This window comes from Choloepus didactylus, chromosome X, assembly GCF_015220235.1.
Source record: "Choloepus didactylus isolate mChoDid1 chromosome X, mChoDid1.pri, whole genome shotgun sequence".
Lineage (NCBI taxonomy): Eukaryota > Metazoa > Chordata > Mammalia > Pilosa > Megalonychidae > Choloepus > Choloepus didactylus.
Genome location: NC_051334.1, coordinates 48134012 through 48278190, shown reverse-complemented (window position 1 = coordinate 48278190; position 144179 = coordinate 48134012). Strand labels below are relative to the sequence as shown.

General features: G+C 39.4%; 1 protein-coding gene and 1 pseudogene across 1 annotated transcript; both read right to left on the bottom strand.

Moving 5' to 3' along the window:
- Positions 1-24689: 24689 nt before the first annotated feature.
- LOC119523459 lies at positions 24690-25800 on the bottom strand (annotated as a pseudogene).
- Positions 25801-37173: 11373 nt separating this feature from the next.
- JADE3 (jade family PHD finger 3) lies at positions 37174-120105 on the bottom strand. The gene is made up of 8 exons (XM_037822191.1): positions 119952-120105; positions 66373-66563; positions 63117-63328; positions 58714-58881; positions 56259-56375; positions 42038-42511; positions 40546-40663; positions 37174-38584 (listed from the first exon to the last, which is right to left on the bottom strand). Exons 1-8 carry the CDS (start codon positions 120080-120082, stop codon positions 37674-37676), a joined length of 2322 nt encoding a protein of 773 aa, XP_037678119.1. The 5' UTR covers positions 120083-120105; the 3' UTR covers positions 37174-37673.
- Between the last annotated feature and the right edge of the window lie 24074 nt (positions 120106-144179).

Here is a 144179-nt window from a genome sequence, read left to right as displayed (position 1 = left end):
GGCTGGGGAGTGGGGAACGGGGACAGAGGGTCAGGTGCCTGCGCCACACCGGGGTTACCTGTGCGGGCGAGGGGCCTCCGCCCTTCCGGTATTGCCGCGGCAGGCTCACGTGACCGCGATTAGCTGGGACGCTGACGCAGGAGGCCGCTTCTCCTTCGGCGCGAGGCACTGCTGAGGGTGCAGCAGCTCGGCCGGGCCGAGGAGGCTGCTCGGCGCGGAGCCCCCGGCGGGCCGAGGGGAAGTCGGTCTCCTTTCGGCCGCTGTCGCTGGGTCTTTCCTCTCCAGACCGGGGGCGGGGAGGTTGGCCGGACTCCGGTACTCAACAGGCTGGTAAACCTCTAGGGCGGCTCGAAAATCATGCAGCAGAGGAGGAGAATTTTGGCTTGAGACACAGCGGTCAGGTGGGTAGTGTGCCGCAGGCTGGGGAAGGGGTGGGCACTTGACAACGCCAGCTTGCACACTCTCCCCCCGCCCCCTTTTGGAAGACTCCTGCAAAGCCACACCGGGGGCGGGGATGTGTGTCGGGGACAGAGGCTTGGGGCCCAGTGTACCCGAGCTTTGCAGTTTGGACGAATATCTAAAGTTTATCTCTTACTAACAAAAAAAAAAAGTTGTTAAAAATGCCTAACAGTTGAGATTGGGACCAGGGTCCGATTAAACACAAACAGGTTAACAAGGAAAGAGGGAAGTTAAACAAATCCTTTTCCCTAATCAAGAAGACCCTGAGGACTGGTGGGCAATTCCCGCAAAACGTTTTTGATGGGGGAGGAAGGGCTTTTTATTTTATTATTTATTTATTATTTTATTTATGTATTACTTGTTACTTATTTTATTATTTTATTTGATCTGATTTTTAAATCATGTGGAGAAAGCGATGGTAAGCAGCCCTCAGCTATACATTCACCATCGAGAGCCTAAAGTATTCCTGGTCCTCCACTGACCACTCATAGTTTCTCTAAATAACACACAAATTTAAAACATTTTTTTTTAATTTAAGGGAGGGAAGTAACGAGAACAGTGATTGCCCTTGTGGGGATTAACTGGAAAGGGGAGTAAGGGAACTTTCTGGGGTGATGAAAATGTTTCATATCTTAATGGAGGTTTGAGTTGCATAGGTGTATGCAGCATCAAAAATTATGGTACACTTCATATTTGTACATTTGATTGTATGTATTCAGTCCAGGGTCTGTTTTACCTCATTATTTTTTTTTTAATTTCAGTTATTTCTTTATTGTGAAATGTAACATATATACAGAAAAGTGATAACTTCCAAAGTACAATAGAACAGGTAGTTATATATGTAATTTCAAAGAATGTTATGCGTTATAGTTCCACAGTTTCAGTTATTTCCTTATTGTGAAACATAAGACATACAAAGAAAGGTGATAACTTTTAAAGTACAATTTAACGAATAGGTATAGAGCAAATTTCAAAAATGTTATGGGTTACAGTTCCACCATTTCAGTTATTTCCTTCTAGCTTTCTAATACCTTAGCATCTAAATGAAATATTTATCTAAAGACTCAGTATTCGTAATCCTTGGTTAAATCATATCTTGCCTGTTGCTACCCCTTCCTCTGGTTTAGTGTCTAGGCAGTGAAGACCTTAACTTGATCATATTGGAAAGGGTGTCAATATTATGGAGAAGGGGGCTGCTCTGGTGGTTGTTCTTTTTTTTTTTTTTTTTTAATCATTTTATTGAGATATATTCACATACCACGCAGTCATACAAAACAAATCGTACTTTCAATTGTTTACAGTACCATTACATAGTTGTACATTCATCACCTAAATCAATCCCTGACACCTTCATTAGCACACACACAAAAATAACAAGAATAATAATTAGAGTGAAAAAGAGCAATTGAAGTAAAAAAGAACACTGGGTACCTTTGTCTGTTTGTTTCCTTCCCCTATTTTTCTACTCATCCATCCATAAACTAAACAAAGTGGAATGTGGTCCTTATGGCTTTCCCAATCCCATTGTCACCCCTCATAAGCTACATTTTTATACATCTGTCTTCGAGATTCATGGGTTCTGGGTTGTAGTTTGATAGTTTCAGGTATCCACCACCAGCTACCCCAATTCTTTAGAACCTAAAAAGGGTTGTCTAAAGTGTGCGTAAGAGTGCCCACCAGAGTGACCTCTTGGCTCGTTTTGGAATCTCTCTGCCACTGAAGCTTATTTCATTTCCTTTCACATCCCCCTTTTGGTCAAGAAGATGTTCTCCGTCCCATGATGCCGGGTCTACATTCCTCCCCGGGAGTCATATTCCACGTTGCCAGGGAGATTCACTCCCCTGGGTGTCTGATCCCACGTAGGAGGGAGGGCAGTGATTTCACCTTTCAAGTTGGCTTAGCCAGAGAGAGTGGGCCACATCTGAGCAACAAAGAGGCATTCTAAGAGCTCTAAGGAGGAGACTCTTAGGCACAACCATAGGGAGGCCTAGCCTCTCCTTTGCAGCAACCATCTTCCCAAGGGTAAAACTTATGGTAGAGGGCTCAACCCATCAAACCACCAGTCCCCTATGTCTGTGGTCATGTTAGCAACCATGGAGGTGGGGTAGGCGAATACCCCTGCATTCTCCACAGGCTCCTCAAGGGGGCACTACATCATTTTTTTTCCTTGTTTTTCTTTCTATCTTTTTTTTTTAACTTTCCCTTCTTTTTTAACTCACCTGTATGAAAAAAAAAGTTAAAAAGAAAACAAACATACAATAAAAGAACATTTCAAAGAGACCATAACAAGGGAGTAAGAAAAACACAACTAACCTAAGATAACTGCTTAACTTCCAACATGTTCCTACTTTACCCCAAGAAAGTTACATAATATAGCAACCTTTTTGTGAACTTGTTCCTACTATATCCATCAGAAATTAACAGACCATAGTCATTTCTGGGCATCCCTAGAACGTTAAAAAGCTTATCTGTTCTTCTTGGATTATTGTTCCCCCTTCCTTAATTACTCTCTACTGCTAGTTCCCCTACATTCTACATTATAAACCATTTGTTTTACATTTTTGAAAGTTCACATTAGTGGTAGCATATAATATTTCTCTTTTTGTGCCTGGCTTATTTCACTCAGCATTATGTATTCAAGGTTCATCCATGTTGTCATATGTTTCACGAGATCGTTCCTTCTTACTGCCGCGTAGTATTCCATCGTGTGTATATACCACATTTTATTTATCCACTCATCTGTTGAAGGACATTTGGGTTGTTTCCATCTCTTGGCAATTGTGAATAATGCTGCTATGAACATTGGCGTGCAGATATCTGTTCATGTCACTGCTTTCCGATCTTCCGGGTATATACCGAGAAGTGCAATCGCCGGATCGAATGGTAGCTCTATATCTAGTTTTCTAAGGAACTGCCAGACTGACTTCCACAGTGGCTGAACCATTATACAATCCCACCAACAGTGAATAAGAGTTCCAATTTCTCCACATCCCCTCCAGCATTTGTAGTTTCCTGTTTGTTTAATGGCAGCCATTCTAACCGGTGTTAGATGGTATCTCATTGTGGTCTTAATTTGCATCTCTCTAATAGCTAGTGAAGCTGAACATTTTTTCATGTGTTTCTTGGCCATTTGTATTTCCTCGTCAGAGAACTGTCTTTTCATATCTTTTGCCCATTTTATAATTGGGCTGTCTGTACTATTGTCATTGAATTGTAGGATTTCTTTGTATATGCAAGATATCAGTCTTTTGTCAGATACATGGTTTCCAAAAATTTTTTCCCATTGAGTTGGCTGCCTCTTTACCTTTTTGAGAAATTCCTTTGAGGTGCAGAAACTTCTAAGCTTGAGGAGTTCCCATTTATCTATTTTCTCTTTTGTTGCTTGTGCTTTGGGTGTAAAGTCTAGGAAGTGGCCGCCTAATACAAGGTCTTGAAGATGTTTTGCTACATTATCTTCTAGCAGTTTTATGGTACTTTCTTTTATATTGAGATCTTTGGTCCATTTTGAGTTAATTTTTGTGTAGGGGGTGAGGTAGGGGTCCTCTTTCATTCTTTTGGATATGGATATCCAACTCTCCCAGCCCCATTTGTTGAAAAGACCATTATGGCTCAGTTCAGTGACTTTGGGGGCCTTATCAAAGATCAGTCGGCCATAGATCTGAGGGTCTATCTCTGAATTCTCAATTCGATTCCATTGATCTATATGTCTATCTTTGTGCCAGTACCATGCTGTTTTGGCAACTGTGGCTTTATAATAAGCTTCAAAGTCAGGGAGTGTAAGTCCTCCCACTTCGTTTTTCTTTTTTAGAGTGTCTTTAGCAATTCGAGGCATCTTCCCTTTCCAAGTAAATTTGATAACTAGCTTTTCCAAGTCTGCAAAGTAGGTTGTTGGAATTTTGATTGGGATTGCATTGAATCTGTAGATGAGTTTGGGTAGAATTGACATCTTAATGACATTTAGCCTTCCTATCCATGAACATGGAATATTTTTCCATCTTTTAAGGTCCCCTTCTATTTCTTTTAGTAGAGTTACATAGTTTTCTTTGTATAGGTCTTTTACATCTTTGGTTAAGTTTATTCCTAGGTACTTGATTTTTTTAGTTGCTATTGAAAATGGTATCTTTTTCTTGAGTGTCTCTTCAGTTTGTTCATTTCTAGCATATAGAAACATTACTGACTTATGTGCATTAATCTTGTATCCCGCTACTTTGCTAAATTTGTTTATTAGCTCTAGTAGCTGTATCGTCGATTTCTCAGGGTTTTCTAGATATAAGATCATATCATCTGCAAACAATGACAGTTTTACTTCTTCTTTTCCAATTTGGATGCCTTTTATTTCTTTGTCTTGCCAGATTGCCCTGGCTAGCACTTCCAGCACAATGTTGAATAACAGTGGTGACAGCGGGCATCCTTGTCTTGTTCCTGATCTTAGAGGCAAGGCTTTCAGTCTCTCACCATTGAGTACTATGCTGGCTGTGGGTTTTTCATATATGCTCTTTATCATGTTGAGGAAGTTTCCTTCAATTCCTACCTTTTGAAGTGTTTTTATCAAAAACGGATGTTGGATTTTGTCAAATGCTTTTTCAGCATCTATTGAGATGATCAATTGATTTTTCCCTTTCGAGTTTTTAATGTGTTGTAATACATTGATTCTTTTACTTATGTTGAACCATCCTTGCATGCCTGGAATGAACCCCACTTGGTCATGGTGTATGATTTTTTTAATGTGTCTTTGGATTCGAATTGCAGGTATTTTGTTGAGGATTTTTGCATCTATATTCATTAGGGAGATTGGCCGGTAGTTTTCCTTTTTTATAGCATCTTTGCCTGGTTTTGGTATTAGATTGATGTTAGCTTCATAAAATGAGTTAGGTAGTGTTCCATTTTCTTCAATGTTTTGAAAGAGTTTGAGTAAAATTGGTGTCAGTTCTTTCTGGAAAGTTTGGTAGAATTCCCCTGTGAAGCCATCTGGCCCTGGGCATTTATTTGTGGGAAGATTTTTGATGACTGATTGGATCTCTTTGCTTGTGATGGGTTGGTTGAGTTCTTCTATTTCTTCTCTGGTCAGTCTAGGTTGTTCATATGTTTCCAGGAAATTGTCCATTTCTCCTACATTGTCCAGTTTATTGCCATACAGTTGTTCATAATATCCTCTTATAATTTTTTTAATTTCTTCAGGATCTGCAGTTATGTCACCTTTTTCATTCATTATTTTGTTTATATGGGTCTTGTCTCTTTTTGATTTTGTCAGTCTAGCTAGGGGTTTGTCAATCTTGTTGAACTTCTCAAAGAACCAACTTTTGGTGATATTTATCCTCTCTATTGTTTTTTTGTTCTCTATGTCATTTATTTCTGCTTTAATCCTTGTTATTTCTTTTCTTGTACTTGGTTTAGGATTGGTTTGCTGTTCATTTTCTAGCTTCTTCAGTTGATCCATTAGTTCTTTGATTTTGGCTCTTTCTTCCTTTTTAATATATGTGTTTAGTGCTATAAATTTCCCCCTTAGCACTGCTTTTGCTGCATCCCATAGGTTTTGGTATGTTGTGTTCTCATTTTCATTCGTCTCTATATATTTAGCAATTTCTCTTGCTATTTCTTCTTTAACCCACTGATTGTTTAGGAGTGTGTTGTTTAACCTCCAGGTATTTGTGAATGTTCTAAGTCTCTTATGGTTATTGACTTCTATTTGTATTCCATTGTGGTCAGAGAATGTGCTTTGAATAATTTCAATCTTTTTAAATTTATTGAAGCTTGTTTTATGTCCCAGCATATGATCTATTCTGGAGAAAGTTCCATGAGCACTAGAAAAGTATGTGTATCCTGGTGATTTGGGATGTAATGTCCTGTATATGTCTGTTAAATCTAATTCATTTATCAGATTGTTTAGGTTTTCAGTTTCCTTATTGGTCTTCTGTCTGGTTGATCTATCTATAGGAGAGAGTGATGTGTTGAAGTCTCCCACAATTATTGTGGAAACATCAATTGTTTCCTTTAGTTTTTCCAGTGTTTCTCTCATGTATTTTGTGGCACCTTGATTGGGTGCATAGACATTTACGATTGTTATTTCTTCTTGCTGAATTGCCCGTTTTATTAGTATGTAGTGGCCTTCTTTGTCTCTCAAAACATCCCTGCATTTGAAGTCTATTTTATCTGAGATTAATATTGCTACACCTGCTTTCTTTTGGCTGTGGTTTGCATGAAATATTTTTTTCCATCCTTTCACTTTCAGTTTCTTTGTGTCCCTGTGTCTAAGATGAGTCTCTTGTATGCAACATATTGATGGTTCATTTTTTTGATCCATTCTGCGAATCTATATCTTTTAATTGGGGAGTTTAATCCATTTACATTCAACGTTAAAACCGTGAAGGCATTTCTTGAATTGGCCATCTTATCCTTTGGTTTATGTTTGTCATATTTTTCCCTCTCTCTATTAATATCCTTTATTGTACCCATACCAAATCTCTTTAGTACTGAACCTTTCTCCAAGTCTCTCTGTCCTGTCTTTGTTTCTCTATCTGTAGGGCTCCCTTGAGTATCTCCAGTAGGGCAGGTCTCTTGTTAGCAAATTCTCTCAGCATTTGTTTGTCTGTGAAAAATTTAAGCTCTCCTTCAAATTTGAAGGAGAGCTTTGCTGGATAAAGTATTCTTGGCTGGAAATTTTTCTCACTCAGAATTTTAAATATATCGTGCCACTGCCTTCTCGCCTCCATGGTGGCTGCTGAGTAGTCACTACTTAGTCTTATGCTGTTTCCTTTGTATGTGGTGAATTGCTTTTCTCTTGCTGCTTTCAGAACTTGCTCCTTCTCTTCTGTGTTTGACAGTGTGATCAGTATATGTCTTGGAGTGGGTTTATTTGGATTTATTCTATTTGGAGTTCGCTGAGCATTTATGATTTGTGTATTTATGTTGTTTAGAAGATTTGGGAAGTTTTCCCCAACAATTTCTTTGAATACTCTTCCTAGACCTTTACCCTTTTCTTCCCATTCTGGGACACCAATGAGTGTTATATTTGGATGTTTCATATTATCTATCATATCCCTGAGGTCCATTTCGATTTTTTCAATTTTTTTCCCCATTCTTTCTTTTATGCTTTCATTTTCCATTCTGTCATCTTCCAGGTCACTGATTCGTTGTTCAACTTCCTGTAGTCTTGTAGTATGAGTGTCCAGAATCTTTTTAATTTGGTCAACAGTTTCTTTAATTTCCATAAGATCATCCATTTTTTTTATTTAGTCTTGCAATGTCTTCTTTATGCTCTTGTAGAGTCTTCTTGATTTCCTTCATATCCCGTACTATGGTCTCATTGTTCATCTTTAGTTCTTTGAGTAGCTCCTCTAGGTGCTGTGTCTCTTCTGGTCTTTTGATTTGGGTGCTTGGGCTTGGGTTATCCATATCGTCTGGTTTTTTCATATGCTTTATAATTTTCTGTTGTTTTTGGCCTCGTGGCATTTGCTGAACTTGATAGGGTTCTTTTAGGGTTTGTAGACCTATTGAAGTCCTTATCTCTAATTTATCAGATCTACAGCTTCGTGGAGTACACTTTCTCTAACTAACCAGCAGGTGGCGTCCACGAGCCACCTGTTCTCCACAAGCCAGTTCTCCCCTGCTTAGCCTTTTTGGTGAGTGGGGGAGTGAGTCTTGTGGGGCCCAATTGGTGTACCAAGCTTGCGTGTGTAGTTGGTGTTGCCTGCCCTGTATGTGGGGCGTGTTTCTGGGCCGTCGGGAAGGGGGGGTGGCCCTAACAATCAAATCTCCCTGGTGATCCTAGAGTTTTAAAGCTGGTGCAATAGTCTAATCCTTCAGTTCAGTCCTGCCACAGTTTGTCTCTGCCACTGACCCACAAGTCCTTGGTATTGGCGTATGGCTCCTGAGACTTGCAAGTGGGCCCCTCTTCCAGGCTGTGCACCCCGGATCCTCTGTTGAGGGATGACTGTGCTATGTTACAAGTGAGTGCCGTCCCCTCAGGGCAGTTCTGGGCTGCTGGGCTGTGTAGGGAGGCTCCCAGTCTGCTGAAATGATGGCTGAATGGGGCTTTGTTAATTCACACTGCTCCACCTTCCCAACTCTGGGACAATCAGCTGAGGTTGCCGGGAAGGCTAATGTCCATGCCCAGTTTTGTGGTGTGTGCCTGTTATTTGAAGCCCTTCCGTCACACTGGGTTGTCTGGGGCAGCTCTGGGCTATGGGGCTGGAGATGGGCAGGAGTGTTTCCTGTCCACCAGGATGGTGGCTGTGAGCGGACACCCCCGTTTTCTTGGGAAGTTGTGGTGTTTAGTGAATTTTCTCAGCCACTGAATTATTGCCTTTTGTCTCAGAGCTCTCTTAGTTCTGCTCTTGACTAGACGTGCCCAAATTGAAAGTCTTTGAAGCTTTCTGTATTGGGCTTCTTAGAGTAATTGTTTTAGAAAAAGAAAAAAGGATTAAAAAAAAAAAAGGGTCCTCCTCAGAGATCTAATGGGTTATTGAAATGCTAAGAGACAAAGCAACCAGGGCCATTAAGGAAAGGTCCACAGGGCAGAGAGATCGGCTTTTCTTCGGGATTTGCATATGCGCCTTAGGGCCTGAGCTCTGCCCTTCCCCTTTCTGTGTTCAGCAGAACTCTAAAAATCCTCTGCTTTTATTTTGGAGTTTTTCGTGTTGTTTTTTTTTTTCTATGCCTGTCTCCTCTCTGCTGGGCTGGCTGCTCACAGATTCTCTGGTGTCTGGTCTCTGTCTATCTATGGTTGGAGTCTGCATCAGTAGAATGAGTTTCCGATAAGAGCAGCCACTGCAGTTCTCCCTTCTCCTTCCCGGAGCTGACAGCCCCTCCTCCCACGGGACTGAGCCTGGCAGGGTGGGGCGCGGGTCCCCTGGCCGCAAAAACTTACAGATTTCGCTGATCTCAGCAGTTCGACATTTTCATGAGTGTTGTATGAAGTATGCCCAAAGACAGATTGCTCTGTGGTGTCCAGTCCACGCAGTTCCTGGCTTTCTACCTACTTTCCTGGAGGAGTAACTAAAACATACAGCTCACCAGTCTTCCATCTTGCCCCGCCTCCTTTACCTCATTATTTATATCTTACAATCTCATTGCCCCATTCCTTGCTGTGTGGACTATCCTAAACCCCCTTAGTACAATTAAATCACAATCATTTTGGTCTTCTAAAACTCTTTAATTCACTAAGGAAGAAGGGCCACAATTATATCTATCCATCTATCTATCTTTCTATATATTTATCTATTTTCTAAACATTTGAGTGTAGCTTTTATACATCAGGCTCCTTGAACACTTAATACTTCCATATACAGTTCCTAAGAATGAGGATATTCACTTATGTAACCACTTAGATCTTTTATTATGATATAAATGTCCTGTGTTCAAAGACCACCCCTGTGGAACAAATCTGGGTTCACTAACTCCTTGCAATTAAGGTGAACCACAAGACATCTCAGTAAGAGGGTGTTAGAAAGAAACTGTTACAGGAATTGGCTTGGTATTAGGTGATTTGTGGAGATTTCAAGGATAGGATTCTGTCAAGAAGCAGAAGTAATGCTATGATTGGGTATCTTAATTCTTATCTAGAAGGTGAGAAGAACAGAGTGATTGAAAAAGCTGATTCATATGAGCCAGGGTAGAACGGTATTTGGTCATTTTTGTGATATGGATTATGTTTATGATTAGATTTGTTTTTCTCTTGATCCATCACAGTCACAGAGTGGCCTTGTCTGATGTTGGTGTTCTGTGGAATTGTTTCAACAGGAGAACACTAGGGCCTGTGAGTGCCAAGCAAACTCCCAGATGTTACTTTCTCAGTTTCCCCATTTTTCCAATGTCAGATGAAGACAGGCTCCAGGACATTAATATATGACATTCTGATCTTCACCATTGCCAAGATTTTGCTGATCTGGAGGTTGCTCAGAGAAAGTGGTCTGCAGTAGGACTAGCGTTAGTCTCTCTGCTCCTTTTGTTGCAGGGTGTTGTTGAATCCCCTGATGTGACAATGGTTGTGCAGCAGCATTTAAGACTCTGGATGGGATCTACTGGCCAAATGCAACACAGGCAATTACCAGAAACAAGACGATTATTAGTTTTTGTAATAGGTCCAGAATCCAGCTGATGTGTTCACTTGCTGATATGGTGATGGCCACAGCTTATATGGCCCCGGAGTTTCCGAGTCTTTCTCAATCTGGATGGCATATTGGTCACCCAGATTGAAAGAGCTCCCTCATCTTTTGTTTTTCCGAGAACATCTAATTCCCTTTCCTATTTTGAAGGACAGTTTTGCCAGATATGGAATTCCTGATTGGCAATTTCTTTCTTTCAGCACTTTAAATATGTCACTCTCCTGCTTCCTTGCCTCCATGGTTTCTGTTGAGATTTCAACATTTAATCTTATTCAGTCTCCCTTGTATGTGACACTTTGCTTTTCTCTTGAAGCCTTCAGGATTGTTTCTTTGTCTTAGACATTTGGCACTTTAAGTATAATGTGTCTCAGTATGAATTTGAGTTTATTGTATTTGGAGTTCATTGAGCTTCTTAGCTGTGTATAGTCATGTCTTCTGTTGAATTTGGGAAGTTTTCAGCCATTATTTCTTTGAATATTCTTTCTGATCCTTTCTCTCTTTTTTCTCATTCTGGGACTCCAATAATAAATGTATTGGTATGCTTGATTGTGTCCCACAGGTCTCTTAGGCTCAGTTCACTTTTTTTTCCTAAAAATATTTTAATGAAAGTTATGTCTGTAAACATTTCATTATACTACAAATGAAACATTTGAATGTTACAGACCACCTCTTCTTAAAAATCAGAATAAAACATATATTAAAGTTTTAAAAGTAGTTTAGATACTTAGATAGGCTACAATCCTTACATTACCCCTCAAATTCACGTGCTTTTTCTCAATCTACTTTGTGACATAAATTACCGTTAACTCCAGATACTGTCATTAATTAGAAATGTCTCAAATTTCAGCTAGTATTATACCCAAACCCTTAAAATGAAGTCTATTTGAATTTGGTTCCTTACAGAAATATTCTTTAAGACATGAGTGTAAATTGTATTTTTAAAAAATGTAGTATTGAAAATAGCAATCTACAGCTTGGCTTATTTAACATCAGTTAAAAAGTTTGCCTCAATCAATTTCCCCTTTTGTAACCACTGTTAGATCCCAGAAGAAGAAACTAACATGTAAAAGGAGTTTCTAACTCAAGGGCCCCACAGCTTATCTCACAAGAAAACAGGTGCCCCATAGACTAAAGAATGAAGGCTGTTCAAAGCTGTTCAAAGCCGTCCCAGTGGCCCCTCAAAGGCGGGTAAGGCAAGGTCAGAGATGCCCATAAGATGAACAACCTAAAAGGCCTGCTCTCCCTAGCTAGATTAACGCAGCTGCTTTCCTAAAAAGAATATTGTCTCAGAATTCTACCAGCCAATCAGCCCAAAACTAGATAAGCACTCACTCAATCGAGGCACAAAACATCACAGCAGACACCCTACCCAACGTGGTTTCCTTTTTTCATTAAAGAACGCTGCTCTCAGATAGAGAGTGGGAGCCATTATCTTTTTCTTCTTTTCTGCTGGCTCCCACCTGCTTTCTTCCTCTAATAAATCTTAAACTTTATATTTAAACTTTGACTCGCTGTGTTGTGTGGATTCCTGAATGGCTCCGGACCTAACAACCACCTCCTTACTTTGTTCAATGGTGCTACAGACTACAAGATTGACAGTATTTTTCAGAAAAGACAGAACTTTTATTTAAATAAAATCACTTTATTTCATATAGAAATGACATGGACTAAAAAGGACAATACCATAAAAGAGAGAAAATGTCTCCTACTATAGGAAATTTGCTTCACTAAGACCATGGTGAATAAGGCTATTTACCTTACTCAACGTTTCATTCTATGGTGTATTTTCAGCCCTGAGATTCAGCAGCAAACCCAGTACTCCTGTTTATGTAGGTAGCTACTTGGTTTATAATTTAGAAACTAGTATATATTTATAGTATCTGTGTCCAGTTTTTTTTTTTTTAAGATTTAACATTGATTCTGAATTTTTAATAGGCCCTTTTGGGGCAGCAAAAACAGCCCTTATGAACAATCAGCAACTGATTTAAATGGTGACTGTGTAATATTTTAACTATCCTTTAGGAAAAAAGTATCTTTTACAAATTAGCATTAGTGTAGACTTCCACCGCTTTCAGTTAACAGGAGAAAAAAGGAACCAAGAATTCAACCATGTGGTCCAAATAATAGTACTCTGAAATTACATAAAAGGGAATTTATGTATGAAGCCACTTGACTGAAGACCTTTTTTATATGTATATAAACAGATAATTTTGACAGTTCATTCCAAGGTCTTTTTCCTAAAATGAGGATTGGCAGCTTAAATGCCTGTTACAAGTCACTTTCTTACAAACTTTTTTTTTCATAAAATTTGAGGTTATTCTCTTTCCCTTATGAAAAACTGACTGTACCTTCAAGACACTAACAATGAATGAGTACATGTGAAGAGCCACCTCTAACTCAAGAGGTACACTCATGGGTATTGCAGGGAAATTTTAACTAACATTTGAAAAGTACTAGTGTGATTTTAAGAAAGTTTTCAAACTTAAGAATTTTGCCAACACATCTATCGAAGAGGGATGAGTACTTTTGAAATATGTAATATAAATGTGTAAGGAAACAAATGGCATCATCAGGTTTTACTGTGAGCTACAAACCTTACCCCAGCCAGAAACCTTCGTATATAAGATGGTAGGAAAGATATTCCTTATTTAGGCAAGTAAGGTTCTCATTTAACCTGCAAATCAAAAAGATTACTCTTACCTTGCTTTACAAAAAATTACTCTTTAATTAGTGTAAAAATTCAAATTCAAGCCTTACCCAATGTTTATTGCCCTTCCTTGCAGGTCTAAATGCTAGACCTAGAGACTGTGGCAACTATCTCTCATTGATGTTCCAAAAGGCGAAGAGCTCCTGCTAGAGTTTCTTTGATATTTCAGTTGTAATAAGCAACTAGCCTTTGGAAAGGTGCTCACTATCACCATAGTATATTATGCCTTCGCTTCTCTGTAGTTGAAGCTCTTGCTGCTGCCTTGTCATTCTTTATTATGCTGACTTGTCCATACTCAAAAGGCAGCTGAAGTCCTGTCTTAGGGAGTTTCCTTTGATCCACATTGTGCTTAGAAAGCACATCTTAGGTCCTTTAAAGCTGGTTGCGGGACACTGATTACGTGCTTCGACTTGGCGGGCCTGGGCCAGGGGACCGGATCCGCCCCTGGGGAGGGTGGTGGGCACGGGCGACAGCGCCCTCCACAGCCCCCCGGGCCTGGGAAAGTGAGGCCGGAGGCAGGCCCCATTTCCTCACCCAAAATACCACCGTTAGGGGAGGCTTGCCGGAGGGAACCGCCTTTTCCCCACCCCCTTGTCCTGCTCGGACACTCCTCGTTGCCAGAGCAACTCCCCCACCTCTAGTGAGCATGCTCAGTTACCGGAACAACTCCCGCCCCCTGTCTATCAACCTCTGCACCCTCTCTGAACCAATCCAAGCCTTTGACCTCTACAGCTACCCCGCCCCCTAATCACCCAATATAAGCTGGTGCTCTCCCCTAATAAAGCTCTCTCGCTCTCTTGGTTTCCCACACCCTCAAAGAACCGTGTCCCGCCTGCTCCTTCTCGCCGCCCTCCTTGCACGCCTCCGCCGGGGACTAGGGCCCAGTCCCCCGCCTCGCCCTCGCCTCCGGGAAAGAGCCCCCGCCGCCGGTACCCTCAGAGCAGCGCCGAGAGCCGAGGGTTCAGCAACCGGCTGCCCCCCCCCCCACAAAGCAGCAAACGCGACCGCAACTGGTGCCCCGTGTGAGGACTTCTCCACACGACGGTTTAGCAGGTCGCCCGCTCGCCCGGACGCCTCTCCAGCTTCCCTTCTCCTCGCCTGCAAGGTAAGGGCCGCCTCTCCTTCGCCGCTCCCGGAGCCGCTTTTCCCTCGCCGCTCCGCGTTAGGGGCCGCCTCTCCCTCGCCGCTCCGCGTTAGGGGCCGCCTCTCCCTCGCCGCTCCGGAGCCGCTCCTCCCTTCCCCAATTATCCCGGCTGCCTCTCCTTCTTTTCTTCTATAACCCCCATTCTTCCTAACGCTCTCCCTCTTCCCCTCCATTACTTTGCTGTCCTCCTTTCTGTCTTTCTCTCTTTGTTTGGCGCCCTGTACCTCTTTGCAACCGCCCCCCCAGACTGCTCCAAAATGGCGAACTTCCTCCTTCTTCTACTGAGGGGAGGAAGTGCTCTAGTGATGACGTCAGCCCTAAGCTGGGCCGGAAACTGCATGCGCTTTACCCCGCCCTTTCACAGGGCGGAGTTAGTCCGCCATCTTATGCCTTAGACCCCGCCCTTTCACAGGGCGGAGCTAGTCCGCCATCTTATGCCTTAGACCCCGCCCTTTCACAGGGCGGAGCTAGTCCGCCATCTTATGCCTTGGACCCCGCCCTTTCACAGGGCGGAGCTAGTCCGCCATCTTGTGCCTTGGACCCTGCCCTTTCACAGGGCGGGGCTGGTCCACCATCTTGTGTCTTAGCCACGCCCACTGCGCCGCCATCTTGCGACGCTTGGGGCCTCCCACTTCCACCTCCCCCTTCGACAAGCTCCCCCTCGGAGCCGCTACCGGCAGCTGCCGCCGCTCCTCCCACCCTGCCGACTAACAACCCCTGGCTGCCTTCTACACTTCAAGGCAGCCCTTGGGGCAACGCTCCCCCTACCCCCACTCCCGCGCCAGGCCCTCTGCAAGTGCGTCCTCCTTTCTCTCGTGCTTTTCGCTGCTTTCCTCTTAACTTTGCCCCCACCCCACAGAAGCCGCATGACTGGTATCCCATTGACTCAGATACTATCAAGCAGCTTCGCAGGGCCGTCAAGGAGGACGGGTTAGGTAGCCCATACGCTTCTCAAATACTGCAGGATCTCGGCATGGATTTTTGCATCCCCCAAGACTGGGCCTCGCTTGCCCGTTCAATTTTTAACCCCGGTCAGTTTGTTGATTGGCGTGCTCACTACCAGGCAGAGGCAGCTAAGCAAAGTGAGCAAGACGCAGCCATTGGAGTCTATCATCCCCCCGAAGCCTATTTGGGCACGGGAGCGTTTCTAAATGCGGCTGCTTATATTCATGCCCCTGCTACCTTCTGGACTGTCCTCAGAGGCATCGCCTTACGTGCGTTTGCCAACTGCTCTGCCCGTCGACCTGACAACTTTACCAAGCTCCTCCAGGAGCCAAACGAACCTTTCGCCACCTTCGTTTCCAGGGTTGAAGAAGCCTGTGCTAGAAAAGTTAGCAACCCCCAAGCACAGCTAGCTCTCACCCGGGAACTCATTCTAGAAGGGGCTAACCCCCCCTGTAAGCAAGCCATTCTCCCCTTGCGGGAAAAAACTCTGAATGATTGGGTTCTCGCCTGCAGCACCTTTGACCCAGCTGCTGCGTCCCTAGCCCAGGCTGTTTCTGGCGCTGTCACTGCCGCCTTAGCCGCCACCACTGGTTGTTTTAAGTGCGGGCAGAGCGGTCATTTTGCCCGGGAGTGCCCCAATGCGGAGGTCAAACGCCCGCCTTTCAGGCAACGCAATGGGCGCCCCCCTCCCACTCCCTGCCCACGCTGCCAGCGTGGCTATCACTGGGCACGCGATTGCAAGGGCAGCCACAGAGATCTTAGCAAGGATAGCTTAAAAAACCTCTGCTATCCATGGTGCCCTGACGGCAGCCAGCGCCAGGGCACTGAGCACGCTTTAAACTCCAAGCGGGGCAAGCCTCAGCCCCGCCCCTAAGAGGCAGCGTGCCGGCCGGTTCTAATACAACCAATCATTTCACTGGCAGTAAAACGCTTCTCTGGACAGTCCCTATCACTCCAGAGAAGCCTACTCGTAAATTAAGACTATTACCCCGTCCGCTCCCCAGCTGGACATACCGGATCGGGTCACTATCACTGAGCTCCAACAGCTCTGTGGCCAAATCAATTGGCTCCGCTCTGCGTTGCCAATCACCACCGCGCAGCTCCAACCACTTTTTATGCTGCTAAGTGTCCCTGAAACCCCGCCGTTAGCAATCTCTCGGCGCATTAAGCTCACCCAGGAGGCAAAGGAAGCCATTGCCGCTATTAACAGGGCGCTTGCTGCCTGTTGTCTCAACAGGTTTAGCACTAAAGAGGGCAATCTTACAGCACTCATCCTTCCTACGCCCGGCACACCCATGGGCTGCCTGTGGCAAGAAGGCCCTCTGCTTTGGGTACACCCTGCTAAGAGCCGGCTTAGAAAAATTTGCCCCGCAGTGCGGCTTTGGATCAGCCTAGCTTCAGATCTAGTCACTCTGGCTGTTCATGTATTTGGAGAGCCGCCGGAAAAAATTATCTGGCCCCTGGACGCAGGCCAAACTCGCCTGCTTATACGTGATAACCCAGACATGCAAATCCTCTTAGAAGGATTTCAGGGGGAATTCAGCTGTCATTATCCTAGCCATCGACTGTTACAGGGGCTCGCCAAGCTTCCCTTCCGCAGCCCCTTCCATCCTTTCCCCTCCTCTGCACCCATCCCGGGTGCCACTACCGTCTTCACTGACGCCTCCAAAACCCGTTTTGCCTTCCTCTCTTATTCCCAGAACCACCCTGAACCCCGCCTATTCAGTTATGTTAACCTTCATTCAGTCCAAGTGGGGGAAATTCTGGCAGTGTCATACGCGCTAAACGCCCACTGCAACCACCCAGTAAACATTTTCACAGACAGCCTCTACACGTATCAGGTCTGCCGAGTCCTCGCGTTTTCCACCTTTTTCCCGGGAGACTCGGCCATTGATAAAACGCTTTCTGACCTCAGAAGCATCCTGGAGCATCGACAGGATCCTTGGTTCATTAGCCACATTCGTAGTCACTCAGGCCTTCCGGGGCCCCTGGCTAATGGCAATAGTATAGTAGACCAAGCGGTCTCAGCTCAGACTACCCAAGCTATGCTAACCCACACGGCAGCCCCTCCGGGGGATGCTGTTAACCAGGCCAAGTTATTGCATTCCAGGTTTCACTTTTCGGCTACGTCGTTACATCATTTATGTGGCCTCCCCCTAGATACCTGTAAACATCTTGTCCGCAATTGTGCAACTTGTGCGCCCTTCACGCCGCTTGGCCCCCTGCAACCTCAGGGAGTCAACCCACGAAGCCTAAAACCCAATTCTAGATGGCAAATGGATGTAACTCACGTTCCGTCCTTTGAACGCCTCAAATATGTGCATGTAATAATTGACACCTTCTCAGCCATGTGTTATGCAGTCCCCCTTGCCGGGGAAACGGCCAAGCACTGTATCAAGGCCCTAAGACAAGGAATTCTCTTCATGGGAGTCCCCTGGGACCTAAAAACGGACAATGGGCCTGCCTATCGCAGTGCCTCCTTTGCGGCCTTTCTTCAGTTATATAACATCACCCATCATTTCGGCATCCCCTATAATCCTCAGGGGCAAGCCATTGTGGAAGCAGTCCATCGCCGCTTAAAAACACAAATTGAAAAAGAAAGGGCTATGCTCCCCCAGGCAACTCCAGGGGACCTTATCATAGCAGCCCTTATTCACCTTAATCTACTCACATTCAATAAGGATGGACTTTCGCCCCTACATAAACATTGGGGGCCCTCATATAGGCCCACCCAGGCCCCGATGGTCTACTGGAAGGACCCAGAGAATAATGCCTGGAAGGGTCCCTCCCCACTCCTCGCCCAGGGGCGCGGGTTTGCTTGTGTTTTTCCAGATGATGCAGCACAACCAATCTGGATCCCAGGAAGGGCAATCCGGCCCGCCACCAGCAACCAAGCGTCTAACGAGACGAGAACGCCGTCATCTCCGCAGCCTGGTGCACCAGATGACAACAGTACACCTGAGCCTGGACCCCAGCCCGAGTGAGACCCCAGAGAAAATAGAGATCAGAGAAATTATACGCCTCTATAGGCAGGCGAAAGCCAGCCCCCTGCACCTCCACAACCCTCACCCTAGTATTGCTTCCCTTCTTACAATTATGTTGGCTCTCGCCTCTTCTACCCAGGCTGTCCTTCAGCCCCACAACCCCCACCAGCCTTGGAAATGGACGCTTGTGCGTTGGGAGGATTCAAAAATTGTCTTTTGCAATATCACTGCACAACCCCCCTCCTTTTCTTTTAATGCCTCTGAATTGTTTCTTCCCGGAACCTTTGCCCCCGCCTATAGCGATTCTGGTAGTTCTAGAAGGGGAGGCCGAGTTGGAGTACGCAGTAACAAAAATCTAGACCAGTATTACATGTGCCCATCCTCAAATCCTGGAAAATCGTACTGCAATTCCCCCAACGAGTACTACTGTGCATATTGGGGGTGTGAAACATTAGCCACTAATTGGAAGCCTCCTGTTCCCGATCAATACCTTACCTTAAAGTGGGCCCCTACAGGGTGCAAACTCCCTACAGTTAACTGGCTCGGTCAAGAAAGCGAGGGATCCTGCACACATCTTAATCTTACAGTGCAGCTCCCCACTGATCCCTCCTGGTTACTCGGTCGAACTTGGGGCTTCAGAATCTATGAGAAAGGAGCCGACCGAGGATCACTTATTCTCATAAAAAAGGAGGCTGTAAGCCAGCCATGCCAAAATACTGCAATAGAAACACCCTCTGGCATTGGTCCCAACAAAGTCATTAACCCTCTTTTCCCACAGCCCTCCAGCCGCACCTCAGCTGCAAACAACGCATCGCCAACCCCACCACCCCGACCTCCTCTACCCCCCTCTCGCTACTCCTCTCCCCTCCTCAACCTTATCCAAGCGGCCTTCACCTCAGTGAATTCCTCCAGCCCTAATCTTACCTCCTCTTGCTGGCTTTGCCTCTCCACCTCCTTCCCCCTGTATGAGCCAATTGCCTCCAACCTCTCCTTTTCAGAAAACACAGAGGACAGCCCTTCGGAATGCAATTGGAATACCTCTGCCGTCCCCCTAACCTTTCATTCAGTCTCCTTTACAGGAAAGTGCATCCGCCCTCGCTCGAGTAACTCTCCCAGCCTCACAGCTTGTGCCAACTACTCCTCTCCCAGCAGCTCTGCCAAGTTTCTTATTCCCCACAACTCCTCCCAATGGCTCTGCTCCTCTACAGGACTTACCCCCTGCCTTAATGTACAAACCCTCAATACAACTCATGAAACTTGCCTCTTGATTGTTCTCATCCCTAGGGTCCTATACCACAGTGAGGAAGACTTCTTCCTCCGCCTGGAAACAACTGCAGCTCCTGCCCCACTGCAAAAGCGAGAGCCCATCACCGTTCTCACAATTGCCTCCCTCCTAGGTCTTGCAGGCGCTGGCACCGGAATCGCTGCATTAGCCAGTCAAAGCTCCGCCCTAACTCACCTCCGGGCGGCTGTTGACGAGGACATTCGTCACCTACAAGACGCTATTTCCCATCTTAAAAATTCTGTCAATTCCCTCTCTGAGGTAGTGCTCCAAAACCGCCGAGGTCTCGACCTTCTCCTTCTCAAAGAAGGAGGCCTCTGCGCCGCCCTAGGAGAAGAGTGCTGTGTATATGCCAATTCCACAGGTCTCGCCGAGGACAGCCTAAAAAAGGTCCGAGAGGGACTGGAACAACGTAAAAGAGACCGTGAAGCCACCAACTATTGGTCCCACATCTTTACTCCCCTCCTTCCTTACCTTCTCCCTCTCCTCGGCCCCCTACTAATGATCATTCTAGCTCTCACCCTAGGGCCCTGCATTATCCGCAGAATCGTCCAACTTGTAAGGAAACAAACGGATGCTATTTTTTCCTCGTTCGTGCAAGTTCAGTACCAGCGACTCGCCACCTCTGACGCTGCCTACTCCAAAATGACAACCAACCCTCAGCGACCTCGCCGCCACCGGTCAACCCGTCGACCGCGAGGCCCTTCTCAATCGCCTGAACCTCGTATCAACCCCGAGCTCCAGCTTCTCTAAACTTTCGCCCAGCCCGCTACCAGCAAGGCCCTTGTCGAGCGCCCGGGCGCCACACCAACGCTGAGCTCCAGCCTTGCTGAGCCACCGTCTACCCCTTTTTCCCCTCCCCAACCGTCCCCTTCCCTCATCCCTTGGCGGACCTCTCCGGTAAGCTTCTCCCTTTAATTTGAAAAGAAGGGGGAAATGCGGGACACTGATTACGTGCTTCGACTTGGCGGGCCTGGGCCAGGGGACCGGATCCGCCCCTGGGGAGGGTGGTGGGCACGGGCGACAGCGCCCTCCACAGCCCCCCGGGCCTGGGAAAGTGAGGCCGGAGGCAGGCCCCATTTCCTCACCCAAAATACCACCGTTAGGGGAGGCTTGCCGGAGGGAACCGCCTTTTCCCCACCCCCTTGTCCTGCTCGGACACTCCTCGTTGCCAGAGCAACTCCCCCACCTCTAGTGAGCATGCTCAGTTACCGGAACAACTCCCGCCCCCTGTCTATCAACCTCTGCACCCTCTCTGAACCAATCCAAGCCTTTGACCTCTACAGCTACCCCGCCCCCTAATCACCCAATATAAGCTGGTGCTCTCCCCTAATAAAGCTCTCTCTCGCTCTCTTGGTTTCCCACACCCTCAAAGAACCGTGTCCCGCCTGCTCCTTCTCGCCGCCCTCCTTGCACGCCTCCGCCGGGGACTAGGGCCCAGTCCCCCGCCTCGCCCTCGCCTCCGGGAAAGAGCCCCCGCCGCCGGTACCCTCAGAGCAGCGCCGAGAGCCGAGGGTTCAGCAACCGGCTGCCCCCCCCCCCACAAAGCAGCAAACGCGACCGCAGCTGGTTAAATCACTCTCCTCATGGCTTACTTTTCCACACTGTTCACAAGAAAGAAGCTAATAACACGACTTATAAACAGGTCATATACAGTCTTCACCTGCTTATAGGTTGCAAACATCAACTTACTGGTAATATTTTCACTATTAAACTAATTCCAGAACATAGAAAGTTTGTTAACAGTACAGTTAACCTCATATGCCTTTAAAGGATACTGTCAAGGTTGTGTCAAACAAATTCACAAACATAAAAACAGGAAATGTTAGTCTCTTTGCTCATTCTTTCAGCCTTTATTATATGAATAAAAGAACTTGAGACATTCAGCTCAATTTTAATAAAATGCTTCCCAAGCATTACTTTGATCAAGTACCCAGGTTTAAGTTATGAATATTGACAGTGTCCATTTACATAACCACACTCAAAGTTAAGGACTTAACCATTCTCTAATATTAGCCTATTTTCTATGCTGCTTATTCATATATGCCCATTAACAAATGGAATGCTGTCTGTTACAGTTATTGATTTTGTGAGTGTTTTCTGGAAAACTTCAGTTTATCTGTGAAGACCAATTTCCTTGCTGGCATTGCATGCATCCAAATATTAATAATGCACAGAGGCACAGCATTAGAGCAACAAGATAGAGCATATTCAAACACTAGGACAGCCCATTCCCCTTTTTATTGCTTGTTTTTGCTTAGTACTTCTTAAAACAAAAAGAATCTTTGAATTCAATGTTCAACTGCCAAAGAAAAAATAACAGCAGGGCACATACTTAGGGCTCAAATCAAATTACAAGCACTAGCTGGCGCAAAACAGTAGACATTGGTTTTCATATATGATTACTGTCATCTGAAAGTCTTCTCAACCAGGGTCTTGCAAACAAACTGATGATCCATACTGTGCTGGTTTGAATGTATTATGTCCCCCAGAAAAAGCCATATTCTTTGATGCAGTCTTGTGGGGCAGACATTTTGGTGCTGATTAGATTTGCATGGAAATGTGCCCCACCCAACTGTAGGTGATAACTCTAATGAGATAATTTCCATGGAGGCGTGGCCCCACCCATTCAGGATGGGCCTTGATCAGTGGAGCCATATAAATGAGCTGACAGGCAGAGGGAATTCAGTGCAGCTGTGAGTGACATTTTGAAGAGGAGCTACAGCCAACAGGGACTCTTTGAAGAATGCACAGAAGCTGAGAGAGTAGCTGCAGATGAGAGACAGTTTGAAGATGGTTGTTGAAAGCAGATTCTTGCTCCAGAGAAGCTAAGAGAGGACAAATACCCCAAGTGCAACTAAGAATGACATTTTTGAGGAACTGCAGCCTAGAGAGGAACATCCTGGAAGGAAGCCATTTTGAAACCAGAACTTTGGAGCAGATGCCAGCCATGTACCTTCCCAGCTAACAGGTTTTCCAGACACCATTGGCCATCCTCCAGTGAAGGTATTCGATTGCTGATGTGTTACCTTGGACGCTTTATGGCGTTAAGACTGTAACTGTGTAACCAAATAAACCCCCTTTATAAAAGCCAGTCCATTTCTAGTGTTTTGCATCTGGGCAGCATTAGCAAACTAGAACACATACCAACGTAATTTAGGTTGAAACATACACATGGAATAACAGTGTGGCAACCTGTGGCCTGAGCAAAACAGGCCTGCAGATCTCTGGTGCACAGCAGTCTGCATGACCTAGGCAGCTAAATGTTTAACCTATTGTCTTTTTAAGCCAGTAAAGAAAAAAAAGGGTAAATTGATCTTAAAATGTAACTTTATGCAAGCAAGCAGGAGGTGAGAGGCTCTTAGTCTCACAAAAAGAGCAAAATGTAATTGTTCAAGTGCTATTCTAGTCCTTCCTGCACCACCTCTCAGGTCAGAATGACCTGTTCCTGCATCTATGCTCCCCCCACCCTTAGGAGGGCCTTTGTCTTAAACCCTTATAAAAGCCTTTCTGCCCGTTTTGCTTTACTTGGTTGTCTTCCCTGCAAATACAATGCCTGCTCAGCCTGAGAGAGCTGTTGTGATCTCTCCACGACTTCTCACCCTGTAAGTAAGCCCTGAATAAATGTTCATATATCAGAAAATGCTTGTTTTCTTCTTTGGCCTTTGGCCTGGCATGGCCCTCATGGCCTGCAACAAACAGTGTGTTCTTTGGGAATTAAAGTGAAAGTAAGAATTCCGACAATCCAGCATTCAATTCAGGCCTTTGGGTTGTGAGAAGCTTGTACTAAGCAACTATGCTACATTTCTGCTGCATTAAATTATTTTGAATGATTATACCTAGACTATCCTTGGTTTTATCCAGCAAAATGCACAGAGTGCCAACAGGAAAACATGCCAGCAAGGTTCAACAATGCATGATTTTTATTTTCTTGCTCTGAGAGCTTGTATCAATTTTAAAAAAATTAAACCAAGGAAAACAACTGAAGATTTATGGGCCTCTTGTGCTTTAGAAAGGAAAACAAAGGTAGCCACTAGGTAGCAAATAAGCTTGAATACAGCAGGCTTAGCGGTCCTGTATTTTGGTAAGTTTTGAAGAATTATTTTTAAAGTAATAAGAAAGGAAAAAACCCCACTACCCCATTTTAGAATTTAAGCACAGGGCAGGGGGCCTTCCTTACACTCAAATAATACTCTGGCAGCAGTTCAAGTGTGACCAAGGTAAAGAGAAAGGAGATTTTCTAAATACAACTAGGACTTTTAGCAAAGCTAACACACTAAAATGATTATGACATTTTTTAAAAAAGAAAATGCACAAAAAACAAATAGGAATTTTGAGATTTTTAATTTGAAGGTAAATCTTAATGCTATTAAATTCACAAATACGCTAATTTAAATACCCAATCCTAGTTGTTATCTAAAACACACATTGCAAACATACAAGTTATCTGTTCTCTCCACATGTCAGTGCCCATTCGTATGGTTTGGAAATCGGGAGAATCGATTCCCCTTAAACTGCAAGTCAGCAGGTGTTTCTTTACAGTTAACTTTAGCAAAATTCATACAAAATAATAATTAAAAATGATCTTCACTTGTTAGCTCACAAGGAAACACTTTCAAAACTGCATTTTGTTAAGTTTCTGTACTAAAATGTAGAAAAACTGAATTATACAAATATTGAAAAGTTAAAAATTCCTTAATTTTTTATTCCTGGTAACACTACCATAATTTCCAGGGCAATATAACTGATGTAATGAAAAGAAAAATAAAAAGACAAAGCTACAAGAGATAAAAGACTTCAGGAATGTACATCTAATTGACACTACATTGCATTAATCAGTAGCTGTACTTTTTGCAAACTGTGGCTATGACAGCTCCTGAACAAGAAGGGTTTCCTGTTTAAGCTGCAGTAACTTTTCTGACTATGGATCATCATACCTTCTGTGGCAGATTTTTACAGTTCCTCTAATGCATTTGGGACGACTGTCTCAAAGTAACCTGCAGCTTTCCTGACAACTCCTCGCTCTCTCTCCTGCTAAGAACTGTAGCCATTTTCTACTGAGTTTTTAGAACCTTCTGTTACCATATCCACCACTTCCACCACCAGATCCATAACCACCACCATAGGGAATGCCCAAGCTTCTTCCACCAAAACTGCCCCTTTCATGGGTCCATAATTTGATTGCTGCTGTCCACTATAATTTCCAAAATCATTATAGTTCCCACCACCACCATAGTTACTACTGCCAAATTTCCTCCTTCATTGTAACCATGATATCCACCCCCACCACCACCATATCTGCCACCTTGGTTTCCATATTCTGGTTCACCACCACCATAGCCCCCTCTACTACTATAACCAGGACCACCACCATAGTTGCCACCATCACCTCCAAATCCATTATAACCACCATCACCTCCTCCATAACTATCTCAGCTGCCACCTCCACCATAGCCTCCTCTTCCTCCAAAGTTTCCACCATGGCCAAAGTTCCCTCCACCACTTCCAAAGTTCCCTCCACGGCCCATAAAGTTGCCAGATCCACCTCCACGACCTCTTTGTGATCTAGCAGACTGCATCTCTTGTTTAGAAAGGGCCTTTCTCACTTCACAATTATGCCCATTAGTAGTGTGGTATTTCTGAAAACAATTTTATCTACTGTATCATGATCATTGAAAGTTACAAAAGCAAATCCTATCTTCCACAACTTCTGTGGTTTCAATCTTGCCATACTTTTCAAAGTAGTCTCTCAAATTATATTCTTCTGTATCTTCTTTAATACCACCAACAAAAATTTTCTAGACTGTTAGATGGGCACCAGGCTTTACAGAATCCTCTCTAGAAACAGCTATCATTGGTTCAACTACATGCCCATCAACCTTGTGTGGTCAAGCACACATTGCTGCATCCACCTCTTCAACACAAGAGTAAGTCACAAAACCAAAGTTTCTGGAACATTTTGTTTGGGGGTCTCTCATCACCACACAATCTGTGAGTGTGCTCCATTTCTCAAAATGTTCTTTTAAACTATCATCCATAGTTTCAAAGCTCAAACCACCAACAAACAGTTTTCTCAACTGTTCTGGTTCCTTTGGATCATGGCCCTCCTCCCCCTGGTGGCAGCGGCGGTGGCCAGAGTCAGGCTGGGGGTGACCAGGTGGCAGTTTTACCTCCATTTTGAGCTCAGTTCACTTTTATTCATTATTTTTTCTTTCTGCTCCTCAGACTGGATAATTTTAGATGTTCTATATTCAAGTTTACTGATTTTTTCTTCTGCCAGTTCAAATCTGCTGATGAACCCCTCTAGGGAATTTTCAATTCAGTTATTATACTTTTCAGCTCCTTTCACAGATTTGCAGATTAACTCTGTGAAGATGCTTCCCTTCAGAGCTTAGCCAGTTTTACAGTGAGCCTAAAGAACAGCCTGAGGCAAAATCATAGGGCCTCCTCCAGGCTTTTCTGAGCATGCATCTTGTCCTGGGCATGTGCATGTAGCATTATGGATGCTTTGAATGTCCCTCTGCTCCCAGGAAACTTGAAATCTTTCCTCCCAGTCCCTGGTACTTTATTTTTTTGTCTTAAAGCCCTAGGCAGCTGCAGTTTGATTGTTTTCTTACAGCATTTTAGTTGCTCTGTGAGCCACTTCTCCATCCAGAGGAAGCTCTGGAAACAGGAAAATAGAGACAAGTGTTCTGGTCCAGTCCTCTGGGTTACCACCAAAACTGGTAAAGACATATATGTATCCTGATTTGCATGTAACAATTATTCTTCTCCCTCCAGAACTGGGACCAGGGACACATACTGAGAACATGGGCTAGCTCTGCTCTGAGTGGGGAAGGGGTGAGGGAAGGGCCAGAAAAGATGCCATGTTTTCCTGCCATTTTTAGTTATCTTTTTCTTGATTCAGTGCTCACCTAGTTACTGTGACACTTTAAATGTTTTCTGGAGCTCTGAGAAAGAGGTTCTGCTAGTTTTTGCTGGTTGCTCAAAAATTCTGTGGAGCATCCAAAGTAATTTGGGCAGAGAATAAAAATACATATTCACCAACCCCCTGCTGAGGAGCTGGTGGAGGATGCAGAGGTGTTGGACTTCCTCACCTGGATTGTTGCTGATATTCTCACAAACATTGGGGACTGACAGTTTGCCATGCTGAGCCCTCTGTCTTGGGGCTTGCCCCTATGAAGCTTGTTACTGCAAAGGAGAGGCTAAACCTGCTTATAATTGTGCCTAAGAGTCTTCCCCTGAGTACCTCTTTTTTGCTCAGATGTGGCCCTCTCTCTCTCTCTAACTGAACCACCTTGGCAGGTGAACTCACTGCCCTCCCCTCTGTGTGGGACCTGACTCCCAGGGGTGTAAATCTCCCTGGCAATGCAGGATATGACTCCTGGGGATGAATCTGGACCTGGCATCATGGGATTGAGAACATCTTCTTGACCAAAAGGGGGATGCAAAATGAAACAAAATAAAGCTTCAGTGGCTGAGAGATTTCAAGTGGAATCAAGAGGTCACTCTGGTGGACATTCTTACTCACTATATAGATAACACTTTTTAGGTTTTAATATATTGGAATAGCAAGAAGTAAATACCTGAAAATACCAAACTCCAACCCAGTAGCCTTGACTCTTGAAGATGATTGTATAACAATGTAGATTACAAGGGATGACAGTGTGATTGTGAAAACTTTGTGGATTGCACTCCCTTATCCAGTGTATGGATGGAAGAGTAGATAAATAGGGACAAAAACTAAATGAAAAATAGGGTGGGATGGGAAGGATGATTTGGGTGTTCTTTTTTATTATTTTTATTTTTTATTCTTATTCTGATTCTTCCTGGTATGAGGAAAACGTTCAAAAATAGATTGGGGTGATGAATGCACAACTATATGATGGTACTGTGAACAGTTGATTGTACACCATGGATGATTGTATGTTATGTGAATATATCTCAATAAAACTGAATTTTTAAAAATTCCGTGGGGGATGAAATCCTGGAGCATCTCACTGCTATCTTGCTTACATCACTCTCAAATTCTTCTTGAACATGCTTTGGTAGTTTGCATCTTGAAGGAATTTGTTCATATACATTGTCAAATTTACTGGCATAAGTTTGTTCACAATATTCCTTTATACCCTTTTAATATATGTAGAATCGGGTACAATGTCATCTCTTTCATTCCCAATATTGTTAATTTCTGCTTTTCTTCTTGATCAGTTTGACTAGAGGATTATCAATTTTATTTAATCTTCTTAGAGAACTAGCTTTTGGTTTTATTGATTTTCTCTTCTTCTGTTTCACTGATTTCAACTCTGATTTTTATTATTTACTTTCTTTTATTTATTTTGGATTTTCTCTTCTTTTTCTAATTCTTTAATGTGTAGGTGAGGTCACTGATTTGAGACCCTTTTTCTTTTTTTAATGTAGGTGTTGATTTTCCCAAAATACTGCATTAGCATCATCCCACAAATTATAATTTCTAATTTCATTTATGAGTTCTTCTTTGATGTGTGTGTTATTTAGAAGTGTGTTGTTTGTTTTTAATAACTGAATTTTCCAGAGATGTTTCTGTTATTCATTTCTCATATAATTCCATTGTGGTCAAATAATATACTTTATTTGACTTGAATCCTTTTACATTTATTAATCCCAAAGAATTTAAAACAGCTGCACAAACACATGTCAATAGCATATACCACCATGAGACTTGAAGGATGCAAGGGTGGTGATTTCCACCGCATCTCCATCCAACTCTCCTACTTAGCAAGTTCAGAAAACAGATGGATCTTGGAGGATGACAGTGGATTATCATAAGCTTAACCAGATGTGACTCCAGTTGCAGCTGCTGTACCAGATGTGGTATCATTACTTGAGCAAATCAACAAATCCCCTGGTACCTGGCATGTAGCTATTGATCTGGAAAATGCTTTTTTTTCTCAATTTCTGTTAATAAAGACCACATGAAACAGTTTGATTTCAGCTGGCAAGGCCAGCAATGCACCTCCACTATCTTACCTCAGGGGTATATCAACTCTCCAGCCCTATGTCATAATCTTGTCTACAGGGATCTGGATTGTCTCTTCCTGTCACAAGACATCACACTGGTCCATTACATTGGTATCATGCTGGTTGGACCTAGTAAGCAAGAAGTAGGAACTACTCTAGCCTAACTGGTAAGGCATTTGCCTGTCAGATGGTGGGAGATAAATCCAACAAAAATACAGGGGCCTTCCACCTCAGTAAAATTTCTAGGTGTCCAGTGGTGTGGGGCATGTCAGGATATCCCTTCTAAGATCAAAGATAAGCTGTTGCATCTGGCCTTTCCTACAACCAAAAAAGAGGCACAATGCCTAGTTGGCTTCTTTGGATTTTGGAGACAACATATTCCTCATTCGGATGTGCTACTCTGGCCCATTTACTGAGTGACCAGAAAAGTTTCTAGTTTTGAGTAGGGACTAGAACAAAATGAGGCTCTGCAACAGGTTCAGGCTGCTGTGCAAGCTGCTCTGCCACTTGAACCATATGATCCAGCTGATCCAATGTTGCTGGAAGTGTCAGTGGCAAATAGAGATGGTGTTTGGAGCCTCTGGAAGGCCCCTATAGGAGAGGCACAGCATAGACCCTTAGGATTTTGGAGCAAAGCCCTGCCATCCTCTGCAGATAACTACTCTCCTTTTGAGAAACAGCTTTTGGCCTGCTATGGGCCTTAGTAGAGACTGAATGCTTACCCATGGGCCACCAAGTTACCATGAGACCTGAGTTGTCCATCATGAACTGGGTATTGTCTGACCCATCAAGCCATAAAGTTGGGCGTGCACAGCAGCACTCCATCATAAATTGGAAGTGGTATATATGAAATAGGGCTCAAGCAGGTCCTGAAGGCACAAGTTTCGTGAGGAAGTGGCCCAAATGCCCGTGGCCCCCACTCCTGTCACATTACCTTCTCTTTCCCAATCCACAGCTATGGTCTCTTGGGGAGTTTCTTACGATCAGTTGTCTGAGGAAGAGAAAACTCAGGCCTGGTGAAACAGACGATTCTGCATGATATGCAGGTACCACTTGAAAGTGGAGAGCTGCAGCCCTGCAACTCCTTTCTGGGATGTCCCTGAAGGACAGTGGTGGAGGGAAATCCTTCCAGTGGGCAGAAACAAAGACTATAATGGTTATGAATATTTCTTCCTTGTTATGAGGTTTGTACATGTACCTAAAGCAAATATCCTTGTTTTCTTCCCTATCTTATCCATTTATCATATGACTTAAGCTGTATTTCATGTTGCAGTATTTAAGCTATAGGTTATCAAGTTTAAGAGTGAATATTACCCAGGGACTTGTACCCTATTCTCAGGAAAGTTAGTGCATATCTGGTAAGCAGGACAGTTGAGTACTGTTAGGCAAAAATATGACTGTTATTGTTTTTATTAAGAGATTAGGTATGGTTTAAAGGGATGTGCATGGGTTCCAAGTTGACAAGGGGTGGTCTGTGATGGTTAAATTCAGGTGTCAAGTTGGCCAGTGTCCAGTTGTTTGGTCAAGCAAGCATTGGCCTGATTCTTACTCTGATATTTTGATGACTTAAATCATTAGTAGGTTGATTGCATCCATGGTTGAATACATCTACAATCAACTGAGGAGATTGCTTTTAACAATGAGAGAAGTAGCATCCAATCAGTAGAAGGCCTTAAAAGAAGTGATGATTTCAGCTGTCAGAAGGGGGAATTCCCATATTTATCTCAGCCAGCCAGCTTCTTCTGGGGAATTCATTGAAAGCCTTCATCGGACTTTTCAGCTTGCGGCCTGCCCTATGGAATTTGTACTGTCCATTCTCACAATAGCATGAGCCAATTCCTTAAAAAATTCTCATAATATTTACATAATATATACATATGTATATCTCACATTAGTTCTGTTTCCCTAGTGAACCCTGACTAAAACACCTACACACACAAATTATTGACTTGTTTAATGGCCCAGAATATGGTCTATCTTGGTAAATGGTCTGTGTGCATTTGAAAATGATGTGTATTCCGCTGTTGTTGGTTGGAGGATAAATGTTAATTAAATCTAGATGGTTGATAGTTGTGGTAGTTTGAAGCTGTTATGTACCTCAGAAAAGGCCATGTTCTTGTAACCCATTCTTGTGGGTCCAAACCTATTGGTGGGACCTTTCGATTAGGTTATTTCAATCGAGATGTGACCCAAGTCATTCAAGGTGGGTCTTAATACCCTTACTGGAGTCCTTTATAAGGGATAAAGTTAAGAGACGCTCATAGAGAAATGCCCTAGAGGAGCTCAGAGTGGATCCACAGAAGCTCAGAGAGGAAGCCATTGAAGCCAGAAGCTGAAAGCAATGAAATCCAGGAGAGAAGGACCAGCAGACACTGGCATGTGCTTTCCCATGTGACAAAGGTGTCCTGGATGCTGGCAGCCTATCTTCACAGTCCATGTATCATCCTGTTGATGCCTTGAGTGGGACATTTTCATGGTCAAAGAACTGTAAATTGCAAGTTAATAAATCCCCACTGTAAAAGTCCAACCCATTTCTGATATATTGCTTTTCAGTAGCTTTAGTAAACCAAAACAATAGTTTTGTTCAAATCTTTTATATTCTTACTGATTTTCTGTGAACACTGTTCTATTAATTATAGGAAGGTACTGAAATCTCTGACTATAATTGCAGATTTGTCTATCTCTCTTTGCAGTTCTATAAGTTTTTACTTAACGTATTTTCAAGCTATATTATTAGGTGCATCAACATTTAGAATTGATGCATCTTCTTGTTGAATTTACCTTTTTCCTTATGAAATGACCCTCTTTATCCTTGATAATATTCTTTCCTCTTAAATCTGCCTTGAATGATATTAATATAGCCACTCCAGCTTTCTTTTGATTAGTGTTAGAATGGTATACATCTTTCCATCCCATTACTTTTAATTTATTTTAGTCTTTATATTTAAAGTGGGTTTCTTGTAGGCAGATAGAATTGCATTCTCTAATTCCCCAGCCCTACTCTAGTACGTAGAATTCCTTACCTCTCCAGGTTGCCCACTTCCTTGTAGAAGGCTCTGATAATTAAGAGCACAGTCCCTCATAATGAGCCCCACCTGCCTTCCATCACCCCCCCCACCCCAGATTAATACCCAAGGAATTATGTCCACTTTTGCAGGACAGTTTTTCAGAGAACAGGAACATCCAAACCTATGGCAAGTCCTCAGGCAGTGCCAGATCCAGGCAATGGATCAAGCAGGCCTATGGAGGACTACCCAAGGCTACCTGAGAAGTATCAAAAATTAACTTGGAAAAAGTGTAGAGCACAGGAAAGAGAAAACTAATTTCTACAAAGGATTTTTTCTGATTATTTTCCATTTCAAGAAACCATTTCAACTAAGAGTGAAATTATAGAACCAGCCTCGAGTACTGCAGCCCAATTGGACTTGGTGGAAAGAAGGGATGCTTCCTTGAAAAGGTAAGGAACACTTGCTCCATACCCAGTGTGTTAGTTTCCTATTGTTGCTGTAACAAATTGCCACATACTTAGTGGCTTAAAACACGAATGTATTTTCTTAGAGTCCTGGAGGTGAGAAATCTAAAATCAAAGTGTAGGCAGGGTGGTGTTCTTTTGGAGACTTCAGGGGTAAATACATTTCCTTACCTTTTTCAGCTTCTAGAGGTTACCTGCATTCTTTGGCTAATGGCCCCAGAATAATCTCCCCATCTCAAGATCCTTAACTTAAAAACATCTGCAAAGTCCCTTTTACCATGTAAGGTAACATCTTCACAGGCTCCAGCGATTAGGATGTGGATATATTTGGGGGTTCATTATTCAGCATACCACACCTAGTTACAGGTCAGACTAGCTACAGAAAGGCAAATCCACAAGGTCCTAGAGCTCCTGTGAGGTCTGTCCTGTCCAGATTTGTGTGAATCTTGCTCTTTGGATGTGAGCCTCTAAACTGCTTGCCTTTGTGTCAAATGACTCTAATTCTGATCCAATCATCGGCATCCCAGAAGGCATGAGACAAGTGACACAAAACCCATATGACTAAACCCTAAATCAGATTGCTTCCTTTAGGAAGAAGCTGTGTATAGGAATGTTTAGAGAGAGTGGCCACAGAAGTCAAGCAGAGTGAACAAGTGCATGAACTATAGAGGCATCTTCATAGGTTCTAGTCCTGACCCTGCTATATACTAGCCGTGGGGTCTTGAATAATTGTGTTAACCATTTGGCTTCAGTTTCCACAAGTGTAAAATAGAGTCAATATTATTATCTTCATATGGCTGTCAAGAGAATGAAATATAAGATACTCCATGTAAAAGGCTTAGCAAAGGACCTGGCGCAGAATAAGTACTTAATTAATATTGTTATTATTTGAAGGTGTGACTGGTCCTAAGTAGTTATCTTGACACTGACCTTTAGCCTAGTCTTTGCCTGTGTGGTTCTCAGTCCATGTTTGAGGATTTGGGGACAAGAACACTGGCACAAATTCTGCCTCAAAGATGTGGGCATCACTGTTATTCCTATGAGCAAATATGACAAAAGATTGATGAGTGGCCACAGTACTGCACACAGTCAACAGTGGCCTGTGGCATATAGGAAAAAAATATATATACCTATTGCAAACTATATAATACAGTTTAGTAGTATTTTAACGTTGTTTCATCAACAGTAACAAATGTACTATACCAATACTATGAGTCAATATTGGAGGGGGGTGGTTAGGGGTATGGGAGGATTTGAGTTTCCTTTTTTTTGTCTTTATTTCTTTTCTGGAGTAATGAAAATGTTCTAAAAATTGAAAAAAAATTAATTGTGGTGGTGGATGCACAGCTGTATGATGGTATCATGGGCAACTGATTGCACATTTTGGATCTTTGGATAGTTGTATGGTATGTGAACAATCTCAATAAAAAACAGATTCTCTGTAACAAAAAACAACAACAAACAAACAAACAAACAAACAAACAAACAAAGAAACAAACCAGTGGCCTGTGAACACCATTGTTGTTTTTGTCCCTAGGGCCACCTCTGCTTGCAGAGGTTGTGGGGGCAGAATTAACCAGAGATCCTGTCTTGGGAAGTGGAAAGTTAAGATGAAAAGAGGAAAAGTCTATTACTAGAACACTGGCACATATGCCAGGTTTATAGGAAGCAGAAATAAGTATTTAATGCTTTTTTCCTAAAAAAAACTTCCAAAAGATCTAAAATGGTCTTCTGTTTTGTAGCTGAGGTGACTAACTCAATGAAATTACAATTTGCAAATTGTCAGCAATTCTTATAGTGAAGTTTTTCATCATGTGAGAAATGACTATAAAATAATGGAATCCATTCTCATGTGTGATTTATGGATACAACTTCAGAACATCTTCGCAATACTTAAGAAAGCAATGTTGAACAAAAGGGAAGTTCTGCAAACGGTCCCCAAATTTAGCTAACTTGCTGTAATTAATACAGGTTAACCAGTCCAATTCCATCTTTTCAGATTGTTTACAGCCTGGCATTCAGCTACAGTAAATGAAAGTGAGGATGTGGGATGAGGGGTAGTAGTGAGGGGGAAGGTTAGGAAATTTAAAGCTTGGGTATCCAGGCCTTGAGGCAGGAATGTTCACACCATCTTAAGATAAATAATAGATGCTCTGAGAGTTTATCAAGATGATTAATGTATTTAGGGAACATCAGGTCAAAGAACTCATCAGTGGCTGGACAGAGCAGAGGTCACCAGTCTAGCACTTGAGCTTCTCCCTACCCCCAAGAGTCATTTCAAGGGCAACTGCCCTCACTTCTTCAGATCATGCAATTTGTTCCAATCCATGAGGTAAAGTAAAATAAACTGAATTCACAGAGGCCCATGTTAACAGTGTCAGATTAAGTGTTACAGAGCTCCCTGCACAGGAGTGACAGCCTCATGGTAAGCCTTTATTTATGAACTAAATTAAATGCATCAATTTTTTAATTGATGCACAATAGCTGCTTCCAGTAAAACTTGAAAAGCTAAGTTACAGGTGGAAAAGCCTAATACATTGTAATAAATAAGATATATATTTTTGAAAGTCTTACATGAAAGTATTCAGTGGTAAGTAAGTTTTTACTTCTATCATTTACTTTTCCTTGATTCGTAAGAGTTAGTAAGCATGCTGAGGATTGTAAAGTCCTGGAGGGGAAATCTCCAGGATTGTGGATCCTTTGGTGTATCCTCTGAATTTACAAGTTTCTTCAAGACAAAGACAAAGAAAGGTTCATCTCTCATTGCAAATATATACATTGGTATAAACCCAATAGCTTTTGTTGGCTATCACAGGGTATATTTGTAGCTTCAGTTCCCTAACATTCTACCTAACAATTTCAAAACAGTCACCCATTAACAAAATAAGGGAGAGAGAGAGAGAGAGAAAGAAGAGAGAGAAAAACTGAGAAAAACAACCTCACCTTTTACCTATTTTCCCTACTGATTTACCCAGTGACCTCTGGCAAGTACATTTCTCAAACATAACAAAAATGTTTATTTTGTCCTCAAAGTCTCCCCATGATACTGCATAATCTCTATAACATGAATATACTCATATGACTCCAAAGAGAATGAATACTACAAAGAATATACATTTAAGTGATGCCTGAACTAAGCCTTCTGAACCTTGTGACTTTAGATAGGCTCCACTTCCCTGGTGATACTTTATGATGATTCTGAAGTCTTTATTTTATTATCCTGATGAAATTATGATTTCTGGGTAGAGTCAAAGTCCCCAGAGTGTTTCTAAATATTCAATTTCTCCTTTTCCTCCTTCCTCTTCTCCCCTACTACTGATTTGTTTTGTTTAGTAAGAATTTTTTTTAATATAAAAGGAACATATGTAAGATTTTCTAAAAACTGAAATAAAAAAATCACCACAACTGACAGTAGTTACCAGTTTTCATAATTTAATGAAAAAGTATTGGTAAAAAGGTGACATTTGAAAAAAGACTGAGTTTCTCTTGGAAAACTGAACTATATAAGACAAAATGAAAAAAATTAACAAAGAAGGTTAAGAGGTAATACTTCAAACAACAGCAAAATGTAGCAAATACATTTTGGGCCAATTGAAATTTACACAACTGAAGGCTCCTTCATTTACCTAGGAAAATACTGTAAAAATATCACAACTGTATTTCCCTGATTGAAATTATTTTAGTCAATACTCTCCCAGTGGCATTACATGTGGAATTTGGCTGCAGCACTGTTTCAATGTTTGCTTTTCCTTGTACTCAACTCAGAATTGAAAGGCAGAAAAGGACAAAGACTACTGCCCTGTCCTCTTAACAGAGGGAGTTCACACTAGAGCTCCATTATAATTTCACTGCCATGAAGGTGTTAAATTATTATCTACCCAAGGAGAACTCAAAGAAAAAGCACAGAAACCTAGTGCACAAATAGAGGAAATTCTCATTCTCATTTTGGATGATCCATAGCTTTTTCCTTTCAAACAAAATACAGTAAACCCACAATACATGCTGTGGCATGTTCACACATGTACACAGGCACAAAAGAAACATTTTGAAGATGTAGCCAAAGGAGAGGTGAAAGTCAAAAGTATTGGGGAAACGAGAAAACAAATAGTAAAGGAACCCATTTATTAACAAGGCTACAAGAGCAATAGCAGGAGAGGAAAACTGCTGAGTTTTGCAAACTGACGGAGAGGGGCCCTTGCCCTTACTGACTGGTGCTTACTGCAACTAGGTTGTTTCATCAGTAAGAAACTTAAAAAAATTTAAGATGGCCTCTTTTGCCTGAAGTTCCCAAACCAGAAGAAAGAACATATTAATTTAAGGCTAAGAAGAAAAGAGAGGTAAGAATTATAGTTGGCTTGACATTTTAAAAATTGCAACATTTTTCCTTTTTTTGGGAAGCAGACATGGTCCCCCCACCCGACTGCCTGAATGCAATTATTCTCTTCTCCCCCAAATTAATTAAGGTTGATAGTTTGGGAACCAGGTATAAGCAACTTCTGAAAAAACAGCTCCAGCCTTTTTGTTTGGGAAATCACCTCCGATTCAAGGGTGACACAAAGCTCAATTATATCCATGTGTTAAACACATGCTTTCAATTCTGTTTAACAAAAATTTGCTTCAAAATGAAAGCAGGTAAGAATACTTAACCTCTGTGCATTTCATTTTGTGTTAATTATACCTCAATAAAAACTATATAAACATTAAAACAGGTATACAAAACTTTTCAGCCAAAATTATTTTAGTCAAACTCATTTGAAAACGACAACACAAAAACTCTGACCTGGTACAAAATCCCCAGAGATGGTCTCACTTTAGGAAAGACTCTGGGATCCTTCACAAATGCCTAAACAGAGAGAATCAGAGCATCTTCCTTGGAAGTAGAACAACTTTTGTAAACACTATCCACAAGTTAGCCTTTAAGCTTGTTAGCTGGGTGAAATATTTACAAGTGCGTCCCCAGCAAGCAAGACTAGGAACAGGCACTGGACGTTCCTAAGGATTAAGAGAGTATTGACTCTAAGTTAGTTAAGATACTGTGGAAAAAAAAACCCAGCCTTGCACAGAGCAAAGGAAGAGTTTGATAGCATCTGAGATGTTGGTCTCCTGGTATCTCCCTGAAGAGGGTGTACAGATACCATGAAATTAGCAACTTCCTACAGACAGGAGCTCTGGGAGTCACATGCTGTAGGTTCAAAAGATAAGTAGTTTTAGTGTCTGATTAATCACGCTCCTTTGCAAATCTCATTAAAATTGCAAGGACTCTTAATATATGTGCTCATCAATGTGTTAATATAACCGGAAAACTTCCCCAAAGTACTTATTAAGCAATTACTCTGGGCCTAGCTGTTCCCAAAAGTTTCTGACAAAAAATCCTCCAAACAATTTGCAATTTCTGTAATGTACTTGTGATGACTAGACAGGAAACTTTTGCAAAACCTGCAAGCCAATTTAATGCAAAAAAATTTCATTCTTTTCACTGCAATTCCTCCCAACATACGCTACAATCCTTTTGGTGTATAGGTTTTCCCCAGTATATGGGGCAAAGGCAAAGGTTGGGTTATCTTTAGAAGTTTCTAATCACCTTTGCATTGAACTGTGGGAAAGCATATGAGTCTTGTTTTTACTGTGGCAATCCCGTCTGGAGTCATGGGGAGGATTTTCCCTACCTGAGTTGTCTCTCCTTAGCCTGATTTTCTCCTTATTTCCATCGCTTTCTGCTTCTGAATCACTCGGCTCCAGATCTGGGCAATACCCATCATTTTCCTGATACGGAGCTCTCCCTGCAGAACTCCTGAGAAACTGCTTACCCCAGAACTGCTCCCTGGGGTTAATATTCTTGGCTGGCTTCGCATAGCAATGGAGGTCCTCTGTGGTCCTCACCCATCTGTTGGTGGCCTCCTTAAAGGACCTGCTGAAGTGTTCCATGGTAGATTTTCTAAAGCTGCTCTGACTGGCCAAGTGGGAGCTGAGTACAGGCCCTTGGTCACAGAACATCTCACTTGAGCTGTCTTTTTGGGTGACATCCCCAGACCTACTGCCCTCCAGGCCATTGGATTTGGGAAACTTGGAGTGAGGCTGAATTTTTCCATTCCCAATGGAAGAATGTCCATGCAGGGCAGCCTGAAGGACCAGAGGTTTTCCTAGTGACTGTTCATGATAGAATTCTGGAGATGGAGTTCTCCAAGCAGCACTGGGATCCTTTGCTTCACTCCTAGAATGGCTGAGACTGGCCAGCAAACAGTTATTCTTGATCTCTAGTGGATGCCTCGGGTACGATTTCACTCTCATTTCTAGCGACTCTTGAGGCACCTGCATGCTCCTTTTATTGACAACGGGGGAGCTGCTGTCAGAAGAGAGGGGTCCGTGATGGGGCTCGGTGGAGCTGTTTTTGCAGTCTTCCATGGCTGATCCGGGCATTTTTAACTTTAAGGTAATTCTTGGTGGTGGGTAAAACAGTGAGTTTTCTAGTGCATTTGTCAAAGGAAGTCCTGAGATCAAAAACAAAGATTCATTTTAACAATTGATTTAAATAACAGCTTATGCCCTATGGCAGTGAATTCATATACCTACTCTTCCAAATATTTAACAAGCAGATGTCTTTTATTTGTACTCACATCATGAAATTGGAGGCTGTTGTGAGCTGAACTTGAAGTGGGGCGGGGGGTGCTACAGATGAAAAACTGAACAAATGCCACCGTTTGCTATGCAACTTCCAACCTCCTCCCTTCTGCTCTCCCAATTTGTACAACAATCACAGACTAGTGTGCTGCCTCCTGCAGTCCGATCTCTGCCCCTTCTACTTCTGAAAAGAACATCAATAACAATGCGTTTAGAACAGGGTCTCCATATTTGTGTGTCTGTGCATGTGCATGTGTGGATACTGCACAGCACTTAGGATAAAGCACTTAGCATGTAACTTTACCACAGACATTTCAGACCCCATTCTCCAGTCTCTCCTGGCTTTCCTTAAAGTAAGTCAAATATAAACCCTCATAAATGTAGCACTGTTTTGGAGAGTATGTGTTTTAATCTGGCATTAGTAGGAGTGGCAGTGGGTGGTTTCTGTGTATTTCATCTTCTTAACCTAGAATAATTTCTCATCTATCAATGACCATTCTGGAGGTGTGAGGAAAGGTTTTGTAGTGGTAAGGCCAGCAGAAGAGAATCACAACATTCTTGCTTATGGCCTGCTATGGCTTGGCTTCAGTGCATCAGTGACCCGGGCATGTCGTCCCACAATCATAGTTAGAACAGGTCTTCCCCTCTCTATTAGTTTGAGGACTCTGAAATTCTAAAAGCACTACCAAACAATTCCTTTTGGATTTGAGACCACTGTCCATTACCATCTTACTGTAGCTTCAAAAAAATGAGATAGATAGAGGACAGCTATTAGGAGCCTCAATGGCCAGCATTTGTTCCTCAGAGGTCCCTGCTGAACACCCACAGCACCCATCTCTGCCAGGGGTTGCTACCTGCTAATGCCACAAGCCATAATGAGGCTGGCTCCTACCAATCAGAAGCCTCATGGGTTAGGGGCCAATTCCCTCAACATGCAGAGGTTCCTCCTTGATGTACTTTGGTCCTTATCTTGCCCATTATGCTGCCCTTGTGGCTGAGCAGCCCTGCTGCCTCCTGCTATAACACTCTACTGTGACCTAAAATACTCACAAATACCCCAGAACTTCTAGTGTGTAACTGACACCTTATTTCTGGGTGTTTCCCTTGCTCTGTGGCTAGTCCTTGGTAGGAGCTGGATTCTGTACACCATGTCCAGTGACCAACCACCGTGTTAAATGAGGCTCAGGAAGGTTATAAGAGTCACCAAATATTACGGACATTATTCCAGCCAAACTCCCCATGCTTAGGGCACTATAATTCTGCTCACCTCTCTCACTAAGTGGGCAGCCTATCCTTTTGGTAGGGATTCTGTCTTCCTGACTGTTATCTTCTAGGTCAGTTCTTGGTCCATAGTAGGTGCTCAACAAGTATTAGTGAATGAAAAAATGAAAAGACAGGAATCTCAATTGCCTAACTTCTGACTAAGGATTTGTTTTAGGAGACTATTGTTAAGATGAGTAACCCTGGAATTAAACATTTTCTGGAGACTAGGATTAGATTCCATCCTATCAATTTCTAAATGAATTCAATTATTAATGCTACAAGGAAAGAATAATTTTATGACTCAACTAATAGCCCCTGATATATGTCTGGGACCTAGATTATCTGCCCTAGATCTCCACCTGCCCTAAATCTCCACCATGGGATTTCTTACCTCATAAATTGACAGTGAAATGGGTCATGTTATATCAGGGTTGGACCAGAGTAAATAAGATATTTGACAGGAATTTATTAATATCTTCAAGTGAAACATAAAATTTAAATTGTTAAAATAGGATGCAATCAAAGTCTATGTATGCATTTATTAGAATACCTTTAATATACAGGTTACCTGCAGCAATTTCCTGGTTAACAAGCTGGACTTGCAAACTGAGTATCTCTTCATGTATTTTGCTGTGTGATAGTTTCAGCTTCTCTTGCCTGCTTATCATGTAGCACAGGTTGCAGACCTGAAAGCCAACAGCCAGCAAACAGAAATTTTTGTCATTGTTAAAGAAATCTGACAACCAAAATTCTTTAGCTAAAATTAAGACAGGGTAGGGGTGGTGAGAAGAGAAGACAGAATCCAAGAGCTGCATGAGACCCACAGGAATTCATGTAGCATGGTCAGTTGTGGGATCTTGGTTTCCATATAAATCAGCAGCACAAGCAAAATGCTTCAAAACCGCCTCCTAAGACTTACTGTCTTTGCAAAAATACATGGGCTCAGTATTTTATTTGCGCAGCCAGGCTAGGAAGACTAAAGGATGGTTTAACATTTCAGCCTTCCTTTTATATCCCTGAGTACAAAGGATGGTACTACTAGATCGAACACAATTTTCTAATGATGCTGGACCAGCAGGATAAAGGTCTGCTGGAAAGACTGGCAGTGGCTTTTTCGGCTCACTTTCAAAAGCTCAGACACGTTTCTATAGCCACAATTCATACTTCTCACTGGACAAGTTACTCAACCTTTCTGTGCCTCATGTAAATAGGGACAACAATAGTACTTTTTTTTTTTACAGGTATGTTAGGATTAAATGGGTTAATATTTATAAAATGCTTAAAACAGTGTTGGTACACAGTAAGTGTGTTAAATTTTAAAAAGTAAACCCAATCTATTAGTTCCCTTTCATATTCTGGCAGCAGAGAAAAAAATTGAGCCATTTCTATAATTAGAATTGCTTATACAATTCTCTATAGTAAACACAGTGTCTGACTTATCTTTGAACCCCTGCAGCACCTTATTTAGCACATACCTGATAAAAATGTGGTGAGTTGTAAACAGTGGCTCTCAATTAGGGGCAATTTTGACCCCCAGGGATATTTGGCAACATCTGGAGATACTTTTGGTGTCATTAACTGGGGATTAGTGAGGGTGGGTATGAGGATACAACTGACATCTAACGAGTGGAGGCCAGGGATGCTGCTACACATCTTACAATGCATAGGTGAACCCCCACAACAAACTATCCAGCCTAAAATGTCACTAATGCCAAGGCTGAGAAACCCTGATCCAGTGCTTTCCTAGCAAAATTTATTCTTCAGCCTGAAGCCTTGTAAGTGTGTCAGTAAAATATAGCTGAGTCAACTTAGGCTCAACAGTCAATAAAGCAAATCAAATGAGAATTTAAAGTTCATAGATCATGTAAGTGAGGTCTCACCAATCCCCTGAATGTCAAAATCTAAACAGAAACCAACGTGTGGGGTCACAATGAAATCAATCAGAAGATAAAACAAGGACACAGAAGCCCATAATATAATGAGTTGACCTTTTAACTGGAATTGGGCCTCCGTCTCTATGTCAGACTGAGACCTATGCTAGTCATTGCTGTTCACCTTACCCTCTCCAGGTCCTGCGGCAGGTGCATAAACATCCTCATACGGGTGTGAATGCTTTCCTCTTTTGGTTGTACCAGGCCATTTTCTTCATCTTCTTTTGGAGGAAATAATGGTTTACTGAAATTACTTTTCCGCTTCAATTTCCAGTAGTTGTAGATAAAATCCACGGCCAGTGTGGGCAGCCCCAGCTCTGTGGCCACATCTTCCATACTGACCAAGGAATAGAATTCCTCTTCCAGCTCCTGAAGCTTCTGTGCCCGCAGGCTGGTCTTTTCCCCTTTGCCCTGGCTTGGCTCTGCAGCCCTATGTGAGGGGTAGTTGGTCTCCGCCAGGGGCTTCTGCTTGTTTTGGCTGTGCTTGAGGCAGAATGACTTGAACTTCACTTCATCCCCCTCATCCAGGATAGTCTTCATCTCTAGGCTATGCTCAAAGGCACAGGTGACACAGAAGGCAGTGATGCAGCTTTTTATGGAGCACTGATGAAGAAAATATGGATCGAGACAGCAGGACTGGGGGAAAGAGGGAACCCTATGTCCCGGGGTTTAAATTGAGAGCCCATAGAAAGTGAAGCAAAGGACAGACAGGGATAACATTGGTCCTAAATTGACCATGACAACCACTTTATAATTAACCCAGGAAACTAGCTCTCACAGAAAAGAGCAAAAACAGAGGCATAAAAACAAAAACAAAAACAAAAAACCTATCAGACTTCCCTCTGAAGGTTTCAGCAAAAGTGTTAAGTTTTTCTGAGGAGGCTTCCTTGACTCTCATAAACAGTTATGTGGTCCCTTCTCTGTGTCCCTCACATTGCCTTATACATGCTTCTGTAACGGTACTTTTCACATTGTATCTATAGTATAATAATAGTCAAATACTTGGTCTCAGCTCTTAAAGACAGAAGCGTTGTCATTCATCTTTGCATCACCTATTGAACAAGGAGGTGCTCAAAAAATGCTTTTGAGCAAATAAAAGAAAAAAACAAAACCTACATTATTACCAGAACATCCACTGGTTCTAAACCAGTCAGAGTAACTCCAATATCTAAGTAACCTAATTTCTTGAAACTGTTCTCATAGAGCTGCGCTGTCCAACACAGTAGCCACTAACTACAAGTGGCTATTTAAATTTAAAGTTATTAAAATTACATTAAATCAAAACAAACTTTCCTCAGTTACACTAGCCACATTTCAGCCACACTGGACAGCACAGATAAAACATTCCCATCATTGTGTAAAGTTCTATTGCACAGTATGGGTACAGACAATCTGAAATTAATGTTATAATATTCTTCATTCATAGATTTAACATATTTATTAAGCATTATTATATACCATCCACTGAGGATTGATAGCAAGGCAGAGCAGGAAAAACCTGGTCCAAGACGGCTCTACTCCTGTGCTTCACAATTAGCCTTAGTTGCCATTTGTTACAGTTAAAACGTTATACCTTTCCTTCCAAAGATTTAAAAATGCATAGGTGTGTTTATACCTTTATGCAGAGGAAGGGCAGGGAGAATTTGTTTCTAAGCAAACAGTGGGAATTCTCATGGTCTTTAACCAAGGCAATTCTTAACTTTTTAGAAGCCTGCATATGGAGGGGCAGATTGCTCAGTTACCTATATGATGTAGTTGCTTTTTTAATGTGCATGTGTCTTGATCTCTTTTATTAAAGCATTATTTATTTTATTTATTTTTCTTTTTTTATTTATTATTTATTTTTTCATTTTTATTTAGATTGTTCAGATACCATACAATTATCCAAAGATCCAAAGTGTACAATCACTTGCCCCTGGGTACACTCATACAGCTGTGCATCCATCACACTTAATTTTTGTTCAATTTTTAGGAACTTTTCATTACTCCAGACAAGAAATAAAGTGAAAGATGAAAAAAGAAAAAAGAAAAAGGAAACTCTAATCCTCCCCTATCCCTAACAAACCCCCCTCAATTGTTGACTTGTAGTATTGATATAGTACATTTGTTACTGTTTATGAAAAAATGTTGAAATACTAGTAACTGTAGTATATAGTTTGTAATAGGTATATAGTTCTTCCCCATATGCCCCTCTATTATTAACTTCTAATTGTATTGTCATACATTTGTTCTGGTTCATGGAAGTGATTTCTAGTATTTGTACAGTTGATCATGGACATTGCCCACCATAGGATTCAGTTTTATACATTTCCATCTTTTGACCTCCAACTTTCCTTCTTGTGAAATATATGACTCTGAGCTTCCCCTTTCCACCACATTCACGCGCCATTCGGCACTGTTAGTTATTCTCACATCTTGCTACCGACACCTCTGCTCATTTCCAAACATTTAAGTTCATCCTAATTGAACATTCTGCTGATACTAAGCAACCACTCCCCATTCTTAAGCCTTGTCCTGTATCTTGGTACCTTATATTTCATGTCTATGAGTTTACATATTATAATTAGTTCCTATCAGTGAGACCCTGCAATAATTGTCCTAATGTGTCTGGCTTATTTCACTCAGTATATTGCCCTCGAGGTTTTGTCATCAACCCATTTTTTTTTAATATGGTTTTGTTCACTCACCATACATTCCATCCCAAGTAAATAATCGATGGTTTTCTGCATGGTCATACATTTATGTGTTCACCACCTTCACCATTATCTATATGAGAGCATCTACATTTCTTCCACAAGGCAGGAGGGAGAGTCAAAGAAGGTAGAGAGGAAAAAGAAAGAGGAAAAAAAAAGACAGCTAGGAAGCAGCAAAAGGAAAAATAACCTTAAATCAAAGTAGAATAAAGAATCAATACCACCAATGTCAAGTGTGTAACATGCCTCCCCTATCCCCCCCTTATCTCCATTCACCTTGGTATATCACCTTTGTTACATTAAAGGAAGCATAATACAATGATTCTATTAGTTACAGTCTCTAGTTCATAATGATTGCATCCCTCCCACAATGCCTCCCCATTTTTAATACCTTGCAAGGTTGACATTTGCTTGTTCTCCCTTGTAAAAGAACATACTTGTACATTTTATCACAATTGTTGAATAGTCTAGATTTCACTAAGTTATACAGTCCCAGTCGTTATCTTTCCTCCTTTCTTGTGGTGTCTCACATGCTCCCCACCTTCCTCTCTCAACCGTATTCATAGTTACCTTTGTTCAGTGTACTTACATTGTTGTGTTACTGTCTCCCCAAATTGTGTTCCAAACCACGCACTCCTGTCTACTATCACCCTGTAGTGCTCCCTTTAGTATTTCCTGTAGGACAGGTGTCTTGTTCACAAAGTCTCTCATTGTCTGTTTGTCAGAAAATATTTTGAGCTCTCCCTCATATTTGAAGGACAGCTTTGTTGGATACAGGATTCTTGGTTGGCGGTTTTTCTCTTTCAGTATCTTAAATATATCACACCACTTCCTTCTTGCCTCCATGGTTTCTGCTGAGAGATCCGCACATAGTCTTATTAAGCTTCCTTTGTATGTAATGGATCGCTTTTCTCTTGCTGCTTTCAGGATTCTCTCTTTGTCTTTGACATTTGATAATTTGATTATTAAGTGTCTTGGCGTAGGCCTATTCATATCTCTTCTGTTTGGACTACGCTGCGCTTCTTGGATCTGTAATTTTATGTCTTTCATAAGAGATGGGAAATTTTCATTACTTATTTCCTCTATTATTGCTTCTGCCCCCTTTCTCTTCTCTTCTTCTGGGACACCAATGATACGTACATTATTGTACTTTGTTTCATCCTTGAGTTTCGGAGATGTTGCTCATATTTTTTCATTCTTTTCTGCATCTGCTCCTTAGTGTGTAGGCTTTCAGGTGTTTTGTTCTCCAGTTCCTGAGTGTTTTCTTCTGCCTCTTGAGATCTGCTGTTGTATGTTTCCATTGTGTCTTTCATCTCTTGTATTGTGCCTTTCATTTTCATAGATTCTACTAGTTGTTTTTTTTGAACTTTTGATTTCTGCTGTATACACGCCCAGTGCTTCCTTTACAGCCTCTATCTCTTTTGCAATATCTTCTCTAAACTTTTTGAATTGATTTAGCATTAGTTGCTTAAATTCCTGTATCTCAGTTGAAGTGTATGTTTGTTCCTTTGACTGGGCCATAACTTTGTTTTTCTTAGTGTAGGTTGTAATTTTCTGTTGTCTAGGCATGGTTTCCTTGGTTATCCACATCAGGCTTTCCCAGACCAGAACAGGCTCAGGTCCCTGAGGGAAGAAATATTCAGTATCTGGTTTCCCTGCGGGTGTGTCTTAGAAAATTGGTCCACCCTTTGATGCCTGGGGTCATTGTGCTTTTCTGCTCAGCAGGTGATGCCTGTTAGCCTATAATTCTTGACTGGTGTGAGGAGGTATGGCCGTGTTCCCCCAGGCTCTGGGGTCTGGTTCTGAATGGAAAGGGCCCCACCCCTTTCCTCCTAGAGAAGACAGAGCCCCCAGGTGGAGGTCATTAGCATTTCAATGGTCTCTCTCTCTGCTTGTGTTGTCTCCACCCTTCTCCGCTTCACAGCCCTGGAAACTGAAAATGACTGGTGCTTTCTCCACTGACCCGAAAAAGAAACAGGTAGTCCCCTTCAGACCCAGTCCAAGGTGACCCTCCGGCTCTCCCAGGTCAGTCGTCACCCAAAGCCTCTGTCTGTTTTTTGGGGATGCGTACCTGTAGTGAGCAGTTCACACTCGCTACTTAAAACCCCAGTTGGAGCTCAGCTGAGCTATATTTGCTTGCTGGGAGAGAGCTTCTCTCTGGCACCACGAGGCTTTGAAGCTTGGGCTATGGGGGAGGGGGTCTCCCGACTTGGATCCGCAGGTTTTACTTACAGATTTTATGCTGTGTTCTCGGGCATTCCTCCCAATTCAGGTTGGTGTATGATGAGTGGATGGTCTCGTATGTACCCCCGCAGTTATTCTGGATTATTTACTAGTTGTTTTGATTTTTTGTAGTTGTTCCAGGGGGACTACTTAGCTTCCACGCCTCTCTATGCCACCATCTTGCCCCTCCCTCTAAAGCATTATTAAAGCATTATTCTTCTAACTAAAAACAATGAAACTACCTCTTCAGTGTGAAACTTAAAATTTTTTTTATATTAGAGCAGTTGTAGGTTTACAGAAACATCATGCAGAAAGCAGAGCTCACATATACCCCTTCCCACACAGTTTTCCGTATTAACATTTTGTTTTACTGTGGTATCTTTGTTACAATTAATGAAATTATATTAGTATAATATTGCTATTAACTTTAACCCACCATACTGCTGAACTCATTTATTAGTTTTAAGAGCTTTGTTGAGGATTTTTCAGGATTTTCTGTATACAGGATCATGTCATCTGCAAATAGGGAAAATTTTACTCCTTCCTTTCCAATTTGGATGCCTTTTATTTCTTTGTCTTGCCTAACTGCTCTGGCAGGAACTTCCAGTATAATGCTGAGTAACAGTGGTGACAGTGGGCATCCCTGTCTTGTATCTGATCTTACAGGAAAAGCTTTCAGACTTTCACCATTAAGCAGGATGTTAGCTGTGGGCTTTTCAGACATGCCCTTTATCATGCTGAGGAAGTTTTATTCTATTCCTAGTGTTCTAAGTGTTTTTATCAGGAGGGGCTCTGAATTTTGTCAAATGCCTTTTCTGCATCAATTGAAATTATCATGTGTTTTTTTCCCTTTGTTCTATTGATGTGCTGTATTATATTAATTGCTTTTTTTTATGTTGAACCACCCTTGTACACCAAGTATAAATCCCACTTGATGATGGTGTATAATTCTTTCAATGTGAAGTTAGATTTGTTAGTATATTGTTGAGGATTTTTACATATATATTCATGAGGAATCTTGGCCTGTAATTTTCTTCTGTTGTTGTATCTTTATCTGGCTTTGGTATTAGGATGATGCTAGCCTTATAGAATGAATTGGAAAGTGTTACTCCTCTTTAAGATGAACATTTTTTCATGTGTTTTTTAGTCATTTGTATTTCATCTTCAGAAAAATGTCTTTTCATATCTTTTGCTCATTTTATAAATGGGCTGTTTGTACTATCGTCGTTGAGTTGTAGCATTTCTTTATATATGCTGGATATCAGTCTCTTATCAGATATATGCTGTTCTAGTTTGCTAATGCTGCTGGAATGCAAAACACCAGAGATGGTTTGGCTTTTTTAAAAGGGGGGCTATTTGGTTACACAGTTACAGTCTTAAGGCCATAAAGTGTCCAAGGTAACACATCAACAATCGGGTACCTTCACTGGAGGATGGCCAGTGGTGTCCAGAAAACCTTTGTTAGCTGGGAAGGCATGTGGCTAGTGCCTGCTCAAAGTTCTGGTTTCAAAATGGCTTTCTCCCAGATGTTCCTCTCTAGGCTGCAGTTCCTCAAAAATGTCACTCTTAGTTGCACTTGAAGTATTTGTCCTCTCAGCTTCTCTGGAGCAAGAGTCTGCTTTCAACAGCCATCTTCAAACTGTCTCTCATCTGCAGCTCCTGTGCTTTCTTCAAAGTGTCCCTCTTGGCTGTAGCTTCTCTTCAAAATGTCACTCACAGCTGTACAGAGTTCCTTCTGCTTGTCAGCTCATTTATATGGCTCCACTGATCAAAGCCCACCCTGAATGGGTGGGGCTATGCCTCCATGGAAATTATCTCATCAGAGTTATCACCTATAGTTGTGTGGAGAGCATTTCCATGGAAACACCCAAAAGATTACAATCCAATCAGCACTAAAACGTCTGCTCCACAAGACTGCATCAAAGGATATGGCTTTTTCTGGGGGACATAAAACATTCAAACCAGCACATATGGTTTGCAAATATTTTCTTCCATTGAGTTGGCTGCCTCTTCACCTTTTTTGACAGTTTTTTGAGACAGAGAAGCTTTTGATTTTGAGGAGTTCCCATTTATTTTTTCTTTCATTGCTTGTGCTTTGCGTGTACTGTCTGGGAAGATACCCCATAATACTAGGTCTTGAAGATGTTTCTCTACATTATCTTCTAGGAGTTTTATGGTACTGTCTCTTACATTGAGGTCTTTAATCCACTTTGAGTTAATTTTTGTATAGGGTGTGAGGTACGGGGTCCTCTTTTATTCTTTTGGATATGGATATCCAGTTCTCCCAGCCCCATTTGTTGAAGAGAATGTTCTGTCCCAGTTCAGTGGATTTGGGGGCCTTGTCAAAAATCAGTTGACCACACATCTGGGGGTTTATATCTGAACTCTTGATTCGATTCCATTGATCAATATCTCTATCTTTGTGCCAGTACCATGCTTTTTTTAAAATATTTATTTTACTGAGATATATTCACATACCACGCAGTCATACAAATAGTACATTTGACTGTTCACAGTACCATTACATAGTTGTACATTCATCACCAAAATCAATCCCCGACACCCTCATTACCACACACACAAAAATAACCAGAATAATAATTAAAGTGAAAAAGAGTAACTAAAGTAAAAAAGAACACTGGGCACCATGTTGTTTTGAACACTGTGGCTTTACAGTAGGCTTTAAAGTCAGGAAGTGTAAATTCTCCCACTCCATTCTCCTTTTTTAGAATGTTTTTGGCAATTTCAAGGCCCCTTTCCATTACAAATAAATTTGAAAACCTCTTTTCCAAGTCTGCAAAGTAGGTTGTTGGAATTTTGATTGGCATTGCATTGAATCTATAAATCAGTTTGGGTAGAAATGATAGTCTATTTCTACCTTCAGTTATGCTTGTGTTTGCCTTATATATACGTTTAACCTTCTAATCCATGAACATAGGCTACTTTCCAACAATTTAGGTCCTCTTTGATTTCTTTTAGCAAAGTTTTGTAATTTTGTGTGTAGAGTTCTTTTAAACCTTTGGTTAAGTTTACTCCTAGGTACTCGATTTTTTTAGTTGCTACTGTGAATGGGATTTTTTCTTGAGTGTCTCTTTAGTTAAGTCATTTCTAGTTTGTAGGAACATCACTGACTTTTGCACATTAACCTTGCATCCTGCAACTATGCTGAATTTATTAGCCCAAGTAGCTTTGTTGTCAATTTCTCAAGATTTTCCAAAAATATGATTATATCATCCGTGAATAATGACAGTTTTATTTCCTCCCTTCCATTTTGGATGCCTTTGATTTCTTTCTCTTGCCGGATTGCTCTGGCGAGAACTTATAGCACAATGTTGAATAAAAGTGGTGACAGTGGTCATCCTTGTCTCATTCCTGATCTTAGGCGGAAGTCTTTTAGTCTCTCACAGTTGAGTACTATGCTGGCTGTGCGTTTTTCATATATGCACTTTATCATATTGAGGAAGTTTCCTTCAATTCCTTTTCAAGTGATTTTATGAAAAAAGGATGAAGACTTTTGTTGAACGCTTTTTTAGCATCTATTGAAATCATTTGATTTTTCTCTTTTGATTTGTAATGTGTTTTATTATATTGATTGATTTTCTTATCCTGAACCACTCTTGCATGCCTGGAATGAACCCCACTTGGTCATAGTGTATGATTCTTTAATGTGTCTTTGGATTCAATGTGCAAGTACTTTGTTGAGAATTTTTGCATCTATATTCGTTAGGGATTGGCCTGTAGTTCTCCTTTCTTGTAGTATCTTTATCTGGTTTTGGTATTAGAGTGATGTTAGCTTCACAAAATGAGTTAGGTAGTGCTCCTTTTTCTTCAATTGTTTGAAAGAGTTTGAGCAGGAATGGTGTGAATTCCTTTTGGAAAGTCTGGTAAAATTCCCCTGTGAAGCTACCTGGCCCTGGGCTTTTATTTGTAGGAAGCTTTTTGATGATGAATTGGATCTCTTTACTCGTGACTGGTTTGTAGAGGTCTTCTATTTCTTCTCAGGTCAGTCTAGGCTGTTCATGTGTTTCCAGGAAATTAATCATTTCCTCTAAATTGTCTAGTTTGTTGGCATACAGTTGTTCATAGTATCCTCTTATGATTTTTAAAATTCCTTCGGGATCCACAGTAATGTCCCCTCTCTTGTTTCTGATTTTGTTTATTTGGGTCTTCTGTCTTTTTTATTTTGTCTGTCTAGCTAACTGTTTGCCAATCTTGTGGATGTTCTCAAAGAACCAGCTTTTGGTTTTATTTATTCTATTGTTTTTTTTTGTTCTCCATATCATTTATTTCTGCTTTAATCCTTGTTATTTATTTTCTTCTATTTGCTTTAGTGTTAGTTTGCTGATCATTCTCTAGCTTTTTCAGTTGTTCAGTTAGTTTTAGCTCTTTCTTCCTATAAAATGTATGCATTTAGAGCTGTAAATTTCCCCCTCAGCACTGCCTTTGCTGCATCCCATAGGTTTTGATATGTTGTATTCTTGTTTTTGTTCATCTCTAGATATTTACCAATTTCTCTTGCAATTTATTCTTTGACCCAATGTCTGATTGTTCTAGCTATAGAAGAGAGTGGTATATTGTGGAAACATCTATTGCTCCCTTCAGTTTTGCCACTGTTTGTCTCCTGTACTTTGGAGCACCCTGACTGGGTGCATAAACATTTAAGATTGTTATTTCTTCTTGGCAAATTGTCCCTTTTAGTAACATATGTTGTCCTTCTCTTATGACATCTTTGCATTTAAAGTCTATTTTGTTTGATATTAATATTGCTACCCCTGCTTTCTTTTTGGTTGTAGCTTGTGTTGAATATTTTTTCCATCCTTTTACTTTCAATCTCTTTGTATTGCTGGGTCTAAGATGAGTCTCTTTTAAACAGCATATTGATGGATCATACTTTTTAATCCATTCTGTCAATCTATATCTTTTAATTGGTGAGTTTAATCCATTCACATTCAATGTTATTTCTGTGAAGGCAGTTCTTGAACCAATCATCTTATCCTTTGGTTTTTATTTGTCAGCTCCCCTCACACACACCCTTTTTTTTCCTTTAAGTTACCCTTACTAATATTCCTCAGGTCTGTGCCCTTCTAAGGACCTCTTTCTCCTTTCTTTTTTTCTCAGCTGGTAGAATTCCCTTCAATATTTCTTGCAGGGCAGGTCTCTTGTTAACTATTTCTCTCAGTGTTTATGAAAATTTTAAACTCTCCCTTAAATTTAAAGGAGCACTTTGCTGCATAAAGAATTCTTGGCTGGCGATTTTTCTTTCAGGATCTTAAATATGTCATACCACTGCCTTCTCTCCTCCATGGTGCCTACTGAGTAGTCAGTACTTAGTCTTATGTGGTTTCCCTAGTACATGGTGAATTGCTTCTCTCTTGCTGCTTTCAGTACTATCACCTTCTCTTCAGCATTTGACAATCTGATCAGTATATGTCTTGGAGTAGGTCTGTTTGGATTTACTCTGTTTGGAATTCATTTGGCTTCTTTGATTTGCAAATTTATGTTGTTTAGAAGGGTTGAGACATTTTCCCCAACTATATCTTTAAATAGTCTTCCCAGCCCTTAACTGTTCTCTTCTTTTTCTAGCACACCAATGATTCTTCTATTTGTTTGCTTCATGTTCGCCATCATTTCCCTGAGAACCATTTCAAACTTTTTATTTTTTTCTTCATTTGTTCTTTTCTGTATTTGCATTCAATTACTCTGTCCTCTAGTTCACATATTCTTTCTTCTGACTCTTTAAATCTGCTGTTGTGCACCCCTAGTATATTTGTAATTTGATCAACAGTATCTTTCATTTCCATAAGATCTGCTATTTTTTAATTTACTCTTTAAACTTCTTCTTTTTGCTCTTCTAGAGTCTTCTTGATGTCTTTTTTGTTTTTAGCCAATTCACTGAAGTTGGTTTGGAGATTTGTGTGTACTTTGATTAATTGCTCCAAGTTCTGTGTCTCCTCCATCTTTTTAATTTGGTCATTTCGTGTGTCCATATCTTCTTGTTTCTTCATGTGCTTTATGATTTTCTTTTGGCTTCCAGGCATTTGCTTATCTTGATAAGGTTATTTTGGGAAATGCAGGATTATTTGAACATGTGTGTGTGTGTGTGTGTGTGTGTGTGTGTTTATTGGCAGAGCCATAGCTTGCTGGAGTGCACGTTCCTTGTCTTCTCAGCAAAGGGTGCCTTTGAGCCACCTCTCACTCTCAAGCCACTTTCCCCCCCAACTTCACCTGTGTGCTGGGTGTGGTCCAAACCAGGTGGAATCCAATCAGTGCACCAGTTCTCTGTGTGCACTGGGGAATGCCAGTCCTGGGGGTACAGTGTGGACCCTGTGCAGCTCAGAAGAGAGTCTGCTCAAGGACACAGTGGATCTGGTGATTCCTGGGCCCCTGAGTGGGTCAAACTCAGGCTGTGAGGCTGTGTGTCTCACCCTCCAGCTCAAATGTGCCCTGCTCCCTGCCTGACATGTGCCTGAGAGCCTCTTTATTTACTTTTAAAAGTGGAAAAGAAATAACTTTCTACATATTTTTCAGAAATTGTAGAAAAGTTTTTTTTTTTAAATGGTTTCACTAGAGGGAAAATGCTACCTATAGGCATCTGTAAGGGGAATTTCTGTGGAATGGAAATTGGATCAGACAGAGTGGCTGGCACATACATCTTGGAAAAAGAACACTGGAAATTGACTTAGGAATCAAGGCACTTCTTGTTCTTTTAAAGAAATATTTTGCCACTCCAAAACAGAAAACAGTGTGCCCTCCTCAAATGCAGATGATACCTGCCTGGAACACCAAGGACTTTGTGCATATTCTCTCAGCTGCAGGGTATAATATTTCATGATACATGAAAAATTACATGAAATTTAAATTTCAGAGTCTATAAGTAAAGTGTTTTTGGAACACAACCACACTCATTTGTTTAAGTACTGCCTGTGGTTGCTTTTGCACTACAATGGCACAGCAGAATAGCTGTGACAGGAGACTGCACAGCCTAAGTCTGCAAAGCCTAAAATATTAGCTATCTGATCCTTTACAGAAAATGTTTGACAACCTCTGCCTTAATTGATCAGGCCTCCTTGTAATCTCTGATGTTCTCTTCCTACTCACTCTGTTCCAGTATCACTGGCTTCTCTCCTGTCACTCAAACAGGCCAGACAAACTCCTACCTCAGGGTCTTTGCATTGGCTGCTCCCACTATTTGGAACACTCCACTTTTACTCCAAATATCTGAATGGCTCTCTCTTCCTCCTTCAAATCTTTGTTCAAATGTCATTTCCACATTGGATCCTACCCTGACCACTCTATTTGAACTTGCTACTCATGCCCCTGCCCCACACTCCCTATCTTCTTATTCTACTCCACAGTTTTCCTTTCCATAGCACTTACCAGCTTCCAACATGCTGCTTAGTATCTATTGTTTATTGTTATCTCTCCCAACTAAAATGTAAAGTCTATGGTGCAAGGTTCCGTGTTGATTCAGTTATGGATCCAAAGAGCCTAGAACAGTGCCTGGCACAAAATTAGGTATGTAAATATTTGTTGGATAAGTATAATTGATTATAATAAAAGTGTTAAGAGTTTAGATTTGGTGAGGCTTTTACAAAACGCAGAATATCAGAATCTAAACTCTAGGTAATGAAAATAAGAACCACTGACCTGTAAATGAGAAACTTATTCTAGAATGTATCACATATCCATCTGTCCATCCATCATCCACCCACTGATTTATTATTTGTGTGTTTGCTACTTTGGGGGAGGGGGAAGGAATTCTAAGGATGAAATAGTCTGAGCTTACAGCATACTAGGAAAGACAAGGCTCATGATAAATAACTATAATAGATGGCAGAATGTGATAATACAGAGCTGTAATGCAAACCCAGGCCTGCTAAGGATAAGAATAGTTTTCTCTCATCACAGTTATGCTGCCAATTACTAACTCTTATAAAAATCATTCTTTAAAGCAGCAAAAAATAAGGGTGGAAATTCAGGTATCATACTAAGGAAAATAAGTAAATTACTGGACATAAAATAATGAGCTATTATAACATGACAATAATTATGAGAACATGGAAAATATTTTTTGTGAGGAAAATGCATATCACAAACTGACCTATGGTGCAATTAAATATGGTTATATTTATTCAATAAACACTAAATGAGCATTATCAATCAACACTATTCTGTGTCCTACGGGAAATTCATAGTAGAATGATCTACTCTAGGCCCTCAAAGAGCATAAGTTGATTTCTATGGGGAGATCAACCAGGAGAGAACCTAGAAAAACAGATAGTGTGTTAGGGTAGCAGACCTCATGGGAATAGTTTTCTTTAAAAATTTTTCCCTTTGTAATTGTTAAAAGTGCTGTAGTTAAAACAAATAAAAGTCAATAGAAAAAGTAAAAAAAAAAAAAAAAAAAAAAAAAGACCGCATTCCTTAAATACCATTTCCCAGTAAAAGAATTAGGGTTCCTTTGAGAAGTAGCCGATCCCAGGTTTGCTGCAAAAAATCTACAAGATAAGCATGGAACATGTTATGCCAGATAGCAAGGAAACCCGTATCCACCTAGAGCCACTGTCCCTAAGCTGTGACATCATGTGGCTCCTTTTCCACGAAGAAGGCAAATCTAACTCCAATCTGCCTCAGAGGCAGGAGGTCCAGGGAGTAGGTCAGCCCTTCCTCCCCTCTTGGAAGCAGAGCCACTTAATACTACTTAATAGAAAGTGAGAGGCATTACAGAACGCCAGATTAGGAAGGGTTCACTCTTGTGCCTTTCCTGGAGGTAATAGGCCCCTTCCAGTCCCACCCACCTACTAACTGCTGCTGTTGGGTGTCACAGCAGCCAATCTGGACAGAAACTGCTCAACAATACCCCTACTTGGCATTTGCCCCAGCAGCCACTACTACTACTTCAAGCAGCTGAATTTCTGTGCCCCGGATGTCTCAGGGACCTTTACTTGCACTACTATATGCAATAAGTGTGTCTATGAGAATGACTTTCAAGCCTATCCACCAGAATTGATCCTTTGCTACCAAAATGACGTGCACTTAGTCTAGCATTAGGGTCATTTATCAAATCATCCCAGATTCCCTGAGTCCATCCACATCAGTCAGTGAGCCATACAAGGACGTGGGCCTGGTTGTTTGAGTTACAGCTTGTTTTCACCTAGGATGGTATCATACAGCTTCTGCACTCATCTCATTCATTAGATGTGACAGTAAAGGATGGAGAGTAACTACTACTATGGCTATCAAAAGGAACAGGCTGAAGAGTCCAGAGGCAATGCTAAAAAAGGAGTTCCAGAGATGTCTGTACAATGGAAGAGCCCTAGAAGTTGAGTGGGCAGCTTCTGAATGACCTTTCGATTAACAGGACACTCTCACTGAGAGGGTGAGTCTGGTTAATTTGTTGTTAGTCCACTCCACTACTTTTCACAGAGACTCACCTGAATACATGCCCCTGTCTTTAACTTGCACAGGCTGCAGACTAAGGCCCACCGACTTGGTGGGATGTGGGAAACCTTTGTGATTGGTTCCATCCTCGCAGGACAAGCAATGCTGACCTATAAACAAAACACCACCATAAAGCAGCAGCACCAAGGCTTTATAGAAGTACATTTCACAAATTATAAATACTACATGAAACTCAGAACATCAAAACAATGAAGTGAGCCTCATGTCTTAGGGTTAATAATGGAACCAAGAATAAATAAAACCTGTATCCACTGCTCAGAACTTCAATCATTTCTAGTAACATAAATGATTTCTATATGGGATAAGAAGGCAAGAGTGTAGAATAGCAATGGTTACTTTAATAAATCAGGAACCAAAGGAAGCTACTAAGGAAAGGAATTAAAATTAAAAAAAAATCTAGCATCTATCATATGTTATGTTAGAAATGGTGCTTTAGCTGCTTTGTTATTTCATTTAATGAACTAAAGATGAAAAACAGAGGCAATGTTAAGCCTTCCAGTTCAGTTTACAAAGAAGTGTGATATTACTGGAGATTAGCAGCCAATTTTGATAATGAAGAAACTGCAGTTCAAAAGTATAAAGGATGAGGATAATATTTTTAAACCAAAATAACATTTTTAATAACAAAATTAATAACATTTTAAACCAAAGTCTTTAAGACCACACAACTATCATTGCTTTACCATATTGCCCTCAGGCAAAGTAGCTTCAACATGAAATTAGTCTTTGGGAGAGTTCTGAAAGGAAAGCGATGTTTTAAAAAAAAGATGGAAATTTTTTTTTTTCCATATGAAAATAAGGCGTCAAGCATCTGCTGGTAAAAAGTGATTTGGATTTTTTTTCTAAGAGAGACACAACTTTAAAAAGTGAAGGACGATTGAGTAAGGATGGTCAAACTAGTACATGCTCAGCCCACATCAGGAAACTAACAGTAGAAAGATCAGAGGGATCTTGATCAGATCATGAGGTACTGGAAACCATAAGACAATGTCAATAGGAGAGAAAGCTTCTTTTACTTTTAAAGAACTCTTCCTGAGTTATGCTAAAGACTTTTATGAGAGAACCTGCTGTAATAGCTTGAGTGCTTGCTACTGGAAATCAGTCCAGGTTTCTTTAGGCCGGGAATCAGTCCAGGTTTCTTTAAGCCAGAAACCTGAGAACTCATTTCATATGTCTGTAAGCAGCTGGATGTTCTTAGTGAGAATAAGAAGCTACTACTAAAAAAATTTTAATACTGACTTCTATATTCATGAGAATACAAAAGTATGTATCTAGAACTTTTAGTTTAACATCCTGAGCTCGATTAGATGGTAAATGCCCTGGAACTGCTATAAACAAGAATAACGCCGGAGAAGTTTTAAAGGAGAATGAATTACTGATACAATATCTATCAGCTCCCCATGAACTAAAGTCTGCAGTCTCTCCCATCATGCAGTTAAACTTTTTGACAAATTTGCTGCCTTAGTTTGGGACTGGGGAGAGAGCATATGAGTAGGATATCCAAGCAGCTAAAAAAGGCAGCCAAAGGAAGTAAGGAGTCTGGAAGCCCTATTTTAATCAATTTAGTATGCAGGTAGCCCCTCAGGAAATACCAGCAAGTCAAGGACAAGCTTAAATATTAAGGAATAGAGTTTTGAATAAGGAAGCTCTTAGGCAAATGTAGAGTCTAGGCTCTGTAAAATTTCAAAAACCAAAGGGAAACCATCATAGTAAGTAAAAGAGCTGATGTAATAGCCCAAAACTGGAACAAAACCAAAATGCCCATCAAAAAAGAACGGGTAAGTAAATCATGTTATATCCATACAATGGGATACTACTCAGCAAGAGACAGGAATGAACTACTGATACACACTATAACATGGAGTGCTGAGTGAAAGAAGCCAGAGGAAAGAGTATCTTTTGTATGATTGAATTTATATGAAACACAAAAACAAGACAAAACTAATCTATGGTGATAGAAATAAAAATGGTAGTTACTCCTGGGGAATAGAAACTAGAAAATGGGTATGAGGCAGCCTTATAGGATACTCATTGTCTATGTCTGGGGTGTGCCATATCTTGGTCTGGGTTGTGGTTACAGACATACACATGTATAAAAACTCACAAAACTCTACACTTAAGATTTGGTATTTTAAGGTAAGTTTTACCTTTTAAAAAATTTGTTGCTCACACTGGTCATTTAAGCCTCTCCTCTCATGAAAATTTACCAAATATCACTGGCAGTACCACCTATAAATTAATCAGCATGGGCTTACTCACACTTGTATTGAAGAAGGATCTAAAGTAGTTCAAGGGGAAACACAATCAGTTCAGAAACATAACCAGGCCTGAAGCATCCCCATGTGGAGCCTAAGTCAATTTGAATGTTGTAGAATAACAGGGGTACTTGTGGAGCAAACAGTCTAACAGACCTGAATGAATTCTTACCTCTGGAATCCACAGGGCACAGCTGACATGGGCCCATTTAGTCCCTGTCCTGGTAGTTTTCATGGCACCACCTCTCTTTGGACATAAGAGACATTGCGGATGAATGCCCAGGACACAGGAGCGACACAACCAGCTGCCTTCTGGGACCTTGAGGATGCCGTAGCAAGCCTGGAGGTATAAGAAGGAGAGAGGAGAATGGTCAGCTTTTACTCACCAGGGTGGATATCTATTCTGATAATAAAGTCACAGAGCACCTTCCGCTTTTAGCAGAAAGAGGCAAAGCTGAACAAGCTCATATCCAGTATTTAGTAATTTTAAAACACCCAAACAAGCAATTCCTAGCATCTTTTCTTATGATCAGCATGTTTCTGCTATGAAAAATGACTTGAAGGATAATAGAATAAAACTAGAAAATACACCCATAGCCTAGCCCAACTATTACCTGAGTGTTGGAATTACCTATTTTTTTCTTCTTTTTTGCCTGTTTTTCCAAAGCTTCTTCAATGACTATGGATTATACATTAGTCATGTATTTATTGAACAACTTCCACATGCCACGTACTGTTGCAATTAAGAAAAAAGTGCTAGGAAAAAAAAGAATGAAGCTTCTGAGGCGCAAATGAGGTAATGTTTATAAAGCACCTAACGCAGTATCTGGCACAAAAAAAGTACCCAGCAAATCGCAGCCCAAAATATTTACTATCTCATCCTTCAAAGAAAAAGTTTGCTGATCCTTGATCTAAATTCTGCTGCTCCTCACCTCACCTGTCAACTCTCAAGCTCCACCACACCGAAACACAGGGCCCTGGTTAGACAGGCCTGGTTTTCTCTACAACAGGGCATTCTAATTCTCACTTTCATGCGTTTATTTAAGCAGTTTCCCTGTTCTACACTGTCAATTCCTCTGCATAGTCAGAACCTTCTCACACTTCAAGACCTGGCTCAAAACCTTTCAAGACTCCTCCAAGGCCCCCCCCTCAGGTCACTGTAGCCTCTTGTATCTGTTTTACTTTCCCAACTCCCTACCACACTCTACATGATTTTCCTCAACAAATGTGTAGTCAGCACCATGTATTCTCTATTCTTTATGTTATATGTGTTTCATTTCCTCAGCGAGATTATAAGATCACTGGGGAAGGGCCTTTATCATCAATTTATCTGGAATACCTCCTATGCTGAGCTGAGTAGGTGGTTTAGTAGAACAAATTTATTTAGCTCAAGAACCAAAACTGGACTTCAACCAGTTAGGCTGCTCTCATGCCATAAAGGCAAATTTTATAAGGTTCCTAACCTTCCAAGCTTTTCTTTCTCTGGGGCCCAGAATGTTTGTTAGGAAATGGAAGCAGACTCCCCACCCCAGGAGAGAGCCCTTTTCAGATTGGCAGCAGAAAGGCCAGTGCCATTTCTAGAAATGCCCTTATCTTCTGTCCATTCTTTTGGGCAAAAACCATTTAGTTGGCCTCTTGTAGACTTTGTATGGTCATAAGACGGTAGAAGCTTATCTTCCATACCTGTGGTTCTCAACTTTTTTTCTGAGACACAAAATGATGAAGGCTATGGATCCTGATGAGAAAATTGCACACATGCACTTATATGTGTTTTGCATATAATTTCAGGGGGTTAGTAAACTCAGTGCCAAAAATTATATACATAACAGATAATAAAAGAACATGCACTTTCGGGAAATTAAGTCAGGCCTCAATTTGAGTGTTCAATATCTGGCCTAAAAAGAGGAAAATGGATATACATAAAGGGACTTGTAATGGTCCCAACTTTCACATTTTTGAATGAAATTTTTAAAAGTTTTTTGTTAAAATCTCGTCTATCAATATGAAGATCTCTAAAATACTGGCCATAAGTCTATTATCATCACTGAGGAACAAATACTGAACATAATATAGTGGCAGTAAAATAAAAATAGTGATGTTTAATAAATTAAGATGTTAACGTGCCCCCATTGTGTTCAGGAATAAACCAAACCTTCCAAATTATTTTAAGTCAACTTTTTAGTCAACAGAGGAAGCTCTACCCTTTCTAGTCAACAGAGGGAGCTCTAGCCTAAACATTTCTTTAGAATCCAAGAAGCCTTGAATGTACTCACTTTAGAAGCATCTCTTTTATATGCAACTTTATGGGGCACCAATGTCCTAGTTTTAATAGATGCTAGCTCACATTCTGTAAGGCCTGGCCAACTGTTATTGTCTTATTTTTCTATGTGGGGAAGGGGAATTGTTTGTAGACATTACTGGATATGCTTTCAGAACAAATAAAACACCACTGGAGAAAATTATTATACTTCATGTCATTTTTTTTTAGTCACAGAATCTGAAGAGATTTCCTTAATATTTTGTCCAAACCATAAAGGACAAATATCGAAAGTGTATACAGATGACCTCTGCACTAGTCATTTTAAGTATACTATAGGTCTGCAATCCTTTATTCAAAACATCTAGGGTGATGAGAGACATTATGAAATCCAGAATTTTTCAGAATATAGGAAAGTAATACAGTAGTACATGGCATATTACCTAAGCCCCCCAGTGGGACCAGGGGAAGCCCCATATAATCAAATACAGTAAATACAGTAATATTTCTCTAAAAAATGCATATTTACATAAAATGGGAAAGACTATAAATAGCCTTATATTGTTTGAGTTCTGGTTTTGCTCTCAAGTGAATTTTGATGCTAAACTTAAGCGAAATCTTTCAGTTTTCAAAATGTTTATAATTTTGGAATTGAAGAGAAGTATTGTCAGATACTTGAGTTCATACTTACATGGTGAAGATTTTCCACTCTTGCTAACAGTATAACATAAATGCCAATTAAAAGGTACAGTGAAGATAAATTTTCAAAATACACTACTTTAGAGGATACATGTAAATGAGGAAAGAAAAACGACCCAATAGGTCACAGAATAATTTTGAATATTTTCTACATATAGAGAATTAGGTTGGGTGACCCAGGGAATGAAAACAAAGCCTTAAAACCTGGTTTCTTTCTCTCTTTTGCATTATCTATTCTAGGCATTCTGTAGTCAGAATGATCTTTCTAAAACAAATCAGAGCCTTCAGGGTGAAAAGTACAAAATCAAAATTCCTTAGTTTGTCAGAGAGGGTCCTTCACACTTGTCCCTTGTAACCCTCTCTATTCTCTTTCTCCATCTGATTCCCTACCCTACCCCACAACTCTACAGTTTAGAACTACTCAGAGTTGCTCCCTGCATATTTTGTCCACTCTGTCTGAACATGTTCTCCTCTTTGCCTGAATATACACTTTGATTTTACCTGACAACTCCTTTTGGCCATTAAGATTCAGCTTGGATGCTATGTTTTGGAAGTTGTCCCTGACTTCCATCCCTCTCATACACTTCCACAGCAGCATGGACCTATAGTGATGTGGCTTACCATGTTCAACTGTCAGTTTACTTGTAGTCCCTACACCAGACCATGTCTGCCTCTTAATCACTGACTATGCTCTCAGCACATAGCAGTCCTGGCATATGAATTGTACTAATTATCTATTTCCTAGAGAAATGAATGAAATGCACTCTTCAGAAGAGTAAAAAATCACCTAGGATAGGTGAGTTCAAGAAAGGACCTGAAAAAAAGAAAGACTTGAACTATATCTTGGAAGATATGTACACTTTTGATAGCTGGAGATGGGAGGAAAAGGCATTTTAAATAGGGTGTGGCTGAAACATGGAAATAATAAGGCGTCATTGGATACTGAGAAACCATGTTTAGTTGGAGCACAGGACTTATGGAAGAGAGAAAAATAGAGAGCTGAAAAGAATACTGATATGATCATCATCATTAACTAAAAAGGCAGTGTGGTAGAGAGATTGACAACTAGCTGTAAGAGCTTGTGTAAGTTACTTCACTTCCCTGATATTATCTACAAAATTATTTACAGTCCTAAAATTCTACGATCTTTAAAAATGAGGTGGATCTAGCTTCCTAGAGGTGGTATATTGGGGGTGGGTGGGGATGGGGGAAGCCATTGGGTACCAGGATAAGGAGTACGGACTTCCATTCGTATGAAGTGTAACCTCACCAAGGTTACTGACTTTGAGTATAATCTAATGATGCAACGGGATTCAAAGGCAGAGGAGAGAGTCCCACATAGGCAGCAGGAAGATCCCCAGAGGGAGTGTGGAATTACCAAACAAGACAATCTCAATGGTCTTGGCATGAAGTGACATAATAAAGACCTGGGTTTAGCCCTCTGGGGTGAAGTTAGTAGGTAAGTCACCCTGGAGCTTTTAAGAGGTATTGTTTCTAGACAAAATATTGAAAACAGCCAGGTCACATCTTTATTTTCAGCTGATTCCCAGACATGGAAGACATCATCACTGAGCTTCAGGAGGCTGACTGTGGAGAGGGTAGTGTCCACTCTCACTAACCTGATGCACACAGACGTTACACTTATCACAGAACACCATATCATTCCCTTCTTCACTGTCTGGAGATTGGCACACATCACAGATCACATTTTCATCATACTCTATGCCTAGCCCTTCCTCTCTCTCAATAGCATGGTTCATATTTTCATGGCTATGGCGTTCCAGGACTTCTACTGTCTTTTCCATAAGATTCTCATCAACTGGCCCACAACCTGCACAGAAATACAAACAATCAATCAAGCCATCAGTCAGCTGTCATTCCCAAATCAGTGTAAGCCCAGTGCTTGGGGGTGGTTTCTAAAGGATAAAACCATCTCTTCCGTACTCTAAAACAAATTTCAAAAATCTTTTACTAGGGCCATTACATATTTGCCTATAATCACACATTAGTGTTAGACACATGAAAGGGAAAATACATTTCACCATATTTCTTAGAAGATAAATTATTGACCCTTTCAATTTTCTATCTAAAGCCTACCCAGTTTCCTCCTAAATCTCTCTCCATTTTCTTTTACTCCCACCAAGGGAGGACTTTTACCAAGCTTTGTAATTCTGAACACTTTTAATACAGGGTTATAAAGTAATTAAAATCACATAACTATTTAGATGTAAATGATGATTCATTCTTGGCAAATTAGTCCCAGTAAGCACATCTAATGGTTATACAAGGAAATTTTCACAGAAAATGGTATTAAGCCCTAAAAGAAAATTCTAGGCACTATGTGTATATGATTATACATATGAAATACTTTGCTTTCAAACATGACTTATTAAAAATCTAATGGTAGTTTCCAGTGGGAAACTATAACATAAACACATTAGCATTCACAAAGGTCTAACCACAATTCCGAAATTACCTTTTTGACTCTTGATTCCTTTTTCCTTCTAAGTTTTATTTTTTCTTAGCCTTCCACATTTAATGACCCAACTAAAAGATTCGTTTGGTGGATGCTGGTAACAACTAAACATTTTTCTTCTTAAGGGGACTTACGATTTTGTATGAGCACATATATATTTATTCTAGCAGTAAGCTCAGGAATAATTCTCAAAATGATCCCAAACAAATTTACCCAAGTATTTCACTTCATCTGTAATATAAGGTGTCCCAAGGAACTCTGGAATTCCACAATAAATTACCTTTGTTATGTTGTGGTGATTTATGAAACTGAAAACCACCCAAGTTTTACGTTTCATTTTTCCAGCCAAGACAAATTACACACACACATACACACAAATTTTTTTCTGGAGTGTTGTGGTTTTAAGAGCACTTGGATTCAAATTCCAACTTCACCTCATAATGGATATGTAAGTCCTGATAAGTTATTTATCTTCTTTAGGCTTAGTTTCCTTATCTATAAAATAAGGATAATAATAACCAACTTACTGATTTGTTGTGAGGCTGAGATGAGGTAATGGTCATACATTGCCAACAGTGCCTGGTACACAGTAAGCACTCAATTTTTAAATTCTCTAACTGAACCAGAAAATATGCATCAATTAATTTTGTTTAAAAAATTTTTAAGCTATCAGAAGCCTCACTATAATATTATTTATGCTAAAGGAAAACTTGAGATAAGGCAATCCTCTTTAAAAATTCTTCCAAGTCTAAATGCAGTAAGGCATCCGGGATGGCATCGTGGAACAGAAAAAGGTCATTAATGGAAAGACTGGTGAAATTCCAATAAAGTCTGAAGTTTAGTTAATAGTAATGTACCCGTGTTGTTTCTTAGCTCTAACAAATGTACCATGGTAATGTAAGGTGTTAACATTTGGGTAAACTGAAACTGTGTGAAGGGTATACAGGAATTCTCTAAACTAAATGTGTGACTTTTCTGTAAATCTAAAACTATTTCAGTAAAGTTTATTTTAAAAAAAAACTCATTCAAGGGGAATTAGTTGCAAAATACAAAAGGTACCTCATTATAAGGTGGTTTCATGCCGAAGGCAGGCTTGTAATGACTGTAATATATATGGATGGTATTCATAAACACAACCAAACATTGAGCCATGAATCATTTGATTATGCCAGGCCATCATACACTGATTTTCCTTCTCCATCAGTCTTTTATTCTTTTCCCTTTGCATTTCATACCCTAACCTAAATTGATCCCTTCTCCTCTTAGACAGCAGAGCAAGAGAAGACATTGGCTAAAAAGGCTTTCCCAAATCAAAACAGTTTTACAAAGCAAGGACTAAGTATTGGTTAGTGTCAGAATAACTACCATTGCTAGGCCAAACTGGATTTAACACAATTTTAATTTTTATTCATGTGCATTCAGATACCAGACTCAAAAGAGAAAACAAAAGGAGGGAAGGGAAGGAAGAAAAGAAAATCACCCATCCTTATTATACTAACAATAAACAAATGTGATTCAAACAAAAATGAAACCAAATTTAACCTTCACCACACTTCATATAGAGACTTGAAAACCACCCACAGTTCCACAAGAGCACTTGGATCTAAACAGTTCCCAAATTGAAGACAGATCAAAAAGGCCTGTGGTAGGCATAAACTGAATTTCCTGAATTTCAGCCCAGCATCTCCTAACAATGCTAGTGTGGGACTGTATGGCATATATGTACTTTTAAATTATCATGTTTGTTCCCAAGTTTTTAGTTTACTTATTAATTTATTTATTTTTAGAATTGTATGTAACTCTAGAACTCATTGGTGGTCACTAAGAACTGCTCTGGGGATGTTTTGCCTTAGGCCTTTAATCCATGGCCCTTGCAGCAAAATTATAGGGAGTACCAATCACAGCAACATTTCTGTTGCAGTGATGCTGCCCAGTGCTGAAGTTGGAGCTTCTCTCCATCAGGCGGAGATGGGAAACCCTTGGCAGAGATGCTTCTACCCCTGGCCCCACTAACAGATCAGATGTTCTTCAGGTCTGAGCCACAAACCAGCTTCAGAATCCTATTCAATCAGAAGTCCAATCAGCCACGACTGCTTTCTCATGCGGAGTTGGGAAACAATATCTTGAAACATACTTGCCTGCCCCTATGCCTGCTCACCTTGGATGAGGAAAGAAAAGATTAGATTTAAGTGTTATTGCTCTATTTTGATATTTTTATGCATCTGAAGAAATATCTCATTAAGATAAGATCAAAGAGAAAAATAAATGAAAAGGCCACAAAAGAAAGGAAGCCACAAGATGGAAGCAAGTTAAAGAGTCCTGAAAACTTACAAAAAAAGAAAAAAGAAAAGAAACCGTAAGTCAAGTCAAGGCATTACTTAATTGCGAAGAAAACACACCCATTTCTGCAAGGTCTTCGTTGAGTTCCTGGAGCCAGAAGATATCCATGTCATCTAGGTCATAGCGGCACACAGATGCTGCCAGCTCCAGGATGTTGATGTATCCAGGCTCCGTGGGTTCTGGGCCAGAGCAGTGGATGTACTTTTGGGGCCGGATGACTAGAACCTCCTTTACTTTCTCAGCTATAATCCTAGAAGAGCAAGAGAAAGAAATTGTTAACAATCAACAGATGACACATTCTAGGCACTGCTTGGATGGGCCCAGCAACGCTCAGGCCATACAGTAGAGTTTGACCTTCTTCCTTTCCACCCTGGGTAAATCCCCTGGTCTGCTCTCTGGGAGACATGGCAGATCCCCTTCTAGAAAGCAAATGTTCTGAAAAATTCAGTAGTTTTGTCATCTGCTGCGAACTCTCCGACTGCTAACAATATGCTTCATTCACCCTTACGGATCCTAGGTCCCTACCACCATTTATCATATAGTCTAATAAAATTTTGTTGCTTTACTGTGTATTCTTATTGCAATGGCCACTAAGCTTATTTAGAAATGGAAACCTGGAATGGATTAATACCTACCTCAAAAGCATAGTCAGATCCCATACCAAAGAAATATTTCAGCCAAACTCATTTCCTGCCATAGAGGCAATAATGGAGGCAAAGACTACAGGCTCACACAAACCTGTTTTTTTCTGCCACTCACTTGCATGGTGATCTTGGGCAATTACTTAATTTCTATAAGTTTCAGTTTTCCTAGCTTAAAGGTAGGGATAATAATCATAAATTGTGATAAAATAACTGCAAATTCATAGGGCAATTATGACACTTATAGGAAATAAAATTTAAAGTGCTTAGCACAGGGTCTAATAAAAAGTAGGTGTTTAATAATATCATTGTTGTTATTTTTATTTTCACTATTTATGTGGATGAATTAAAGCCAAGAGACAATGGAGTTATACAAACTCAAGTCATTTGCCAGCCACAAATGATAGGTCTGAGCCAGGATAACCTGATGGGACTAAAGATTCCAACTCTTCCATCAACTTCTCCAAGAGGCCCAAAGCAAACTCATACTTCCCCTTACCTTTCCTAACAACCAAGGGCCCAGAACCCAAGGCAAGGAAGCCAAGCAAGGAAGAAATATGAATTTCTCATACCAACCATTCATTCTGAATTGTTGTGTTAAATACTGCATGAAGCATCAGAAAATATAACCAAGAGGAAATGTGGAATATTATGCCTTAGCAATTTTTAAAAAGAGAGAAATAAATATGATAATAATAAGAAAATAATAAAAATCATTCCTCTGGAAGGCTTCTGGAACCTGTTTCTTTTCTTTACTTTAGAGTCACTATACATATACCCTAACAGTCGTAAAGCATATGCACATTCATATGTATACATATAAGCATATATAAGCATAGTCTACCCTATAAAGATGGACATTAAATAGTTCTTCCTAAGCAATCCTTCAAAAGCCTTTGATTACAAATAATGTAGGTTGAATAAAGTTAATACTGTCATACACAGTTTAATATTTTCCACTGTTTGTTGGTTTTGAAGTCAAAGGCAACAAATATTTGAAGAAGAGAACAGAACCTCAAATATTAATTAAGGCTAAAAATTTGGCAACTGTTGTCAGAAGTATGCTTCCAAATGAAACAAACCCAACTGAAAAGAATAAGACACGCTCTATCAATTTTCCAAAGACTGTAGGATTAAATATGCTTCTTTGGTACAAGGCCTATGAGGTAATTATAGAATATCCAATTTCTGCTCATCAGTCATCTTTTTCTAAAAAAGAATAATATTTTGCGAACTATTCACCTCAATTGCTTCAAATTCTATGTGGAACAAGGGAGAATATAAATGTTCATTAAACTAATACGTTTGGTTAAACAAAAAAGTTTCTGGAAGAAAGCAAAAGAGAATATATTTGGGGCAGGCAAAGATATTTTAAATAGGACACAAAACCCATTAACCATAAAGAAAAAGACTGAAAACTAAACTATAACTTTTGTTTATCCCACAGATCAGCACTACAAGTATAGATAGGTGCTTGCATGATAAACTTCTAAGGCATGACACTGGTACAGAGAGTTGACAACAGAGTGGTATATGGGAAAAATCTACCTATTGCATACTAGAGACTATAATTAATAGGAATAACTTGCTAGTATCACACAAATACTAGGGACTAATAATTAAGGACTGAGAAGAGCTATGAGGTGTTTTGGATCACAAGAATTGTTTAAAAAGGAGAATGACAAGGATTTTACAACTAAGTGATGATAATATGAGATACTGATTGATTATCATGGACAGAACATATGCAATGTGAAATCAGGAACCCACTACTTTATAAGTCAAGCCCTCAATCTTGATGCTTGCACTTGTGGAACTTATGGTTGTAAAGGGGAGGCTAAGCCCACATATCATTATGCCTAGGAGTCCCTCCAGAGAACCACTTTTGTTGCTCAAATGTGGACTTTCTCTCTCTAAGCCCAATTTTGCAAATAAATTCATCCCTCTCCCCCCGACAGGTGACAGGACCCCCCAGGTAAGTGAGACTCCCTAGTGATGTGGGACACAGATTCTGGAAATGAGCCTTACCCTGGCATCGAGGGGTTGAGAATGCCTTTTTGACCAAAAGAGGGGAAAAGAAAGGCAATGAAATAAGGTTTCTATGGCTAAGATAGTTCAAATACAGTCAAAAAGCTGCCCTGGAGGTTACTACTAATGCAAGCTTCAGCTAGGTATTCCAAGTGACCACAGTATAAGCCCAATTCAACAGTAGTCTCGAAAGCCCTAAAGAATACTCAGATCTCAACCTGAGATTCTATAAAAGTTTCACTGACTAAGTTTATTCTTCAGAAACAAATCCTCCAGAGAGCTCCTATGCCAGCCAAGTCCCCAAACCCGGAGGCAACAGCCTCTTCAAGAACATCAACCAGTTGCATCCTCTTCCCATAATGTCAACAGCCCTTTTCAACACGAACAAATTAGGTGGTCACTGCCTAGACATTCCCGAAGATCGGGCAAGTGATTAAACTAGAGGAAGGGATAGCAACAGACAAGAAAGAATTTAACAAAGGATTATGAATACTGAAACCCTATACAATTTTATTTTTCTTGGTTGCTGGAGTATTAGAACAGCTGGAGGCAAGGAACTGAAATGGTGGAACTATAACCCATAACATTCTTTGAAATTTGCTATATAGCTACTTGTCAAATTGTACTTTGAAATTTGTCACCTTTTTGCATATATGTTATATTTCATGATGAGGAAACAACTGAAACCGTGTAACTGTAACCCATAACATTCTTTGAAGTTTGCTCTAACTACTTAAGTTACACCTGGAAAGTTATCACTTCTACATAAATATGTTATATTCCACCATAAAAAAAGATGTAGTTAAGAGAGTACAAAAGCAATCCACAGAATAGGAGAAGATATTTGCAATCACATATAGGTGACAAAGAACTTATATCTACAATATATAACAAACATTTACAAATCAATTAGAGAAAGACAGATGGACCAATTAAACACTGGGCAAAAATCCTGAATAGACAATTCACAAGGCTAGTCAGATGGCAAATAAACATAATTTAAAGTTTCTCAACCTCATTAGTTATCAAAAAAGTGCAGTCACTACTACTACCTACCAGAATGACTAAAATTAACAAGACTGACCCAAAACTGACATTGCTGTCTTGGTAAGGAGATGGAGTAAATAGAATTCTCATACATTGCTGGTAGGAGTGTGCATTGGTACAATCACTTTGGCAAGCTATTTGGCAGAGGATATTATAGCTGAACATATGTATATCCTATGAACTAGCAAACCTACTCCAAGATATACATGTAACAGAAATGTGTACATATGAATACTAAAATGTTCATATCAGCAATTTTCATAATAGCTGAAACTGGAAATACCCTAATATCTATCAAGAACAGAATGGATAAATAAACTGTGGTATATTTATATAACGGAATAAGACACTGCAGTGAAAAGTAATGAACTCCTACATGCAACAGCACAGATGCATCACCCAACCCAAACAATGAACAAACAATCCAGTCTCAAATGAATACATACTTTATGGCTCTATTTCTATGAAGTTCAAAAACTGGAAAAAATTATCTTTGGTAAGGGGGATCAATTATTGGGAGGGAACATAAGGAGGGCTTCTGGGATTTTCATGAATTTTGATTTCTTGAGGTGGGTGGTGATTAAACCAGCGTGTTTAATTTGTAAAATTACATTGAGCTATACAATTATGATTTGTGTACTTTTCTGTAATACTTCCATTAAAAGTTTATAATGATAATGATGATGTCATCTCACTTATCTTTCCATACATATATATATCTTGAACTGAAGGTCTGCAACTAAGCATTGAATCTATGACAATTAAAAAAATCATGGACAGGATGTCAACAACATGGTGAGGTAAGCAGCTACTGAAAACTCCTCTCCAGAGACTCAACGAAAAAAAAAGGACAATTCTGAATTGTTTGAAACTCTGGGGAAGGACATAGACTGGAAAAGGGCCCTGCAGAATGTGAACTGAAGAAAGAGAAGAAATATCAGATAGCAATCTTCCATCCCAGATCCTCTCTCCTACCCCTCACTCAGTCTCCGTATGGGAAAGGCACATAATCAGCAGACAGGAACTGTCGCACCAGGGACACAGATTTTAAAATCTCTCACAGCAGTGAGACAAAACCCAACTGTCTGAAGACCTAGAGGACAGGGGAGGACATTTCAAGGCCCAGGTCAGTGAGGGACAAAGAGACAAGAGAACGTGGACAGAGACTGCATTTCCAGCCTTGGATCTGAAAACCCTTCCCCCACTCTTGAAAGCAGCAGCAGCTGGCAGTCATTTGGGGATGGCTAGACAACTGGGTCAGCTGAGGGAGTACTTTGCCACAGGTAAAGCCCCATATCCAGCCAACAAAGTGAGGGCATAGGAATCCTGCAGTTTCAGCTCACCTGTATGCACCCTATGCTTGGAGGCAATGCAGCCTCTGAGGACCATTAAGTTACTGAACAGTGCAATCTGCTCTACAGTCTGGAAAGTGCAAGGGAAACAGAGCACCCCTGGAAGCCAGCAGATCTATATTACCACACACAGTGAACTTGCTGGAGTACCCAGGGCCTATCTCCCATTCTTTTGTCAGGCTATGACGAGTGCCTGATTTTTGGGGAAGATTGGTGGGCAGAGTCAATCTGACCACTGGCCAGCAAGAGAAACAAAGAAAACCAACAAGAAAACCGAAGGCAAAACAGAGAAAACAACCTCCAGAATAAACTAATCAAGAAAATCCAATGCCTAGACAGCAAAAAATCATGAGTCACACCAGGAAACAAGAAGATATGGCCCAGTCAAAGGAACAAACTAACACCTTAACTGAGATTCAAGATGTTCAACTAATTAAAGATATTCAAACAAACCTAAATCAAATCAACGAGTTGAAAGAAAAATGCAACAAAAGAGATGACGGATATACGGAAGACACTGGGTGACCATAAGAAAGAATTTGTAAGCTTGTATAAACAAAAAGCAGAACTTATGCAAATAAAAAGCACAATAGAAGAGATGGAAAGTACAATGGAGACATACATCAGCAGACTTGGAGAGGCAGAAGAAAGGATTACTGAACTAGAGGACAGAACATCTGAAACCCTACACACTGAAGAACAGATAGGAAAAACAATAGAAAAGTATGAGCAGGGGCTCAGGGAACTGAAGGACAACATAGAGCACATGAATATACGTGATAAGTGTCCCAGAAGGAGAAAGGAAAAGGAGCAGAAATAAGTGGAAATAATCAACGAAAATTTCCCAACTCTTACGAAAGAAATAAAATTACAGATCCAAGAAGCGCAGCATAGCCCAAACAGAATTGATCCAAATAGACCTACTCCAAGACACTTACTAATCAGATTGTCAAATGTCAAAGACAGAGAATTCTGAAAGCAGCAAGAGAAAAGCAATCCATCACATACAAGGGAAGCTCAATAAGACTAAGTGTGGATTTCTCAGTAGAAACCATGGAGGCGAGAAGGCAGTGATATGATATATTCAAGATACTGAAAGAGAAAAACTGCCAACCAAGAATCCTATACCTGGCAAAACTGTCCTTCAAAAATGGGGGAAAATTTAAAATATTTACAGATAAACACACACTGAAAGAGTTAGTGAAACAGGAGACCTTCTCTAGAAGAAATACTAAAGAGAATGCTTCAGACAGATAGGAAAAGACAGGAGAGAGAGGTTTGGAGAAGAGTGTAGAAATGAAGAAATCAGGAGACAGAAAGAGGATAAAGATCAGGCACTTGATGCTGAAGGACTACAGAATGTTCAACAGCATTGACTGTATAGATCCAGAAATGGATGGCACAATACTGGGGATGGTAGCACAATATTTTAAGTACACTGAACAAAGACGACTGTCAGTACAGTTGAAATAGGAAGGTTAGGGTCATGTAGGACACCAGAATGAAAAACAGAAGATAAATACTGGGACAGTATAATTTAGTGAAACCTAGAGTGGTCAACGATTGCAACTAAATGTATAAATACAAGAATGTTTTTACATGAGGGAGAACAAATGAATGTCAACTTTGTGAGGTGTTGAAAATGGGATGGTATTTCGGAAAAAATACAGTCAATGCAAACTAAAATATATAGCTAACAGTAACATTGTAATATGCTTCCATTAACTGTAACAAAGGCAATATACCAAATATAAATGTCTGTAAGAGGGGGATATAAAGGAGGGGTATAGGATTCTTGGTGTTGGTGTTGTTGTCTGACCTTTTAATTGTATTTTATTTTAATTTTTTCTTTTGTTGCTTTTCAGTTATTTTAAAAATTTCTTTTCCTTCTTTAATTTTTTAAACTCTTCCTCTTTCTTTGTGGAAGAAATGGAAATGTCCTCATATAGATAATGGTGGTGAATGCATAATTCTGTGATTGTTCACGGAAACATTGATTGTTTACTTAGTAGGAATGTATGGTGTATGAAAAAAACTGTCTAAAAAATAAACAGAGTGATACAAGTGCTAGAGAAAATATGGATAATGGCATGTACCTAATCACTATTGGTAGGTGTGATGGTTTGGATGTATTATGTCCCCCCAAATACCATTATTTTTGATGCAGTCTTGTGTGGGCAGGAAACGTATTGATGTTGATTGGATTGGAGACTTTTGATTGGATGTTTCTGTGGAGTTGTGATAACTCAACTGTGGGTGAGATCTTTCACTGGATAATTTCCATGGTGGTGTGGCCCTGCCCATTCAGTGTGGGCCTTGATTAGTTTACTGGAGCACTACATAAGCTCAGACAGAAGGAGTGAGCTGGCTACAGCCAAGAGGGACACTTTGAAGAATGTACTGGAGCTGAGAGAGGAACTGCAGTTTACAGAGACATTTTAGAGATGGCCTTTGAAAGCAGACTTTTGCTCTGGAGAAGATGAGAGAGGACAAATGCCTCAAGAGCAACTGAGAGTGACCTTTTGGAGAGAAGCGAAGCCTAGAGAGGAACGTCCCAGGAGAAAGTCATTTTGAAACCAGAACTCTGGAGTAGACGCCAGCTATGTGCCTTCCCAGTTAACCGAGGTTTTCCAGATGCCATTGGCCATCCTCCAGCGAAGGTACCCAATTGTTGATGCCTTACCTTGGACACTTTATGGCCTTGAGACTGTAACTGTGTAACCAAATAAACCCCCTTTATAAAAGCCAATCCATTTCTGGTGTTTTGCTTAATGGCGGCATTGGCAAACTAGAACAGTGGGGAAGTAGAATGCTGCAGCCCATCTGGAGGGGAGTGTGGTGGTTCCACAGAAAGCTAAGTTTGGGGTTGCCATACAGTCCTGCAACTCTGTTATGGGTATATACTTGGAAAAAATGAAAAGAGGGACATGAATGGACATTTGCACAGTGGGGTTTATGTTGGCAGTATTCATGATTTGCAGCAGATGGAGGTGGCCTAAGGGTACATTGACTGAAGAACAGAATGGCAAACTGTGGTGGATACATTCAATGGAATATTGAGCTGTTACAAGGAGGAATGAAGTTGTGAGGTATGCAATGAGGTGAATGGGCATTGAGGACAGTATACTGAGTGAAATAAACCAGAAACGAAAAGCCAAACATTATAATGCCTCACTAATATGGGCTAACTATAATGTGCAAACTCTGAGAAGTGAATCTGAAAGCATAGGTTATCAGGGGAAGGCTTAATGTAAAGTTTCTAAATTGTAAGCTCTTACATCAGTAACATCTATTTCTGAGTTGTAATAGCTGTTTCTAAATTCTGAAATGCTGGGCTTTTTGTGTATAAACTGGTTGGTTCCTAGAACTTTGGGTATCTGTGTGACACCTGAGACTCAAAGACAGAATCCAGCAGCTAGGAATGTCAGCATTACCCAATACAGCAAATATTAAAAAGTCTGAAAAAAAGATCAGATTTCAACTAGCAATATGAACAAAATGGACTTGGTTAGGACTAAGGTAAATCAGACTAAAGGGTAAAGGACGATAGTGACGGTGTTATAAAACTTCAATTTCTGTGAGACCAAAGGAAGAGATGTTTATTAGCATAAAAATCTATATTTTTGTAACACACTATAATTTAACTTATATGGACAGTGTATTCAAACATAATTACATGGAACTGTGAATAGGAAGTGAAATCTGGTTGTTTTGTACAGGTTAGTGTGGAGCCCCGAAACATCCCAACATAATTTGGGCAGAGAATAAAAATGTATTTGCAAAGCCCCCTTGAGGGACTGGGGGAAAATGTGGAAATATTAAACTTCCCCACCTGGGGAATTACTGATATTCTTGCAAGCATTGGGGACTACCAACTTAGAAAGCCAAGCCCTCAATTTTGGGCTTGCCCTTATGAAGTCTGTTACTGCAAAGGAGAGGCTAAGCCTACTTAAAATTGTGCCTAAGAGTCACCCCCAGAGAACCCCTTTTGTTGCTCAGATGTGGCCATTCTCTAAGCCCAGTTGGCAGGTAAACTGAATGCCCTCCCTACTACGTGGGACATGATTCGTGCGGATGAGCTTGGCCCTGGCATCGTGGGATTGAGAAAGCCTTCTTGGACCAAAAGGGGGAAGAGAAATGAAACAAAATAAAGTTTTAGTGGCTGACAGATTTCAAATGGAGTCAAGAGGTCATTGTGGAGGTTATTCTAATGAGTTATAAAGGTATCCGTTTTTAGTTTTTACTGTATTGGAATAGCTAGAAGGAAATATCTGAAAGTGCTGAACTGCAACACAGTAAACTTGATTCTTGAAGACAATTGTATAATTATATAGCTTACACTGTGTGACCATGTGATTGTGAAAACCTCATGGGTCCCACTCCCTTTATCCAGTATATGGACACATGAGTAGACAAATGGGGACAGAAAGTAAATGAATTATAGGGAGGAATGGGGGGGTATGGGATGATTGCGTGTTCTTTTTTACTTCAATTTTTATTCTTTTTTGTGTTAATGAAAATGTTCAAAAATTTATTGCGGTGATGAATGCACAACTATATAATGTTACTGTGAACAACTGATTGTACACCATGGATGATTTATGGTTTGTGAATATATCTCAATAAAATTGAATTTAAAAAATTATGGACAGAAAGAGTAACATCAAAGGCAAGGAAATGGGTAGGTAAGGGTGAGGTTAATGCCAACATACAAGGAGAAACTCTTGTATTTAGAAGGGAAGGTCTATGAGAATTAGTGAAAAATATCATTTTGGGATTTTTTAAATGTAGCTTTATTATCTATAAGCATATATAATATTGTTACAGCTTGAAGAAATCCCAGGATTGTCCCTGGGTGATTTTCTTTTCTTGCCACTATGTGCTAGGTATAGAAATGCTCTTTGAATGATCACCAGACCACTGACCAAATCAACAAAATCTCACAATCCTAGAGGCAAGAATACTATTCGTTAGGATAAATTGAAATCAGCTTTCAATTTATATGTTTTAGTGTAACTGAATGTTGTAATAACTTCCTAGATGGCTAGCCTTTGGTGAAAGGACCCATAACCACATCTGTTTAGTGCCATGGAAAGAAGGCCTATTTACCTGCTCCTCAGGGCAGACCACAGTGGCTGGAAAATTCAACCTCTTGCCCACATGGACATTGCTGTGCCCACTGGGAAAGCAATAAAAAGTAAGCTGTTACCACTCTAAACTGATCTACAGCCTCCTCCAGTTTCTCATGCACAGTGAGCCCTCAGTGTCTCTCCAGTTAATCCAAATATTTTACAGATACAGACTATGCCACATTTCCTAACAAGCAGATTAGAATCATTTGTGAACAGTATAAAAATGGCACAATGAATATCATAATATCACAGATTTTTAAAAGGCTTGAAATGAGTATCTTGAAAACTAACTAAATAGTATCCCCTTCCAATAAAAACAATATGAGTAGTTTCCCAAGCTGCAACTTTGATTTTCTCCCCATTCTGGGCTGATCGCTTATCTCCATGACTCATCTAAGAAGCAAAAGATAATTATAATCTCTGTGGCAGATAGTATTTTCCAAAATTTGCTGCAACAACATCTCCCAATCTCACTGTTCTTCTATTAATGCGACTTCATCATCAAGTGGTTAAGTCTATTTCCCCTCACCCCAAATCAGGGCGGGGGAGGGTGAGGGGGGCTTGTGACTTTTTTGACCAATAAATACAGCAGAAGTGATTCTGTGTGAAGTGAGAGGATGGGTCATAAAAGGGAATGAAGTTTTCATCTTGTTCGCTGGAAAACATGTACTTGGAGCCCTGAGCCTGGAACCTATATGAAATCTGACCATGCTAAGGTTATCATGCTCTGAGAGGCCAAACAACATGGAAAGGCCATGTGTAGTCTTCGTGTCATCCCAGCCCATTAGACAGGCATGTTAGTGAATGAGCCTTCAGATGATTCCAGTCTTTAGCCACTGAGTCACCCACAAACTTCAAAACATCCCAGATGAGGCCCTAGACATCATGGAGCAGAATCAAACTATCCCCATTGTGCCCTGACTGAATTCCTGACCCAGAGAATCCATGAGCATGACTATGATAACATGGTTGCTTTAAGCTTCAAAATCTGAGAGTAATTTATTACACAGCAATAGCAAATGGGACATCTGCTAAAGGACTGTTTCAAGCTTTGAATAAGATAATGTGTGTGTGTGTGTGTGTGTGTGTGTGTGTGTGTGTGTGAAAGTGCTCTGTAAATTGTGCTTCTTACTGAATTCTCATAATTGAAAGCAAGAGCAACAGAACTCTGTTGCCTAATATGGAATGGGAAAGTGGGCTAAGGAGAGCAGAGGGATGTGGGAGAGGCCTGATGACCAAATACTGACAGCAGTGGAGTTAGGGACAGGCTTATGTCTCCATTTATCATTAAGAGCTCTTTTTCCTTTGACTTACTATATGAAATCTGGATAGATTTTGAAAGTAGAAGGAAGAGCATCTCCTGATGTTCTGATTATGGGGCATGAGACAATGAAGAACCAAACCCTCTCAGCCTGAAAAACTGAAAAGACAAGAGTTACAGCTGGAAAGGTGGATTTTCCTTCAGGTAAATACGGAAATCTATGGATAGAAGTGGTTTAAAAAAAAGATCAGCAGTTCAGTTTGGAGCATTTTAAGTCTGTTTACTGGACATCCAAGTAGAAATGTTGAGTTGGCAGTTATATATTTGAGCCTGGTGTTTACTAGAGAAAGCAGTTCTCCATAGCCCAGTTAGTCCAAAGTTTACATTCCAAGGAGAAATAGGGACCTATATGAATATCCAATAATTTTCTCTTTCAGGCTCACTAATGACCCAGAAATATATCATAATATGTTAATAAAACGCACGTTATAGAATGATCCCATTTACTTACATATCATACATACACGTGTGTACATATACATACTATATACCACTTTGTATTCTGATTTTTCTTTTTAAGTAAGTAAATAATTTATCTATAATTTTAAAAGCATACACACATTCCTACCTCACAACATATAAAATATGAACTCAAAATGGATCAACAAGCTAAGTATTGGAGCTAAAACTATAAAACCCTTTGAAGAAAACACAAAGGAATATCTTTAAGATGTTGTATCAAGCAATGGATTCTTAGAATTTATACTAAATGCATGAGCAACAAAAATTTTGTGAATTGGATTTCATCAGAATTAAAACTTGAGGGCAAAGGGCATTATCAAGGAAGTGAAAAGACAACCTACAGAAAGGGAGAAAATATTTGGAAACCATATATCTGATAAAGGTTTACCATCCAGAATATATAAAAAACTCTGACAACTCAACAACAAAAAATACAAACAACTCAATTAGAAAATGGACAAATGCCTTGAATATCCTAAGAAGATATATGAATGGCCAATAAGAACATGAAAAGATGCTCAACATCATTTGCCATTAGGGAAATGCAAATCATACCCAGAATGATACAACACTTCACACCCACTAGGATGGCTATTACCTAAAAAAACAGAAAATAATATGTGTAGGTGAGCATGCAGAAAAATAGGAACCTTATACACTGTTGGTGGGAATACATTTTACAAAGTTATGCAAATGCAGATGCTGTGGAGAACAGTTTGGCAGTTCCTCAGAAAGTTAAGTATGGCTTTACCATATGACCTGGCAATCTCACTTTTAGGTATATACCCAAAAGAATTGAAAGGAGGGATTTTAACACATATTTGTAACAACAATCTTCATAGCAGCATTATTCACAGTAGCTAAAAGGTGCAAGCAAGTCAAGTGTCCATCAATGAATGAATGGATAAGCAAAATGTGGAATATACATACAATGGGATATTTTTCAGCTGTAAAAAGGAATGAAGTTTTCATACATGATATTACATGAATAAACCTTAAAGACATCATGTTGAGTTAAATAAGACAGACACAAAAAAAATATTGCATGACTTCACTTATATATAAGAATTAATGAGAATACGCAAATTCACACAGACATAAGGTAGAATATAGGTTATGGTTATCAGGGGTGGAGAGGGGAATGGGGAATGGGGAGTTAATACATAATGAGTACTGAGTTTCTGTTTGGTATGATGGAAAAGTTTTGGTAATGGATGATGGTGATAATGGCACAACATTATAAATGTAATTAATACTACCAAATTGTATACTTGAAAGTAGTTAAAATGTGAAGTTTTATGTCATATATGATACAATAAAAATTTTACAAAAAGTTTTCACATGAATACATGATAAATATACCATTATCCATTTGTGTGTCATTTAATTTATATTTATATTTTCTTTCAACCAAAAATGAAGCATTGTTTTCCTTCCACTGTAATCTTACTGCAATAGAAAACAATTAAAATAGAAAAAAATGATCTGAAGCTTGCTGTTTAGCACTGACTAGTATCAAAATGATCCTTACGCCACCTGAAAACATGTAATGGGATTAACATTATCTTAATTTGTAGAATTTACTTAAAAAATTTTCTGTGGTAATGAACAGATTTATCTGAGCAGTTATATTTTGCAGTCCAAGTTGGCTCTGTAATTCTCTGTACCATTCTCCTTAATCACCACATATGCCACTACACTATAGTAAACTAACAGACAGGAGTACTGCAGAAAGTCAATGAAACAAGGGTAAAACCCAGTTTGAGGGCCATAACAAAGATTGTGAAAGGATTTTCACCTATTATAGCATGAGTAACTTTAGCATCCAAGGATGAGGTAAATTAATTTATATACATCCAAAAGTACTTCGGTAAGCTCATTTTGAGAACCTTGTAGATTAGGTGTTAAATAAAAAATGAGTGTGCACTCTATTTTTATTACTATTTAAGTTTCTCTAGCTGATTAATCTGTTGAGAGGCAAAAAAGACAAGATACTCAAACACAAACCAAAACATTACTAGGTGATGTCATCAACATGGCAATGTTAGATATCCCCTGGAAAAGTCTCCCATCAGAATCAGCTAATAAAAGGACAAATTCCATTTGCTTGGAACTCTGGAGGACATTAGAGACTGGGGAAGGACTGCACAAATGCTGAATTGAAGAACAAGAAACATAATCTCTTAATATCAGTAGGATATTTTCTTCCTGGAGCCACCAGTCCAGAACCCTCCAACTCACTCGGTTCCTCACAACTTCGGGGTTGCACAGAAGCAGCATGGCCATGGCTGCAGAGTACAGAGCCACTCACAGCAGTGGAACCCCACGCATATCCAGGCACAGGGACCGAAGTCTACAGAGAACCTGGGGAAACACAAGCAGCTAAGGCATGCTGCACACAAAAGGGCCCCCAGGGGAAAGAAAAAAAAGAGATTGGAGCAGAACTATCGGTAATAGGTATGCACATTCAATCCAGTTTCTGGTAGCTGGACCATCTAAAGGCAAAACAGATTTTCCAGACTGACCCTCCTTTCTGGATAGACCCCATCTGGGTTCCCAGGGTGGGATACCTTAAAGGGGAAGAAACCACAGGCAGAAAGGCCTCACAGAAAAAAAAAAAAAAAAAAAAAAACAAGGAAAACTGAACAGCTATAAGACAGTATGGGTCCCAGAATTGAAAAGTGTAAGGAAAAGGGGGCAATGAGTGAAGGAGAGAATTTAAACAAATCATGGTAGCTGGGGAGAAAATTCTAAACAAAAACAAAACAGAACAGATCAAAATACTTGGAGAGGGAACACAGGAAAAGAAGCTTTCTCCTGGAAGTGATATAATTGCAAAAAAAGTGCAATCTTAAAAATTGTACCACACATCCACAGCAAGAATCAGATGAAGAGCTGAGAAAATCTGAGGTGTGCTGGTGTGAATCTATTATGTACCTCACAAAAGTCATGCTCTTTTAGTCCAATCTTGTGGGGACAGACCTATTGTGGGTGGGATCTTTTGATTAGGTTGTTTCCATGGAGATGTGACCCTGCCCATTCAAGATGGGTCTCAGTTTACTGGAGTCCTTAAGAGAGCTCAGGGGGAGAGAGCTCAGAGCCGACACAGATCCAGACACTTCGAGAAGCAGACAGAAAGATGTTTGGAGATGCTAAGCTAAGAAATGAAGAGTGGAGTTTGCCCCAGAGAAGCTAAGTGAGAACCCACAGATGCTTAAAGAGAGAAGCTGAGAGAGACAGTTTGAAGAGAAGCTAAGATATGTAATCCAGAGTTTGTGTCCAGGAGAAGCTAAGAGAGAAGCTGAGACAGAAGCCGAGAGACTTTCTGGAGAAAGCAATTGTGAAATCAGAACCAGAAGAAGGACTAGCAGCAAACATCACCATGTGCCTTCCCATGTGACAGAGGAACCCTGGATGCCATCAGCCTTTCCTCAGAGAAGGTATCTACTTCCTGATGCTTTAATTTGGACATTTTCATGGCTGTGGAACTGTAAATTTCTGACCTAATAAACCCCATTGTAAAATTGAATCCATTTCTGGTGTTTTGCATTCTGGCAGCTTTAGCAAACCAAAACAACAGGCTACTTTAAAGGTCCCAAATAAGTTGAGCCAAGCATCAAAGAGCTTTAATGCAAAGTCAATCAACAATAAACCCTAGAACAGACAAGAGAGAGAAACTGACTGTGCTGGTTTGCATATTTATGTCCTCTAGAAAAAGCCATACTCTTTAATGCATTCTTGTGGGGGCAGACATATTAGTGTAGACTGGGTTGGAACCTATTGGTTCAGTGTCCATGGAGATGTGACCCACCCAACTAGAGGTGATAACTCTGATTGGATAATTTCCATGGAGGTGTGGCCCCACCCATTCAGTGTGGGCTTTGTTTAGTTTACCGGAGAACTATATAAGCTCAGACAGAAGGAGCTCATAGTGAGCTGGAGCTGAGACAGACATTTTGAATACAGCCGTTTGAAGCTGATGCAGACATTTTGGAGAATGCCATTTTGAAACGTAACCTAGGAGCAAGCAGATGTCAGCCACGTGCCTTCCCAGCTAAGAGAGGTTTTCCGGATGCCAACGGACTTTCTCCAATGAAGATACCCTTTGTTGATGGACACTTTATGGCCTTAAGACTGTAACTGTATAACCAAATAAACCCCCTTTTATAAAAGCCAATCCATTTCTGGTGTTTTGCATTCCAGCAGCATTAGCAAACTAAAACACTGATCTTCAGAGTTAATTCATCAAAACAATCAGATGCCTAGACATGAACCAAAAATTACAAGCCATCCTAAGAAAAAGGAAGATATGGCTCAGTCAAGTGAACAAATTAAAACTTCAGAGGAGACACTGAATTTTGAACAATTAATCAGAGGAACTCCAACAAATCTCCTAAATCAATTCGAGATGAAGAAAAATATGTATATAGAGTGAAAGGATACTAAGAATACAATATGTAAGCATAAAGAAGAATCTGAAAATTTAATGGAGATGAAAAATACATTACAGGCATACAACAGCAGATCTGAATAGACAGAAGAAAGAATCAGTGAACTAGAAGACAGGACAGTAGAAAACATACAGTCAGAAGAGGAAAGAATAGAAAAATTGAGCAGTGTCTCAGGGATTTGAGTGACAGCATGAAGTACACAAACATATGCATCATGGGTGTTCCAGAAGGAGAAGAGAAGGGAAAAGGGGTAGAAAGAATATTTGAGGAAATAATGGCCCCCAATTTCCCAACTCTTAAGAAAGACATAAATACACATGTTTAAGAAGTACAACTTATTCCAAACAGAATAAATCCTCACTGACTTACTCTGAGACACATACTAATCAGAATGTCAAAATTCAAAGATAAAGACAGAATTCTGAAAACAGCAAGAGAAAAGTAATTCGTCACATACAAGGGATCCTCAATAAGACTAAGTGCTGATTTCTCATCAGAAACCACGGAGGTGAGAAGGCAGTGGTATGATATATATATAAGGTCCTGAAAGAGAAAAACTCTTAGCCAAAAATACCTTATATGGCAAAACTCTCCTTCAAAAATGAGGAATAGTTTAAAATATTCATAGATCAAGAGAAACTGAGAGAGTCTGTCAAAAAAAGCCCTGCCTTATAAGAATCACTAAAAGGAGTTCTGCAGGTTGAAAGCAGACAGGACAGCATGGCTTGTAGTAGTGTGAAGAAATGAAGATTACCAGCATGGGAAACTGAAAGAATAAATGCAAAACACAATAGCACTGTATTCTCTCTTTTTTTTTTTTTTTTGACTTTTTCTTTTAATCTTCATTTTATTGAGATATATTCACATACCACGCAGTCATACAAAACAAATCGTACTTTCGATTGTTTACAGTACCATTACATAGTGGTACATTCATCACCCAAATCAATCCATGACACCTTCATTAGCACACACACAAAAATAACAAGAATAATAATTAGAGTGAAAAAGAGCAATTGAAGTAAAAAAGAACACTGGGTACCTTTGTCTGTTTGTTTCCTTCCCCTATTTTTCTACTCATCCATCCATAAACTAGACAAAGTGGAGTGTGGTCCTTATGGCTTTCCCAATCCCCTTGTCACCCCTCATAAGCTACATTTTTATACAACTGTCTTTGAGATTCATGGGTTCTGGGTTGTAGTTTGATAGTTTCAGGTATCCACCACCAGCTACCCCAATTCTTTAGAACCTAAAAAGGGTTGTCTAAAGTGTGCATAAAGAGTGCCCACCAGAGTGACCTCTCAGCTCCTTTTGGAATCTCTCTGCCACTGAAGCTTATTTCAGTTCCTTTCACATCCCCCTTTTGGTCAAGAAATGTTCTCCGTCCCACGATGCCAGGTCTACGTTCCTCCCCGGGAGTCATATTCCACGTTGCCAGGGAGATTCACTCCCCTGGGTGTCTGATCCCACGTAGGGGGGAAGGCAGTGATTTCACCTTTCAAGTTGGCTTAGCTACAGAGACAGGGCCACATCTGAGCAACAAGGAGGCATTCGGGAGGAGGCTCTTAGGCACAACCATAGGGAGGCCTAGCCTCTCCTTTGCAGCAACCGTCTTCCCAAGAGTAAAACCTGTGGTAGGGGGCTCAACCCATCAAACCACCAGTCCCCTATGTCTGTGGTCATGTTAGCAACCATGGAGGTGGGGTAGGCAAATACCCCTGCATTCTCCACAGGCTCCTCAAGGGGGCACTACATCTTTTTTTTCCTTGTTTTTCTTTTTCTTTTTTTTTTTTTTAACTTTCCCTTCTTTTTTAAATCAACTGTATGAAAAAAAAAGTTAAAAAGAAAACAAACATACAATAAAAGAACATTTCAAAGAGACCATAACAAGGGAGTAAGAAAAAGACAACTAACCTAAGATAACTGCTTAACTTCCAACATGTTCCTACTTTACCCAAAGAAAGTTACATAATACAGCAACATTTCTGTGAACTTGCTCCTACTATATCCATCAGAAATTAACAGACCATAGTCATTCCTGGGCATCCCCAGAACGTTAAATAGCTTATCTGTTCTTCTTGGATTATTGTTCCCCCTTCCTTAATTGCTCTCTATTGCTAGTTCCCCTACATTCTACATTATAAACCATTTGTTTTACATTTTTCAAAGTTCACATTAGTGGTAGCATATAATATTTCTCTTTTTGTGCCTGGCTTATTTCGCTCAGCATTATGTCTTCAAAGTTCATCCATGTTGTCATATGTTTCAAAAGATCGTTCCTTCTTACTGCCGCGTAGTATTCCATCGTGTGTATATACCACATTTTATTTATCCACTCATCTGTTGAAGGACATTTGGGTTGTTTCCATCTCTTGGCAATTGTGTATAATGCTGCTATGAACATTGGCGTGCAGATATCTGTTCGTGTCACTGCTTTCCAATCTTCCGGGTATATACTGAGAAGTGCAATCGCTGGATCGAATGGTAACTCTATATCTAGTTTTCTAAGGAACTACCAGACTGACTTCCAGAGTGGCTGAACCATTATACAGTCCCACCAACAATGAATAAGAGTTCCAATTTCTCCACATCCCCTCCAGCATTTGTAGTTTCCTGTTTGTTTAATGGCAGCCATTCTAATCGGTGTTAGATGGTATCTCATTGTGGTCTTAATTTGCATCTCTCTAATACTAGTGAAGCTGAACATTTTTTCATGTGTTTCTTGGCCATTTGTATTTCCTCTTCAGAGAACTGTCTTTTCATATCTTTTGCCCATTTTATAATTGGGCTGTCTGTACTATTGTCATTGAGTTGTAGGATTTCTTTATATATGCAAGATGTCAGTCTTTTGTCAGATACATGGTTTCCAAAAATTTTTTCCCATTGAATTGGCTGCCTCTTTACCTTTTTGAGAAATTCCTTTGAGGTGCAGAAACTTCTAAGCTTGAGGAGTTCCCATTTATCTATTTTCTCTATTGTTGCTTGTGCTTTGGGTGTAAAGTCTAGGAAGTGGCCGCCTAATACAAGGTCTTGAAGATGTTTTGCTACATTATCTTCTAGCAGTTTTATGGTACTTTCTTTTATATTGAGATCTTTGGTCCATTTTGAGTTAATTTTTGTGTAGGGGGTGAGGTAGGGGTCCTCTTTCATTCTTTTGGATATGGATATCCAACTCTCCCAGCCCCATTTGTTGAAAAGACCATTATGACTCAGTTCAGTGACTTTGGGGGCCTTATCAAAGATCAGTCGGCCATAGATCTGAGGGTCTATCTCCGAATTCTCAATTCGATTCCGTTGATTTATATGTCTATCTTTGTGCCAGTCCCATGCTGTTTTGGCAACTGTGGCTTTATAATAAGCTTCAAAGTCAGGGAGTGTAAGTCCTCCCACTTCATTTTTCTTTTTTAGCGTGTCTTTAGCAATTCGAGGCATCTTCCCTTTCCAAATAAATTTGATAACTAGCTTTTCCAAGTCTGCAAAGTAGGTTGTTGGAATTTTGATTGGGATTGCATTGAATCTGTAGATGAGTTTGGGTAGAATTGACATCTTAATGACATTTAGTCTTCCTATCCATGAACATGGAATATTTTTCCATCTTTTAAGGTCCCCTTCTATTTCTTTTAGTAGAGTTATGTAGTTTTCTTTGTCTAGGTCTTTTACATCTTTGGTTAAGTTTATTCCTAGGTACTTGATTTTTTTAGTTGCTATTGAAAATGGTATCTTTTTCTTGAGTGTCTCTTCAGTTTGTTCATTTCTAGCATATAGAAACATTACTGACTTATGTGCATTAACCTCGTATCCCGCTACTTTGCTAAATTTGTTTATTAGCTCTAGTAGGTGTATCGTCGATTTCTCAGGGTTTTCTAGATATAAGATCATATCATCTGCAAACAATGACAGTTTTACTTCTTCTTTTCCAATTTGGATGCCTTTTATTTCTTTGTCTTGCCAGATTGCCCTGGCTAGCACTTCCAGCACAATGTTGAATAACAGTGGTGACAGCGGGCATCCTTGTCTTGTTCCTGATCTTAGAGGGAAGTCTTGCAGTCTCTCACCATTGAGTACTATGCTGGCTGTGGGTTTTTCATATATGCTCTTTATCATGTTGAGGAAGTTTCCTTCAATTCCTACCTTTTGAAGTGTTTTTATCAAAAAGGGATGTTGGATTTTGTCAAATGCTTTTTCAGCATCTATTGAGATGATCAATTGATTTTTCCCTTTTGATTGTAATGTGTTGTAATACATTGATTGATTTTCTTATGTTGAACCATCCTTGCATGCCTGGAATAAACCCCACTTGGTCATGGTGTATGATTTTTTTAATGTGTCTTTGGATTCGATTTGCAAGTATTTTGTTGACGATCTTTGCATCTATATTCATTAGGGAGATTGACCGGTAGTTTTCCTTTTTTATAGCATCTTTGCCTGGTTTTGGTATTAGATTGATGTTAGCTTCATAAAATGAGTTAGGTAGTGTTCCATTTTCTTCAATGTTTTGAAAGAGTTTGAGTAAGATTGTTGTCAGTTCTTTCTGGAAAGTTTGGTAGAATTCCCCTGTGAAGCCATCTGGCCCTGGGCATTTATTTGTGGGAAGATTTTTGATGACTGATTGGATCCCTTTGCTTGTGATGAGGTGGTTGAGGTCTTCTATTTCTTCTCTGGTCAGTCTAGGTTGTTCATATGTTCCCAGGAAATTGTCCATTTCCTCTACATTATCCAGTTTGTTGCCATACAGTTGTTCATAGTATCGTCTTATTAATTTTTTTAATTTCTTCAGGATCTGCAGTTATGTCACCTTTTTCATTCATTATTTTGTTTATATGGGTCTTCTCTCTTTTTGATTTTGTCAGTCTAGCTAGGGGCTTGTCAATCTTGTTGATCTTCTCAAAGAACCAACTTTTGGTAATATTTATCCTCTCTATTGTTTTTTTGTTCTCTATGTCATTTATTTCTGCTTTAATCCTTGTTATTTCTTTTCTTGTACTTGGTTTAGGATTAGTTTGGTGTTCATTTTCTAGCTTCTTCAGTTGATCCATTAGTTCTTTGATTTTGGCTCTTTCTTCCTTTTTAATATATGCGTTTAGTGCTATAAATTTCCCCCTTAGAACTGCTTTTGCTGCATCCCATAGGTTTTGGTATGTTGTGTTCTCATTTTCATTCGTCTCTATATATTTAGCAATTTCTCTTGCTATTTCTTCTTTAACCCACTGATTGTTTAGGAGTGTGTTGTTTAACCTCCAGGTATTTGTGAATTTTCTAAGTCTCTGATGGTTATTGACTTCTAATTGTATTCCATTGTGGTCAGAGAATGTGCTTTGAATAATTTCAATCTTTTTAAATTTATTGAGGCTTGTTTTATGTCCCAGCATATGATCTATTCTGGAGAAAGTTCCATGAACACTAGAAAAGTATGTGTATCCTGGTGATTTGGGATGTAATGTCCTGTATATGTCTGTTAAATCTAATTCATTTATCAGATTGTTTAGGTTTTCAGTTTCCTTATTGGTCTTCTGTCTGGTTGATCTATCTATAGGAGAGAGTGATGTGTTGAAGTCTCCCACAATTATTGTGGAAACATCAGTTGCTTCCTTTAGTTTTGCCAGTGTTTCTCTCATGTATTTTGTGGCACCTTGATTGGGTGCATAGACATTTACGATTGTTATTTCTTCTTGCTGAATTGCCCCTTTTATTAGTATGTAGTGGCCTTCTTTGTCCCTCAAAACATCCCTGCATTTGAAGTCTATTTTATCTGAGATTAATATTACTACACCTGCTTTCTTTTGGCTGTAGCTTGCATGAAATATTTTTTCCATCCTTTCACTTTCAGTTTCTTTGTGTCCCTGTGTCTAAGATGAGTCTCTTGTATGCAACATATTGATGGTTCATTTTTTTTGATCCATTCTGCGAATCTATATCTTTTAATTGGGGAGTTTAATCCATTTGCATTCAACATTATAACCGTGAAGGCATTTCTTGAATCAGCCATCTTATCCTTTGGTTTATGTTTGTCATATTTTTCCCCTCTGTCTATTAATATCCTTTATTGTACCCATACCGAATCTCTTTAGTACTGAACCTTTCTCCAAGTCTCTCTGTCCTTTCTTTGTTTCTCTGTCTGTAGGGCTCCCTTGAGTATCTCCAGTACGGCAGGTCTCTTGTTAGCAAATTCTCTCAGCATTTGTTTGTCTGTGAAAAATTTAAGCTCTCCCTCAAATTTGAAGGAGAGCTTTGCTGGAGAAAGTATTCTTGGCTGGTAATTTTTCTCACTCAGAATTTTAAATATATCGTGCCACTGCCTTCTCACCTCCATGGTGGCTGCTGAGTAGTCACTACTTAGTCTTATGCTGTTTCCTTTGTATGTGGTGAATTGCTTTTCTCTTGCTGCTTTCAGAACTTGCTCCTTCTCTTCTGTGTTTGACAGTGTGATCAGTATATGTCTCGGAGTGGGTTTATTTGGATTTATTCTATTTGGGGTTCGCTGAGCATTTATGATTTGTGTTTTTATGTTGTTTAGAAGATTTGGGAAGTTTTCCCCAACAATTTCTTTGAATACTCTTCCTAGACCTTTACCCTTTTCTTCCCCTTCTGGGACACCAATGAGTCTTATATTTGGACGTTTCATATTATCTATCATATCCCTGAGGTCCATTTCAATTTTTTAAATTTGTTTCCCCATTCTTTCTTTTATGCTTTCATTTTCCATTCTGTCATCTTCCAGGTCACTGATTCGTTGTTCAACTTCCTCTAGTCTTGTACTATGAGTGTCCAGAATCTTTTTAATTTGGTCAACAGTTTCTTTAATTTCCATAAGATCATCCATTTTTTTATTTAGTCTTGCAATGTCTTCTTTATGCTCTTCTAGGGTCTTCTTGATTTCCTTTGTCTCCCGTAGTATGGTCTCATTGTTCATCTTTAGTTCTTTCAGTAGCTGCTCTAGGGGCTGTGTCTCTTCTGATCTTTTGATTTGGGTGCTTGGGCTTAGGTTATCCATATCGTCTGGTTTTTTCATATGCTTTATAATTTTCTGTTGTTTTTGGCCTCGTGGAATTTGCTGAACTTGATAGGGTTCTTTTAGGATTTGTAGACCAATTGAATTCCTTATCTTTAATTTGTCAGATCTACAGCTTCATGGAGTACACTTTCTCTAACTAACCAGCAGGTGGCGTCCACGAGCCACCTGTTCTCCACAAGCCAGTTCTCCACTGCTTAGCCTTTTTGGTGAGTGGGGGAATGAGTCTTGTGGGGTCCAATTGGTGTACCAAGCTTGCGTGTGTAGTTGGTGTTGCGTGCCCTGTGTATGGGGCGTGTTTCTGGGTAGTCAGGGAGGGGGGGGTGGCTCTAACAATCAAATCTCCATGGTGATCCTAGAGTTTTAAAGCTGCTGCAATAGTCTAGTCCTTCAGTTCAGTCCTGCCACAGTTTGTCTCTGCCACTGACCCACAAGTCCTTGGTATTGGCGTATGGCTCCTGAGACTTGCAAGTGGGCCCCTCTTCCAGGCCGTGCACCCCGGGTCCTCTGTTGAGGGATGACTGTGCTATGTCACAGGTGAGTGCCGTCCCCCAGGGCAGTTCTGGGCTGCTGGGCTGTGTAGGGAGGCTCGCAGTCTGCTGAAATGATGGCTGAATGGGGCTTTGTTAATTCACACTGCTCTATCTTCCCAACTCTGGGACAATCAGCTGAGGTTGCAGGGAAGGCTAATGTCCATGCCCAGTTTTGTGGTGTGTGCCTGTTATTTGAAGCACTTCTGTCACACTGGGTTGTCTGGGGCAGTTCTGGGCTATGGGGCTGGCAATGGACAGGAGTGTTTCCTGTCCACCAGGATGATGGCTGTGAGCAGACACCCCCCTTTTCTTGGGAAGTTGTGCTGTTCAGTGAATTTTCTCAGCCACTGGATTATTGCTTGTTGTCTCAGAGCTCTCCTAGTTCTGCTCTTGACTTGACCTGCCGAAATTGCAAGTCTTTGAAGCTTTCTGTATTGGGCTTCTTAGAGTAATTGTTTTAAAAAAAGAAAACAGCTTTAAAAAAAAAAAAGGGCCCTCCTCAGAGATCTAATGGGTTATTGAAATGCTAAGAGACAAAGCAACCAGGGCCATTAAGGAAAGGTCCACAGGGCAGAGAGATCAGCTTTTCTTTGGGATTTGCATATGCTCCTCAGGGCCTGAGCTCTGGCCTGAGCTCTGTCCTTCCCCCTTCTATGTTCACCAGAACTCCAAAAATCCTCCGGTTTTATTTTGGAGTTTTTCGTGTTGTTTTTTTTCTATGCCTGTCTCCTCTCTGCTGGGCTGGCTGCTCTCAGATTCTCTGGTGTCTGGTCTCCGTCTATCTATGGTTGGAGTTTGGATCAGCAGAATGAGTTTCCGATAAGGGTTGCCACTGCAGTTCTCCCTTCTCCTTCCCGGAGCTGACAGCCCCTCCTCCCACGGGACTGAGCCTGGCAGGAAGGGGCGCGGGTCCCCTGGCCGCAAAAACTTACAGATTTTGCTGATCTCAGCAGTTCCACGTTTTCATGAGTGTTGTATGAAATATGCCCAAAGTCAGATTGCTCTGTGGTGTCCAGTCCACGCAGTTCCTGGCTTTCTACCTACTTTGCTGGAGGAGTAACTAAAACATACAGCTCACCAGTGTGCCATCTTGCCCCGCCTCCCTGTATTCTCAATATATAACTCTAGTCTTTAATTTCTGTAAGACTCAATACAATTGAACAATAAAAAGGTATATTTCCCGATAATGGACATGCAAAACATCAAGAGTTAATGTGGGACAAAAACAACATAAAGAGAGGGAACGGAAGGATGTGGTAGCAGAGAACGTGTATGCTTTTGAAGCTAAGTTGGTATCTTTTCAAATTAATAGGTTATAGACGTAAGTTGTATGACCAAAGAGAAAGTACTTTTTAAAATATATAGAAAGAGAAATGAGAAAGGGATCAGTCAGTTACATCGCAAAAGATCAACTGTATAGAAAAGGAGGTTGCAAGAAAGGAAAAGAGAGACAAAAAAAGATATGACATATAAAACCAAAGGACAAAATGGCTGAAGTAAATACTGCCTTTACAGTAGTAACACTGGATGTTAGTTGACTAAACTCCTCAATCAAAAGACACAGATTGACAGAATGGATAAAAAAGCATGATTCAACTATATGTTGTTTACAAGAGATTCACATTAAATGCAAAAAGATGAAAGGGTTGAAAATAAAAGGATGGAAAAAGACATTCCAAAAAAATAATAACCAGAAAAGACCTGGGGTTGCTATACTAATTGTGCTGATTTGAAGCTGTTATGTACCCCAGAAAAGGCCATGTTCTTTATTCCACTCCTGTGGGTGCAGACCTATTGTCAGTGGGACCTTTTGGTTAGGTTATTTCAACTGAGATGTGACCCACCGCATTCAAGGTGGTCTTAATCCTTTTACTGGAGTCCTTTATGAGATAACAAAGGACAGAAAAAGCCGGGAAAGCTTAGAGAGGAAAAGACTCCAGAGAAGCTGAGATAGGGAGCCACTGAAGCCAGAAGCTGAAAGCAATGAAATCTAGGAGAAAAAGACAAGCAGATACTGGCCATGTGCCTTCCCATGGGACAGAGGTGTCCCAGATATCAGCGGCCTTTCTTCAGAGAAGGTATCGTCCTGTTGATGCCTTAATTTGGACATTATAATGGCCTTAGAACTGTAAATCTGTAAGCTAATAAATCCCCATTGTAAAAGCCAATCCATTTCTGGATAAAGAAAGAGAGACCTTAAATAATGATAAATGAACTATACCTAACAGACATATACAGAGCATTGCACCCCAGAACAACAGGATATACATTCTTCTCAAGTGCATATGGATCATTCTCCAGGAAAGCCCACAGGTTGGCTCACTAAACAAGTCTCAATAAATTTAGAAAGACTGAAATTCTACAAAGCATATTCTCTGGTCATAAAGGAATGAAGCTGGATATCAATAACAGGCAGAGAACTGGAAAATACACAAATATATGGAAGTTAAATAACACACCCTTAATCAAGAGTGGATCAAAGAAGAAATTACAAAGGAAAAGAATAAATATCTTGAGATGAATGAAAATGAGAACACAACATTATCAAAACTTAAGGTATGCAGTGAAGACAGTGGTGAGAGGGAAATGTATAGGCCTAAGGGCTTACATTAAAAAAGAAGAAATTTAGCTGATCATGGGACATTTGACAATGGCTGAAGACATTTCTGGCTGTCACAATTAGGAAAGGGCTGCTATCAGCATCTTGTGGGTAGGGCTAGGGATACTGCTAACTGTCTTGCATCAACAGGACAGCTCCAGAACAAAGAATTCTCTGCTCTGTGGAATACAAGTGATAGAAACCATTGAAGAAAAGATATGAATTTCCCTTCTTGTTTGTAACTATGTGCACATGGCTAATCAAAAGTAGGGTCTGGGCTAGCACAGTGACACAGGAGATGCTCATTATAGATTTTTTTGTTGTTGTTTCAAAGTAAACATGCAAAAACAAATAAATTGCATCTTCTCAGACCACCAAAGTAAAGTACCTGAAGAGATCAAGTTGAAGCACAGACCTTTCAAGAAACAAGCAGCCTTATTTGCTTTAAACCTGCAGGGAAGGATGATTTATAGTTGTCACAGAGCTTTTTTTTGTTGCTGTTATTTGAGTTTCCACCAACATTTTATTCATTGGAGAATTTACTCAAAGAGTAACAAAATTTAGCATCTCTAGTTACATGAGCTTTATTCAGAAAGTGAGTGAATATGTTATCTACAATTTAGCGTATTGAAGTATCTGCATAAAAAGTTGAATGCAAGCATTTTATATTCTGTATTCCATATCCTATTAAAAGTTTTATACATTAAAAAGAAGGGCTAAAATCAAAGACCTAACTGCACACCCAGAGGAACTAGAAAAAGAACACCAAACTAACTCCAAAGCAAGCAGAAGGAAAGAAATAACAAAGATTAGAGCAGAAATAAATGAAATAGAGAAAAAACAAAGCACTGACAAAAAAAAGTTGGTTCTTTGAAAAGATCAATAAGAGCAACAAACCCAAGGCTATATTGACAAAGTAAAAAAGAGAGAAGACCCAAATAAATGATCAGTAATGAGAGGAGGGATATTACTACCGACCACACAGAAATCAAAAGGATTCTAAGAGGCTACTATGAACAAATGTACGCTAACAAATTAGACAACCTAAATAAAATGGACAAATTCCTATAAACACTCAAGGAACCTCTACTGACTCTAGAAGAAATAGAAGACATCAACACACCAATTACAAGTAGAGAGCGAATCAGTTATCAAAAGCCTCCCCAAAGAGAAAAGCCCAGTAACAGATGGCTTCATAGGTGAATTCAAGTAATCATTTCAAGAAGAATTAGTATCAATCCTGCTCAAAGTGTTCCAAAAAACTGAAGAGGAGGAGACACTTCTTAACTCATTCTATGAGGCCAACATCACCCTAATACCCTTTAACTTGGATTGTCAACGCTTGCACTGGTCCCTCTGTTAAACATTTCAGTAGCAGCTGGGGCAGCAGCTATGGAGTTCAGGTGGGTTAGGGGCCCGATAAAACCTTTTTGCTGTAGAGATTTTACAGTCCATAGCCCATGCTTGGGCCATTTGTTCAGTGAAAGGGGTCCCCAGATCAATGTCTATTTGTGTAAGTAACCCACTGCAGAGCACACATCTTTTCCAAAGAGCTGACGGTGGCCCGCTGGTTCACGCTCCCCACCAGGAAAGCTAACAAAAATTCTGCAGCCATGTCCACAGCAGTAAAAGCATAACCTCGAGAATGGAAAGTGGTTGATGTAGTCCACGTGTCCCATCTGTTGTGGTAGCCTACATGGTTGATACAGGAAGCATGAAGGGCACTCCCTAGTGAAGTCCACTAGCTGATGGCAACTGTTAACTGTTAAACATTTAACTGTTAACTGTTAAAGCATTGGCAGGTGTCCCAGATGTCTTTCCACAATTCTTGTCATTTCAACAGCTACATCAGGTGCAGCAACTTTAACTGCTGAATCCTCTATATAGGACGCTGGACCGAGAATCTTATGCATTTCTGCATTCAGAGGGCTGGTACTGAACATGCTGCGCTGTAGCAGACAGGCTTTCTATTTGGTCAGTGTGCTCAGCTGGACATCGCCAGAGTGTGGATTAGAAGCCCATATTGGTTATCCATCCCTGAATAGGGATGGCCATTTTTAAGGTTACTTGGAATCTTTGTGTCAGTCTCTCCACTTGCAATAAGGCATTATATGCAGCACACAATTGCTTTCTTTAGGCGGCTGTTATCTCAGTTCTGCCACTTTCCATAATTGTGACTAAAACCAAGGGGCGGAGGCAGGACAAGATGGTGGATTGGTGAGGTGTATGTTTTAGTTACTCCTCCAGCCAAGTAGGTAGAAAGCCAGGAACTGCATGGATTGGACACTGCAGAGCAATCTGACTTTGGGCATACTTCATACAACACTCACGAAAACGTGGAACTGCTGAGATCAGCGAAATCTGTAAGTTTTTGCGGCCAGGGGACCTGCGCCCCTCCCTGCCAGGCTCAGTCCCGTGGGAGGAGGGGCTGCCAGCTCCGGGAAGGAGAAGGGAGAACTGCAGTGGCAGCCCTTATCGGAAACTCATTCTGCTGATCCAAACTCCAACCATAGATAGACTGAGACCAGACACCAGAGAATCTGAGAGCAGCCAGCCCAGCAGAGAGGAGACAGGCATAGAAAAAAAACAGCACGAAAAACTCCAAAATAAAAGCAGAGGATTTTTGGAGTTCTGGTGAACATAGAAAGGGGAAGGGCAGAGCTCAGGCCCTGAGGCTCATATTCAAACCCCGAAGAAAAGCTGATCTCTCTGCCCTGTGGACCTTTCCTTAATGGCCCTGGTTGCTTTGTCTCTTAGCATTTCAATAACCCATTAGATCTCTGAGGAGGACCCTTTTTTTTTTTTTTTAATCCTTTTTTCTTTTTCTAAAACAATTACTCTAAGAAGCCAAATACAGAAAGCTTCAAAGACTTTCAATTTGGGCACGTCAAGTCAAGAGCAAAACTAAGAGAGCTCTGAGACAAAAGGCAATAATTCAGTGGCTGAGAAAATTCACTAAACACCACAACTTCCCAAGAAAAGGGGGGCATCCTCTCACAGCCATCATCCTGGTGGACAGGAAACACTCCTGCCCGTCGCCGGCCCCATAGCCCAGAGCTGCCCCAGACAAACGAATGTGATGGAAGTGCTTCCAATAAAACGTATACACCACAAAATTGGGTGTGGACATTAGCCTTCCCTGCACCCTCAGCTGGTTGTCCCAGACTTGGGAAGGTGGAACAGTGTGAATTAACAAAGCCCCATTCAGCCATCATTTCAGCAGACTGGGAGCCTCCCTACACAGCCCAGCAGCCCAGAACTGCCCTGAGGGGACGGCACTCACCTGTGACATACCACAATCATCCCTCAACAGAGGACCAGGGGTGCACGGCCTGGAAGAGGGGCCCACTTGCAAGTCTCAGGAGCCATACGCCAATACCAAGGACTTCTGGGTCAGTGGCAGAGACAAACTGTGGCAGGACTGAACTGAAGGATTAGATTATTGTAGCAGCTTTAAAACTCCAGGAACACCAGGGAGATTTGATTGTTAGAGCCAACCCCCCTTCCTGACAGGCCAGACACACGCCCCTTATACAGGGCGGGCAACACCAACTACACACTAAAGCTTGGTACACCAGTTGGACCCCACAAGACTTACTCCCCCACTCACCACAGAGGCAAAGCAGGGGAGAACTGGCTTGAGGGGAACAGGTGGCTCATGGATGCCACTGGCTGGTTAGTCAGAGAAAGTGTACTCCACGAAGCTGCAGATCTCACAAATTAGAGATAAGGATTTCAGTTTGTCTACAAATCCTAAAAGAACCCTATCAAGTTAAGCAAATGCCAAGAGGCCAAAAACAACAGAAAATTATAAAGCATATGAAAAAAACACATGATACGGATAACCCAAGCGCAAGCACCCAAATCAAAAGATCAGAAGAGACACAGCACCTAGAGCAGCTACTCAAAGAACTAAAGATAAACAATGAGATCATAGTACGGGATACAAAGGATATCAAGAAGACCCTAGAAGAGCATAAAGAAGACATTGCAAGACTAAATAAAAAAATAGATGATCTTATGGAAATTAAAGAAACTGTTGACTAAATTAAAAAGATTCTGGATACTCATAGTACAAGACTAGAGGAAGCTGAACAATGAATCAGTGAGCTGGAAGATGACAGAACGGAAAATGAAAGCACAAAAGAAAGAATGGGGAAAAAATCGAAAAAAAATCAACATGGACCTCATGGATATGATAAATAATAGAAAACATCCAAATATAAGACTCATTGGTATTCCAGAAAGAGAAGAAAAGGGTAAAGGTCTAAGAAGAGTATTCAAAGAAATTGCTGGGGAAGACTTCCCAAATCTTCTAAACACCATAAATACACAAATCATAAATGCCCAGCGAACTCCAAATAGAATAAATCCTAATAAACCCACTCCGAGACATATTCTGATCACACTGTCAAATACAGAAGAGAAGGAGCAAGTTCTGAAAGCAGCAAGAGAAAAGCAATTCACCACATACAAAGGAAACAGCATAAGACTAAGTAGTGACTACTCAGTAGCCACAATGGAGGCGAGAAGACAGTGGCACGACATATTTAAAATTCTGAGTGAGAAAAATTTCCAACCAAGAATACTTTATCCACCAAAGCTCTCCTTCAAATTTGAGGGAAAGCTTAAATTTTTCACAGACAAATGCTGAGAGAATTTGCTAACAAGAGATCTGCCCTACTGGAGTTAGTAAAGGAAGCCCTACAGACAGAGAAACAAAGAAAGGAGAGAGAGACATGGAGAAAGGTTAAGTACTAAAGAGATTCAGTATGGGTACATTAAAGGACATTAATAGAGAGAGGGAAAAATACATGTGACAAACATAAACCAAAGGATAAGATGGCTGATTCAAGAAATGCCTTCACGGTTGTAACGTTGAAAGTAAATGGATTAAATCCCCAATTAAAAGATATAGATTCGCAGAATGGATCAAAAAAAATGAACCATCAATTTGTTGCATACAAGAGACTCATCTTAGACACAGGGACACAAAGAAACTGAAAGTGAAAGGATGGAAAAAAATATTTCATGCAAGCTACAGCCAAAAGAAAGCAGGTGTAGCAATATTAATCTCAGATAAAATAGACTTTAAATTCAGAGATGTTTTGACAGACAAAGAAGGCCACTACATACTAATAAAAGGGGCAATTCAACAAGAAGAAATAACAATCGTAAATGTCTATGCACCCAATAAAGGTGCCACAAAATACATGAGAGAAACACTGGCAAAACTAAAGGAAGCAACTGATGTTTCCACAATAATTGTGGGAGACTTCAACACATCACTCTCTCCTATAGATAGATCAACCAGACAGAAGACCAATAAGGAAACTGAAAACCTAAACAATCTGATAAATGAATTAGATTTAACAGACATATATAGGACATTACATCCCAAATCACCAGGATACACATACTTTTCTAGTGCTCACGGAACTTTCTCCAGAATAGATCATATGCTGGGACATAAAACAAGCCTCAATAAATTTAAAAAGATTGAAATTATACAAAGCACATTCTCTGACCACAATGGAATACAATTAGAAGTCAATAACCATCAGAGACTTAGAAAATTCACAAATAGCTGGAGGTTAAACAACACACTCCTAAACAATCAGTGGGTTAAAGAAGAAATAGCAAGACAAATTGCTAAATATGTAGAGACAAATGAAAATGAGAACACAACATACCAAAACCTATGGGATGCAGCAAAAGCAGTGCTGAGGGGGAAATTTATAGCACTAAACGCATATATTAAAAAGGAAGAAAGAGCCAAAATTGAAGAACTAATGGATCAACTGAAGAAGCTAGAAAATGAACACCAAACCAATCCTACACCAAGTACAAGAAAAGAAATATCAAGGATTAAAGCAGAAATAAATGACATAGAGAACAAAAAAACAATAGAGAGGATAACTATCACCAAAAGTTGGTTCTTTGAGAAGATCAACAAGATTGACAAGCCCCTAGCTAGACTGACAAAATCAAAAAGAGAGAAGACCCATATAAACAAAATAAAGAATGAAAAAGGTGACATAACTGCAGATCCTGAAGAATTTAAAAAATTTATAAGACGATACTATAAACAACTGTATGGCAACAAACCGGATAATGTAGATGAAATGGACAATTTCCTGGAAACATATGAACAACCTAGACTGACCAGAGAAGAAACAGAAGACCTCAATCAACCCATCACAAGCAAAGGGATCCAATCAGCCATCAAAAATCTTCCCACAAATAAATGCCCAGGGCCAGATGGCTTCACAGGGGAATTCTACCAAACTTTCCAGAAAGAACTGACACCAATCTTACTCACACTTTTTCAAAACATTGAAGAAAATGGAACACTACCTAACTAATTTTATGAAGCTAACATCAATCTAATACCAAAACCAGGCAAAGATGCTACAAAAAAGGAAAACTACCAGCCAATCTCCCTAATGAATATAGATGCAAAAATCCTCAACAAAATACTTGCAGATCGAATCCAAAGACACATTGAAAAAATCATACACCATGACCAAGTGGGGTTCATTCCAGGCATGCAAGGATGGTTCAACATAAGAAAATCAATCAATGTATTACAACACATTAACAAGTCAAAAGGGAAAAATCAATTGATCATCTCAATAGATGCTGAAAAAGCATTTGACAAAATCCAACATATATTTTCGATAAAAACACTTCAAAAGGTAGGAATTGAAGGAAACTTCCTCAATATGATAAAGAGCACATATGAAAAACCCACAGCCAGCATAGTACTCAATGGTGAGAGACTGAAAGCCTTCCCTCTAAGATCAGGAACAAGACAAGGATGCCCGCTGTCACCACTGTTATTCAACATTGTGCTGGAAGTGCTAGCCAGGGCAATCTGGCAAGACAAAGAAAGAAAAGTCATCCAAATTGGAAAAGAAGAAGTAAAACTGTCATTGTTTGCAGATGATATGATCTTATATCTGGAAAACCCTGAGAAATCGGCGATACAGCTACTAGAGCTAATAAACAAATTTAGCAAAGTAGCGGGATACAAGATTAATGCACATAAGTCAGTAATGTTTCTATATGCTAGAAATGAACAAACTGAAGAGACACTCAAGAAAAAGATACCGTTTTCAATAGCAACTAAAAAAATCAAGTACCTAGGAATAAACTTAACCAAAGATGTAAAAGACCTATACAAAGAAAACTACGTAACTCTACTAAAAGAAATAGAATGGGACCTTAAAAGATGGAAAAATATTCGATGTTCATGGATAGGAAGGCTAAATATCATTAAGATGTCAATTCTACCCAAACTCATCTACAGATTCAATGCAATCCTAATCAAAATTCCAACAACCTACTTTGCAGACTTGGGAAAGCTAATTATCAAATTTATTTGGAAAGGGAAGATGCCTTGAATTGCTAAAGACACTCTAAAAAAGAAAAACGAAGTGGGAGGACTTACACTCCCTGACTTTGAAGCTTATTGTAAAGCCACAGTTGCCAAAACAGCATGGTACTGGCACAAAGATAGACATATAGATCAATGGAATCGAATTGAGAATTCAGAGATAGACACTCAGATCTATGGCCGACTGATCTTTGATAAGGCCCCCAAAGTCACTGAACTGAGTCATAATGGTCTATTCGAGAAATGGGGCTGGGAGAGTTGGATATCCATATCCAAAAGAATGAAAGAGGACCTCTACCTCACACCGTACACAAAAATTTATTCAAAATGGATGAAAGATCTCAATATAAAAGAAAGTACCATAAAACTCCTAGAAGATAATGTAGGAAAACACCTTCAAGACCTTGTATTAGGCAGCCACTTCCTAGACTTTACACCCAAAGCTCAAGCAACAAAAGAAAAAATAGATAAATGGGAACTCCTCAAGCTTAGAGGTTTCTGCACCTCAAAGGAATTTCTCAAAAAGGTGAAGAGGCAGCCAACTCAATGGGAAAAAATTTTTGGAAACCATGTATCTGACAAAAGACTGATATCTTGCATATATAAAGAAATCCTACAACTCAATGACAATAGTACTGACAGCCCAATTATAAAATGGGCAAAGGATATGAAAAGACAGTTCTTTGAAGAGGAAATACAAATGGCCAAGAAACACATGAAAAAATGTTCAGCTTCACTAGCTATTAGAGAGATGCAAATTAAGACCACAATGAGATACCATCTAACACCTATTAGAGTGGCTGCCATTAAACAAACAGGAAACTACAAATGCTGGAGGGGATGTGGAGAAATTGGAAATCTTATTCATTGTTGGTGGGTCTGTATAATGGTTCAGCCACTCTGAAAGTCAGTCTGGCAGTTCCTTAGAAAACTAGAAATAGAGTTACCATTCGATCCAGCAATTGCACTTCTCGGTATATACCCGGAAGATCGGAAAGCAGTGACACAAACAGGTATCTGCACGCCCATGTTCATAGCAGCATTATTCACAATTGCCAAGAGATGGAAACAACCCAAATGTCCTTCAACAGATGAGTGGATAAATAAAATGTGGTATATACACACGATGGAATACTACACGGCAGTAAGAAGGAACGACTTTGTGAAACATATGACAACATGGATGAACCTTGAAGACATAATGCTGAGCGAAATAAGCCAGGCACAGAAAAAGAAATATTATATGCTACCCCTAATGTAAACTTTGAAAAATGTAAAATGAATGGTTTATAATGTAGAATGTAGGGGAACTAGCAATAGAGAGCAATTAAGGAAGGGGGAACAGTAATCCAAGAAGAACAGATACGCTATTTAACGTTCTGGGGATGCCCAGGAATGACTATGGTCTGTTAATTTCTGATGGGTATAGTAGGAACAAGCTCACAGAAATGTTGCTATATGAGGTTACTTTCTTGGGATAGAGTAGGAACATGTTGGAAGTAAAGTAGTTATCTTAGGTTAGTTGTCTTTTTCTTACTCCCTTGTTATGGTCTCTTTGAAATGTTCTTTTATTGTATGTTTTTATTTATTTATTTATTTAGTTTTTATACAGTTGATTTAGGAAAAAAAAGTTAAAAAAAAGGAAAAAAATATGCAGAGCCCCCTTGAGGAGCCTGTGGAGAATGCAGGGGTATTCGCCTACCCCACCTCAATGGCTGCTAACATGACCACAGACATAGGGAACTGGTGGTTTGATGGGCTGAGCCCTCTACCGTAGGATTTACCCTTGGGAAGACTGTTGCTGCAAAGGAGAGGCTAGGCCTCCCTAGAATTGTGCCTAAGAGCCTCCTCCCGAATGCCTCTTTGTTGCTCAGATGTGGCCCTCTCTCTCCAGCTAAGCCAACTTGAAAGGTGAAATCACTGCCCTCCCCTCTACGTGGGATCAGACACCCAGGGGAGTGAATCTCCCTGGCAACGTGGAATATGACTCCCGGGGAGGAATGTAGACCTGGCATTGTGGGACGGAGAACATCTTCTTGACCAAAAGGGGGATGTGAAAGGAAATGAAATAAGCTTCAGTGGCAGAGAGATTCCAAAAGGAGCCGAGAGGTCACTCTGGTGGGCACTCTTACGCACACTTTAGACAACACTTTTTAGGTTCTAAAGAATTGGGGTAGCTGGTGGTGGATACCTGAAACTATCAAACTACAACCCAGAACCCATGAATCTCGAAGACAGTTGTATAAAAATGTAGCTTATGAGGGGTGACAATGGGATTGGGAAAGCCATAAGGACCACACTCCACTTTGTCTAGTTTATGGATGGATGAGTAGAAAAATAGGGGAAGGAAACAAACAGACAAAGGTACCCAGTGTTCTTTTTTACTTCAATTGCTCTTTTTCACTCTAATTATTATTCTTGTTATTCATGTGTGTGTGCTAATGAAGGTGTCAGGGATTGATTTGGGTGATGAATGTACAACTATGTAATGGTACTGTGAACAACTGAATGTATGATTCGTTTTGTATGACTGCGTGGTACATGAATATATCTCAATAAAATGAATATTAAAAAAAAAACACCAAGGGGCATTCGTTTAGGATGTTGCCTCTGTCAAAGACCTCACGCAAAGCAAATATTACTGCTGCCTTCATCAAATTCACAGGGCAGCTCCAGATCTACGCCTCCCAGTGTTTGTGCATGTGCTACTACTCGTCTTGCCTTTTTAATCACAGCCTATTGGGAGGTCTTCCATTCCAAGGGATAGCCTTTCCTAATCAAGACATACAAATGTTTTAACATTTGGGCTAATTGAGGAACAAAGGTCTCCAATCCCCCAACAACCCTAAGAGAGTTGTTGCTTTGGTGTTTGTGGAGCAGGGCAACATTCAGCCTTAAAGAGTCACCGGTTAGTTAAATAGAGTTACACTTGCAGCACTTTTCCACTTAGCCAAGTCCTTTGCTGCGAGAATGTGGCAGATGGTCACGCTACACACATAGCCTTGGGGGAGCACAATAAAAGTCCATTGTTGGCTTCCCCAGGAGAAGGCGAATGCAGGCTGGTTCAATGTTCAGGAGTTATGGCTCCACAGCAGAAGTTGGTTGGGAAAGATGAAAGTTAGTGCTCTGCCTCTCACTGTGGTTTTGATTTGCATTTCCCTAATGGCTAATGACATTAAGCAACCTTTCACATGCTTATTGGTCGTTTGTACATCTTCTTTGGAGAAATGTCTATTTTGCCCATTTAAAAAATTGTGTTTTTGCCTTTTTGTTGTTGACTTGTAGGATTTCTTTATAGATTCTGAATAGTAAGCCCTTACTGGAAATGCAGTTTCCAAATATTTTCTCCAATTCTATAGGCTGTCTTTTACTTTCATGATAGTCTTTTGAGGCACAGAAGTTTTTCATTTTGATGAGGCCCCTTTATTTATTTTTTCTTTTGTTGCTTGTGTTTTGGTATAAAGTCTAAAGAAATCACTGCCTAGTACAAGGTCCTGAAGATGCTTCCCTATGTTTTCTTCTAGGAGCTTTATAGTTCTGGTTCTTATATTTAGGTCTTTGATCCATTTTGAGTTAATTTTTATACATAGTGTGACGTAGTGGTCCATCTTCCTTCTTTTGCATATGGATATCCAATTTTCTTTTGTTGAAGAGACCTTTTTACCCCATATTTGTGGATTTGGCACCTTTCTCAAAAATCAATTGACCATAGATATGAGGGTTTATTTCTAAACTCTCAATTTGATTCCACTAGTATATGTCTATCTTTGTGTCCTTGATTACTGCAGATTTGTAATAAGTTTTATTTATTTATTTATTTTAATTTTCTAATTTTTTTTTTTCATTTTTATTGAGATTGTTCAGATACCATAAAATTATCCAAAGAACCAAAGTGTACAATCACTTGCCCCTGGGTACCCTCATACAGCTGTGCATCCATCACACTTAATTTTTGTTCAATTTTTAGAAACTTTTCATTACTCCAGACAAGAAATAAAGTGAAAGATGAAAAAAGAAAAAAAGAAAAGGAAACTCTAATCCTCCCCTATCCCTAACCAACCCCCCTCAATTGTTGACTCCTAGTATTGATATAGTACGTTTGTTACTGTTTATGAAAAAATGTTGAAATACTACTAACTGTAGTATATAGTTTGTAATAGGTATATAGTTCTTTCCTATATGCCCCTCTATTATTAACTTTTAATTGTATTGTCATACATTTGTTCTGGTTCATGAAGTGATTTCTAGTATTTGTACAGTTGATCATGGACATTACCCACCATAAAGAATCAGACAATACCACCAATGTCAAGTGTCTAACATGCCTCTCCTATCCCCCCCCTCTTATCTGCATTTACCTTAGTATATCACCTTTGTTACATTAAAGGAAGCATAATACAATGATTCTATTAGTTACAGTCTCTAGTTTATGCTGATTGCATCCCTCCCCCAATGCCTCCCCATTTATAACACCTTGCAAGGTTGACATTTGCTTGTTCTCCCTCGTAAAAGAACATATTTGTACATTTTATCACAATTGTTGAATACTCTAGATTTCACCAAGTTACACAGTCCCAGTCCTTATCTTTCCTACTTTCTTGTGGTGTCTCACGTGCTCCCCATCTTCCTCTCTCAACCGTATTCATAGTTACCTTTGTTCAGTGTACTTACATTGTTGTGTTACCATCTCCCAAAATTGTGTTCCAAACCACACACTCCTGTCTTCTATCACCCTGTAGTGCTCCCTTTAGTATTTCCTGTAGGGCAGGTATCTTGTTCACAAAGTCTCTCATTGTCTGTTTGTCAGAAAATATTTTGAGCTCTCCCTCATATTTGAAGGACAGCTTTGCTGGATACAGGATTCTTGGTTGGTGGTTTTTCTCTTTCAGTATCTTAAACATATCACACCACTTCCTTCTTGCCTCCATGGTTTCTACTGAGAGATCCGCACATAGTCTTATGAAGCTTCCTTTGTATGTGATGGATTGCTTTTCTCTTGCTGCTTTCAGGATTCTCTCTTTGTCTTTGACATTTGATAATCTGATTATTAAGTGTCTTGGCGTAGGCCTATTCATATCTCTTCTGTTTGGAGTACGCTGCGCTTCTTGGATCTGTAATTTTATGTCTTTCTTAAGAGATGGGAAATTTTCATGAATTATTTCCTCTATTATTGCTTCTGCCCCCTTTCCCCTCTCTTCTCCTTCTGGGACACCAATGATACGTACATTATTGTACTTTGTTTCATCTTTGAGTTCCCGGAGACGTTGCTCATATTTTTTCATTCTTTTCTCCATCTGCTCCTTTGTGTGTAGGCTTTCAGGTGTTTTGTTCTCCAGTTCCTGAGTGTTTTCTTCTGCCTCTTGAGATCTGTTGTTGTATGTTTCCATTGTGTCTTTCATCTCTTGTGTTGTGCCTTTCATTTCCATAGATTCTACCAGTAGGTTTTTTGAACTTTTGATTTCTGCCGTATACAGGTCCAGTGCTTCCTTTACAGCCTCTATCTCTTTTGCAATATCTTCTCTAAACTTTTTGAATTGATTTAGCATTAGTTGTTTAAATTCCTGTATCTCAGTTGAAGTGTACGTTTGTTCCTTTGACTGGGCCATAACTTTGTTTTTCTTAGTGTAGGTTGTAATTTTCTGTTGTCTAGCCATGGTTTCCTTGTTTATCCAAATCAGGTTTTCCCAGACCAGAACAGAGGGAAGAAATATTCAGTATCTGGTTTCCCTGCGGGTGTGTCTTAGAAAATTGCTCCACCCTTTGATGCCTCGGGTCACTGTGCTTTTCTGCCCAGCAGGTGACGCCTGTTAGCCTATAATTCTTGACTGGTGTGAGGAGGTATGGCCGTGTTCCCCCAGGCTCTGGGGTGTGGTTCTGAATGGAAAGGGCCCCACCCCTTTCCTCCTAGAGAAGACAGAGCCCCCAGGTGGAGGTCATTAGCATTTCAATGGTCTCACTCTCTGCTTGTGGTGTCTCCGCCCTTCCCCGAGTCACAGCCCTGGAAACTGAAAATGACTGGGGCTTTCTCCACTGAGCCGAAAAAGAAACAGATAGTCCCCTTCAGACCCAGTCAAGGCGACCCTCCGGCTCTCCCAGGTCAGTCGTCACCCAAAGCCTCTGTCTGTTTTTTGGGGCTGCGTACCTGTAGTGAGCAGTTCACACTCGCTACTTAAAACCCCAATTGGAGCTCAGCTGAGCTGTATTCGCTTGCTGGGAGAGAGCTTCTCTCTGCCACCACGCGGCTCTGCAGCTCGGGCTATGGGGGAGGGGGTCTCCTGACCTGGTTCCACAGGTTTTACTTACAGATTTTATGCTGTGTTCTCGGGCATTCCTCCCAATTCAGGTTGGTGTATGATGAGTGGATGGTCTCGTTTGTCCCCCCGCAGTTATTCTGGATTATTTACTAGTTGTTTCTGGTTTTTTGTAGTTGTTCCAGGGGGACTGCTTAGCTTCCACTCCTCTCTATGCCGCCATCTTGCCTCTCTCCCTTCTAATTGTTTTAATGGGTTCACCAGCACAATTACTTGGGGACACTGTGGATTTTTCGTTTGTTTTTGAAGCTAATTTTTTTTAATGCAATGGCTTTTTTTTTGAAACAAAAGATTTTAAAAAATTCAAACAAAAAAGGAGTAAGAAAAACAACCTAAAAACTGTATTGCTTCCAACATGATCCTACCATACCTAGGAAAATTTGCAAACCATAATCATTCCTGAGCATTCCCATAACATTGAGATTACCATCAATAGCTTATTTGTTATTAATCATTCCCCCTTCACTAGTTGCTATCTATCTCTATGTCCCCTACATTCTACAATATAAAATATTTATTTCACATTTTTCACAAAGTTCACATTACTGGTAACATAAAATATCTCTCTTTGCGTCTGGCTTATTTCACTCAGCATTATGTCTTCAAGGTTCATCCATATTGTCATATATTTCATGACCTTGTTCCTTCTTACTGCCACATAGTATTACATCTTGTGTATATACCACATTTTATTTATCCACTTACCTGTTGATGGGCATTTGGACTGTTTCCTTTTCTTGTCAATTGTGTGAATAATGCTAATATGAACATCAGTGTGCAAGTATCTGTTCATGTCACTGCTTTTAGATCTTCTGGATATGTACCGAGAAGTGAAATTCCTGGATCAAAGGGTGACTCGATATCTAGTTTTCTAAGGAACTGCCAGACTGTCTTTCAGAGTGGTTTTACCATTTTACAGTCCCACCAACAATGAATAAGAGTCCCAATTTCTCCACATCCTCTCCAGTACTTGTAGTTTCCTGTTTGTTTAACGGCAGCCATTCTAATTGGTGTAGGATGATATCTCATTGTGGTCTTAATTTGCATCTCCCTAATAGCTAGTGAAGACGAACATTTTTTCATGTGTTTTTTGGTCATTTATATTTCCTCTTCAAAGAACTGTCTTTTCATATCTTTTGCCCATTTTATTAATTGGGCTGTCTGTACTAGTGCCATTGAGTTGTAAAATTTCTTTATATATGTAAGATACCAGTCTTTTGTCAGATACATGGTTTCCAAATGTTTTTTTCCCGTTGAGTTGGCTGCCTCATCACTTTTTTTGACAAATTCCTTTGAGGTACAGAAGCTTTTAATTATGAGGAGTTCCCATTTATCTATTTTTTCATTCACTGATTGTGCTTTGAGTATAAGGTCTAAGAAGTAACCTTCTAATACAGGGTCTTGAAGATGATTCCCTACATTATCTTCTAAGAGTTTTATGGTGCCGTCTCTTATGTTGAGGTCCTTAATCCACTTTGAGTTAATTTTTGTGAGGTAGGGGTCCTCTTTCATTCCTTTGGATATGGAAATCCAGTACTCCCAGTCCCATTTGTTGAAGAGACTGTTGTGTCCCAGATCAGTGGTTTTCGGGGACTTATCAAAGATCAGTCAACCAGAGATCTGGGGGGTCTTATCTCTGAATTCTCAATTTGATTCCATTGATCAATATGTCTATCTTTGTGCCAGTACCATGCTGTTTTGACTACTGTGGCTTCATAGTAAGCTTCAAAGTCAGGAAGTGTAAGTCCCCTCGCTTTGTTTTTCTTTTTTAGAATGTTTTTTTACCAATATAAGGCATCTTTCACTTCCAAATAAATTTGTTAACTAGTTTTTTCAAGTCTGCAAAGTTGGTTGTTGCAATTTTGAAAGAAATTGCATTGAATCTGTAGACGAGTTTGGGTAGAACTGACATTTTAATGACATTTGGCCTTCCTATCCATTAACATGGAATATTTTTCCATCTTTCTGTTTCTTTTAGTAAAGTTATATAATTTTCTATGTATAGGTCTCTTACATCTTTGGTTACGTTTATTCCTAGGAACTTGATTTTTTTAGTTGCCTGTGAGAATGGAATCTTTTTCTTAAGTGTCTCTTCAATTAGGTCATTTCTAGTGTATAGAAACATTACTGACTTATGTGCGTTAATCTTCTATTCTGCCACTTTCCTAAATTTGTTTATTAGCTCAAGTAGCTGTGTTGTTGATTTCTTGGGGTTTTCCAAATATGCAATGATATCATATGCAAATAATGACAGTTTTACTTCTTTTCCAATTTGGATGCCTTTTCTTTCTTTGTCTTGCTGGAGTGCTCTGGTTAGAACTTCTAGCACAATGTTGAGTGACAGTGGTGACACTGGGCATCCTTGTCTCATTTCTGATCTTAGAAGGAAGGCTTTCAGTCTCTTGCCATTGAGTACTATGCTGGCTGTAGTTTTTCATACATGTCCCTTTATCATATTGAGGAAGTTTCCTTCAGTTCCTACCTTTTGAAGTGTTTTTATAAAAAAAAGGATGCTGGATTTTGTCGAATGCTTTTTCAACATCTATTGAGATGGTCATTTGTTTTTTCCCTTTTAATTAGTTAATGTGTTGTATTACACTGATTGATTTTCTTATCCTGAACCACCCTTATATACCTGGGATGAGCCCCACTTGGTCATGGTGTATGATTTTTTAATGTGTCTTTGTATTCGATTTGCAAGTTATTTTGTTGAAAATCTTTGCATCTATATTCATGAGGGAGATAAGCCTGTAGTTTTCCTTTCTTGTAGCATCTTTATTTGGTTTTGCTATTAGAGTGATGTTGGCATCATAAAATGAGTTAGATAGTGTTCCACTTTTTTCAATCTTTTGAAAGAGTTTAAGTAGGATTGGTGTCAGTTCTTTTTTGGCAAGTTTGGTAGTGTTCCCCCATGAAGCCATCTGACCCTGGGCTTTTACTTGTAGGGAAGCTTTTTGATGACTAATTGAAACTCTTTGCTTGTGATTGGTTTGTTGCGGTGTTCTGTTCCTTCTCTGTTCAGTCTAGGTTGTTCATGTGGTTCCAGGAAATTATCAATTTCCTCTAAATTATCTAGTTTGTTGGTATACAGCTGTTCATAGTACTCTCTTATGATTTTTTAAATTTCTTTGGGATTCACATTAATGTCTCCCCTCTTATTTATTATTTTGTTTATTTGGGTCTTCTCTCTTTTTGATTTTGTCAGTCTAGTTAAGGGTTTGTCAATCTTGTGGATCTTTTTGAAGAACCAACTTTTGGTTTTATTTATTCTCTCCATTGTTTTTATTGTTCTCCATATCATTTGTTTTTTATTTAATCCTTGTTATTTCTTTTCTTCTACTTGTTTTAGGATTAGTTTGTTAATCATTGTCTAGCTTCTTCAGTTGTCCCATTATTTCTTCGATTTTCACTTTCTTCCCTTTTAATGTATGCATTTAGAGCTATAAATTTCCCCCTCAATACCGCCTTTGCTGCATCCCACAATATTGTGTTCTCGTTTTCATTCATCTCTAGATATTTAAGCAACTTCTCTTGCAATTTATTCTTTAACTTACTAATTGTTTAGGAGTGTGTTGTTTAACCTCCAAGTATTTGTGAGTGTTCTAGATCTTTGATGGTTGTTGAGTTCTAGTTGCATTCCACTGTGGTCAGAGAATGTGCTTTGAATAATTTCAATATTTTAAAATTCATTGAGGCTTGTTTTATGCCCCAGAATATGATCTATCCTGGAAAAAGTTCCATGAACACTACAGAAGAATGCATATCCTGGTAATCTGGAATGTAATGCTCTATATATGTCTGTTAAGTCTAATTGTTTTTTCACATTGTTTAGTTTCTCAGTTTCCTTATTGGTCCTCTATCTGGTTGATCTATCTATAGGCGAGAGTGATGTATTAAAGTCTGCCACAATTATTGTGGAAACATCTATTGCTTTCTTCAGTTTTGCCAATGTTTGTCTCATGTTCTTAGGAGCACCTTGATTGGGTGCATAGACATTTATGATTGCTATTTCTTCTTGTTGAATTGCCCATTTTATTAGTATCGAGTGCCCTTCTTTGTCTCTTATTACGTCCTTGCATTTATAGTTTATTTTACCTGAAATTAGTATTGCTACCCCTGCTTTCTTTTGGCTGTAGCTTGCATGGAATATTTTTTTTTCCATTCTTTCACTTTCAATTTCTTTGTGTTGCTGGGTCTAAGATGAGTCTCTTGTAAAGAACATATTGATGGTTCTTATTTTTAAATCAATTCTGCTAATCTGTATCTTTTAATCGGGGAGTTTAATCTATTCACATTCATTGTTATTACTGTAAGGCAGTTCTTGAATCAGCCATCTTATCCTTTGGTTTTTATTTGTCAGATATTCTCTCTCTCTCTCTCCCCTTTAAGGCACACTTACTAAAGCTCTTCAGTTCTGTTCCCTTCTCCAGATCTCTCTCATCTTTGTCTTTTTTTCTCAGCCGGTAGAGCTCCCTTTAGTATTTCTTGTAAGGCAGGTCTTTTGTTAAATTCTCTCAGCATTTGTTTGTGTGTGAAAATTTTAAGCTCTCCCTCAGTTTTGAAGCAGAGCTTTGCTAGATAAAGAATTCTTGGCTGGCAACTTTTCTCTTTCAGAATTTTAAATATGTCATACCACTGCCTTCTTGCCTCCATGGGGCCTGCTGAGTAGTCAGTATTTAGTCTTATGTTGTTTCCCTTGTATGTGGTGAATAGCTTCTCTCTTGCTGCTTTTAGAACTTTCTCCTTCTCTTCAGCATTTGACAATCTGATAAGACTATGTCTTGCAATGAGTTTATTCCAATTTGTTCTATTTGGAATTTGTTGGGCATCTTCGATTTGCATATTTATGTTGTTTAGAAGGGTTGTGAGGTTTTTCCCCATGAATTTCTTCGAATACTCTTCCTAGCCCTTTACTCTTCTCTTCCCCTTCTGGAATACCAAAGATTCTTATATTTGTGTGCTTCATGTTGTCCATCATTTCCTTGAGATCCACTTAAATTTTTTGATTTTTTTCACCACTCATTCTTTTGTGCTTTCACTTTCCAACACCCTATCATCAAGTTTGTGAAGTCATTCCTCTATTTCTTCAAATCTGGTGTTATATGTCTCAAGAATCTCTTAAATTTGATCAACAGTACCTTTTATTTCCATAAGATCTGCTATTTTTTTAATTTACTCTTGCAAATTCTTCTTTATGCTCTTCTAGCGTCTTCTTCATGTCCTTTATATCCTGAGCCATGATACTGATATTTCTGTGTACTTCTTTGATTAATTACTCCAAGTTCTCTGTCTCCTCTGGCTTTTTATTTTGGACATTTGGGTCACTCATATTTTCTGGTTTCTTCATATGTTTTATAATTTTCTGCTATTTTTGGCCTCTTGGTATTTGCTTATCTTGATAGGTTTCTTTTAGGATATGCAGGCTTATTTGAAAAATTAACTATAATTTGACAGAGCTACAGCTTGGTGGAGTGCATTTACCCTGACCTACCAGCAGATGGCGATCCTAAGCCACCTCTTACCCTCAAGCCAGTTCTCCGAACTTCATTTATGCACTGAGTGGGAGTCCAAACAATGTGGAGGTACAATCAGTGCACCAATTTTTCGTGTGTGCTGGGAACCACCAGCCCTCTGGGTGGGCAGCATGCCCTGCGCAGTCTGGCAGGGAATCTGCTTCAGGACACAGTGGGCTGTAGAACTGCACTTCTTACCAGCTCAAATGCCCCACTGTTGGGTACCCATCTGTGTTGGGTACCCATGAGTCTTGGGATTTGGGGAGGGGTCCTGGCACTTCCATGGGGCACCCATTTCTAAAGAGTGGATGCAGTTCCAAGCCCACTGTATCCTGAATTCCGTCAAGGAAGCTCTTGGTTGCAGGGCTGTGAAGGGTTGTCTCCCAGCCAGCTGCAAAGATCATTGCATGGGGCATGGAATGCTACACCCTTCCTGCGATCATCTGCCTGCTCCAATGGCCAGTCCCTGGCAGAGGTCTTGGCTGCAGGTCTGTGAAGGTTTATCACCCATGCCAGGTACTGAGGAGGTTGCCTGGGGTGTGGATACTATGCCCCTCCGCACCATCACCCAGCTCCAGCCACCCATTCCCAAGCAGCTTTCCAGGCTGAATACTCACCCATCTCTAAATGCACCCTCTCGATTTCTGCAAGTACACACTCACTAAGGGTGTAGAAGTCCCTGCCCAGCTGGTGGAACCCTGCTGTTCTGGAGCGCCTTCTGTCCTATACCTAATGTTTTTCACAGAGGAGAATTTTGCTCTGTCTCTCCTAATCTGCCATCTTGGATCCCCCCTCTAAATCACATGCTCTTAAGCAACCAATGGATCAAAAAGGAAATCAGAAGCAAAATTAGGAAATACCTTGAGGTGAATGAAAATCAAAATACAACATACCAAAACATATCAGATGCAGCAACAGCAGTACTTAGATGGAAATTTATAGCTCTAAATGCTTATGTTAAAAAAAGAAGAGACTTCAAATCTGAGACCTTACCTCAAAATTGGAAGAGATAGAAAGAGAAGAGCAAACCAAATGCAAAGTGAGCAGAAGAAAGGAAATAACAAAGATTAGAGCAGAGACAAACAAAACAGAGATCCCCCTAAAACAAGAGAATCAACAAAACCAAAGTTTGTTCTTTGAAAAGACCAACAAAATTGACAAACCTTTAGCTAGACTGACAAAGAAAAAAAGAGAGAGGATACAAATAACGAAAATCATAAATGAATCGAGGAAGCATTACTACTGACCCTGCTGAAATAAAAAGGGCTATAAGTAGATACTAACTATATGCCAATGAATTAGATAACCTAGATTAAATGGACAAATTCTTAGAAACCCATAAACTGTCTACATTAACTCAAGAAGAAACAGATCTCAACAAAGCAATTACTAGCAAAGAGTCTGAATCAGTAATCAAAAACCTCCTAACAAAAACTGCCCTGGACCAGAAGGCTTCACAAGGGAATTCTCCTAAACAATCCAAGAAAAATCAACTCCAATATTGCATGAACTCTTCCAAAAAAACTGAAGAAGAGGGAACACTCCCTAACTCATTCTAGAAAGCCAACACCATCCTCATACCAAAGCTGGGTAAAGATACCACAAGAAAAGAAAACTACAGACCAATATCTCTTAGGAATGTTACAAAAATTATCAACAAAATACTAGCAAACCGAATCCAGGAGCATATTAAAAGAATTATACACCATGATCAAGTGGGATTTATCCCCTGTATGCAAGGCTGGTTCAACATCAGAAATTCAATTAATGTAATTTACTACATTAACAACCAAATGGCGGGGGAACGCATGATAATTGCAATTGATGCAGAAGCATTTGACAAAATTCAGAACCCCTTCCTGATAAAAACATTTAGAACCATAGGAATAGAAGGAAACTTCTTCAACATGATAAAGGGCATATATGAACAACCCACAGCGAACATCCTACTTAATAGTGAAAAACAAAGGTTTTCTCCCTATGTTCCGGTTTGCTAATGCTGCGGTTTTGCAAAACACTAGACATGGATTGGCTGCTTTAAAGGGGGTTTATTTGGTTACAAATTTATAGTCTTAAGGCCATTAAGTATCCAAGGTCAGACATCAACGATAGGGTACCTTCACTGGAGAAAGGCCATTGACATCCAGAAAACCTCTCTCAGCTGGGAAAGCACATGTCTGGCATGTGTTTGCTCCCAGGTGGCATTTCAAAATGATGTTCTCCAAAGTGTCAGTTTCAGTCTTCAGCAGCCATCTTCAAAATGTCTCTTTAAGCTGCAGCAGCAAGCTCCTTCTGTCTGAGCTCTTATATAGGGCTCTAGTAAACTAATCAAGGCCCAAGCTGAATGGGCGGGGCCACACCTCCATGAAAATGATCTAATCAGAGTTATCACCTACAGTTGGGTGGGTCACATCTCCATGGAAACAACCTAATCCAAATGTTCCAACCTAATCAACACTAATACATCTGCCCCCACAAGACTGCATCCAAGAACATGGCATTTTGGGGGACATAATACATCCAATCTGGCACACCATAAGTTCAAGAATAAGACAAGGATGCCCACACCACTGTTATTCAACATTGTACTGCAAGTTCTTGCCAGAGTAAGTAGGCAAGATAAAGAAATAAAAGACATCCAAATTGGAAAGGACAAAGTAAAAATTTCCCCATTTGCAGGTGTTATGATTCTATAAAAAGAAATCCTGAAAAATCCATGACAATGTTCCTAAATCTAATATATGTATTCAGAAAAGTGGGGGGTACAAGATCAACACCCCAAAATCAGTAGTGTTTCTATACACAAGCAATGAACAATCAGAACAAGAATTCAAGAAAAAGATTTCCATTCACAATAGCAACTAAAAGAATCAAATACCTAGGAATAAATGTAACCTAGGGTGTAAAGGACAGAAATCTATAAAACATTGCTAAAAGAAAGTAAAAAGATCTAAATAAATGGAAGAACATTCTGTATTCATGGATTGAAGAATAAATATCATCAAGATGTCAATACTACCTAAAGCAATCTATAGATTCAATGCTATTCCAATCAAAACTTCAACAACCTTCTTTGTAGAAATGGAAAAGCAATCATCAAATTTATATGGAAGGGTAAGGGGTCCTGAATAACTAAAGCCATCTTGAAAAAGAAGAATGAAGTTGGAGGAATCACTTCTGGATCTTCAAACTTATTAAAAGCCACAGTAATCAAATCACAATGGTACTGGCACAAGGACAGACATGTAGACCAATGGAGTCAAACTGAGAGCTCAGAAATCAACTCTCATATTTATGGCCAACTGATTTTTGACAAGGGTGACATATCCACTCAATGGGGAAAAAACAGTCTTTTCAAAAAATGGTGCTTGGTAAACTGGATCTCCATTGCAAAGAAACAAAAACAAAAAGGAGGATGCCTACCCTCATACCACATACAAAAATCAAATAAAAATAGATCAAAGACCTAAATAGAAGAGCTAGATCAATGAAACTCTAGAAGAAAATATAGGGAAGCATCTTTAGGATGCTGTGTTAGGCAATGGTTTCTTAGACTTTAGACACAAAGAACAAAAACAAAGGAAAAAACATAAATGGGACCTCATCAAAATAAAAAAAAATTTTTGTCTCTCAAAGGACTTTATCATGAAAATAAAAAGACAACCTATACTGTGGGAGAAAATAGCTGGAAACCATATATCTCATAAAAGATTAATATCCAGGAAACATAAAAATAATCCTTCAACTTAGCAACAAAAAGACAAACAACCCAATTAAAAATGGGCAAATGACTTGAACAGACATCTCTCCAAGGAAGATATCCAAATGGCCAGAAAGCTCATGAAAAGATTCTCAACATCATTGTCCATCAGGCTAATGCAAATCAAAACCACAATGAGATACCATTTCACACCTATTAGAATGGCTCCTATTAAAAAAAACGGAAAATAAGTGTTGGAGAGGATGCAAAGAAATAGGAACCATTCATTCACTGCTGGTGGCAATTTAAAATGGTGTAGCCACTGTGGAAGACAGTTTGGTCATTCCTCAGAAAGCTAAGTATAGAACTACCAGATGACCTAGCAATTCCACTACTAGGTATCTACTTGAAGAATTAAAAGCAAGTGCTCAAACAGATTTGCACACCGATGTTCATAGCGACATTATTCACAACGGCCAAAAGATGGAAGCAACCCAAATGTTCATCAGCTGATAAATGGATAAATGAAATGTGGTCAGTATACACAATGGAACATTATTCAACCATAAAAACATATGAAGTCCTGATACATGCGGCAACATGGATGAACCCTGAAGACATCATGTTGTGTGAAACAAGCCAGACACAAAACGACAAATATTGTATGATAGCAGTCATTTGAAACAATTAGAATCTATCCATACAGTCAGAATCTAGAATACAAGTTTCCTGGGGATGGGGTGGGAATGGGGAATAGGAAGTTAAGGCTTAAAATGTACAGGGTTCCTATTTGGAATGATGGAAATTTTTTGGTAATGGATGGTGGTGATGCTATGACTAGCTCGACATTACAGATCAGTCTGGGAATAACTTCACATCATGGTCCTAAATAACTAAGCCTGAATTTATGCAGCACTTAAAAATACTGATTTTGAATTCATTTGATTTTGGAAATTTGATCAAGGACATCAAAACTAACTCTTCATCAATGTTACAATATCATTTCGTATTACAGATATTTAATTTTTAAGATGACCTACTAAATCCAAAAAGTAAAAATCGTAAGACACAAGTTTGACCCCTGCAAAATAATGATAGCTAAGGGTAGCTGCAATGAGCACTTGTGATTGAGGAACCTAAGTATCCCAAACATAAAGCCTCAATACTAAACCAGGTGAGCCGCTACCTGAGAGTTGACTCATACTGAAAGCCAAAAGTAAAATCCAAGTTATAAAGATGTCCATTCAATTCCTTAGCAGTGGTTCTCAAAGTGTTGTCCCTGAACTAGTAGCATCAGCATCATGTGGGAACTTGTAATAATTGCAAATTTTCAGTCCCTACGCCTCAGATATATTGAATCAAAAGCTCTGGGGGTGGGGTCCAGAAATCTGTTTCAACAAACTGTTCAGGTAATTCTTATACCAGCTAAATTTTGAGAATCACATAGGAAGGACTGTATACCACAGTTTGATTTTTATTGACGTATAAACAACAGAAAATAATACACTCTACCTACTAAAAGCAACCAGTTCAGGAGTTCATTAAGGAATTTAATATGACAAATAATTTAAGAGTCTGCCTTGTTGCTCAATTAAAATAAAGTTTTATGGGATAGGCAAAGAACTATGGGAAACAGAAATGACTTAGCAAAACACTCATAGCACCTGAAATGGTAGAATTCTAAACCCTCAGAACAAATTTTCGAGCACTGAGGCCTCATATGATTTAGGGAGTACGCATCTGTCCGCCTGAAAACAAGTTAACTTTTTCAGATCCTAAAATTACTGTTCCTAAACTGATACTCCATTTTTGTTACCTTACTTATCTATGGCTCACTGTTCCGATACATAACATTTTCAAAGTGGTACTCAACTTTCTCCACTTAATCTGAAAGACTAAAATCACCTGTTTGGATAGGCAATTGATACTGACTTAACAAAAAGGCCAAAGTCAAGATATTAGTCACTTTCAATAATCCTTGGAGTCTCAATGGAGTGGTGATGGTCAACTCACCACCAAAGCTGCTATGGTAATATAAAAATCCTGACAGTAAGGACATGAAAATGCTTGACTCTGTGTTCACTCAGGATGCCAGTCTGGTTTTAGAAGGCAGGAGATGGTGTCAACGATGACAAGCCAGTGAGGCTCGGGACATGTGTTGAATAGGATTTCCTTAACTGAACAGGGATAGCCTCTCTGTGCATGGAATACCCTGGGTCTGGGTTTCTAGAAGTGATTCACCAAGCATTTCTGGAGAATCACTAGGCCTTAAGAATCCGGTTCTAGGAACAGAGAATTCAAGGATGTGATCCCTGAGCTTTAGGAACCTAGTGTGTAATAGAAATAGACAGATGTACACTGAAAAATGATAACCAACAGGTCCCACCAGCCCCTTTATCTAACAAACTCCATTCTATTCATTTATTCCTTCATTCACTCAAATTATATTGAGCATTTTATGTCATGTCAGCCTTTGTGCAAAGCACTGGGGACACAAAGACCATTAAAAAAAAGGCTTCCAAAACTTGTCACTATTACTGAGGAGCTGAAATTACAACTTCCTCTGGCAGAAAATCCCTTGTCTCCCCGTTCCACAAAACCAAAGCCATCCCCTACTTCAATTTTGTTCTCAAATCTTTGCTAATGAAAGCTACACACTCATAGTCAACCCAATTATTCCAGTAATCCCCTTTCATTTGAGCTTATGCATTTTATGAACTCTATATGTTTTGGACCTCTATTTACAGGTGCTATTACTATGAGGACCCTATTATATTGAAGCAACTTCCCATTGGTGTTATGTAATTAATTATTGCCCTATTATTACTTGAAGCCTAATAAATGCTACTGATCGTTGAGTCAGACTTGGAAATCCTGGTCTCAAAAACCTTACTGTAATTTCAGATTGGACTTCGAAAAGTTTTGGCCTGTGTATGGGCACATATTATATCCCTAAATAAATTAGTTTGACTTTTTTTTTTATTAAATTCAGTTTTATTGAAATACATTCACACACCATACAATCATCCATGGTATACAATCCACTGTTCACAGTATGATAACACAGTTATGCGTTCATCACCACAATCTATCTCTGAACATTTTCCTTACATCATAAAGAACCAGAACAAGAATAAAAAATAAAAGTGAAAAAGGAACACCCAAATCATCCCCCCATCCCACCCCATTTTTGTCCTTTAGTTTTTATCCTCATTTTTCTAGTCATCCATACACTAGATAAAGGGGGTGTGATCCACAAGGTCTTCACAATCACATTGTCACCCCTTGTAATCTACATTATTATATAATTGCCTTCAGGAGTCCAGACTGCTCGGTTGGAGTTCGGGAGTTTCAGGTATTTACTTCTAGCTATTCCAATACATTAAAACCTAAGAGGTGTTATCTATATAGTGCATAAGAATGTCCATCAGAGTGACCTTTCGACTCCATTTGAAATCTCTCAGCCACTGAAACTATTTCATCTCATTTTGCAACCCCCTTTTGGTCAAGAAGATACTCTCAGTCCCATGATGCCGGGTCCACATTCATCCCCGGGAGTCATATCCTGCATTGCCAGGGAGATTTACACCCCTGGGAGTTGGGTCCCACGTAGGGGGGAGGGCAGCGAGTTCACCTGTTGAGATGGCTCAGTTAGAGAGAGAGAGGGCCACATCTGAGCAACAAAGAGGTACTCAGGGGCAGACTCTTAGGCACCATTACATGCAAGTTTAGACTCTCCTTTGTGGTAATGAGATTCTTAAGGGCAAAGTCCCATGCTCGAAGGCTCAACACATCAAACTGCCAGTCCCAATGTTTGTGACATCAACACCAGTCCAGGTGAGGATGTCCAACACATCTGCACCTTCCCCCAGATTCTCAGGGCTGGGGAGGGGGAGGCTGTAAATATATTTTTTATTATCTGCCCAAATTACTCTGGGATGTGTCACTATTTCACTCCAGTAGTTTGACTTTTAACTACTGGCTTATTGCAGTCTGGTGTAATCTGCCACTGGTCTGAGTGAATTAATGAACACAGTGTGACTTTGTTTATAAATGTATAATTAGCTACTCAAAGTTTCTCCCCATACCAGACAAATAACCATGAAAGTATTTATTCTCTAAGTGCAAGCAAGCAAATACCTGAGGGAAGGCTGTGGAACAGTGTCTGGACTGGCTGGTACCTGGACTCCCTTTTCCCATTCTTCCTTCCATGTATCAGCAAAGAGGTAATAGTTGTCAGGATTAATGTGGTAAGAATCTGGAAGTTTCATGGCACTGATGAGGTCCTTCCGGAATACCTGGTAACATATGGTACACACCTTGAGAAAACCATCACTATGGAATTAACACCACTTAATGTTCTCCTTTAAAAAGGACCACCCCTACTCACTCCCCATTTCCAGCAACTTGCTAAACAGCCAGATAAACATCTTAAAGGGTTTGAAGTACTGACAGGAAATTCAGCTTATTCTGGTAAACATGTTCTTCCTGAATTATTTTCTTGGGTTCTTTGAATTTAAACCAGTAATACAGGTTACTATAAAACAGTGTATGCAATGCAATCATTAACTCTTGTTAAACTAAGTAATAAGCATTCCATTGCTAAGTTGTAATTAGTTCTTTTGCTATCGCCTGATATTTTTAAATTTTTAAACTTTTTATTGTAGTAATAAATACACAATTTAAAATTTCGCATTTTAACCACTCATGTGTACAAATCAGCAGTATTAATTATATTAACAATATTGCATCACTTTATTTTTCAATTTGCTTAAACAGAACTTTAGACTTAGAAAAGATACAAATTAGTTTCCTCTAATATTAACATTCTGCATAACCAGAGTACAATGTTCTAAACCAAGAAGTTAATATTGTTATAATGGTATTGACTAATCTATAGACATTATTCAAATTTTGTCAGTTTTCCCCATAATGTCTTTTGCTGTCCCAGAATTCAATCTAGGATTTCACGATGCAATCAGTTATTGTTTCCTTAGTCTCCTCTAATCTGTGACAGTTTCTGTCTTTCCTTGTCTTTCATGACCTTAATACTTTTGAAGAGTACTGGTCAGGTATTTTGTAGAATGTCCCTCGAATTTGGGTTTGTCTGATGTTTTCTGATGATCAGACTGAGGATATGCATTTTTTGTAAGGATACTACAGAAGTGGTGCTGTCTTCTCAGTTCATCATATCAGGGGATATATCGGGAGATACTATAAGGCTATAAGAATAACCTGATTCTCCTCAAACTGTCATGGACTAATTTTAGCATCCATTGGTGGCTATCTTGCCTGCAACAATTACTACTGTAGTATTCTACTGGTGATTTTCTATTTCCCTCACTCCTTCAAAATTCATTAATTGGAATTTCTCAGTAAGAACAATCTGTACTTTCTCCTCCATTTATTTATTTATACCATCATTGACTCATGGATATTTTACCCTTTTAAGTTATAATCCAGTACTATCGTTATTTATTCTGTTGCTCAAATTGTTACAACTATACAGAGCTTCTGTTTAGGGTGATGCAAAAGTCTTGCTAATGGATGGTGATGATGGTACCACAACAATGTGAAAGGAATTAACACCACTGAATTGTATATTTGAAAGTGGTTAAAATAGGAAATTTTAGGTTGTATATATGTTACTAGAATAAAAATCTTAAAAAAACCCCCCAAAGAACTGTATAATACAGTAAACCCTAATGTAAACTATGGACTACAGTTAATAGTATAATTATAATATCATTTCATTAAAGATAACACACTAATACAAAATGTTAGTAATAGGGAAAACTGTGTGTGTGTGTGTGTGTGTGTGTGTGTGTGTGTGTATGTGTTTATGGGAACTCTACTTTCTGCATGACTTTTCTATAAACCTACAATTACACTAACAAAAAGAAAGAAAAAATGCTTAAAAATGCCAAAGGCAATATGTGGAACTTGATTAGACCATTATTTGAATAAACTAATTGTAAAATCACATTTTTGACATAATCAGTGAAAACAATATGAATTGGATATCAAAGAATGTTATGGATATTTTCCTTAACAGTGTTGGTTGTGATAACTGTATTGTTTTTTTAGATACTTATCCATTAGATATAACCTCTAAGTACTTACGGTTGATACAAGATGATGTCTGGGATTTCCTTTAAAATATTCCAGAAAAACAAAATGTATTTGGGGAATTAATGAAAAAGTAATAGCAAAAAGTTGATCATTTTTGAAATGTGATCATGGGAACATGAGAGTTTATCTTATTATCCTCTCCTCTTTTGTATGTATTTGTGAATTTCCATAATAAAAAGATAAAGTATTAAAAAATTGTTCCATCTTTGGCCATTGGGAGCTTTTTCAGGTTGGTGCCTATGTTCTATAAACATAACCTATCTATTTTTGAGCATTTCGTTAATTTTTATCACTACTGATATGCCCCAGGCATGTTTATATTCTTTAACTGGTTATAAAAGCTATTGATTTTGTGTGTCAACTTCATGTTCTGCTACCTTACTGAATTATTTTATTGCTTGAGTTAGTTTTATCATCAATTCTCTATGGTTTTCCAAATATACCACTATATCATCTGAAAACAGATGAATTTGTGTCTTCTTTACCTATTCTTATGTCTCTAATTGGTTTCTCTTGTTTAATTGCACTGGCTAATATCACTACTAATACACTGAATAGTAATGGAGATTATGGGCATCTTTGCTTTCTTCCTGAAATTAGTGACATGCCTTCAGTGCTTCTCCATTAAATAAGATCCTGGGTTTAAGACTAAGGTACATATATTTTATAATGTTAAGGAAGTTATCTCACTGTTCCAAATCCCTTTAGTGTTTTTTTTTTTTTTTTAATCACGAATAGGTGGTGAATTTTCTTAAAGGCTCCTGCAGCATATATGGAGATAATTATATATTTTTCCCTTAGGCTTATTAATATGCTGTATGACATTAGTGGATTTCCTAATCCCAAAACAAGCTTAAATTTCTGGAATGAAAGCTAGTTTGTCAAGGAGTATTTTCTTAATGCGGTATTATACTCTGTTTGCTAATATTTAATATTTTTGCATCATATTTGTGAGTGATATTGATTTACAGTTATCTCTTTTTTTGGTATTCTTTCTATCATATTTAGGTATCACTATTATACATGCTTCATAAAAAGCTTTAGGACATTTTCCTTCCTTTCCAATGCTCCGGAAAAAAAAACTGGTGCTTTTTTTGTAGGATAGCTCCTTAATATCTTTTTCTAGTTCTTCTATGGAAAATGATCACCTTAAGTTTTATACCTCTAATGGGGTCAATTTTGGAAATCTATATTTCCATAGGAAATTATCCATTTTATTCAGTTTTTCAAATGAAGCGATCTTAATAATTAATGGGGAAAATCATAAATGTTCTGTGACCTTTATACATTTTTTTGTCAAAACATTAGAGACTCTCTTATTGTTTGCTGTAAGTGTATAGAAAAAAGGAAAAGTAGTAAATCTAATATGTGTTAGTATACTGTAATTAAAATATTAGAAACATTGAGAATTAAAGTGCTCTATTCCTTTGAAAAAAAATTTATCAATAGTGGGTTGAACAATGCTTGCTTCTTTCTTCTCATGTTATAACTTATGACATGGAGTAAGCATCTGAAATGTAATGTTTTTGTTATTATTTTTATTTTTTATGAGAGAAGTTGTGGTTTTGCAGAACAATCATGCACAAAATTCAGGACTTCCTCACAAAGCCCCACCACTAACACCCTGCATTGATGTGAAACATTTGTTACAATTATGACAGCACATTTTTATAATTGTACCATTAACTACTGTTGATGATTCAACTTAGGAATCACTGCTTGTGCAGTGCAGCTTCATGGATTTCTTTGAAAAAATTTTATTCTATTACTATATACAACCTAACACTTCCTCTTTTAACTATTCAGACAAATGTTTCATTGCTGTTAATTATGTTCCCAAGGTTGTACTACCATCCCTAACCAAAACACTTCCATCACTCCCAATAGGAAGCCTGTACATTTTAAGCCTAACATCCCATTCCCAATCCTCACCACATCCCGATAACATTTATTCTAGATTCTGACTCTATGAGTTTGCATATTCTATTTTGTATCAGTGAGATCCTTTTGTGTCTGACTTATTTCACTCAACATCATGTCTTCAACGTTCATCCATCTTGTAGCACGTATCAGAACTTTGTTCCTTTTTATGGCTGAATAATATTCCATTGCATATATAAACCACATTTTGTTTATCCATTCATCAGTTGATGGACACTTGGGTTGCTTCTATCTTTTGGCAATTGAGAAAAATGCCGCTATGAACATCAGTGTGCAAATGTCTGTTCAAGTCCCTGCTTTCAATACCTTTGGGTATATATCTAGCAGTGGAACTGCCGGGTCATATGGTAATTCTATACTTAACTTTCTGAGGAACCATCAAAGTGTCTTTCACACTGGCTGCACTATTTTACATTGCCCCTAGCAATGCATGAGTGGTCCTATTTATCCACATCCTCTCCAAAAGTTGCTATTTTCTGTGTTTTTAATAGGAGCCCTTCTAATAGGTGTGAAATGGTTAAGTTATTGTGGTTTTGATTTGCATTTCCCTGATGATTAACAATGTTGAACATCTTTTCATGTGCTTTTTGGCCATTAGTATATTTTCTTTTGAGAGACATCTATTCAAATCTTTTGCCCATTTTTTAAAATTGATTTGCCTTTGTGTTACTAAATTGAAAGATTTCTTTATATATTCTGGATATGAAACATTTACTGAGTATGTGGTTTCCAAGTATTTTCTCCCATTGAGTAGGCTGTCTTTTCACTTTCATGATAAAGTCCTTTGAGAACAAGTTTTTAAAATTTTGATGAGGTCCCACTCGTCTAGTTTTTCTTTTGTTGCTTGAGCTTTGGGTGTAAAGTTTAAGAAACCATTGCCCATCGCAAGGTCCTGAAGATGCTTCCCTATGTTTTCTTCTAGTTTTATACTTCTGGCTATTATTCTTAGGTTTTTATCCATTTTGAGTTGATTTTTATATATGGTGTGAGGTAGGGGTCCACCTTCCTTTTTTGTGTATATGGGTATCTAGTTTTTGTTTTTGCTTTTTTGCAAATGGAGATCCAATTTTCCTGGCACCATTTGTTGAAGAAACTATTATTTCCCAATGGTGCGATCTCTTCCCCCTTGTCAAAAATCAGTTGGCCATAGATTGTTAAGCTCTTACAGCAGTCACACATATTCCTGAATTTTAATTGTTATTTCTAAATTTTGAGATGCTGTGCTCTTTGTGTACAACCTGGTAGCTCCCTGGAACTCTGGGTATCTGTGTGACACTGATACCAAGAGTTAGAGTTCTGCAGCTCTGATAGTCAGCACTCCTTCATAGAGCAACAGTTAAAGAAGCTGAAAAAGAGATCGGGCTTCAATTAGAGATATGAATGAAGCTAATCTGGTTAGGACCAAGGGGTTAGGACCAAGGTAAATCAGAATACAGGGTAAAGGATGATATTGTCTGGGGTCTCATTTTGATTCCATTGGTTTATACATCTGTCCTTGTGTCAGAACCATGCTGTTTTGATAACTGTGGCTTTGTAGTAAGTTATAACATTGGGTAGTGTGAGTCCTTCAACTTAAATTCTTCTTTTTCAATTGGCTTAGCTATTTGGAGACCTTTACCCTTCCTTATAAATCTGATGACTGACTTGTCCATTTCTGCAAAGAAGGCTGTTGGAATTTTGTCTGGGATTGCATTGAATCTATAAATTGTTTTAGATAGTATTGACATTTTAATGATATTTGGTCTTCCAATCCATGAATACAGAATTTCCTTCCATTTATTTAGGTCTTCTTTAATTTCTTTTACCAATGTTTTACAGCTTTCTGTGTGAAAGTCCTTTACATCCTTAGTTAGATTAATTCCTAGATATTTGATTATTTTAGTTGCCATTGTGAATGGAATTTTTTTTTCTTGAATTCTTGTTCTGACTTTCTGTTGCTTGTATACAGAAATATTACTGAATTCTGGGTGTTGTTCTTGTACCCCCCACTTTGCTGAATTCATTTATTAGCTCTAAGAGCTAGTTGTAGAGTTTTACGGATTCTGTATAAAGGATCATGTCATCTGGAAATAGGGAAAGTTTTACTTCTTCCTTTCAATTTGGATGCCTTTTCTTTCTTTTTCTTTCCTAATTGCTCTGGTAAGAACATCCAGTACTATGCTAAATAACAGTGGGGCCAATGGGCATCCTTGTCTTGTTCCTGAAAAGCTTTCAGTCATTCATCACTAATTAGACTGTTAGCTGTCAGTTTTTCATATATGTCCTTTATCATGCTGAGAAGTTTCCTTCTATTCCATAGTATACTAAGTGTTTTTATCAAGAAGGGGTGCCCTTTATTCTGTTAATGTGGTGTATTACATTAATTGATTTTCTTATGTTGAACCAGCCTTTCATACTAGTGATAAATCCCATTTGATCATGGTGTACAATTCTTTTAATATACTGTTGGATTTGGTTTGCTAGTATTTTGGTGATGATTTTTGTATCTATATTCATAAGAGATTAGGTTTATAATTTTCTTTTCTTGTGGTATCTTTACCTGGCTCTGCTATTAGGGTGATGTTGGCCTTGTAGAATGAGTTAAGGAGTGTTCTTGCCTCTTCAATTTTTGGGGAGAGTTTGAACAGAATTGGAGTTAAGTCTTCTTGGAATGTTTGGGACAATTCCCCTAAGAAAACATCTGATCTTGATCCTGTCAGGAGCTTTTTGGATTACTGATTAAATCTCCTTACTAGTAATCCCTTTGTTGGGATCTATTTCTTCTTGAGTCAGTGTAGGTAGTTTGCATGTTTCTAAGAATTTGTTCATTTCATGTAGCCTAATTTACTAGCACAGAGTTCTTCATAGTATCCTTTTATAGTCCTTTTTATTTCAGCAGGGTCAGTAGCAATGCCTTTCTTTTCATTTCTGATTTTTGTTATTTCTATCTTGTCCCTTTTTTTCTTTGTCAGTCTAGCTAAAGTTTTGTCAATTTTAATGATCTTTTCCAATAACTAACTTTTGGTTTTGGTGATTCTCTCTATTGTTTTTTTGTTCTCTATTTCATTTATTTCTGCTCTAATCTTTGTTATTTCCTTCCTTCTGCTCACATTGGATTTAGTTTGCTCTTCTCTTTTCAGTTCTTCCAGTTTTGAGGTTAGGTCTCTGATTTGATGTCTTTGTTTTTAAATGTAAGCATTTAAAGCTACAGTTTCCCTCTCAGCACTGCCTTCACTGCATCCCATAAGTTTTGGTATGTTCTATTTTGATTTTCATTCACCTCAAGGTATTTCCTAATTTCCCTTATGATTTCCTCTTCACCTCATTGTTTGCTTACCAGTATGATGTTTAATTTCCATAAATTTGTAAATTTTCCATTTCTTCCTCTGTTACTGATTTCTAGCTTCATTCAGTTGTGGTTTCAATATTTTTAAATTTATTGGACTTGTTTTGTGACCTAATATATAGTTTACCCTGGAGAATGACCCATGCGCACTTGAGAAGAATATGTATTCTATTGTTGTTGGGTGAAATGTGCTATATATATATATCTGTTAAGTCTAGCTGGTGTAGGGTATCATTCAAGTCTTTTATTTCCTTATTGATCTTCTGACTGGATGTTCTATTCATTATTGAGGGTGGTATGTTAAAGTCTTCTACTATTAACGTAGCACAGCCAATTTCTCCCTTTAAATCAGTTAGTATTTGCTTCATATATTTTTGGGTTCTGCTGTGAGGTGCATATATTTATATCTGTTATATCTTCTTGTTGAATTCACCCCTTTATCAGTATAGAAGCACAGTCTTTGTCCCTTGTTACTGTTTTTGACTTGAAGTCTGTTTTATCCGAGATTAGTACAGTCATCCCAACTCTCTTTTGGTTACTACTTGTATGGTATATATATTTTTCCATCCTTTCACTTTCAACCTACTTGTAGTTTTGACTTTAAGGTGAGTGTTTTGTGGACAGCACATTGTTGGTTATGCTTTTATACCCATTCTGCCTATCTCTGCCTTTTGACTGGAAAGTTTAATCTATTTATTTTAAAGGCACTACAAGACTTTCTTCTGCCTTTTTGTTATTTAGCTTTTGTAAGTCTTATACCTTTTTGCTCCTTCAGTTCTTCCATTAATGCCTACTTTTATATTTATTTGATTTTTTGTGTGTTGTACCATAGTGAGTGCCTTCTCTTTTCTATCTGGATATAAGTTTCCATATATTTTCTTTGTGATTACCATGGGGTTAAAATTTAACATCTTAAATATATAACTATTGTATTTGGTTTAATACTTAACTTCACTTCAATAGCATACACTGACCCCTTTCCTATATTCCTCCGCCCCCCACCTTTTTTTGTACTTGTTACCACTTACATATTTGTACATTGTATGTACAAAACCAAAAATTCAACCTTATTTTTTATGCATTTGCATTTTAGCACTTGTAAGAAATAAGAAGTAGCGCTATATACCAATCAATACAATACAATGATATTGTCATTTATAGTAACCCAAATGGTTACCTTTCCCAGAGGTCTTTATTTCTTTATGCTACTTTGAACCACTACCTAGTGTCCTCTCCTTTCAGTCTGAAGAACTCCCTTTAGTATTGCCTGAAGGACAGATCTAATGGTGATGAGCTCCCTCATCTTTTGCTTATCTGAGAATGTCTTAATCTCTCCCTTATTTTTGAAATAAAGTCTCACTGTATGTAAAATTCTTGGCTGGCAGTTGTTTTCCTTCAGCACTTTAAGTATTTCAACCCACTGCCTTCTTGCCCTCATGGTTTCTGATGAGAACTTGGCACTCAATCTAATTGGGACTCCCTTGTACGTAACACATCACTTTGCTCTTGCATCTTTCAGAACCCTCTCCTTGGACTTTGCATTAAATAATTTGATCAGTATTTCATGGGGTATATTTTTCTTCATATTTATCCTGTTTGGTGTTTTCTGGGCTTATTGGATGTGCATATTCACTTCTTTTACTAAATTTGGGTTGTTCTCCTTGATTATTTCTTTGAATATTCCTTCTGTCCCTTTCTCAATCTCTTTTCTCCTTCTGGAACTCCCAAAACGTGCATATTGGTACACTTCTGGTCTCCCAGAAATGTCTTTAGCTCTTTTTGCTTTTTACAATTCTTTTTTTCTTTCAGCAACTCAGCCTGACTCATTTTAACTTTCTTGTCTTCAACTTGGTGTTCCTTTCTTCTGCCAGTTCCAATCTGCTGCTGAAACCCTCCTGGGAAATTTTTCATTTCAGTTACTGTGGTCTTCAACTTCAGTAATTCTGTGCGGTTTCTTTTTAAAATTTCTGTTTACTCAGATTCTCATATTGCTCATTCATCGTGTTCCTGATATTCTTAACTTCTTTCTCTGTATTTTCCTTCATCTCCTTGAACATTTTTAAGATCATTTTTTTAAAAGTCTTTGGTATGTTCACATTCTCGTCTTCTTCACTGGCATTTTCTGGATTTTCATCCTCTTCTTCTGGATGGGCATAATTTCCTGTTTCTTTGTTTTCCACTGTTTTGTGGCACATTGTATATTTTAATATTATAGATTTATTCCCTGAGATGTCAGTTTCTTGATTTTATAATCATCTGGTGATAGGACATTTTCCTGAGCTTCAGCCCTCCTAATCTGGAAGGTGCGTCCAAGGTGAATGTCGTTTGCAGGGTCCTCTTGGTCTGTGTCTTGTCCTGGTTTGTCCTTGTTAGTCGTTTTGGAGTCCCCCTGTTTATAGGAGTTTGAATACTACTTTCTTCTCCCAGGAGACAGACCTCTGTCTTCTGGGTGTTTAAAGCAGACAAGCTTTTTCCCTAGGCTGTCACTTTCTATAGTTTCTTTGGTTGTCTCAAGCTGCTTTTGCCTGAAGGGCAAATTCTGAGGGGGGGGCACACCCAAGAGGAGCTTTCCAAGTCAGTATTTCCCAGCCGAAACAAGGCCAGGGACACAAGAGGGGGCACAGACCTGCTCCCAAGTGCCCTATAGAGGGGATCAGGAAGAGTGTCAGGAGTTTTCTTTTATGACTCCCCAAAACTGAGCTTTTGTGTCCTGCCCAGCAAATGTAGCCCTTCCCTGCAGCCGTGATGAACCATACCAACTTTAAGTCTCATCCACTACCATTTTTGTCCAGGGTAGGTTGGAACAGTGGCAGCTCTCAGAGCCGGGCCCCAGCAATCTTAAGTCGCTAATCAAAAGCTGTGATCAGCAATTGGCTGTGCTCACCCTTGCTCTTGGGCAAGAGGATTTCTATGTCACTTTTTGTCACCAGTGAGCTAGCCAGTGTCTGGATTCCATGGTGGTCTGCTGTGAGCATGGGGGATGGGCACTCGTAACTGCAATGCAGAGAGAGCAATTTATTAGTGTTTACCAAAATTTACCAGCCTCTTCTTTTCTTTCTTCCTTGGATTATGTACAGTGTTCTGGCCTCCAGAGTTTCAAATAGTTGTTTCAGATGATTCCTGCCAGTTTAATAGTTGTTCTGGTGGAAGGACTGAATTCTGGAGCTATCTACTCCAACATCTTCCCACAATCCTCTGTCATTACTTTTGTTATAAATCTGTAATTTCAGTTTGTATTTCCCACTTTTACCCAAGAGGTGATTAATAGAAAGTTTTTAAATTTCCAAGTGAAAGGAGTTTTCTGTTTTTATTAGTAATTCTTGATTTTACTGCACTGTTATCAGAATATTATTTATAATATTTCTACTTAGCGGAAATTATGATGTTTTCTTTGAGACTTAATATATGATCAAATTTTGTGACTGTGTAATATATGACCAAATTTTGTGAAGGTGTATTCACTATAATTTCTATTATCAAGGTAGAGTTTAATATATATATTAACTATCATATCTACCTTAATGCTTATGTTATTTAGATCCTCTACCTACTCATTTATTTTTTATTTACTTAATTTGTCTGAGACTGTAAGGTCTTTTTAAGTCGCTTATGATTAATGCGTTTCTATATACATCTCCTTGTATCTCCTATAGTTTTAGCTTCATGAAAGTGTTTGCTGTGTTATTTGGTGCATAAATATTCATAAGTACCATATCTTCATGGAGAATTTTAGCTTTAAGCATTAAAAAGTCTCCTTTGTCTTTGGAACTTAAATTCCACTTTGTCAGATATCAGGATCACTACCCCTGCTGTTTTTGTTTCCATTTGCCTGATATATCTTTGTCTACCTGTGCCAGTTTGCATGTATTATATCTCCCAAAACTCCATTATCTTTGATGTAATCTTCTGTGGGCAGACGTACTAGTGTTGATCAGATCATAATTCTTTGAGTGTTTCTGTGGAGATGCGCCCCACCCAACTGTGGGTGATGACTCTGACTGGATAATTTCCATAGAAGTGTTACCCCACCCATTCAGGTGGGTCTAAATTAAATCACTGGAGCCATATAAATGAGCTGACAAACAGAAGGAACTCAGTGCAGCTGTGAGTGACATTTTGAAGAGCAACTGAGAGTGACATTTTGAAGAGGAGCTACAGCCAAGAGGGACACCTTGAAGAACGCACTAGAACTGAGAGAGGAGCTTCAGCTTACAGAGTTATTTTGAAGTCAGCCATTGAAAGCAGAGTTTTGATGATGCTTTGGAGGTACTAGCCCAGAGTTTGCCCCAAGAAGCTGAAGCCTAGAGAGGAACATCCTGGGAGAAAGCCATTTTTAAACCAGAACTTGGAGCAGATGCTGGCCATGTGCCTTCCTAGCTAACAGGGTTTTCCGGATGTCACTGGCCATCTTCCAGTGAAGGTACCTGATTGTTGATGCATTACCTTGGACACTTTATGGCCTTAAGACTCTACTGTGCAACCAAATAAACCGCTTTTATAAAAGCCAATCCACCTCTGGTATTTTGCATTCTGGCAGCATTAGCAAACTAGAATGGATTTTGGTACCAGAGAAGTGGGGTGCTGGTGCTGCTGAGTTTGCAAATACCAAATATGTTGAAACAGCTTTTTAAATGGATAAGGGGAAGATTCTGGAAGAATTGTGAGGAGCTTGACAGAAAAGGCCTAAACTGCTTTGAAGAGACTGTGGAAATATGGACTCTAAAGATACTTCTGATGAGGCCTTGAGCAGACATGATGAATGTGATGTTGCAAACTGGAAGAAAGGTGATCCTTGTTTTAAAGTGACAGAGAATTTGGCAAAATTGTGTCCTGGCGCTGGATGGAAGGCAGAATTTGAAAGCTATGACCTGGAATATTTAGCTGATGAGATCTCCAAGCAAACTATAGAAGAAGTAGCCTGGCTTTTACTTGCAACTTATAGTGAAGTGAGAGAGGACAGAGATAAGCTGAGAAATGAGCTCTTGGTTTCAAAGAAACCAGAAACTGATGGTTTGGAAAATTCCGGGCTTCCAGGGGGTGGAAGCCCAGAAGCTTCAGCCCAACTTAAGGATTTAACCAAACATGGAACCCGACTGCCATTCCAGTACAACCCAAAATTGGAGACAGAGTTTTCCAGAAAGGATTTGTGGGAAGTCCTATTGTCTGATGGCTTTGACCCGTGTGCTTCATGCAAAGCCAACAGAACTTTTGCGAGATCTCTATAGACGGAGATGCTGCCGTTTTGGACTGGAGGGGACAGACAAGGAACATACTGAAGGAGAAATTTCTTCCAAGACAAAGCCATGGAGGTTGAGGTCTGAAGTCAAGAGGCCTTGGGCTGGGAGAGTGGAGTGGCCCACATGCATGGAAAGGGTGAGTTTGCCTCGGAGGTCGAGGGTGGGCCTTCCACTTCCATACTCCGGAAAAGTTTTGCCACCCCAGGCCCCAAAGAGGGTGGAGCAAATTCCCAGGGGACTGGGGAGAGCCTGGCCACCACCCCAGTGTTCTGAAGGGGTTGAGCATGTGCCCTGGAGAAGGAAGGGAATCTGGGTGCTGCCCTGATGTTTGAGGCCAAGAAGGTGGTCTCCCTGATGTGTGGATATGTTGGAGAACTCACCCCAGCGTTTGAAGAGGAAAGGGCTGCCAAAAAGGCCCTTAGGATGGGTTAGACTCCTGCTCTTTCAAGCCACAAGGATGCAACGTTGTTCTGTTAATGACACTCAGACTTTGAAATCTAATGGAGTTTGTCCTGCAGGTTTTAGGAACTGTTTTGGTCCTGTTAACCCTGTTTTACATACTGTTTCTCCTTATGGCAATGAAATGTTTATCCTATGAATGTCCCTCCTTTGTATACTGGAAGCAATAACTTGTTCAAAGTTTCACAGATCCACAGCTAGAGGGGACTCATGCCTTAAGACTGATTACATCTGTAATTGATTCTGATGGGATCCTGTACATATTTACTGTTATTGAAATGATTTATGTTTTTGTGATATTGTGATGCGGTGAATGTATTTTGTATATGGAAAGATAATGTCGTTTTGGGGTCTAGGGATGGAATGTGCCTGTTTGGATGTATTATGTCCCCCAAAACTCCATTATCTTTGATGTAATCTTCTGTGGGCAGACCTACCAGTGTTGATTAGATTGTAATTCTTTGAGTGTTTCCATGGAGATGTGCCCCACCCAACTGTGGGTGATGACTCTGATTGGATGATTTCCATGGAAGTGTTACCCCACTTAGAAGTTAGAAGGAACTAAGTGCAGCTGTGAGTGACATTTTGAAGAACAACTGAGAGTGACGTTTTGAAGAGGAGCTACAGCCAAGAGGGACACTTTGAAGAATGCACAGGAGCTGAGAGAGGAACTCTGGAGCAGACGCCAGCCACGTGCCTTCCCAGCTAACAGAGGTTTTTCAGATGCCATTGGCCATCCTCCAGTGAAGGTACCTGACTGTCAGTGCATTACCTTGAACACTTTATGGCCTTAAGACCATAACTGTGTAACCAAATAAAGCCCCTTTTATAAAAGCCAATCCATTTCCGGTGTTTTGCATTCTGGCAGCATTAGCAAACTAGAACAACATCTATTTTTAGCCTTCCTGAATAGGTGGTTTTAGGTGTGCTCTTGCATACAGCATATAGTTGGGTCTTATTTTATGAGTCAACATGAACATCTTTTTCTTTAATAGATTTTAAAGCTCATTCATATTTATTGGTATGACTCATGCATTTGTTCTCAACTATGTCATATTTGATAATTATTTGTATTATGTTACAGGTCTTATGTTTCTCTACATAAGACCTGTAACATAATACATATGTATTCTTTGCTCTTTTATTTATATTTTTGATATTTAAGAAGGTTTGTAGTTTACTCTAGTTGATATCTTTGTACTTAGAACTTCTAAAAATGTTATTAGTCTTATTTTCTTATTTAACCTGTTATCTGTTTTATCAGTTTTCATTGATATCAGTAAACTCACAGGTGAGGAAGATAGGAATATGTCTATTGTGGCAGCCAAGAGGTTTCCAGTGTGACTCCTAACCCCAACCCTAGTGAGGGAGCCCTAGCTGTGTGGAAAGTTCAAAGACCACAGGTAGCTGGATGTGGGTCCAGTTACAACTTGGACTTGTGGAAACAAGGAGATTCCCTATAGTCTATTTTCTTCACTCTATGTACAATTAGGTACCACCAATATGGGAATGAGATCCATCTCAAGTTTAATGTCCTGTTACCGTGTGGTTAAAAGGTACCTGTATAACTAAGGGCATAGAAATGTGCTGACCAGTCTGGAAACATGACTTATATGGCTTGGTAGCCTCAGCTTTGTAATTCTGCCTTTTCAACAACAGAACAAAAGTCTACTATCAGTTCTTAGCTAAACTGGCAACGATTTCAATGATGAAGGCCCAGCTGATGTCTAAACAATGAGGGAATACATTTTCATGTAATAAAACAAATAATTCTTAATTTAAACAATGTCTCTTTAAACTGACAGCATTTTCACAGAGCATAGTATTATATGATCAAATAATCAAATGATGCCATTTAAATGAAATAAGGGCTCATTCCATGTACTAGTTTGCAGGAACAACTCTGCAATTGTTTGATAGTTTCACTTAGGAAAGATTTACAATTAGTAGTATTACCTGAGCAAAGTGGAGAAAGAAACCTACCTTAAACATGCTGATGGCCAGGTGGCAAGAAAATTAATTTCCTACCAAGAACCTTAGTTAATTAAAGTTAATTGGGAGCTAAGTCTACAGGAAAGAAAAACTGACGGTTTATTAAATAACGCTTTTAACATGTTTTACACAGACCTCAGTGTCCTAGGAGGCCAGCAGGAGGCACTAAATCACCATTTTGGGGGACAAACTGCTCTTCAGGCACTATATGTGCGTTTCTACAAATTACTAGAGTGCCTTTAATGAGCCAGTGGTTAAGTGGTGGTGGTGATTTAAAATTGTGTGAAACTACTGTCTTCAGGAAAAGACAGTGCTGTGGATTATCCTACCTTAGATCTGGAAAGAAATAATAGAGGTATTTCTCAACCTCCTAAAACATTTCATTATTTTCCAGGTGATAGGGTGAGTAAGAATACAAGGTATTTAAAACTCTTAAAACATAAAAAAAAATCCACTAGTGTTGTAGGCACTACAGGGGAATGCACCAGCAAGAAAAATTCAAACTTAGGTCTATACTCTTTATAAAAAAATCAACTGACTCAAAAACATGCATTGGGCTTAATAATGACACAACATCTAATCACATAACATAAATGTATAATGTCCTGTCTTCATACTTAACATAACCGCTTATGAAAATCTGTTCTGTATAGTTTCCTAAGTAGCCTGGACACATTGTAGTACATTGAATGGTGGTTCCCAAAAGATATGTCCACGTCCTAACTCCAGGGATCTGTGAATGTTACCTTCTTTGATTCTTTGCAAATGTAAATTAAATTAAGGATCTTGAAATGAAAAGATCATCCCAGATTATCTGGGTGGGCCCTGAACCCAATGTCTTTATAAGAGAAAGGCACAAGGAGATTTGAGACAAACAGAAGAGAAGGCAATGTGACCACAGAGGCAGAGACTGGAGTGATGGGGCTGCAACCCAAAGAATGCCAACAGCCACTAGAAGCTGGAAGAGGCAGAGAATAGAATCTCTTCGAGAACAGCTAGAGGGAGCACAGCCTTGACATCTTGATTTTGGACTTATGGCCTCCAGAAATGTGAAAGAATAAATTTATGTTTTTTTAACCTACCCAGTTCCTAAGCAACCCTAGGAAACTAACACATATTTACCAAACAGATGAGACAGAAGACTCTAGACAAAGAGATATAAAAGCAGAGGCAGTGAAATCTGGCCCTTGGCATGGTTTCAGAAATACCAAACCTCTGGGAGCAGGCACACTGTAAAGTCTAGAAAACCTCAGACTGTAGGAACACTAACCAGCTCACACCTATTTTCTTTTAAGCAAATGAAACCGAAATCCAGTAACTATTATTATTTTCCCTTCCACTATAGAGAAAAAACAGCAGACTTATAAGTTGGATTCCAATTTTATAAGCTAGCCTGCTTAAACAGCATCTGATCCAAGTTTTTTTTTAGATAAGCATTTTCACTCAAGGCAGAGTGTGAGAGTCTGTCTTATCTTTCCATAGAAGTCAAACACCCCAAGTATGAGGCGGAAAGTAAAATGCTGAAGAGGGGACAGGAATGTAAGCTTAGCATTCAGGAACGTATCTGTTAAGTGACATGAAATATATTTACCAGACTGGTCTCATGAATCTGTTTCTGATTAAAAATTGCTTTTTAGGTTTTTCAATTGAGGCAAACAAAATGGCTCTAGTATATCCTGGTAAGGGACATGAGTTTTATACATATACGGTGACACACATACACAAGCATATTTATATAAATTTTCATAAAACAACAATAAAAGGATAAACTAAAATCTTTTACAACAAAAATTATTAACTCTGGGGTTGGGGGAAGGAGAGGAGAAAACAGAAGGGAGAGGGATAAAAGCTAGATCTCTCTGGATGTATTTTGTTTTATAGTTTTCAAGTTTGAACCAGGCAAATGTTTTAAATGGTTAAAAATGAAATTTAAAAAATTTAAAAACAGGAATATGGGTTCAGACTACCTAGGTTGGTTTATTGGTTTTACCACTTGGTAGCTTAAGCAAGTTACCTAAATTTTCTGCGTCTCAGTTTCCTTATCTGTAAAATGAGAATAATAACACTTAATCTCATAAGGGTTATTATTAGGATTAACTGGGTGAACTTAAGTAAAGGGCTTGGCATGGAATTGGGTGCATATTAATTGATAAATTATTGCTATCTTCAGTTATTTCATTATCATTATCATAGTCTCAGTTTTTCTCCTAGAAGCAGAAAGAATTATATAGCTGAGCTATTATATCTAGTCCATAAAGTAACTACTGATTTTTTTTAATTCAGTTTTATTGAAATATATTCACAAACCATACAGTCATCTATGGTATACAATCAACTGTTCACAGTATGATCATATAGTTATGCGTTCATCACCATAATATATTTCTGAACATTTTCCTTACATCAGAAAGAATCAGAATAAGAATAAAAAATAAAAGTGAAAAGAGAATACCCAAACCATCCCCCCATCCCACCCTATTTGTCATTTAGTTTTTACTCCCATTTTTCTACTGATTTTTTTTCAATTTTTTAACTTTGTTTATCAAAAAATTAAAAACAAACAGGCAAACAACAACCAAAAAAAACCCCACAACATTTCAAACAAAGCAATGGATTAAGGAAAACAAATAACCTAAAATAACTACTTTGCTTCCAATATGTTCCTACCATACCCCAAGAAAATTAATAAACCATGTCCAAACAGAGGAGTAAGAAAAACAAATAATCTAAAATAACTACATTGCTTCCAACATGTTCCTACCACACCCCAAGAAAATTAACAACCCCTAAGAAAACAAAGGAATAAGAGCAAAAAAAAAAACCTAAAATAACTCTATTGCTTCCAACATGATCTTACTATATCCAAGAAAGTTTACAAACCATAATCATTCCTGAGCATTCCCATAACATTGAGATTACCCTCCATAGTTTATCTGTTCTTATTAGATTATCATTCCCCCTCCACTAATTGGTATCTCTAGGTCCCCTACATTCTACAGTATAAAACATTGTACATTTTTCACAGAATTCACATTAGTGGTAACATACAATATCTTTCTTTTTGTGCCTAGCTTATTTTGCTCAGCATTATGTCTTTTTTTTTTAATCTTCATTTTATTGAGATATATTCGTATACCACGCAGTCATACAAAACAAATCGTACTTTTGATTGTTCACAGTACCATTACATAGTTGTACATTCATCACCCAAATCAATCCCTGACACCTTCATTAGCACACACACAAGAATAACAAGAATAATAATTAGAGTGAAAAAGAGCAATTGAAGTATTGAAGTAAAAAAGAACACTGGGTACCTTTGTCTGTTTGTTTCCTTCCCCTATTTTTCTACTCATCCATCCATAAACTAGACAAAGTGGAGTGTGGTCCTTATGGCTTTCCCAATCCCCTTGTCACCCCTCATAAGCTACATTTTTATACAACTGTCTTCGAGATTCATGGGTTCTGGGTTGTAGTTTGATAGTTTCAGGTATCCACCACCAGCTACCCCAATTCTTTAGAACCTAAAAAGGGTTGTCTAAAGTGTGCGTAAGAGTGCCCACCAGAGTGATCTCTCGGCTCGTTTTGGAATCTCTCTGCTACTGAAGCTTATTTCATTTCCTTTCACATCCCCCTTTTGGTCAAGAAGATGTTCTCCGTCCCACGATGCCAGGTCTACATTCCTCCCCGGGAGTCATATTCCACGTTGCCAGGGAGATTCACTCCCCTGGGTGTCTGATCCCACGTAGGGGGGAGGGCAGTGATTTCACCTTTCAAGTTGGCTTAACTAGAGAGACAGGGCCACATCTAAGCAACAAGGAGGCATTTGGGAGGAGGCTCTTAGGCACAACCATAGGGAGGCCTAGCCTCTCCTTTGCAGCAACCGTCTTCCCAAGGGTAAAACCTGTGGTAGAGGGCTCAACCCATCAAACCACCAGTCCCCTATGTCTGTGGTCATGTTAGCAACCATGGAGGTGGGGTAGGCGAATACCCCTGCATTCTCCACAGGCTCCTCAAGGGAGCACTACATCTTTTTTTACCTTGTTTTTCTTTTTCTTTTTTTTTTTTTTAACTTTCCCTTCTTTTTTAAATCAACTGTATGAAAAAAAAAGTTAAAAAGAAAACAAACATACAATAAAAGAACATTTCAAAGAGACCATAACAAGGGAGTAAGAAAAAGACAACTAACCTAAGATAACTGCTTAACTTCCAACATGTTCCAACTTTACCCAAAGAAAGTTACCTAATATAGCAACATTTCTGTGAACTTGCTCCTACTATATCCATCAGAAATTAACAGACCGTAGTCATTCCTGGGCATCCCCAGACGTTAAATACCTTATCTGTTCTTCTTGGATTATTGTTCCCCCTTCCTTAATTGCTCTCTATTGCTAGTTCCCCTACATTCTACATTATAAACCATTTGTTTTACATTTTTGAAAGTTCACATTAGTGGTAGCATATAATATTTCTCTTTTTGTGCCTGGCTTATTTCGCTCAGCATTATGTCTTCAAGGTTCATCCATGTTGTCATATGTTTCACGAGATTGTTCCTTCTTACTGCCGTGTAGTTTTCCATCGTGTGTATATACCACATTTTATTTATCCACTCATCTGTTGAAGGACATTTGGGTTGTTTCCATCTCTTGGTAATTGTGAATAATGCTGCTATGAACATTGGCGTGCAGATATCTGTTCGTGTCACTGCTTTCCGATCTTCCGGGTATATACCGAGAAGTGCAATCGCTGGATCGAATGGTAACTGTATATCTAGTTTTCTAAGGAACTGCCAGACTGACTTCCAGAGTGGCTGAACCATTATACAGTCCCACCAACAATGAATAAGAGTTCCAATTTCTCCACATCCCCTCCAGCATTTGTAGTTTCCTGTTTGTTTAATGGCAGCCATTCTAACCGGTGTTAGGTGGTATCTCATTGTGGTCTTAATTTGCATCTCTCTAATAGCTAGTGAAGCTGAACATTTTTTCATGTGTTTCTTGGCCATTTGTATTTCTTCTTCAGAGAACTGTCTTTTCATATCTTTTGCCCATTTTATAATTGGGCCTACTGTACTATTGTCATTGAGTTGTAGGATTTCTTTATATATGCAAGATATCAGTCTTTTGTCAGATACATGGTTTCCAAAAATTTTTTCCCATTGAGTTGGCTGCCTCTTTACCTTTTTGAGAAATTCCTTTGAGGTGCAGAAACTTCAAAGCTTGAGGAGTTCCCATTTATCTATTTTCTCTTTTGTTGCTTGTGCTTTGGGTATAAAGTCTAGGAAGTGGCCGCCTAATACAAGGTCTTGAAGATGTTTTCCTACATTATCTTCTAGGAGTTTTATGGTACTTTCTTTTATATTGAGATCTTTGGTCCATTTTGAGTTAATTTTTGTGTAGGGGGTGAGGTAGGGGTCCTCTTTCATTCTTTTGGATATGGATATCCAACTCTCCCAGCCCCATTTGTTGAAAAGACCATTATGACTCAGTTCAGTGACTTTGGGGGCCTTATCAAAGATCAGTCGGCCATAGATCTGAGGGTCTATCTCCGAATTCTCAATTCGATTCCATTGATCTATATGTCTATCTTTGTGCCACTACCATGCTGTTTTGGCAACTGTGGCTTTATAATAAGCTTCAAAGTCAGGGAGTGTAAGTCCTACCACTTCGTTTTTCTTTTTTAGAGTGTCTTTAGCAATTTGAGGCATCATCCCTTTCCAAATAAATTTGATAACTAGCTTTTCCAAGTCTGCAAAATAGGTTGTTGGAATTTTGATTGGGATGCATTGAATCTGTAGATGAGTTTGGGTAGAATTGACATCTTAATGACATTTAGTCTTCCTATCCATGAACATGGAATATTTTTCCATCTTTTAAGGTCCCCTTCTATTTCTTTTAGTAGAGTTATGTAGTTTTCTTTGTCTAGGTCTTTTACATCTTTGGTTAAGTTTATTCCTAGGTACTTGATTTTTTTAGTTGCTATTGAAAATGGTATCTTTTTCTTGAGTGTCTCTTCAGTTTGTTCATTTCTAGCATATAGAAACATTACTGACTTATGTGCATTAACCTCGTATCCCGCTACTTTGCTAAATTTGTTTATTAGCTCTAGTAGCTGTATCGTCGATTTCTCAGGGTTTTCTAGATATAAGATCATATCATCTGCAAACAATGACAGTTTTACTTCTTCTTTTCCAATTTGGATGCCTTTTCTTGTTTTGTCTTGCCGGATTGCCCTGGCTAGCACTTCCAGCACAATGTTGAACAACAGTGGTGATAGCGGGCATCCTTGTCTTGTTCCTGATCTTAGAGGGAAGGCTTTCAGTCTCTCACCATTGAGTACTATGCTGGCTGTGGGTTTTTCATATATGCTCTTTATCATGTTGAGGAAGTTTCCTTCAATTCCTACCTTTTGAAGTGTTTTTATCAAAAAGGGATGTTGGATTTTGTCAAATGCTTTTTCAGCATCTATTGAGATGATCAATTGGTTTTTCCCTTTTGACTTGTTAATGTGTTGTAATACATTGATTGATTTTCTTATGTTGAACCATCCTTGCATGCCTGGAATGAACCCCACTTGGTCATGGTGTATGATTTTTTTAATGTGTCTTTGGGTTCGATTTGCAAGTATTTTGTTGACAATCTTTGCATCTATATTCATTAGGGAGATTGGCCGGTAGTTTTCCTTTTTTGTAACATCTTTGCCTGGTTTTGGTATTCGATTGATGTTAGCTTCATAAAATGAATTAGGTATTTTTCCATTTTCTTCAATGTTTTGAAAGAGTTTGAGTAAGACTGGTGTCAGTTCTTTCTGGAAAGTTTGGTAGAATTCCCCTGTGAAGCCATCTGGCCCTGGGCATTTATTTGTGGGAAGATTTTTGATGACTGATTGGATCTCTTTGCTTGTGATGGGTTGGTTGAGGTCTTCTATTTCTTCTCTCTTCAGTCTAGGTTGTTCATATGTTTCCAGGAAATTGTCCATTTCCTCTACATTATCCAGTTTGTTGCCATACAGTTGTTCATAGTATCGTCTTATTAATTTTTTTAATTTCTTCAGGATCTGCAGTTATGTCACCTTTTTCATTCATTATTTTGTTTATATGGGTCTTCTCTCTTTTTGATTTTGTCAGTCTAGCTAGGGGCTTGTCAATCTTGTTGATCTTCTCAAAGAACCAACTTTTGGTGATAGTTATCCTCTCTATTGTTTTTTTGTTCTCTATGTCATTTATTTCTGCTTTAATTCTTGTTATTTCTTTTCTTGTACTTGGTTTAGGATTGGTTTGCTGTTCATTTTCTAGCTTCTTCAGTTGGTCCATTAGTTCTTTGATTTTGGCTCTTTCTTCCTTTTTAATATATGCGTTTAGTGCTATAAATTTCCCCCTTAGCACTGCTTTTGCTGCATCCCATAGGTTTTGGTATGTTGTGTTCTCATTTTCATTCGTCTCTTTATATTTAGCAATTTCTCTTGCTATTTCTTCTTTAACCCACTGATTGTTTAGGAGTGTGTTGTTTAACCTCCAGGTATTTGTGAATCTTCTAAGTCTCTGATGGTTATTGACTTCTAATTGTATTCCATTGTGGTCAGAGAATGTGCTTTGAATAATTTGAGTCTTTTTAAATTTATTGAGGCTTGTTTTATGTCCCAGCATATGATCTATTCTGGAGAAAGTTCCATGAGCACTAGAAAAGTATGTGTATCCTGGTGATTTGGGATGTAATGTCCTGTATATGTCTGTTAAATCTAATTCATTTATCAGATTGTTTAGGTTTTCAATTTCCTTATTGGTCTTCTGTCTGGTTGATCTATGTATAGGAGAGAGTGATGTGTTGAAGTCTCCCACAATTATTGTGGAAACATCAATTGCTTCCTTTAGTTTTGCCAGTGTTTCTGTCATGTATTTTGTGGCACCTTGGTTGGGTGCATAGACATTTACGATTGTTATTTCTTCTTGCTGAATTGCCCCTTTTATTAGTACGTAGTGGCCTTCTTTGTCTGTCAAAACATCCCTGCATTTGAAGTCTATTTTATCTGAGATTAATATTGCTACACCTGCTTTTTTTGGCTGTAGCTTGCATGAAATATTTTTTCCCATCCTTTCACTTTCAGTTTCTTTGTGTCCCTGTGTCTAAGATGAGTCTCTTGTATGCAACATATTGATGGTTCATTTTTTTTATCTATTCTGCGAATCTATATCTTTTAATTGGGGAGTTTAATCCATTTACATTCAACGTTATAACCGTGAAGGCATTTCTTGAATCAGCCATCTTATCCTTTGGTTTATGTTTGTCATATTTTTCCCCTCTGTCTATTAATATCCTTTATTGTACCCATACCGAATCTCTTTAGTACTGAACCTTTCTCCAAGTCTCTCTGTCCTTTCTTTGTTTCTCTGTCTGTAGGGCTCCCTTGATTATCTCCAGTAGGGCAGGTCTCTTGTTAGCAAATTCTCTCAGCATTTGTTTGTCTGTGAAAAATTTAAGCTCTCCCTCAAATTTGAAGGAGAGCTTTGCTGGATAAAGTATTGTTGGCTGGAAATTTTTCTCCCTCAGAATTTTAAATACATCGTGCCACTGCCTTCTTGCCTCCATGGTGGCTGCTGAGTAGTCACTACTTAGGCTTACGCTGTTTCCTTTGTATGTGTTGAATTGCTTTTCTCTTGCTGCTTTCAGAACTTGCTCCTTCTCTTCTGTGTTTAACAGTGTGATCAGTATATGTCTCGGAGTGGGTTTATTTGGATTTATTCTATTTGGAGTTTGCTGAGCATTTATGATTTGTCTATTTATGTTGTTTAGAAGATTTGGGAAGTTTTCCCCAACAATTTCTTTGAATACTCTTCCTAGACCTTTACCCTTTTCTTCCCCTTCTGGGACACCAATGAGTCTTATATTTGGACGTTTCATATTATCTATCATTTCCCTGAGGTCCATTTCAATTTTTTCAATTTTTTCCCCATTCTTTCTTTTATGCTTTCATTTTCCATTCTGTCATCTTCGAGGTCACTGATTCGTTGTTCAACTTCCTCTAGTCTTGTACTATGAGTGTCCAGAATCTTTTTAATTTGGTCAACAGTTTCTTTAATTTCCATAAGATCATCCATTTTTTTGTTTAGTCTTGCAATGTCTTCTTTATGCTCTTCTAGGGTCTTCTTCATTTCCTTTATCTCCCGTACTATGGTCTCATTGTTCATCTTTAGTTCTTTGAGTAGCTGCTCTAGGTGCTGTGTCTCTTCTGATGTTTTGATTTGGGTGCTTGGGCTTGGGTTATCCATATCGTCTGGTTTTTTCA

Bases quoted from the DNA above. Each gene is read 5' to 3' on its own strand.
- JADE3 (XM_037822191.1), bottom strand. From the start codon at position 120,082: ATGAAACTTCCAGATTCTTACCACATTAATCCTGACAACTATTACCTC. The intron at 58,882-63,116 runs GTTAGTGAGAGT...TTATACCTCCAG, and splicing joins GTAACGTCTGTGTGCATCAG to GCTTGCTACGGCATCCTCAA. The intron at 56,376-58,713 runs GTAAGAATTCAT...TTTTGTTTATAG, and splicing joins GTGCCCTGTGGATTCCAGAG to GTCAGCATTGCTTGTCCTGC.